General features: G+C 45.4%; 1 protein-coding gene across 1 annotated transcript; it reads left to right on the forward strand.

Moving 5' to 3' along the window:
- The first annotated feature begins 28,530 nt into the window (after positions 1–28,530).
- LOC137528559 (ficolin-1-B-like) lies at positions 28,531–120,555 on the forward strand. Its single transcript, XM_068249900.1, has 10 exons — positions 28,531–28,628; positions 30,299–30,412; positions 30,747–30,800; positions 31,461–31,514; positions 36,865–36,918; positions 51,213–51,257; positions 75,843–75,970; positions 98,799–98,928; positions 119,936–120,070; positions 120,173–120,555. Exons 1-10 carry the CDS (start codon positions 28,550–28,552, stop codon positions 120,412–120,414), a joined length of 1,035 nt encoding a protein of 344 aa, XP_068106001.1. The 5' UTR covers positions 28,531–28,549; the 3' UTR covers positions 120,415–120,555.
- The last annotated feature ends 20,557 nt before the right edge of the window (positions 120,556–141,112 follow it).

Below are 141,112 nucleotides of genomic sequence, written 5' to 3' on the forward strand. Positions count from 1 at the left end.
CAGTATATAAAATCGGATGTATGTGTGTACGTGTGTATGTATGTGCCGCGATCACGGCACATACCGATTTGAACTAAACTTGGTATACAGATCCCTTACTACCTGGGATGATATGTTCTGGGGGTCTCGCGTCCCCCCTGCACACCTGAGCGGAGTTACAAACAGCAAATCAGATTTCACCCATTTATGTCAATGGAAAAAATGTAAAAGGCTGCCATTCTTACAGTAATCAAGCCATAGTCCCCACACTTGGCACAGTTGGTCACTTGGTGACCGAGGTTACAAATCCAGGAAAAGTGGGCAGAGCATAAAACAGCCAATCAAATTTCAGCCATTCATTTGGAATGGGAAAATGTAAACTGCAGCCATGTTTAGACTGTTAATGGCAGGGTTCTCAAACTTGGCACACTGGGTGACTGGGATTAATATTCAGAAAAGTGGGTGGAGCCTACAACAGCCAATCAAAATTCACCTATTTATTTTCAAGGGGAATATTTAAATTGCTGCCATTCTTACACTGTTAATGGCAGAGGCTTCAAACTTGCTACAGTCGGTCTTTGTGAGACTGGGGTCCAAATTCACTAAAGGGGCGGGGCCACAAACAGCCAATCAGATTTCCTTGGTGGATATTGATACCAAGGATCCCAAAGTTGATAAACTTGATAATTGAGTGACTGTATGTCAAGGTTATAAAAAGTGGGCGGCGCCACCAACTTAATTTTTACATGGCAGGGTTCCCAAACTTGACACATTTGGCCACTGGGTGACTGGAATTAGTATTCAGAAATGTGGGTGGAGCCTAAAACAGCCAATCAAAATTCACCTATTTATTTTCAAGGGGAATATTTACATTGCTACCATTCTTACACTGTTAATGGCAGAGGCCTCAAACCTGATACAGTCAGTTATTGGATGACTGGGGTCCAAATTCACTAAAGGGGGAGGAGCCACAAACAGCCAATCAGATTTTTTAGATTGATTTCAGCCATTCTGTTATTGGCAGGGTTCTCAAACTTGACACAGTTGGCCACTGAGTGACTGGGACTAATATTCAGGAAAGTGGGTGGAGCCTACAGCAGCTAATCAAAATTCACCTTTTATTTTTCAAGGGGAATATTTACATTGCTGCCATTCATACACTCTTAATGGCAGAGGCCTCAAATATGGTACAGTCATTTACTGGGAGACTGGGGTTTACATTCTGAAAAGGGAGCGGGCCAGAAACAGCCAATCAGATTTGTTTAATTTCAATGGTAAAATGAAACTTATTGATACCAAAGACCCCACAGCTCATAAACTTGGTCATTGAGTGACTGTATGTCAAGGTTAGAAATAGTGGGCAGAGCCAAAAACAACTAACTTTTTATATGGGAAAGTATAAATTGCAGTTATTCTTACACTGTTAATGGCAGGGTTCTTAAATTTGACACAGTTGGTCACTGGGGGACTAGGATTAATATTCAGAAAAGTAGGTGGAGCCTACAAGAGCCAATCAAAATTCACCTATTGATTTTCAAGGGGAATATTGAAACTGCTGTCATTCTTACACTGTTAATGGCAGAGGCCTCAAACCTGCTACAGTCGGTCATCAAGTGACTGGGGTTCAAATTCACTAGGGGCGGAGCCAAAAACAGCCAATCAGATTTGCTTTTCTGGATAAAATGCTTCCATTTACACAATTTTGATGCCAGGAACCCAAAAGCTCACAAACCTGGTCATTGAGTAGTGACTGGGTGTCAAGGTTACAAAAAGTGGGTGGAAATTGTAAACTGCAGCCCTTTTCACTGTTAATGGCAGGGTTCTCAAACTTTGCACAGCTGGTTACTGGGCGACTGGGATTAATATTCAGAAAAGTGGGTGGAGCCTAATAAAAGCCAATCAAAATCACCTGTTGATTTTCAAGGGGCATATTAAAATTGCTGCCATTCTTGCACTGTTAATGGCACAAGCCTCAAACCTGGTACAGTTAGTCATTGGGGTTCAAATTCAAAAAAGGGGACAGAGCCACAGTTTCATTTCTTGGCAAAATACAAATTATTGCTGCCAAGGACCCCAAAGCTCACAAACTTGGTCATTGAGTGACTGTGTGTCCAGGTTACAAAAAGTGGGTGGAGCCAAAAACAAATTTCACTGGGAAAATGTAGACTGCAGTCCTTCTTACACTGTTTATGGCAGGGTTCCCAAACTTTGCCCAGATGGTCACTGGGTGACTGATATTAAAGAGAACCTGAACTGAAAATAAAAAGTCAAAATAACCATACACAGGGCATACTTCCCTCCTGTGTCGTCTACTCCTAAATCTCTTTCGCCTCTCCTGCGTCCCATTTGTTCACTGTGATCAATGGAATTCAATGGAATTGAGCCATAGGGAAACATGGACATTACCTTGCATATTCAGTTGTAACTGATAGCTGCTGATATAGAACTGACAGAAACTGGTATATTTCAGTTCTGACAAAATATTGTTAGAACTGGAAGGAATCACTATAAGAAAAAATGGTGAGCTTCTAAGAGAAACTGACAGTGAGGTTAGTATATAATATTTATTTGCAGCTATGTCATGTGTTTATTTTAAATAATTTTACTAGCTTTTGGTTCCCTTTAATATTCAGGGAAGTGGGTGGAGCCTATAATAGCCATTAAAAATTCACCTGTTGATTTTCAAGTGGAATATTTAAATTGCTGCCATTTTTACACTGGTAATAGCAGATGCCTCAAACCTGCTACAGTTGGTCATTGAGTGACTGGGGTTCAAATGCTGGAGAGGGGCGCAGCCACAAACAGCCAATCTGATTTGTTTAATTTCTATGGGAGTATACAAATTATTTATGCTAAAGACCCCAAAGCTCACAAACTTGGTCATTGAGTGTTTGAGCGTTAGGGTTAGAAAAAGTGGGCGGAACCAACACCAGTCAAATACATACCCGGGCAAAGCCGGGTCATCAGTGGGTAGAGACAAATACAAATTTCACTGGGAAAATGTAAACTGCAGCTATTCTTACACTGTGAATGGCAGGGTTCTTAAACTTTGCACAGTTGGACACTCAGTGAATGGAATTAATATTCAGAAAAGTGGGTGGAGCCTACAAAAGTGAATAAAGCTTCATCTATTGCTTTTCAAGGGAATATTTAATTCCTACCATTCTTATACTGTTAATGGCATAGGCCTCAAACCTGGTACAGTTGGTCATTGGGTGACTGGGGTTCAAATTCAGAAAAGGGGTGGAGCCACAAACAGCCCATTAGATTTTTTTTATTTCAATGCAAATTATTGATGCCAAAAACCACAAAGCTCACAAACTTGGACATTGAGTAATTGTGTGTTAAGGTTAGAAAAAGTGGGTGGAGCCGGCACCAGCCAAATAGATACCCGGGCAATCAGCTAGTGTGTGTATATATATATATATATACATATATATATATATATATATACATATATATATATATATATATATATGTATATATATATATATATATATATATGTATACTGAGATAAAATATATATATATATATATATATATATATATATATATATATATATATATATATATATATATATACACTGATTCTCTCTCTCTCTCTCTCTCTCTCTCTCTATATATATATATATATATATATATATATATATATATATATATATATATATATTGAGAGAGAGAGAGAGAGAGAGAGAGAGAGAGAGAGAGAGAGAGAGAGAGAGAGAGTCCAGGGGGAGTCAGCAGCTCACACAGGCCCTGTAGGTTGGTGTGCACGCAATTGGGGCGGCCAAGACCCCGAGTATAAACCCCCCGAGTATAAACAAAAAACAACGTGGAATTGCAGCACACAGCTCTTCGTTTTTTATATATATCTATATACAGTATATATATATATATATATATATATATATATATATATATATATCTCACTTAGATGGCCTAAGTAATGAAAAAGTTATTGCTAAATCAGTAGTAATACAGCTGAAATGCCAAAATTGTCAGGAACTTTAAGGGTAAAGACCCTAGAATCTGAAGTGGGCAATCTTGCATCAACTCAAAATCTCATTGAACATCTCTCCACAGTATTAGTATTTTTTTTTTAATTCATCACTTCAAGTTTATGGAAAAAAGGGCTATACTAACCCACAGTCTATCAGCTGATGTAGATATTTGATACCCTTATTGAACCATCTTCTCAATATGCCCAGACCTCAGAGTTCAGGGAAAGGATGCGTTTCCAAAAAGGGGAATCAATCTAAGTCCTTCATCAATATTCAGCTGCTTATGAGCTTCATCCCAAAACTTTGAGAATATCTTTCATCAAAACTGGAGATTTAGGTGTGAGTTGGTTTCCTTTTGTGCCCTTCAAGACTACATAAAATGGTTCATTATTAGCAAACTTTGAATCATACAATAGAAGACAGAAGAAGCAATCATTTTTTTTCAAATCATCTAATACATTTTGCATAGCATAGAAAATGACATACAGCGGTGCACACAGACTTTCACGGTCCCTGTGATAAAAGGGAATACAACAGAAAGAAAAGGCCATCCAATGGGCCACAAGTAGAACAATACATTACAATAACATGGCCAAACCATCCCATATATGTTTACAACAGTATGGAAGAAAACGTTGCATGCCATTCCATTGATTGCCAGTTTTCACAGCCTACACGCTGAAGATTGGTAATAATTATATACCCCTATTGTAGCCCACGTGGCCAAGTAGGGGAAGGATCCGCAGACCTTGACACGTGTGAAATATTAGCCAAAGGGACAATATTGATTATGTTAAAGAGGAACCGTAACCAAGCTATGAACTTCATTCCAATCAGTAGCTGATACCCCCTTTCCCATGAGAAATCTTTACCTTTTTTTGAATGGATCATCATGGGCTCTGTATGGCTGATATTGTGGTGAAACTCCTCCCACAGTGTGATGGCTGCTTACTTCTGCATTGCTACTGCTTGCTGTTACACCAGCGACATACATGCGTCAGCTTCATGCTTGACGTCACCCCAGTGCACATAAGAAGCTAGTGTAACAGTAATCCGGAGCAATGCGGAAGTACGTGGCTACCAGAAACGGAGAACCCAGGCCTGTGCAGTGGTAGACAGCCGTTGTGCACAGCTACATCAGAGGAGAAGAAGATCACTTGCAGGAGTTGACCCAGAAAAATGTAAGAGAGGAGCACAACGATGAATTCTGTAAGTGCTCCCTGCGCACTCTGCACAACATTTACCATAACCTTTGGAATTTAAGGCACACCCACCTTCTCCCCCCCCAAAAAAAAAATTGGGGGGAAGAAAAAGTGTGCCTTATATTCTGAAAAGTAAGGTATATTCTATTGTTCTACAACTGTGAAAGATTTATATTTTTCTTCATAAACTGGTTTCCTGAAGTTTCCTGAAAAGATGGAAAGTATTGGTAAGTAGGTAAGTAGTTGGGGAAGTACAGTTTGAGACATTTGTATATAATCAATTTGAGACTTGAGAGTGGGTCTGAAAGGTGGACGAGTGGCAAGAGAAATCTGCTATATTACAATGTTTATGCTGCCACATACAGTACGTATCCTCAGTTAAAAAATCTCCACGTAGCCTCAACAATTTAGGAGAGGAGGGGACATTAGGGAGGATTTGCCTCTTGTCTCACTGTAGGAACAAGATATTATTAAAGTCCTCCAACCATAAAGAAGGTAATTGTGGAAATTGGGCTATAAAATTAAAGTGAACCAGAGTTTAAACAATATCTCAGTTTTCATACTTACCTGAGGCTTCCTTAAACCCCCTTCAAGCTGCTCGGTCCCTCACCATCTCCCTGGGTGGCTCCTGTCCCCCACGGTAAGGTCTCTTGGCCAAGTCACACTTCATCGCGCATGCCCGGCTTGCTTGTGCCCCGTTTTGCTTCCATCTCAAAGAGCGTTCTGCAGGCTGGGCATGCGTGACAAAAATTGACTTGGCCAGGATACCGGGCCTTACTGCAAGGGACAGGAGTCACCCGGGGAGACAGCGAGGGACCGAGCAGCCTCAAGGGGGCTTAACCTCTTAAGGACCACAGTGTTAAACCCCCCTAGTGACCAAGCCATTTTTTACAAAATGGGCCACTGTAGCTTTAAGGCCTCGCTGCATGAACATACAACTCAGCACACAAGTGATCTCCCCCCCCCTTTTCTGCCCACCAAAGATTTTTGTTGGTGGGCAATGATCTCTCCCAGGATGTTTTTGTTTTTTTAATAAATATTTATTGTATAATTATTTTTAATAAATAACGCTATTTTTTAATTTATTTTTGTAATCCCCCCTCCCTCCCTCCCTCCCCTTTTCGCCTATCAGCAAAATCAACTGTCATAGGCTTCAGCCTATGACAGCAAATCACTGTAGTGCCTCCCAGGGGGACAACCGTGTCACACGGCTGTCCCCCGTACAGCGCTGCCGTAGGTTGCAGCACTGTACATAGTACAGCCGTGGGAGACTGATGGCGGATTGGAGCTCCGTCATTCATGCGGAGATGCGCACGCATCGGCATGCAAATTCCTGCACTCCCCACCCCTAGCATGTAACAAAGGAATGTTTTTTGGTTTGAAGGTTATTATGCTGTTGTGTATCTTTTAGAGCAAAGGGGTCATTCTGAGTTCAGGTCTGCTTTAATTCTACAATGTAGACCCCTCACATTTCTATAAAATTTGGTTGATTAGTGCAGTGAATAGTGACATTGTGAGGCAGAGAATGGATCAGTCAGCAAGGCATAGAACCTGCAAACATGGATAACCCAACATTCAGCTCCTGATATAAAGAACATAATCTGAACTTTCAATACCAACATAATAGACAACAACAAGGTAAGAAATAACTGTGGGGGAAATAATAAAAAAACACCTCTGAGCAAAAGAGAGTCTGTATAGGGTCATACTAATCTGCAATCATAAATGACCATGCAGGAGGGACACAGCTACATATCGGTAAATTGTACAATCAACCTGCACTCAACCACCCAGAGGAAACATAGTTAGTCAGTACAAAATTGGCAAAAACAGAGAAGAAGATAGTGGAGAAAAAGGCTTTTGCCAGGATAAGAAACTACTAAGAATAGGAGTCTGAGCCACACGTTATCCAGCAAAGCAAATTATAAGGCTGCATTTCCACTTGTGCATTGCGAATTCGCATGCGGATGCGAATTCGCATGTGTTTGTATGCTAATTTTAAAGCGAAATCGCACGCGAATCGCGGAAAAAAACGCGTACAAAAACGCGAACGATTTTCCTATTAAATACATTACATGCATCCATTCGCAATAGTGGAAATGGGCCCTAAAAGATGAGTACAGCATAAGCAAACTGTCAAGTGTAGAAAAGGGGGAAGTGAGATTAAAAAGAGGTCAGGTTAATGAGATGCTAAATCACCAACATCAGGTATAGCAACAAGGCTTTGGTGTGCAGGACACAGAAGCTGCTAAGAACAGACAGCACTGGTCTCCAGGCTGGGCTGCCTTTTATAGGACACTCCAGCAGATTCTGTGCCAAGTTTCAAATTGTGCGCATGCACGCGTATCCATGTGTGCTGTGCACGCATAGAGGCGTCAGGTAACATGACGGGTCACACTGTGCGGCCTGACATGGCTGACTATGGCCATAAATTAGCGACTATTTTCTTGCGCATGAGAGAACATGCATGCATGAGACAGCTGCCGCGGTTCCCGATAAGTATGACACTGGCATTTATGGACATGTAGCTTTTTGTTCTGCAACGTAATTCACTTGGTCTGCAATTAGTAAACTAAGGCACACCGTGTGCTCTGAGTCCTGTAGGAGAAACACACACTTTACAAATGCTGTTGCTGCCTTTCACATTTCGTCAAAATATTATAGTTTAATTCAGATTCCTCTGTAAATGGAAGCTGATGTCAGGATATTGGAGATTCTTGCTGACTATAAGAGGGACAGTTACCGAGAAGCAGTAGAATGCTGATAGCAATAATCTGCCGGTGGAGACTGGAGACTGAACTTCCATAGACTGCTTTTCTGAAAGCAACAAAAACAAAACACAATTTCTTCCTTTTTGTTATGATTGGGGAAGTGGAGAGTCGACATGAAACTGCAGACAGCATGTAAAATAACTACCAGTGCTTTCCAGGAAGCCACTAATATACTAAATCATCATCATAAAACACTAGTCTTATATGCAGGGTGGGCCATTTATATGGATACACCATTTTATGTCAGAGTAACCAAGCAGCTCAGGGTGACCCAAACTACTAGGAATGTATAGGGGGATGAAAGGAACCAAAAAGCCCTCCTACTAAAAAAGCAAAGCTTGGTGTAATTGCCTTCTTAAAACAGAAGGAAATTTGCAATAATTCAGTTATAAATGAACATTTGTGGTTACCCACCACAATGCACACCTACTAAATATGCAAATTATCCCTTTCCACCCTTGTTAAGCCAAGCAAGCATCCAGAACCGCTGGTTTATAGCAAGCCTATAGCTTTAAGTTTTACACAGCCATATCAAACCCACATGTAGACAGCCTGTTTCGGACTTTTGGTCCTCATCAGTACATGGCAGGGATTGATAAGGCTGTATGAAATAGGGCTTGGTCGAGTACAACAGAGTAACCAAGCAGCTCAGGGTGACCCAAACTACTAGGAATGTACCATTTTATGTGAATGGTAAAGTTAACAAACAAAACCACAGCTATTGGTCTGACACTAACCCACATTGGATAGATCCCTTTAAGACTGTTCGAACAAAAAAATTGATGGTATGATGTTGTATATGGGGTGTATCCATAGATAAGGTCTATTCATATAAATGGCCCACCCTGTAGTAATGAGACAACATTTTGCATTGTGATTTGCAGTTACGATGCAAAATAATAATTCCTAATTTTCAGCAAACTTGTATTTAATTACATCGTAGTTCGTAATGTCACATCGTAATTTCACTTTGACTAGCAAATTTGTGTGTAATTTCAGGTTTACTAGCAATTTTACTTAGCTTATTTTAATTAAGTGAAAATGAATCAAAAATGAATCGTATTCAATCATACTTATGTGAAAATTGGTTGCATTTATGCGAAATTGTGCATAATTACAGATTGGCTATTATGAAAATAATCATAATTATAAAAATTGTGCATATACTCGTAATTATGATTTTGATATTATGATTGTAAATATGAAAAATAATTGAAATTATGAAATTTACCATTACAATCATCACCAGAGCTGGGACAAGGTCCTTCAGCATCCAAGGCTGAGACACCAAAGTGCGCCCCTCCATCCCTCCCCCCCAGCCGTCACACACTGATTGCTACTAGTGTTGGGCGAACACCTGGATGTTCGGGTTCGGGCCGAACAGGCCGAACATGGGCCAGATGTTCGGCATGTTCGGCCCGAGCCCCGAACTCAATGGAAGTCTATGGGACCCCCGAACATTCCCATTTTGGGGGCCCTATGGGGTCGCAGGCATAAGGGGGGAGCATGCCCCGATCGTGGGGGGGGGGTCGGAAATTCCCCCCACCCCCTCCGCTAGTGCTCTCCCCTCTGCCCACTTCCCCATAAAAAAAGTTTAATGCAAGTTAAATAGTACCAGTGGCTGGCAGTGGAGTGAGGAGGAGGAGTCCGAGTAGGAGAGTGACGCGTTGAGGCTGGGCAGCGGGCGGTTCAGCGGTAGTACCCTTGTGGTACTTCCGCTTTTTCTCTGACCTCATGTCCTCTGCATACGAGGGTACGCGTCACGCGTACCCTCGTATGCGTCATCACGTAGAGGACGTGAGGTCAGAGAAAGGGCGGAAGTACCACAAGGGTACTACCGCTGAACCGCCCGCTGCCCGGCCTCAACGCGTCACTCTCCTACTCGGACTCCTCCTCCTCACTCCACTGCCAGCCACCGGTACTATTTAACTTGCATTAAACTTTTTTTATGGGGAAGCGGGCAGAGGGGGGAGCGCTAGCGGAGGGGGTGGGGGGAATTTCCGACCCCCCCCCATCGCGATCGGGGCATGCTCCCCCCTTATGCCTGCGACCCCATAGGGGGGCCGTATTCGGCCGAACAGGGGCCCTGTTCGGCCGGCCATTGAGCAGTTCAGGCGAACCCGAACAGTTTGGCCGAACACCATTAGGTGTTCGGCCGAACTCGAACATCACCCGAACAGGGTGATGTTCTGCAGAACCCGAACAGTGGCGAACACTGTTCGCCCATCTAGACTAAGAGGCGCCCCAGGGCCCCCAACCTCCCCAATACCTTAATCTCTAGTTATCTGACATGCAGTCACTGCCATGTATCCCATTTTCCTATTTCTTTTTGCTTCAAACACAATTGGGAATGACAACGGAATGAATTGTGCGCCCCCTCCTACACTGCGCCCTGAGGCTGGAGCCTCTCCAGCCTCTGCCTCGGCCCGGTCCTGATCATCACTAGTTACCACTATAACTTTTGTATAATTGTTGTGCTTTTTGTCAGTGTTTAGAATCTTAAACAGATTTATTTTTCTCCATTTACTCTTGCTGCATTTGAATTCAAAGTTTATCCCATTCAATTATACCGTACAGTGTCTGTGATTCACTTTTAACATACCACAGAGAAGATCATAGCTCCTGATATAAAGCAGTAAGGTCCGGTATCTTGGCCAAGTCACAATTCATTGCGCATGCACGGCTTGCCTGTGCCCCATTGTGCTCCCATCTCCAAGAGCGTTCTGCAGGCTGGGCATGCGTGACAAAGAGTGACTTGGCCAGGATACCGGGCCTTGCAAGGGACAGGAGCCACCTGTGGAGACAGCGAGGGACTGAGCAGCCTCAAGGTGGCTTGAGGAAGCCCTAGGTAAGTATGGTACCTGAGATGCATTTCATCTCAGGTACACTTTAAAGAGACTCTGTAACAAAATTTTCATCCTTATTTCTTCTATAAGTTCCTATACCTGTTCTAATGTGCTCTGTCTAACTGCAGCCTTTTCTAGTTGCACAGTGGCTGTATTATCTCTGTTATATGATCTAATCTTCTCTCCTCTGTCGGCTCTGTCGGGTTCCGGCAGTCAGGCTGCAATGTGCTGTGCTGCTTGTGATTGCATAGAAGCTATACACACCCTCTCCAGGCCCCCTGCACACTCTGTATGACTCACACACTGAGCTACTCTCAGCCTATTACTTGCTAGGTCTTTTGTTTGTAAACACTGCATAAAAATGGCAATTACAAGCCAGGATTGCAGCAGGGAGTGGCAGAATGCCAGAAACAGCACAGAGGGGCCCAGGAGAACATAATGAATAGAATGGTATGCTTTTTATTGTAAGAATTTTAGAGTACAGATTCTCTTTAAAGTGGATCCGCGGTGAATTTTTACTCATTGCATAATTGTGTTCCTTTCCTATTGTTTATAGGACATTCCTCAAGCCAAATACTTTTTTGTTAATTAATTTTAATACTCTAATTCCCTATAAACTAAATAAACCACACCCACAGATTTTCAGAGAGCCTTGGCAGTAGCAAGGGCTCATGGGAGCTCAGTCTGGGTAGGAGGAGGAGGAGGTGTTACTAGCCATTGATTTCAGAGGGGAGGAGGGGGGCTTAGGTTTTTTTTTTACAGGCTGAGTGCTCAAGATACAGATAAGCCTCTGTGTAATGTTTACAAACAACATGGCTGCTGTCATTGTATCACAGGAAGAAATAATCAATTTCTATTAACCAGCTGAGCGGTCTGGACGAGCTCAGCTCGTCCAACACCGCCAGCGGCTGCCGCTCAGGCCCTGCTGGGCCGATTTCAATGAAATAAAAAGCAGCACACGCAGCCGGCACTTTGCCAGCCGCGTGTGCTGCCTGATCGCCGCCGCTCTGCGGCGATTCGCCGCGAGCAGCGGCGAAAGAGGATCCCCCCAGCCGCCTGAGCCCAGCGTAGCCGGAACAAAAAGTTCCGGCCAGCGCTAAGGGCTGGATCGGAGGCGGCTGACGTCACGACGTCGGCTGACGTCGATGACGTCACTTCGCTCGTCGCTATGGCGACGATATAAGCAAAACAAGGAAGGCCGCTCATTGCGGCCTTCCTTGTTTATTCTGGGCGCCGGAGGCGATCGGAAGATCGCCTCCGGAGCGCCCTCTAGTGGGCTTTCATGCAGCCAACTTTCAGTTGGCTGCATGAAATAGTTTTTTTTTTATTTAAAAAAAACCCTCCCGCAGCCACCCTGGCGATTTAATCAGAACGCCAGGGTGGTTAAAGCTGTTTGCAGCTATATTTGCTGTGTAAACTACCTAAACTTTAGATAAGATATATAGACAAGTTACTTGTTATAGTTAGTTTTTCATCTCGGATCCGCTTTAAGCGCAAGCTTTACATTGGTGTGGGAGAATGGGGGGGGGGGGGGGGGGTACTGAACAATCAACAATAAAGGGTAATTATAAATATAGCAATGGATACAAATATGTCTGCCTTTCTATTTGGTGACAGAGCAGCTTAGTTTTTAGATACATAGCAAGGAAATGAACATCGCTACTTAAAAACAGGCAGGTGCCTACCTGCAAAAGAGTGCAAGCCCCACTTGTGAGATATAATGCACACCGAGCATACACATGACCTGTCTACCACTGGAGGAGGATGTTAGTTTCCTGTAACAGCTTGCATGCAACCTATTAAGTACTCGTCCCTCCCACTGCGAAGAAGTCGATCCTCCATGGGAGGGGCCTAACACTAACTAAATCCTAACCTATGTATATGCATAGCCTGGGTGCGGCTAATCAAATAAAATTGAAAATTGCGCAAAAGGTGGATCAGCGCAACACCAGGCCGCCTCCGAATGGCCTCCAATCAGAGGTGCGCTGAGCCCCCCCAGAAACTACAAACGCACCTTGAACCCAAACAAAAGCTCTGCATATACACCAAAAACATGGCTGTTAAGTGGGAGCAGCTGACCAAAAACGAAATAAATTAGTACATAGCAAGGAAATGAACAGCGCTACTTAAAAACAGGCAGGTGCCTACCTGCAAAAGAGTGCAAGCCCCACTTGAGGGATATAATACACACCGAGCATACACATGACCTGTCTACCACTGGAGGAGGATGTTAGTTTCCTGTAACAGCTTGCATGCAACCTATTAAGTACTCGTCCCTCCCACTGCGAAGAAGTCGATGCTCCATGGGAGGGGCCTAACACTAACTAAATCCTAACCTATGTATATGCATAGCCTGGGTGCGGCTAATCAAATAAAATCGAAAATTGAAAATTGCGCAAAAGGTGGATCAGCGTAACACCAGGCCGCCTCCCTGCCTGTTTTTAAGTAGCGCTGTTCATTTTCTTGCTATGTACTAATTTATTTTGTTTTTGGTCAGCTGCTCCCACTTAACAACTATGCTTTTGGTGTATATGCAGAGCTTCTGTTTGGATTCAAGGTGCGTTTGTAGTTTCTGGGGGGGCTCAGCGCACCTCTGATTGGAGGCCATTCGGAGGCGGCCTGGTGTTGCGCTGATCCACCTTTTGCGCAATTTTCAATTTTCGATTTTATTTGATTAGCCGCACCCAGGCTATGCATATACATAAGCAATGAATATAAAGTCAGCGCAGGTCTATAGTAATACAGCTTTCATCATTTTTTGGTATACAGGATCTTCGAACAAAAGGGTAAAGAAGCAAGGCTTACCAGATTCCAACAACCCACATTATAAGGTTGTAAACGAATTTGATAGGTGGTCCGCAGAACTTTCAAATGGTGTCGTTTCACCAGCGATGTTGCACACTACAGATTCCTCCGGAATATAGTAGATATCCTGAGATCGCAGAGACTCACCAAAGGGGAGTCCAGTAGGATAGTGACATGAAAGAGATATACGGCACATCTAAGTGTAAACCGTCTTTATTACATAACAAGTAAAACAATTAAAAACAAGGATAAAGGAAAACTCACATACGGGGCCCATGCACTGGAAACCCCGAAAAAATAGCGCGCATAAAATGGTCAATAGAAGACCTCAAATAAAATGGTGCCGCCTGTCGCCTTCCCTTTGGGATAAAGGAAAGGATAAAGGAAAACTCACATACGGGGCCCGTGCACTGGGAACCCCGAAAAAATAGCGCGCATAAAATGGTCAATAGAAGACCTCAAATAAAATGGTGCCGCCTGTCGCCTTCCCAAAGGGAAGGCGACAGGCGGCACCATTTTATTTGAGGTCTTCTATTGACCATTTTATGCGCGCTATTTTTTCGGGGTTCCCAGTGCACGGGCCCCGTATGTGAGTTTTCCTTTATTCTTGTTTTTAATTGTTTTACTTGTTATGTAATAAAGACGGTTTACACTTAGATGTGCCGTATATCTCTTTCATGTCACTATCCTACTGGACTCCCCTTTGGTGAGTCTCTGCGATCTCAGGATATCTACTATATTCCGGAGGAATCTGTAGTGTGCAACATCGCTGGTGAAACTACACCATTTGAAAGTTCTGCGGACCACCTATCAAATTCGTTTACAACCTTATAATGTGGGTTGTTGGAATCTGGTAAGCCTTGCTTCTTTACCCTTTTGTTCGAAGATCCTGTATACCAAAAAATGATGAAAGCTGTATTACTATAGACCTGCACTGACTTTATATATTCATTGCTTGTGTGGACTTTTGGACATTGTCCTTCTCGGCTGCGGTCGCCTTCTGCCTTGGCGCTGACACTTGTTTTTTATTTATGCATATACATAGGTTAGGATTTAGTTAGTGTTAGGCCCCTCCCATGGAGGATCGACTTCTTCGCAGTGGGAGGGACGAGTACTTAATAGGTTGCATGCAAGCTGTTACAGGAAACTCACATCCTCCTCCAGTGGTAGACAGGTCATGTGTATGCTCGGTGTGTATTATATCCCACAAGTGGGGCTTGCACTCTTTTGCAGGTAGGCACCTGCCTGTTTTTAAGTAGCGCTGTTCATGTCCTTATGTACTAATTTATTTTGTTTTTGGTCAGCTGCTCCCACTTAACAGCCATGCTTTTGGTGTATATGCAGAGCTTCTGTTTGGGTTCAAGGTGCGTTTGTAGTTTCTGGGGGGGCTCAGCGCACCTCTGATTGGAGGCCATTCGGAGGCGGCCTGGTGTTGCGCTGATTCACCTTTTGCGCAATTTTCAATTTTCGATTTTATTTGATTAGCCGCACCCAGGCTATGCATATACATAGCTTAGGATTTAGTTAGTGTTAGGCCCCTCCCATGGAGGATCGACTTATTCGCAGTGGGAGGGACGAGTACTTAATAGGTTGCATGCAAGCTGTTACAGGAAACTAACATCCTCCTCCAGTGGTAGACAGGTCATGTGTATGCTCGGTGTGTATTATATCCCACAAGTGGGGCTTGCACTTTTTTGCAGGTAGGCACCTGCCTGTTTTTAAGTAGCGCTGTTCATTTCCTTGCTATGTACTAATTTATTTCGTTTTTGGTCAGCTGCTCCCACTTAACAGCCATGCTTTTGGTGTATATGCAGAGCTTCTGTTTGGGTTCAAGGTGCGTTTGTAGTTTCTGGGGGGGCTCAGCACACCTCTGATTGGAGGCCATTCGGAGGCGGCCTGGTGTTGCGCTGATTCACCTTTTGCGCAATTTTCAATTTTCGATTTTATTTGATTAGCCGCACCCAGGCTATGCATATACATAGGTTAGGATTTAGTTAGTGTTAGGCCCCTCCCATGGAGGATCGACTTATTCGCAGTGGGAGGGACGAGTACTTAATAGGTTGCATGCAAGCTGTTACAGGAAACTAACATCCTCCTCCAGTGGTAGACAGGTCATGTGTATGCTCGGTGTGTATTATATCCCACAAGTGGGGCTTGCACTCTTTTGCAGGTAGGCACCTGCCTGTTTTTAAGTAGCGCTGCTCATTTCCTTGCTATGTACTAATTTATTTCGTTTTTGGTCAGCTGCTCCCACTTAACAGCCATGCTTTTGGTGTATATGCAGAGCTTCCAGTTGGGTTCAAGGTGCGTTTGTAGTTTCTGGGGGGGCTCAGCGCACCTCTGATTGGAGGCCATCCGGAGGCGGCCTGGTGTTGCGCTGATCCACCTTTTGCGCAATTTTTAGTTTTTAGATAAACTGCTTACTGATTAATAGGGAAACCCACTTGAGTGGGAGAAGAATACTGAATGATTTACCCAACCCTACCCTAGGCTTTTTCAAAGAAAGGGGGAGAGAGCCCTCAAAATGCTTCTCCTGTAGTGAAATTATGTCTACCCTTGTTTTTTTCAGAAAATACGTGACTACTGTTGTCTTAAAGTGGACCTGAACTCTTGCACAAGTCAGAAGGAAAACAGAGAAATGCACCCTGTATGTATTTAGCGAGTTAGGCTGTCTAATTCCCCCTCATTAGTGTCTAACTACAAGTTGTAATTTGATCTCTCCCCGTATCACAAGACCGCCATGGCAGAGATGGCAGATAAGCGTATTTGAAAGCACAGGATGTTAACAATATGTCTGATTCCACGAATCAGTAAGTATAAAAAGTGCAGATTTATTTCAGGATTTGTATCAGCTGTAACAAAGAAATGTTTTTTTTTGATTAAAGGTTATTATGCTTGTGTATCTTTTAGAGCAGAGTTCTGAGTTCAGGTTCACTTTAATTCTATCATGTAGACCCCCCACATTCTATATGAAGCATGATAATGTAGCTATAGGGTTACTAGTTATCATAAAATTGTAAGGTGGAGACAACCGATAATAATTGGGTGATTAGTGCAGTGAATAGTGACATTGTGAGGCAGAGAATGGATCAGTCAGCAAGGCATAGAACCTGCAAACATGGATAACCCAACACTCAGCTCCTGATATAAAGAACATAATCTGAGCTTTTAATACCAACATAATAGACAACAACAAGTTAAGAAATAACTGTGGGGGAAATAATAATAAAAAAAAAACTCTGAGCAAAAGAGAGTCTGTATAGGGCCATACTAATCTGCAACCATAAATGACCATGCAGGAGGGACACAGCTACATATTGGTAAATTGTACAATTAACCTGCACTCAACCACCCAAAGGAAGCATAGTTAGTCAGTACAGAATTGGCAAACACAGAGAAGAAGAAAGACAGTGGAAAAAAGTTTTGCTAGGATAATAAACTACCAAGAAAAGCAGTCTGAGCCACACGTTATCCAGCATAGCGAACTATAAAAGATGAGTACATAAGAGAAATGTCAAGTGTAGAAAAAGGGGAAGTGAGATTAAAAAGAGGTCAGGTTAATGAGACGCTAAATCACCAACATCAGGTATAGCGACAAGGCTTTGGTGTGCAGGACACAGAAGCTAAGAACAGACAGCACTGGTCCCCAGGCTGGGCTGCCTTTTATAGGACAATCCAGCAGATTTGGTGGCAAGTTTCAAATTGTGCACATGCACGCGTATCCACGTGTGTTTCCTGCTGTACACGCATAGAGGCGTCAGGTAACGTGACAGGTCACACTGTGTGGCCTGACATGGCTGACTATGGCCATAAGTTAGCAACTATTTTCTTGCACGCGAGAGAACCTGCACACGTGAGACAGTCTGCAGTGGTTCCCGGTAAGTATGACAATGGCATTTATGGACAAGTAGCTTTTTGTTCTGCAACATAATTCACTTGGTTTACAATTCGTAAACTAAGGCATCCTATACGCTCTGAGTCCTGTAGGAAAGACACAAACTTTACAAATGCTCTTGCTGCCTTTCACATTTCTTCAAAATATTATAGTTCAATTCAGATTCCTCAGTAAACTGAAGCTGATGTCAGGATATTGTATCTTGCAGTTACGATGCAAAATTGTAATTCCTATTTTTCGGCAAACTTGTATTTAATTTCATTTTGCATTTATTTACTCGTAATTTATGTTAAGTGAAAATAAATTGAAAATGAATTGTACTCAATCATACTTATATGAAAATTGGTTGTAATTAATGTGCAATTGTGCATAATTACAAATTGGCTACCATGAAAATAATTGTAATTATAAAAATTGTGCATATATTCGTAATTACAATTTTGCTATTATGATTGTAAATATGAAAAGTAAGCGAAATTATGAAAATTACCATTACAATCATCACCAGTTATCACTATAGCTTTTATATAATTGTTGTGCTTTTTTCAGTGTTTAGAATCTTAAACAGATTTATTTTTCTCCATTTACTCTTGCTGCATTTAAATTCAAAGTTTATCCCATACAATTATACTGTATAGTGTCTGTAATTCCCTTTTAAGCAGAGAAGATCATTAGCTCCTGATATAAAGTAGTAAGTGGCAAAGTCACACTTCATTGTGCATGCACGGCTTGCTTGTGCCCCGTTGTGCTCCCATCTTCAAGAGAGTTCTGCAGGCTGGTCATGCGTGACAAAGAGTGACTTGGCAAGGATACTGGGCCTCAGTGCTGGTCGTAATGGAAAAATCTACGCTTACGGATCGTTACGCGTAATTTTACGATATTACGCATTACGCAATTACGGTTACGGCGTAGAAAATTATCTACGGTTCATCACTGTAATTACACGTTAACTTACGCAGTTACGCATAAGGATAACGTAATGTAGGCGATTATGCTACGATGTTACGCGTAGTGCCGTAATACCCATTAATGCGTACTTTTTGACGCATACGGACGATTTGTACGCAACAGCCGTCAATGTGACAGCTATTGCGTACACATCATTTGTATGCGTCAAAACGTTCGCTTATATACTGAAGGGCGGGAGAAGATACTATTGGTTGCTTAGGATGTTGACTAATTGGCTACTCTTAGAAAAGGGGAGTTGTACGTTAGTAATTACGCGTAAAATTACGCGTAAATCATCGTAAAATTACGCATACCTAGCAATTACAGTAGACAGCGTAATTACAATACCGCTTTACGGCTTACGCATAAATAATTACACGTAAGACTGTAAATTACGCGTAGCGCTTATGCATAATTTTGCATTGAATTACGATGTGTAATTACGCTCATGCGTAATTTTGGCCTAGCACTGCTGGGCCTTACTGCAAGGGACAGGAGCCACCTGGGGAGACAGTGAGGGACTGAGCAGCCTCAAGGGGGCTTAAGGAAGCCCCAGGTAAGTATGGAACCTGAGATGCATTTCATCTCAGGTACACTTTAAGTGTAAAATTGACAATGGTGTGGGAGAATGGGGGGGGGGGGGGGGGAGGGAGGTTTGCCAGGATAATAAACTATCAAGAATAGCAATCTGAGCCACACGTTATCCAGCATAGTAAACTATAAGAGACGAGTACAGCATAAGAGAAATGTCAAGTGTAGAAAAAGGGGAAGTGAGATTAAAAAGAGGTCATGTTAATGAGACGCTAAATCACCAACATCAGGTATAGCGACAAGGCTTTGGTGTGTAGGACACAGAAGCTGCTAAGAACAGACAGCACTGATCCCCAGGCTGGGCTGCCTTTTATAGGACAATCCAGCAGATTTGGTGGCAAATTTCAAATTGTGCACATGCACGCGTATCCACGTGTGTTTCCTGCTGTACACGCATAGAGGCGTCAGGTAACGTGACAGGTCACACTGTGTGGCCTGACATGGCTGACTATGGCCATAAGTTAGCAACTATTTTCTTGCGTGCGAAAGAACATGCACAGGTGAGACAGTCCACCGCGGTTCCCGGTAAGCATGACACTAGCCAAGTTTCAAATTGTGTGAATGCACGCGTATCAGCGTGTTTCATGCTTTGCACACATAGAGGCGTCAGGTAACGTGACAGGTCACACGTTGCGGCCTGACATGGCTGACTATGGCCATAAAGTAGCGGCTATTTTCTTGTGCGCGAAAGAACATGAATGCATGAAACAGTCCACCGCAGTTTCCAGTAAGTATAACACTGGCATTTATAGACATGTAGCTTTTTGTTCTGCAACATAATTCACTTGGTCAACAATTAGTAAACTAAGGCACACCATGCGCTCTGAGTCCTGTAGGAGAAACACACTCTTTACAAATGCTCTTGCTGCCTTAGTGCCTTTCACATTTCTTCAAAATATTATAGTTTAATTCAGATTCCTCAGTAAACTGAAGCTGATGTCAGGATATTGTAGATTCTAGCTGACTATAAGAGGGACAGTTACTGAGAAGCAGCAGAATGCTGATAGCAACAATCCGCAGGTGGAGACTGAACTTCCATAAAATGTTTTTCTGAAAGTAACAAAAACAAAACACAATTTCTTCCTTTTTGTTATTATTGGGGAAGTGGAGAGTCGACATGAAACTGCAGACAGCATGTAAAATAACTACCAGTGCTTTCCAGGAAGCCACTAATATCCTAAATCATCCTCATAAAAACACTAGTTTTATATAGTGATGAGACAACATTTTGCATTGTGATTTAGCAGTTACGATGCAAAATTGTAATTCCTAATTTTCGGCAAACTTGTATTACATTTCATCGTAGTCTGTAATGTCACATCCTAATTTTGTGTTGACTAAATGACTAGTAAATTTGTGTGTAATTTTGCGTTTACTTGTAATTTATCTTAATTAAGTAAGTCATACTTACATGAAAATTGGTTGTAATTACGTGAAATTGTGCATAATTACAAATTAGTTATCATGAAAATAATTGTAATTATAAAAAATTGTGTATATATTCGTAATTACGATTTTGCTATTATGAAATGATATGAAAAATTAGCGAAATTATGAAATTTAAAATGATCACTAGTTATTATCACTATAGCTATTATATAAGGCTGCAGCACACAACAGGAAAACAGTGACAGGGGCTCTTGGTTACGCTTTAACGCGCTTAAGCTCACCAACTGCGCCAAAGTGTCCCTGATCTGGTGAGTCCTACTCTAACCATGCAATGCTAGTTTTTATCAGCAGTCTAGTGGGAACTAATCCAAAAACCCAAGAGTCAACTAAATGGGAGAAAAGGTGTACCGATTGTGTAATTCTTTCCGTGGTCAGGATGCGCGCTGACACTGCGGAAATCCTCCACAAACGTATAATCTGAGAGAACCCAGCAACGGTGCTTTGCACCTGTAGAGGGGAATTCCTGTCGGCAGATGGAGCTGTGGAGTGCAGAGGAACAGATCCTCTGCACAGCCATAGATGCCAGTTAGGAATTGTACGAGGGGAAACAATGCAGGGCAAGATAGCCCTTAAAGAGAGAGAGCACAGAGACAGGGTATGTGTGTCCACCAATCTAGTCGCCATCCAGCGACGATGAACACACAACCGTGAAGATCAGGTAGGAAAGAAATCGCAAGAGATGGCGATTGCTAACAGCGACACAAGACTGAATAAGCACAGAGAAGGAATGTATGTATGTCCACCAATCTAGTCGCCAACCAGCGACGGTGAACACACAACAGCAGAAACAAAGTAGGAACGCAATCACGAGAGAGGCGATTGCCAGAAGTGACACAAGACTGAGCAAGACAGAGCACGTGAGTAGCAAAGGCACAGCAAACAACAATGAGAAGATAAGGAAAATAACAAACGCTAGCTAAACGCGAACACCGCACTCATTCGCAACAGCGAACGCGTTTATCGCACGGTCTCCGCACGATAAGCGCAACAGAGACAAGCACACCCTAACTAACCAACGACACACAAACACAAAATAGAGAACGCGAACGCTTGCTTAATGGTTACCTCACCAAGCCTACAGCAAGCATTCATAACAGACAAGACAGAGAGAAGGAGCAGCCAGCAGCAACCGCAGCTCTGGCCTACGCTCCCAGACAGAGTACAAAAGTGACCACCGCTGCTACTGCTAGAGCGAGTGCGATCCGGACAGACAAACGAACAGAAACAGGAATAGGTCAGATAAGATCCACCGCTCTTCCGCCAGAGCGAGTGTGATCCGGGTTTAGGGACAGGAAAAGAAGGATCCACTGCCCTTTCCGCCAGAGCGAGTGTGAACCAAGTAGGGAAACAGAGTTAGCAGGATCCACTGCTCTTTTCCACCAGAGCAAGAGTAATCCAAGTACCGAAACAGAGCTAGAAGGATCCACTGCTCTTTCCGCCAGAGCAAGTGTGATCCAAGTACAGAAACAGAGCTTAGCAAGATCCACTGCTCTTTCTGCCAGAGCGAGTGCGATCCACACGGCAAAACAGACAGAAGGAGTAACCAGTAGCAACCGCCGCTACGGTAAAACTCCAAGACAGAGACTAGAGAGATCCACTGCCGCTAACGCTAGGGCAAGTGCGATCCAGGTTCTGGACCAAACGATTCACCATCGCCAACCGCTGGCGACAGTGCAATCGCAGGGACAAACAGAAGACAGAACAGGCAATACAAATAATACAACCTGACTACTGTACTAAAAGGATTGCCTAGTGCAGACCCCAGGAATTACTCTAAGATAATCTTTAGCAAACAATAGCAAGGCTGTCACTCCAGGAGTGTATTAACAAACCATCATGACCAGCAAAGGATTGTGGGATCACATGGTATTTATGCTGCAAGCCTTCAAGGGAAGCAACTAGGCAATTTGCATAATCAGTATATGCAAATTCCTCAGCAGCAGAGCAGGTCTGAAGCTTGCAAAGCAAAGACAGGTCTATTATCCAGAGACCTGCATCCCACAGACTTATGGCCCATACTCACGGGCTACATTTGTGGCCTGTCGCTAGCACACGGGAGCGTGTGCGCGACAGGCCGGCAACAGCTCATCGCCAGGTCCCTCCGCATACACACGCGGAAGAGGGATCAGCTGTGCGACGAAAGCTTTTCCCGACGTTCCTCCCCCGCCGCCGGAAGTGTCGTGTTCTAGACAGAGGTTGCTGTCGCGAGTCCGCATACTCACGCGGACTAGCGACAGTTGCTGCGAAGTTGCAGCGGCAACTGTCACCAGGCGATTGACCGCGCCAATCGCCTGGCGACAGCAGCGACGAGCGACGGTTCGGGGTGTGCACCCGTGTTGCGCCTCATACTCACGGGCGACGTGTTGCGGCGACAATTGTAGCCCGTGAGTATGGGCCATAAAGGAATGGTCAAACAGCTGTCTGCCTGTGCAGCCAGCTGAGCGGATCATTACAAAAGGAAATTAAAAACACCTCACCTTCCACTAGCTACCAAACAAACTCTCTGAACATGTGCAATGCACTCATTTATATGCTTAACTGTGCTAGAGGTGGGCGTGGTTATGCAGGCTCACAGGGGGAAAAATTATAATAAAATATCAAGGGGTGAGCAGCACAAACCAACTTTTAATGCAATTTTTTTGCAAAGCATGCACGCAGCAGTGGAGACCCCAATCCCCACAAGAGATATATATAACATACAGAGGGGCTGCAGCACACAACAGGAAAACAGCGACATGGGGTTCTTGGTTACGCTTTAACGCACATAAGCTCACCAACTGCGCCAAAGTGTCCCCGATCTGGTGAGTCCTACTCTAACCATGCAATGCTAGTTTTTATCAGCAGTCTAGTGGGAACTAATCCAAAAACCCAAGAGTCAACTAAATGGGAGTAAAGGAAATTAAAAACACCTTACCTTCCACTATCTACCAAACAAACTCTCTGAACATGTGCAATGCACTCATTTATATGCTTAACTGTGCTAGAGGTGGGCGTGGGGTCTCCACTGCTGCGTGCATGCTTTGCAAAAAAATTGCATTCAAAGTTGGTTTGTGCTGCTCACCCCTTGATATTTGATTATAATTTTTCCCCCTGTGAGCCTGCATAACCACGCCCACCTCTAGCACAGTTAAGCATATAAATGAGTGCATTGCACATGTTCAGAGAGTTTGTTTGGTAGCTAGTGGAAGGTGAGGTGTTTTTAATTTCCTTTTCTCCCATTTAGTTGACGCTTGGGTTTTTGGATTAGTTCCCACTAGACTGCTGATAAAGACTAGCATTGCATGGTTAGAGTAGGACTCACCAGATCGGGGACACTTTGGCGCAGTTGGTGAGCTTAAGCGCGTTAAAACGTAACCAAGAGCCCCTGTCACTGTTTTTCTGTTGTGTGCTGCAGTCCCTCTGTATGTTATATATATTTTTTGTGGGGATTGGGGTCTCCACTGCTGCGTGCATACTTTGCAAAAAAATTGCATTAAAAGTTGGTTGGTGCTGCTCACCCCTTGATATTTGATCATAGCTATTATATAATTGTTGTGCTTTTTTTCAGTGTTTAGAATCTTTAAACATATTTATTTTTCTCCATTTACTCTTGCTGCATTTGAATTCAAAGTTTATCCCATACAATTATACTGTACAATGTCACTTTTAACGTACCGCAGAGAAGATCATCAGCTAACATAAGGCTCTCAACACATGGTTCATAATCCCCCAGGTGTATTTATAATTAGTGAGGCTCATTCGGATTGCGCGAAATTGAAATTTCTGCATATCCGATTAAAAATTGGTATTTCTGATCAGAAATCGTAAATTAAATTTCAGCGGAAATACCACAAGCATTGGACCAATCAGAAAATGCAGAGTCAACTCGGAAGTATTTGGCCAATCAGAGAATGCAAAAAACGACCAAAAAAAAGCTACTAGGTCAACGATCCTAAACATAAAGCCAGGGCAACAATAGAATGGTTTAAAACAAAACATATTCATGTGTTGAATGGCCCAGTCAAAGTCCAGATCTAAATCTAATTGACAATCTGTGGCAAGTTCTAAAACTGCTGTTCACAAACGCTGTCCATCTAATCTGGCTGAGCTGGAGCTGTTTTGCAAAGAAGAATGGGCAAGGATTTCAGTCTCTAGGTGTGCAAAGCTGGTAGAGACATACCCTAAAAGACTGGCAGCTGTAATTGCAGCAAAAGGTGGTTCTACAAAATATTGACTCAGGGGGATGAATAATTACGCACACCCCACTTTGCAGTTATTGATTTGTAAAAAATGTTTGGAATCATGTATGATTTTCGTTCCACTTCTCACGTGTACACCACTTTGTATTGGTGTTTCACGTGGAATTCCAATAAAATTGATTCATGTTTGTGGCAGTAATGTGACAAAATGTGGAAAACTTCAAGGGGGCCAAATACTTTTGCAAGCCACTGTATTTATAGAGTTTAGCCTCTCTAATTTCTCCCCATCTGTGACTAACCACCAATGTAATTTGATCTCTCAGCTGTGTCAACTGACTGCCTCGGCAGAGCAGCTAATTTGAAAACACTGGATGTTAACCCTATGTCTGCTTCCATGAAAGCAGGAAGTACAGAGCAGATTCATTGCAGGATTTGTATCAGCTGTAACAAAGAAATGTTTTGCTTTATCTTTTAGAGCAGAGAGGAAATTCTTAGTTCAGATCCGATTTAACCGCTTATGCCATTTGCGGCAGTATATCTATGCCCCGCAGGACTTAAGTTCCTTCCCAATGGCGTAAATATTTATCTATTGCCGTGAACGCGTTCTCCTTGCTGGTTGTTAGCCCAAAGATCAGTGAATACAGTTTCCATTCACTGATCTAAGTGTCTGTGATCACTGACCATCAATGAGAGGCCGTGGTCATTGTTAAAATGAAAGTAACACATGCACGCATTACTTCCTAGAAAGAAAAAGAGGGGGACATTGTGTGGCCAAAAAAAAATAACACCGACATACATTTCTGAAATAAATATACATACATAAACCATTAAAATTAACCCCTTACCTCCCCCACTCACCAAAGTTAGGGGGGAAAAAAACATTTGCATATTTAAAAAATGGCATTTAAAAAATACATAAATAGTTACCTTAAGGATTGAACTTTTTTAATATGAAAAAATACACCTTTATTTCCAAATAAAATATTGTTGTCATACATTGTACAAGGGAAATATTTTAAACGTTGTAATAACTGGGACAAATTGGCAAATAAAACATGTGGGTTTTATCCACAGTAGAACGTTTTATTTTAATACTCTATTGGCTAAAATCTCAGATATAATTATTTTGTTTTCCATTTTTTTTCTTTTTATTCCCGTTAAAATGCATTTAGAATAAAATAATTGTTTGCAAAAGGTACCACCCGAAAAAAACAAGATATAGATCATTTTTTTGTGATAAGTAGCTATAAAGTTATTGGCGTATGAATGGAAGAAGCACTGTCAGGTGAAAATTGCTCTGGTCCAGGAAGTGAAAAACCCCTTAGTAGAGAAGTAGTTAAAGCGGAAACATTTAAAATGTAAGGATTTTAAGAACAATCAATTAAATTAAAATGTTTAGACCTCTCACACAGTGGCTGCTCATAACTATTTTTAGGCAGGTAAACACGTTGGCCATTCAATAGCCTTTTGTTTGACAAATTTTGAAACTACGTGTGATTTTTGGCATTTGCATATGAAAGAAAACCTCTGTCTAAAAAACATATTTTTAAGGATTATTTCGCTCTTGATCCCCCTCTGCCATGCCACAGTCCAGGTTTTTGTACACTTTGTACATCTTCCTAAAAGAAATTATGGCTGTGGAGATGCCCTGATTTTGAGCCTTGCCCGCCACTAAAGTCAATGGGGCTTGCTGCAAATTTCCGGTTTACGAATTTTTGAGGTTGTGAAATCGCGATTTTGAACCATCACTATTCTTAATTACATTTTTAGACAATCTTTGAAAATGTAGGTATGAATTAACTGAATTTGTAAAAAGTGGGAAGTAGACAAAAATTAAAAAAATACTACTACTACTACTAATAATAATAACAATACTACTACTACTACTAATATACAATTAAAGAGAAGATATTGTGATTATGTTGCGATAATGGCAAATAATAACATTTTAGTGGATCAGCAATTAAAATGGCAACAAATAGACAAAATCTTGTGTTTTGTTTGTACAAATAAGCACTAATCACAGTCTGTGGGTCTGAGCAGCAAAAATGCCATATGAGCATGCCACTCTGGTGGTATAATTTGCAGAGTCATACAAGTTGGAGGCTGCTGATCCTGGAATAACCCTACGGGTTCTATTGCATAGTGGGTGGTGGATCCTGAACAAAGAAGCAAAAAAAACTGGCAACGCTAAGTGTATGTTTTTTGTTTTTTTCTATATGAATTTTTTGAATATCAGTCTGCTGCAAGAGGAATGCAAGAAGGTATAAGAGGCAGGTGTATAGACTGTGGACTTTCTAAGGAAGCACATGCTTATAAGCATTTGTTTTTCTATGGCTCAGTGTGCATAGTGTATGTAACAGGCGAGTGGAGGTGCAGCAAGCCAGAAGGAATGTGTTAGAGCTTAGATATTGACTGTCTGGGGGATCACACTACTCTCAAATGAGTAAACTTATGGGCAAAGATAACCAATTTTTTCACATGCCTGCCTTGTGCTGTAAATAAATATCAAAATTCCTATTTAAGTGGTACTTTATTTATGCTTAATAAAAAAAAAATAAGAATTGAAAAGAATCTTTAAAACTGATAAGAAAAGAAAATTGTTCAATATTTTTTTCTCCTTTCTAAAAAAAAAATATTCAAATTTTGTACTAGATGGTATTTTTCACAAGAAAATGCCTTTTAAAGAGAACCCGAGGTGGGATTTAATTATGCTAGTGGGGCACAGAGGCTGGTTGTGCACACTAACACCAGCCTCTGTTGCCCCATGGTGTGCTTTCAAGACCCCCCTGCGTGCCGCTATACCCCCCGCAGTGCTGGCGACATGCAGTGTGTCGCCAGCACAATGTTTACCTTCTCCTGTCTGTTAGCGCCGCTCCCCCGCCTCCTCCGTATCGGTGCTACCCGCCGCGTCCCTTCTCTCCCGCTGATTGGAGGGAAGTGACGCGGGCGGGTAGCGCCAATACGGAGGAGGCAGGGGAGCGGCGCTAACAGACAGGTGGAGGTAAACATTGTGCTGGCGACACACTGCATGTCGCCAGCACTGCGGGGGGTATAGCGGTGCGCAGAGGGGTCCTTAAGGCACACCATGGGGCAACAGAGGCTGGTGTTAGTGTGCACAACCAGCCTATTATTTCGAGTATTGTCTTGCTTGCTGGTGGCTTAAAAGGCATTTTATTGAAAGGTGGGAAAATATCAACTAGGAGAAAACGGTAGATGGATCAGACCAAGGCCCATATGCAATTAACTTTTTCACCTCAGTTTTCCCCTAGGTGGTATTTCTAAACTTGGCAATAAAATGACTTTTAAGCCGCCAGAAAGCAAGGAAATACTCAAAATAATTTTGATAGTACTTTTTCATTTACTTTTAGGTACTTTTTTAGTTGAAAAGTGCTGGAAAGATATGTTAAATAGAAGATGAAAAATTATCTCCTAGGAGAAAACTTAGGTGAAAAATTGAATTGCATATGGCCCAGAATGTTCAATTAGGGGCCTGTTTGTTGTAATGAATGTCATTAATTTTGTTAAAGATTAATTCCAGACTAATTATGTCCCACATGACGTGGTCCTGGGATGATTTGGGTGTATTTAAAAGTAATGAAAACTAAAGATATCCCAGAGACAGAAAGTGAAAAACAATTTTTAGAATCATGGCAGCAAAGGTCTTTAGTTTGGAGAGAAGAAAAAGATCTCAAAAAAGATTAATCAAAAAATACTTTGGGTTTAAAACTAATGACACTGGTGAACAAGGGGTTAAAACAAAGCAATGATAAAAAAAAGGACCACCCCTTTCCTGGAATAAGCTATGAGGAGTATAAATACATCTCACACTTCTCTTGCATTATCTGATTGAGGGCACAGGATACTGGGGACAGTACTGACCAATGGTGAAGATGTGGGTGATTCCAGTCCTCTTCCTAGTGACGGCTCTCTGTGATGCTGAGGACTCTTGTCCTGGACCTGGTAAGTTTCATATGACCTAAGCTCTCCAAAAATAGCATTTTGTTAATGCCTGAATGACATCATAGCAGTTTGTGAATTTTACAAGACAATTTGTACAAAATTTTGTAAAGAAAAAATGAGTGTGAATTGTACTGTATTAATGTTGAGGGAGCATGTTACATTTGGTCCAACAATTAGGAGACACGACTGAATCACTGTAATACTGAACGCTACAGAAAATGAAAATGTCATTTTTAATCTGGAGTTTTCATGGTGAATGGAATATAAATTATTAAGAATTTTCACCAATATAATGTCCCTTTTCATTCATTTGAAAACCCAGCATCAGGGAAAAAAATCTTGGGTGTAGAAAGAGCGAAGCAGGGCTTTTTGGCACCTGTTTCAGCACAGCATTGCAGCGAAGCTTGGTGCGGCTATCAGGGCTGGGCCAAGGCAGAGGCGAGAGAGGTTTCAACCTCAGGGCGCAGTGTAGGAGGGGGTGCACAATTCATTCAGCTATCATTCCCCTATTGTGTTTTTGAAGCAGAGAGAAATAAGAAAAGGTGATACATTGCAGTGACTGCAAGACAGATAACTAGAGATAAAAGGGTTGGGGTCCTGGGATGCCTTTTAGTCTAATAGCAATCAGTGGGTGACAGCTGGGGAGGGAGGGATGGAGGGGCGCACTTTGGTGTCTCAGCCTTGGGTGCTGGAGGACCTTGTCCCGGCTCTGGCAGCTATAGCTGTAATGCTATAGTCTGTGCCCTGCGCTTGAGTAATTTAGGGATCGGGCGATTGATGGACCCCAAATTACTTCTCCTTCCGAGTTGCGACAACTCGGAGGGGAAATAGTATTTAACACCCCCCTGAATTTGTGTGGCAGCAGGGTAAGCTGTCATTCAAATCACCCTGCTCCAAATACCGCCCATGCCAGTCAGCCAGGTACGCAAGAAAGAATGCCTCTTGTTTGTTTGTAGTACTGTTATCCTATTAGCAGGATTTGATTTATTGCTTCCTGTCCCAGTGAGCTCCAGTTGACATTCATGGTTTTAATATGAATGATGGTGGTTACAGGGCAATGAAATAATTCATTGCTAGGGATGGTCAATGAGATGCAAATAATTCTGAGCTGATTCAAACGATAATGCAAAATCTGCATGGAGATTTTTCCAGCTTGTACATGGACAAACTGAATCCCGTCAAGGTGGAATTTAATTGGTCCATTTTAAAGCTGCATACATTTGCATACAACATGCCATACTGTTTGTTGTCTCCCGGGTGCTCGGGTTGGGCATGTGGTGGATCGCATAGGCAAATTGATGGGTGGCACTGGGGAGAACCCAGCTGACTTGGTCACATTAATACCAGTAACAAAGTTAGTGGAAGATGGAAGGTCCTAAACGTAATTTCAGGGAACTAGTAGACAAACTCAAAACAAGTACCTCCAAGGTGGTGTTTCCGCTCTAGGGCCAATGCTGCCTGACGCAAATGCGTCACTTGGCGTCATGGGGCAACCACCCCTGGGTACAATAAGTATACGCCTATTATAGGTAATTTTCTTATTTCATTATGAGTTTCAAATTCATGTTGTAACTCTATTTTTTCTTTGAATATTCCAAATAAAAACAATTGACATATTAAAAATAAGAAAAATATCTGTCTTACACCCCAAACCAACTCTCTCTTTTCAGAGGTGAAGATCGTTGGGGTGGGAGACTCGGACAAACTCACCATCCTCAGAGGATGTCCTGGCAGTGCCGGCTTCCCGGGACAAAAAGGAGAAATTGGAGCTCCTGGTGAGAAAGGTGAGTCTAGAGATAAAAAAGATACAAAACCTCAAGTTACAGGTAATACCAGTGTGAGATCTGACAAGAATCATTTCAGTTTACCATATTGAAGAAGTACAAAACAGGTAAAATAGTTGCTTACTTTCCTTTAAACCTGCAATCCAATATGCGGCTATGGCGGCGATGACTGTGTAAGTTGGCCACTGGAATTTGGTTATTGTATAGCAAAACTCCCACTAGTGGTGTGTGTGTGTGGGGGGGGGGGGGGGGGGGGGGGGGTTTCAGCTATAACTTCTGTAGCACTGTTATTTCTACCTGCATTTAATTTAACTTTATTTAATTACGTTCACAGGAGAGAGAGGCTCCTCTGGAGAACCTGGAAAGCAAGGGCCAGCTGGGATAAAAGGTGGGTGGCAAATACCCGACCACGTCCTCTAAATTTTTCCACAGTGCAGAACATCTTGTATTTTTAATAATACTTTACACTGTAGCCACTGGAACTGGAAAACATTTAGAAATGGCCTTGTAGCCCTTTCCTGACTTGTGAGCAGCCACAATGTGCAACTGCAGGTCCTCACTGAGCTCCTTAGTCTTAGCCGTGACTGTCCACAAATCAACTGCAGAGAGCTGCTGTTTTTCACCTGTTGAGTTGATTAAAACAGCTGTTCCCAATTAATCAGTGTAATTAGGATGCTTTAGAACAGCATGGACTATTTGGAATGGTATAGAACTTTGGATTTTCCCACAGATTGTAACAGTTTGTGAAGGGTATGAATAATTATGGACTGGACACGTTTTGCTCAACCGTAAATAAAAGCTGAGAAATGTTTTTTTTCTTTTTCCACAATAATGCCTCTATTACATCATCTTATTATCTTTTGGGAGACACATATGTCATTTCCCATCAAAAAAAATTACTTGCTGGGTGAATAAAAGTAACTTTAAGTCAAAATTTGCCAGGGGTATGAATAATTATGGGCTGCACTGTATGTATGTATGCACACGAACTATGGTTCACCTGCACACTCATTTCTAAGTGAGTTTAGTATATTATCTTTTTTCACAGGAGAGAGAGGCCTTTCTGGAGAACCTGGAAAGCAAGGACCAACTGGGACAAAAGGTGGGTAGAATATTAGTATAAAGAGTACAGCGTCAAAACCTGTGTTGATGATATACTTAGAAGCAGACTACCTAAAGCAATGTAAATATAAAGATGAATATAAAAAGTTCCACTGAAATATTTGTTAAAAAGCATGGGTTCCCCCCACCTCTTTTACTCCTTCCCCGTGATGTACTTGTATAGCTCAGGTAATGAGGAACTTAGATTGGGGGGGGGGGGGGGTCACAAAAGGGGATGTCAAGAAATCCATGTAAAAAAAAAAAGGCACTGTGGTAATCTGGTTGACCCAGAGGTGGGACAATGTCCTCCAGCACCCAAGGCTGAGACACCAAAGTGGGCCCCTCCGTCCCTCCAACCCCAGCCATCACACACTGATTGCTATTAGACTAAGAGGCACCCCAGGGCCCCCAACACCTTAATCTCTAGTTATCTGGCTTGCAGTCACTGCCATGTATCCCCTTTTATTATCTCTCTCTGCTTCAAAAACACAATAGGGGAATGACAGCTGAGTGAGTTGTGCACCCCCTCCTACACTGCGGCCTAAGGCTGGAGCCTCTCTCTCAGCGCGGCCCTGGGTCACCTGGTACAGCTGTTAGTAGACCACTGAAAACATTACAGATATTCTACTATTGTATTATTTTTAATGATATTTTACTTTCACTAAACCTAACCCTATTCTCAGTTGAATCCTCCAATGATGAGCAACCCCTCCCCCCCCATTATGTGCAAATATATGCGCCACCTTCATCGATGAAAATGCTGATATGCACACAACCTACAGATTAAAATTACTCCCTGAGTGCTGAGGCAGGTGTTCTCCACCCACAGCACCTGCCACATAGCGCATGGGTTGAGCACTGCTATAGCTACAATCCGTGGTCTGCACACGGCGGACCCCAAATTACTTCTCCCTCCAAGTTTCTATGACTTGGATGGGGGAATATTATTTGATGCCACTGGGAATTTCAGCGGCAGCAGGGTGATTCGTCATTTGGCTCACCCTGCACCCAACTCACCGGGGGCATAAGAATATATACACCAGAGTGCCCCTATAGCCACATTTAACATTGCAGTCTATGCAGTGCTAATTTTACCAAAGTACTGCCGGTGCCCAAACTACGTGCTTTGACTGAAGACTTCTTCCTCTTTTGCAGATTGTCCACATTTATTATTGATAATGGGCTCCTCCCTACCTTATACTAGAGGAGGTTGGGGTAACTACTCGGCATCCATGTGTTGAGCCTTAAAGTCTTATCTGGGAGCTACCTTTAATAAAACAGGCATCACCAGATGTCTACCCCCTCTCAGGGAAATAGGTACTTGATATTTGGCACTGAGGGTTTCTTCAAAGACCTTTTATAACCAGAGCACAGCTATTGGGCAAATGGACTTCAACTGGAAGATGTTATAATCATTTCATCTGAGGACTATACAAAGAGGAAGAACCTTACCCTCTTCTTTCATGTTACTTATTTTTATGTTTCCACCCTAGATATTGGACCCCACATGGTCTATGGTACTTGCAACCTTTAGCTCTGTTTATACCGTTGTCCTACTATGCCTTTTACTCTGTTTCATGTCTCTGTTTGGTCTATATACTGGTAGTTGTAAAACATACCTTTGTAAATAATCTGTTACAAAAATTTTAATTTGAAATATTTAAAAAAATAATTTAAAAAAATGTTATTCTTCTTTTAGACAGTGCACTCCTAATTTCACATATATCCCTTGTTCATATTTATTGTGTACGATTCTACCTTCTTGTTTCATCTATTTCTGTATAGTTTTAGCTTCTTCCAGCATTTTCATCTGTAAGATTCTCTCTTGTTTTTTGATGTATGTCCCTCTACTCTTGTTTACTATTCTAATTAACCATTTCATTTCGTATTCCTCTAATATCTTTTTGTCCAATAGAAAATATGTGTCAAATATTAAACCAAACAAGCCTCCCCCCCCCCTTCCCAATTGGAAATCAAATATTTAAAGAATCCCTACATTATAAATTACAGTTTGCTTTAAACCTAATAAGTTGCCAAGATAAATAAAATCACACATAATAAATTGAGATTTTCTAAGCCCCAGGGTCCGTTTTCCACATATGGTCTTGAAATCCCCGCCCCCAGTGTAAAATTAGGCCAAGGCAATTTTTTTCTTTCCAAACCATAGGTGCGAAGGATGCTGGGGGATTTATTTTATAACTCCACCCTCATTTCCATGTGATCTAATCCAGGCAGGAAGACAGTGACCCAAAATAGGAATAATAGCAAACTGACAGCATAAGACAGGCTGCATCAGTTCTCCTGTCTCTCCTCTCCTACACACTGTAAAAAGAAAAATAATTTGATTTATGCAGGCAGAGAACAGGGGTAGGAGGGGAAGGGAGGGTGGGAGGACAGAATACTGAGGGTGTATTTTAGCAAGACTTTAGCATGAGGAGAAAGAAGGAAGTGCTGCTACAGATATAAATGTGAGTCTGTTCTATCCACAATGATGTACCAGATGTAAACTTTATATGTTCCTCTAACTGCAAACAGTGCATAGACTGCATACTGTGGTGATATATTGGGGTGCTGAGGATGTTAGGGAGTACAGGAACATATTTCTGTCATTTTTCTGTCTACTATGTCTGCTAAAAGCTAGTCTGGCTCTTGAAGGTGCCACCTGGCCCCATGAAACGGTTAATGGGAGCCTGTATGTACATGTAAATTCTGTATGTAAATGTACATTACCTCTGCCCTCATTGTCCAGCAGGGGAAGATGTGTCTACTGCTAATTAGCTGCCAATTGAGAAAGAATAGGCTGGTCGGCCTGGCTTTTGAACTCTAGAGTCAGCCATTGTCCCATTATAGAAAAGCGAGACTACCAGAGTCTTGGGGACAGGGGAAGTTGACACTTGAAGGTTTGAAATTTACATGACAGCCGGCTGAAAGGGGTTGGAAATCTCTGCAGACTTTAAAAACGGAGACAGGAAATGTAACGATCGGTGTAACACAGAGAGGATCTGATTACCGGTGATCTGCAGTATCACTGGGAATACAGATATATACCAGATTATTGATGATCTGCAGTATCACCGATAATCAGATATATAAGCTAACCTCTGGACACCTGAGTAGAGTAGGAGTGTTTGGTGCAACCGTAATACTTAGAAGACTAAGCCTCAGAGCAGTAAAGAGTACTGCACAAATTCCTTCCAAAGACCTGAACTCTCCCAGGGGGAGGAGTCAGACTGAGAGTAGGAAGGACAAAACCGAGAGTGACACTCAGGGGGGAGTTTTACTACCAGGACTGGGAACCGCCTCTAACAGTAAGGTCGGTTCTCGAGGTCGGACAAACCAGGTCGTAACCACACAGACAGATACAGTACAGATTCAGAAGGCAGATGCGGGGACTAATAAACAAGCAGGGTTCTGCAACAGGGTATCAGAAATATCGAGGTACAGAATCAGGAGGCAGATGCGGAGTCTTAGGGCGAGCCGGGGTTCGGCAACAGAGTATCAGAATAGCAAGGTACAGGATCAGAGTTCAGAAGAATAGTCAGGCAAGCAAAAGGTCATAACAGATAATCACAATCAAACTAGTACTTTAGGCTATCAACAGAATCTAGCTAAGTGTAGGATAACAGCTCCAGCTGGTCCCGGCACACTTTAGGATCTGACTCAGGTCTGAGTGCTACCACATAGTGATCGCAACGCCAGACAACCAGCGACTGAACAGCCAGCAGTATATATACTGAAACACTCTCCAGCCGCTCCTTAAGTGCTGGACCAATGAAACGAAGCAGGGATGTCAGCTGACCGGCTTGGTCAGCTGACCCTTTTCTGACTGCCATATAAGTTCTGCCTCTCTGCGCGCACGCGCGTCATTCTGAACCTTGTGGACTATCAGTCCCAGCTACACCAGTACTGTCTTCCAATGTGCTCGCTGACCTGTGCGCGGGGTTGGTCGCACCGCCCTCAGCACCGGCGGCGACCTCCCCGCGCTGGGTCAGACTGTTCGCAACAGGCCCATGCACGCTAACCGCCGCGTCAGACGCGGCGGTTTTTCCGCGTTCCGCCATGCCATGCGCGGAAAGAGCCGCCTCCCGCTGACTTATAGCGGCGGCTCTTCCGTGTTTCTTCACAGGAAAACTTTGATGCTAGGAAATAATGTTGAGGAAGCCTTTTGATGTCTGTTAGGATACAATCTTATCTGTTGAATTCTGCAACCTTCAAAAAGCTAAAACAGGAACCCTTTAAAGTTCGCATATCACAGGAAGACTAGGACAAGCGCTCGGTGATGTCACAAACGGGGAAATTGCATTAGTTCCTGGGGGCTGGACATTAAATGCCCAAGGGGACACTTCAGACTATTTAAGTTGGTCCAGAACAGTCACAGGTATCTTCTCCTGGAGATAGCGCATAGCTAGGGATGATCGCGACTCCTGGTCGAAAAAACGGCGTGCTCCCGCCGACAACGTTTAGACCTTCAAGTTGGTAACGTTTTAATCCCCATTTTTATTTTTACGCAAATATCCTTGTGTGTATTTTTGTAACTTTTATTTCTGTAACTTTTATTTTTGTAACTTTAATCTTGTAACTTTTTTACTTTGTTTTTGTACATCTTTTGTATATATTACACATTGTTCCATGTTTTTTCTGGAATATTAAATTGTTATTTAAATAAGTTGACTTCTGCTGTACTAAACTAACACTCATAGCTTAGAAGAGACTGAAGTGCAACTGTGTATAAATCCATGTCTAATTGTACGTTTGAGCAACCCTACCGTATGAGATTGTAGTTGCATTGTGTGTGGGGGCGTTTGTCATACGTTGGCCTAAAGCTGACCCAACGTATGAAAACGCCAGTGCGAGTAGCTCGACAGCAGAGTGGCTAACAGTATCGTTCGGAACGACTGTTAGTAGTTTTGCTTCACTACAGTGTAAGATTGCAACTGTGCGTGTGTGTGCGTGGCGTTCCCGTATTCGGCCTAAAGCGCAGAGCTGACCCGAATACGAAAACGTGGATTGCGTGCTGAGCACTTGACAGCTGAGTGGACGTGTCTAGCAAACCGCTAGTGGTGGCAGTAAGAAGCTTTTTAGGGGCCACTTCCTTGTTTGTAGCTCGAATAAGGCTGCTCCCCGCTTGATCTGGTCAAACCCGCAGTCGGGAATCGTATACGCAGGCGTGCCGCGGGCCGGTTCCTGACACATACTGTATATGTATTGCCATTCAAACCTTTTTTTGCCAGAGGTGCTCTTTAAATCTGCTGCCAAACATTCTCACTGGTCATAAGAATTAATCGGATTGGTGGGTAATTTAAAAATTTGACTTTTATGAGTAAAAATATAATGTTTCCTTTCTTTTTAAGGTGAAAAGGGAAGTTTTGGAATGAAGGGGGACTCTGGAATGAATGGTGCACGAGGTAAGGTTACTATGGTAAAAGACTGCATTCTCTGTATAGGTTACAACATAACAGTGTAATTAAAGTGTGGGGTAAAGTAACATAGAGCAAGCAATCACATTACTATCTATCTATTTCTATCTATCTATCTATCTATCTATCTATCTAACATGCCCCTTGTCTTTTGATGCAATAAAGAATAAAAATTCCACTTTGTCTATTTTTATTGCAAATAGCCAGTCAGACTTCAGAGATTTAAGAAAGAAAATTCTTAAAACATTATCAATATTTAACTGCATCTCTCTCCTTTTATTTTATGTCTTTCTACAATTGCTATATTTATCATCATTCTCATATTTATCTACGATCTGTTTGTCTATGTCTATGATTTTTTTTTTAGCCCGATAGCATCCAATCAGACTCAGAGCCATAGAGGAAAAAGGTTCAAAATAAAAAATCTGAGTCTCTTTTTTTATATTCTATATATTTATTTTTTGCTTTAAAGAGGAACTTTAGCCAAGATTTTAACTTTATCCCAATCAGTAGCCGATACCCCCTTTCCCACGAGAAATTTACCTTTTCTCAAATAGATCATAGGGGACTCTGTATGGCTGGTAGTGACACCCCTCCCACAGTGTGAAATCCTGACCCAGGTCCTGACAGTTTCCTGTCTGTGAACCTTGTTGCATCATGGGAATTAGTGTCACCTCACCCACCAACCCACTCCATTAAAGTACCCCACTTTTTTACCCGCCCTTTTAAAAAACTTTTTTGTTTACGCCCAAAACATCTAAGATGTCTGGAAGTGGCAGCCAGCGCGGTTTGGGCAAGAGGAAGGGCGGCAAGGGAATCAGGAGGCGAGGAAGCAGCATTGTGGCAAGCCGCGCCACCATGCACAGTTCCGCAGCAGCAGCAGCTGCGTCAGTGGCTAACATTCCGCCTATAGCCACTGGCCGTGGACGCCTTGGGCACCCAGCAGGACCATCTGCAACTCACGCTGCAGAGACACAGCAGCAGCAGCGTGTAGTACCTGCTCCTATTTTACTCCAGCCGGGTCGGAAACGTCCCATTGAGGAAAAGGATGCAGCCACTGTGGTGCAACTGATGACGGAGGATGAGCAGCCCGCCATCAGCTCTGCATCCGAGGCCTCCACCGTCACCACCACCACCACCCCTGTTCGCAGCAGCCGCCCTGCAGGGCCTGGGGAGGAGGCCAGTTCACCGTCACAAGTTGGCGACCTGTCATTCAGCAGTATTTTGACCCCAGGCATCATGAGGGAATTGTCTGCTGTTGTTGGCGATTTTGAGGAGGAGATGCTGATGGGCACTTTGGGGGAGGAGGGATTGGACAGCAAGACTGTGGTGACAGTCAAGCAGCCCATCCAGGCATCAGGAGAGGCGTTTGGTGGGTCATCATCCCAGCAGGACATGTTTCAGGAGGGGGAGGATGATGATGATGACACTGTGACGGACAAAGACTGGGTGCCACCAGCTCCTGGGAAGGTCATCATCAGCAGCTCTGAGGAGGAGGAGGAGGATGCGCTTGTGGGCCTTGCAAGGAGGCGCATCATTGCAAGCATTGGCAGCAGTAGGCAGGTCCCACAGCCTGCTGGTGTCTCAGGCTCAGTAGCAGCAGCAGCAGCAGCAGCATCTGCCAGTACCACCACCAGCCGCACCCAAGCCCCCCCACCAACCACCACAGGGAGACAGGCAGCAGCGGCTCCAGTCCATAGGGGTATTTCACGTCACCAATCTGGCAATTTTTCACCATGCCCACAGTTGACAGCAAGTACGCCACTTGCAACCACTGTCAGCGGAAGCTGAGCAGAGGTGCAGACCCCTTAAAGTTCAGCACCAGCTCTCTTCTGAACCATCTTGCTGCTAAACATTACCACCAGCATGAGGAGTTCAAGAGGCTGAAGGCATCTGGCGCTGGCAGTGGCACCACACCCACCACTGCACAGCCTTCAGCAGCAGCAGCAGCAGCAACAGCAGCCACCCACCCTCCTGCTCCTCCAGCACCATCAGCAGGAGTGCGGAAACGCACTGCTCCTCCCCCCTCTGCAACTCCTGCCGCCGACACTAAGGCCTGTTCTGGCAGCCAGTCCTCAGTGGCCTCCTCTGCTCCCTCCAGTGATTCCCGTGCCAGCAAAAGGCGACGCCAGAGCCTTTTGAGCGAGTCCTTCCAGGGGGTGGTTAGGGCTCTGCCTCCCAGCAGACACTTCTTTGCCCGCCAGGTCATGCCTGCACTGCACCGCTTTGTGATGGCCAATGTGGAGCGAGGGCTGGAGCACGCGGTTGGTGAAAGGGTCCACGTCACCATGGACTCCTGGAGCAGCCGCTTCGGGACAGGCTGCTACCTGTCCTTCACTGTCCACTGGGTCAGCTTGGTGGAAGGTGGTGAGGATGGGAGAGCAGCAGCGGGCACAGCAGCAGCAGCAACACAGTGGGTGGTGCCACCCCGCAGGGTCAGGGGAACTGCAGCAGGTTCCTCCGATCCTCTGCCATCCTCCGGCACACCTGGCCAAACCCCCCGCCTCAGCAGCAGCGTGAAGCCACGCCACTGCCAAGCGCTGCTGCAGTTGGTCAGCCTTGGGAAGACCAAACTGACGGCAACCCATGTGTTGGCCAAACTCCAGGAGCAGGAGAGGAGTTGGCTGACCCCCAGAGGCCTCAGAGTCGGAGAGGTGGTGGCCGACAATGGGGCCAATCTGGTTGCCGCAATCGACAGGGGAAACCTGACCCACATCCCCTGTCTTGCCCACGTGCTGAACCTGAACCTTCTTGCGCACCTACCAGGGGATGGGCGAACTGCTGTAAACGGCAAGGAATGTTGTGCATCACTTCCGGCGATCGCCTGCAGCCTCTGCAAGCCTGGAAGACGTGCAAAAGGAGCTGGAGCTTCCACGCCATTGGCTGATCCTTGACGTTCCAACTCGCTGGAACTCCACCCTGGCGATGTTGGAGCGTCTGGTTGAACAGAAGCACGCTGTCAACCAGTACCTTGCCCTGGCCACTGTGTCCGCCGCTCAGAAAAGGGACAAGACCAGCAACATCCTGTCCATCGTCCCCGATGACGACTGGGGGCACATGCAGCAGGTGTGCTTAGTGCTGGCTCCCTTTCTGCAGGCCACCAACATGGTGAGCAGGGACCATGCTATAGTGTGTGAGTGGGTGCCCCTGGTTTGTCTGCTGAACAGGGCCCTCGATGCTTTGCTGGAACAGGGAGCGGCAGCCTTGGCCCAGCAGGAGCGGCATGCAGCTGCACAGTCCACCTCTGAGGGGGAGGAGGAGGAGGACTTGGTGGAGGTCCCTGACCTTGCTGCTGATGAGGGGGATCAGCACAGTGCAGCTAAGTTGGTGCGGGGGTGGAGAGAGGATGAGGCGGCAGAGGAGGAGGATGAGGACAGCACTGCCATCGATGTGCCAGCACACGTGGCCCACCTCTTCCCAATGGTAGCGCACATGCTGACGTGCCTGCGCAGGGACCCCAGGGTGATCCAGATGAAGCAGAGGGAGGACATCTGGATCAGCATGATGTTGGACCCGCGCCTCAAGGGGAAGTTGAGCCAGTTCCTGCCTCCTGCAGGAGGAGACCCAGCGCAACAAATAAGGAGCTTGCAGCAGGCCCTTGTTGAGCGCTTGGAGGAAGCCTTCCCCCAGCCTTCCACCCCCCCTGTCCAGCCAGCACAGAGGCAGCAGCAGGTGTCTGCATCCAGCAGCAAGCGCACCACAGACCTGCTGTCTCTCAGCAACGAGCTCTACAGGACTGTAGAGGCTCCAGCAGTGACTAGAGAGGAGGTGCATGCAGCAGCATCCTCCTCCGGTCACAGCCAGCGCCTGACCCGCACGGTGGCTGACTACATGGGGTGCTACAGCGGGCTTGACAGCGATGCCCCTGTTGATCCCATGGAGTATTGGGTCAAGCGCCTGGAGATCTGGAGCGAGCTGGCGCAGTACGCCCTGGAAGTGCTGTCCTGTCCCCAGTGCAGCTGGTGGCGTGGTCACCGAGAAACGCTCACGTCAGTCCCACAAGTCTGTGGACAGACTGACGTTTCTCAAGATGAACCAGGCGTGGGTGGAAGGCGAGTTCCTGGCCCCTGTTGTCGGCGAGAGGGGGACATGAACTGGCTGCCGGAACCATCGTTAATATGCCTTACCACCCTTTACCACCTCCTGGCTCCTGCTCACTAAGCCAGCCTGGTTCACTTTGACTATTACGTCGCCTGCGGCCACACATTTTACACCTACAGTGGGCTGCTGTGTACTGCTCTTCTGCTGTCTGTCTGTGTTTCCCACTGCCAGGGTAAACAGAATTACCTTCTGCTGCCACTCTGCCACCAGCTATTACGTCCAACAATAGCTATATGTGTAATTTGCTGTAAAAAAAAAAAAAAGTTTAATTGTTCTGAGGTGCCCGGGTTGAAAACTGTGTTGTCCCAGTTGTGTATTGGATACGATGTGGGCTGCACGACCGCTGTCTGGGACCTCCTGTTGTGTTTATTTACAGCCCTGGTATCTTAGCTAGGTACCAGGGCTATTATGTCACGCTGCCTGCCTGCTGCCACACTCACACTACTCCTCCATTCCTCCTGCTGCTGCTGTCTGTCTGTGTTTCCCACTGCCAGGGTACACAGAATTACCTTCTGCTGCCACTCTGCCACCAGCTATTACGTCCAACAATAGCTATATCTGTGTAATTTGCTGTAAAAAAAAAAAAAAAAAAAAAAAAAGGTTTAATTTTTCTGAGGTGCCTGGGTTGAAAACTGTGTTGTCCCAGTTGTGTATTGGACACGATGTGGGCTGCACGACCGCTGTCTGGGACCTCCTGTTGTGTTTATTTACAGCCCTGGTATCACCGCTAGGTACCAGGGCTATTATGTCACGCTGCCTGCCTGCTGCCACACTCACACTACTCCTCCATTCCTCCTGCTGCTGCTGTCTGTCTGTGTTTCCCACTGCCAGGGTACACAGAATTACCTTCTGCTGCCACTCTGCCACCAGCTATTACGTCCAACAATAGCTATATCTGTGTAATTTGCTGTAAAAAAAAATAAATAAATAAAAAAAAAAGGTTTCATTTTTCTGAGGTGCCCGGGTTGAAAACTGTGTTGTCCCAGTTGTGTATTGGATACGATGTGGGCTGCACGACCACTGTCTGGGACCTCCTGTTGTGTTTATTTACAGCCCTGGTATCACCGCTAGGTACCAAGGTTATTATGTCACGCTGCCTGCCTGCTGCCACACTCACACTACTCCTCCATTCCTCCTGCTGCTGCTGTCTGTCTGTGTTTCCCACTGCCAGGGTACACAGAATTACCTTCTGCTGCCACTTTGCCACCAGCTATTATGTCCAACAATAGCTATATCTGTGTAATTTGCTGTAAAAAAAAAAAATTAAATTTAAAAAAAAGGTTTAATTTTTCTGAGGTGCCCGGGTTGAAAACTGTGTTTTCCCAGTTGTGTATTGGACACGATGTGGGCTTCACGACCGCTGTCTGGAACCTCATGCTGTGTATTTACGGCCTGGTACCACCGCTAGGTACCACAGCCTATTATGTCTCGCTGCCTGCCTCATTGACTGCCTGCTGCCACACACTCATCTTCCTCCTCCTCCTCCTCCTTCTGCTGCTGAATTTACCTCCTGCTGTCTGTGTGTTTCCACTGCCAGGGAGCACATACAATGGCGCTTCCACCATGCGCCGCCAGCTATTTATTACGCTCAAAAATAGCTGCATTTCTTTAAAAAAAAATATATACTTTTTAATACTTTGTGATATTATTTTTAGAGGTGTCCGGGTTTAAAACCGTGTTGTCCCAGTTGTGTATTGGACACGATGTGGGCTTCACAACCGCTGTCTGGAACCTCATGCTGAGTATTTACGGCCTGGTACCACCGCTAGGTACCACAGCCTATTATGTCTCGCTGCCTGCCTCATTGACTGCCTGCTGCCACACACTCCTCCTCCTCCTCCTGCTGCTGAATTTACCTCCTGCTGTCTGTGTGTTTCCACTGCCAGGGAGCACATACAATGGCACTTCCACCATGCGCCACCAGCTATTTATTACGCTCAAGAATAGCTGCATTTCTTTAAAAAAAATATATACTTTTTAATACTTTGTGATATTATTTTTAGAGGTGTCCAGGTTGAAAACTGTGTTGTCCCAGTTGTGTATTGGACACGATGTGGGCTTCACGACTGCTGTCTGGAACCTCATGCTGTGTATTTACGGCCTGGTACCACCGCTAGGTACCACAGCCTATTATGTCTCACTGCCTGCCTCATTTACTGCCTGCTGCCACACACTCATCCTCCTCCTCCTCCTCCTGCTGCTGAATTTACCTCCTGCTGTCTGTGTGTTTCCACTGCCAGGGAGCACATACAATGGCGCTTCCACCATGCGCCACCAGCTATTTATTACGCTCAAAAATAGCTGCATTTCTTTAAAAAAAAAATATAGAAAAAGATATAGAAAAAGAAGAAGAAGAAAAAGAAGAAAAATATATAGAAAAAGAAGAAGAAGAAAAAGAAGAAAAAGCTATAGAAGAAGAAGAAGAAGAAAAAGAAGAAAAGATATAGAAAAAGAAGAAGAAGAAGAAGAAGAAAAAGATTTAGAAAAAGAAGAAGAAGAAAAAGAAGAAAAAGAAGAAGAAAAAGAAGAAGAAGAAAAAGAAAAAGCTATAGAAAAAGAAGAAGAAGAAAAAGAAGAAAAAGCTATAGAAAAAGAAGAAGAAGAAAAAGCTATAGAAAAAGAAGAAGAAAAAGCTATAGAAAAAGAAGAAGAAGAAAAAGAAGAAGAAAAAGCTATAGAAAAAGAAGAAGAAGAAAAAGATATAGAAAAAGAAAAAGAAGAAAAAGCTATAGAAAAAGAAGAAGAAGAAAAAGATATAGAAAAAGAAGAAGAATAAGAAAAAGATATAGAAAAAGAAGAAGAAGAAGAAGAAAAAGATATAGAAAAAGAAGAAGAAGAAGAAGAAGAAGAAGAAGAAGAAGAAGAAGAAGAAGAAAAAGATATAGAAAAAGAAGAAGAAGAAGAAGAAGAAAAAGATATAGAAAAAGAAGAAGAAGAAGAAGAAGATATAGAAAAAGAAGAAGAAGAAGATATAGAAAAAGAAGAAGATATAGAAGAAGAAGAAGAAGAAGAAAAAGATATAGAAAAAGAAGAAGTGTCAGAATTCTAGTGGTTTTATTTATGCAGGAAAAGATGTCATATGTATATGTGTTAAGTTTTAATGTTCTATGCAAAATTTCATGGTAAAGTGAAAAGTTAGAGTATTTTATATTGCTCTGTGACATAGCATATTCCAGGCTGTGAGGCCTATAAGATTATTCTAGTTACAAAAAGTTAGAGCATTCTTGTTTATGCTAGTGCGTGGCCATGACATTTAAAGAGGCTTCTGTGTGAAGACAGAAAAGCAAGTTAAACTTACATTACTGCAGTAATTATAAATGCACATAATTATTACACACAGATATTATTAATCTAAATATTAATGATCAATACAGACCCTTTAAAGAAAGAAATAGTTATTGTTAAACCCTATATAATAGAATCTATTACTTTAAAATATATTTAAAAGCTAGTGATGATTTGAGTCTGTGAAACCTTCTTGTGAGATTGTTTTAGTTTTAGAAGATGTTGACATGTTCAGTGGCTTGAAGGCCATCACAGCCAGCAAGAATATAATGCCATGTTTTGACTATGATTGTCCTTTGGAATGTTAATAAGTTCCAAGGTTTTTGTATTGTCCCGTATTTAGGACAATGATGCCATCTGGCGGGTTCATACTTTTATAAAATCAACATTATTAATAGATTGTTATTTGTTATGAAATGCTGACCTCTGCCGGTGGACATTATATTTATTTTTATAAGAAAGACAAATATATGGAAAAGGATTTTATATTATCAAGATTTAATGTGCAATTATTTCTTTTATGATTATTTGTTTTAAGAAGAATTATATAATAAGCTTTATATTTAAATAAGTATATTAGAAGTCCTGTATGTTTTAATAAGCCTTAAATTGCTGAAGGCTCTTGCAGGTCTGTGTTAGTGTCAATCTGACCTGGGAAAGTACCAAGACATTCCAACAGGGAACATTTTATCAGAAATGCGTCATGAATGACATTGTTTAGTCTCCATGTCTGGGTCAGCCAACAGACATTAACGTCATTTGGAGTGCTTGACATTTTGTTTAGGTCATTTCTGACGCATGTAATTAAAAATGGACGTCAACAGCCATCTGGCTGTTGACGTCCATTTTTAATTACGTGCGTCAGAAATGACCTAAACAAAATGTCAAGCACTCCAAATGATGTTAATTCCCACAAGATAAGGTAATTAAGAATTTATAAACAATAATATTGTGACTTAGGTAATCAAAACATGATAAAGCATTGACGCACGAAAGCTTTAGCCAATCAGAACCTGGGATTCAGGGAAAGTCCAGATTAGGCAGCCATATTGCCTCCAACCCCTATAAAAGTAGGGCCTGAAAGCTCATAGTTTGCACAAGCCCAACAATCTCCTGAGAAGACACATAAGGCAGAAGCTACCTTCCCACAAGTGGTTCTAGATGCTGAAGAGATGACAGAGAAGGGGTAATATGCTTAATATTCTGGTGATTTACTTTATTAATTTTTCAGCATTAAAGAGTAACTGTCAGGCTGCAAAAGCTAATTTAAACCTCTATTCTCCTGTGTTAAACAGTTTAGAAGGAAGCCAAAAAGGCAATACTGCAGTTAAAAATCTCTCTTACTTTAGATGTTTGCTGACAGCAAGGCTCCATATTCCCAGGCTCCTAAGGAGGACGCAAGCCGAATAACAGATACTGCAAAGCATTCTGGGGCCCTCCCCTGGCTGCTAGTGAGGCTCAAGTTACAACTGCATGTAACAGTCTAGCTCACAGCACTAATAAATCTCCGGGCAGAGTACACTGCAGGAGTCCACTATTGTTCCTAGCCACATGGCTAATTAATATTCACTGCACAGTAGTGTTATTCATTACCAGCGTTTGTGTGAGTGGAATCATCAGGAAGCAGGCAGGACATGACGACACATTTGGCTTCATAGGAGACAGACAAACATGGAGCCTGCCATGAGCTGTCAGGAGCATCATTCTCTGCAAATACTATATAAAAATTATGTGCAGTACAAACGTGGACAGTGAAATGCATATGTAATGTAAGTACAGCCAATCTTTAGCTACTGATATATGTGTTTATTTTCTCTGAGACCTTATACCTAACAGCTCCTCTTTAAGTTTTATTAAGATGTTAGCAAGAAGTTTTTTAGAAGCTATTTTTTATGCTATTTCTTTAAGAAGATTACTACAAGTTTTACACAGCTACTAGATACACAGCTATTGATACAGATGAGACTACTTTTGATCTTATTCTACATAACACAACCGTTATATTACTTTTTGAATGTACTTAGAAGATTGATAATTGCTTGGCTCTAAAGCCTTGATAAGATGGAATACTGTTATAAGGAAACACTACTTGGAACTGTTCATATTTTGTATATATGCTGTATGATAAGCAAATACAATTTTTTATATAAAATCATATACTTACTGAGTGCTCTGATTCATTTCAAGGTATACCGTCAATCTATAATTACTGTTATAGAGGGTTTAGACCCCGCTATGCCGGATTAATATGATGGCAACGCTTTAAGGGCTGGTCCTTTACTGAGTTAGCAATCATGAAAAAGGCAAAAACCGCTCAGGTTTTTGACAGAAGAAAAAGAAGATATAGAAAAAGAAGAAGAAGAAGAAGAAGAAAAAGAAGAAGAAGAAGAAAAATAATAAGAAGAAAAAGATATAGAAAAAGAAGAAGAAGAAGAAAAAGATATAGAAAAAGAAGAAGAAGAAGAAAAAGATATAGAAAAAGAAGAAGAAGAAGATATAGAAAAAGAAGAAGAAGAAAATATAGGAAAAGAAGAAGAAGAAGACATAGAAAAAGAAGAAGAAGAAGATATAGAAAAAGAAGAAGAAGAAGAAGAAGATATAGAAAAAGAAGAAGAAGAAGATATAGAAAAAGAAGAAGAAGATATAGAAAAAGAAGAAGAAGATATAGAAGAAGAAGATATAGAAGACGATAAAGAAGTAGAAGACGAAGAAGAAGACGAAGAAGAAGACGAAGAAGAAGAAGAAGATATATAAGAAATAGAAGAAGAAGATATAGAAGAAGATGAAGAAGATGAAGAAGAAGAAGAAGAAGAAATAGAAGAAGAAGAAGATATAGAAGAAGATATAGAAGAAGAACAAGAAGAAGAAGATATAGAATAAGTATATACAGTATTGAACAGAATTTTGGACACACCTTCTCATTCAAACTTTTTTTTTTTTAAGGAACATCCCCACATAATCACTTGCTGTTGTTACTTGGAAAAAAGGATGTCTCTTGCATCATTCACCCCCAAAACAAGTGTTGGAAGCTATTTAAGGCCAATTCGAATAGTCAGCTCGAATAATGAGTTCGAATACCGACTCGAATAGTGAGCTCGAATACCGAGGTCGAATCGAATAGTAAAAAATATGCGACTCGAATATTCGACTTAACTCGAATAATTTACTATTCGAATTCGACCTAACTCGAATAATAAAAAGGGGTATCCGAGCATCCCTGCTCGCCTCCCCGAAGCAGACAAGATACCGTAAGTTTTATGACAACAGGTTTATTAATATACTCCAAAACGAACAGTGCAACGCGTTTCACGGGTATGTTCCCACTAACTTGTGACAAAAAAAAAAAAAATCTTCTATGAACTCACCATACTCCTAACGGAATACCTTGGGGTGTCTTCTTTCTAAAATGGGGTCATTTGTGGGGTTCCTATACTTCTCTGGCATTTTAGGGGCCCTAAACCGTGAGGAGTAGTCTTGAAACCAAATGTCGCAAAATGACCTGTGAAATCCTAAAGGTACTCATTGGACTTTAGGCCCCTTAGCACACTTAGGGGGCAAAAAAGTGCCACACATGTGGTATCGCCGTACTCAGGAGAAGTAGTACAATGTGTTTTGGGGTGTATTTTTACACATTTTCCTCAGGTAAGCATTTTTTGTGGTTGTATCCTTTGGAGGCAGGTGGAAGATGGCTTGCTCCGGTGGTGTGAGCCCTGGAGTGAGTTGTTTGCACCTGTCCTCCCCCCCTCTGAAGTGTTGTGTGTGAGCCAGCCCTGAGCTCTAAAGCTTGGGGTGACCCATGCTTTACTCCTTTCTCATGTGGTGCCCCCAAGTTAATGTGCATGTAGCAGAATGCAATGGACGTTAAGGTAAGTGCCTGTTTTTAATTTTGGGAGGTTGGAGCGGACGGCTGGCCACGCTTGGGGGGGGTCACCTGCACCACCCAGCCTCCCCCTCCGGGGTGCTGCTGTGGTTCCCAGGCGGTGAGAGTGCCTGGGACCCCGCGGGGTATGGGGGCATTGGGAAGCCTCCCCGTGGTCCTCCTGGATAGTGCTTATGTGGCATGAACTAATTCCCGCAGGGCGACCGATTTGCGGTATTCGTTTTTTGACCCTGCATAGTTTGGCGTGCGAAAGCAAATGCATATTTGCATGAACATTGTCTCATGAATAGCCAATTGAGCCAGATTTGCAGAGCCAGACTTGCTAGGGTTAAAACTTGGTGTTAGAGCACGCATCAATTTTCCTCAGGTAAGTATTTTTACACATACCCATGCTGCGTGGGAGAAATATCTCTGTAAATAGACAATTGTGTGGTAAAAAAAAAAAAATAATCAAAAAATTGTCATTTACGGAGATATTTCTCCCACCCAGCATGGGTATGTGTAAAAATACACCCCAAAACACATTATACTACTTCTCCTGAGTACGGCAATACCACATGTGTGGCACTTTTTTGCAGCCTAACTGCGCTAAGGGGCCCAAAGTCCAATGAGCATCTTTAGGCTTTACAGTGGTGCTTACAATTAGGCACCCCCAAAATGCCAGGACAGTGAACACACCCCACAAATGACCCCATTTTGAAAAGTAGACACTTCAAGGTATTCGGAGAGGAGCATAGTGAGTCCGTGGCAGATTTCATTTTTTTTTTGTCGCAAGTTAGAAGAAATGGAAACTTTTTTTTTTTTTTTGTCACAAAGTGTCATTTTCCGCTTACTTGTGACAAAAAATAATATCTTCTATGAACTCACTATGCCTCTCAGTGAATACTTTGGAATGTCTTCTTTCCAAAATGGGGTCATTTGGGGGGTATTTATACTATCCTGTAATTTTAGCACCTCATGAAACATGTCAGATGGTCAGAAAGTCAGAGATGCTTTAAAATGGGAAAATTCACTTTTGGCACCATAGTTTGTAAACGCTATAACTTTTACCCAATCCAATAAATATACACTGAATGTTTTTTTTCTTATCAAAGACATGTAGCAGAATAACTTTCGCGCTCAAATGTATAGGAAATTTTACTTTATTTGAAAAATGTCAGAACAGAAAGGTAAAAAGTCATTTTTTTTGACAAAATACATGTCTTTTTTGATGAATATATTAAAAACTAAAACTCGCAGCAGCAATCAAATAGCACCAAAAGAAAGCTGTATTAGTGACAAGAAAAGGAGGTAAAATTCATTTAGGTGGTAAGTTGTATGACCGAGCAATAAACCGTGAAAGCTGCAGTGGTCCGAATGGAAAAAAAGGCTCTGGTCCTTAAGGGGCGAAAAGACTGTGGTCCTCAAGTGGTTAAAGAGAGACTGAAGCCTTTAAAAAAAACGACTTTTTATGCTGCAGGCTTCTTCATCAATATAACTCAAGCTGATTCGCCGAGAACGCAGCAGAACGAGGGCTTTATACCCCAGAATCCCGGGGTAAAAATTCCACAAGTTTTCAGGTCGTGGATTTTGCTGCCCGGGGGAGGCAGAGCTTTGCGCTGTAGCTCTGCCTCCAGTCCAGTCAATCTGCGCCGATCGCCGCCTCTCCCCGCCCCTCTCAGTGAATAGAAGACTGAGAGGGGCGGAGAGAAGCGGCGATCAGCGCAGATTGACCGAGTAGAGGCACAGCTACTGCCCAAAGCTCTGCCTCCACCCGGAAGGAGCCCCAAATCTTCCCCCAGGGGGATTAAGACCTCATTCTGCCAAGTCCCCATAGCGAATCAGCTTGGGATATAATAATGAAGAAGCCTGCAGCATAAAAAGAGGTATTTAGAAAGGCTTCAGGCTCTCTTTAACCTCCCTGCCGGTTATCCCGAGCTCAGCTCGGGGTAACCTGCCGCGGAGGATTCCTCAGGCCCTGCTGGGCCGATTTGCATAATTTTTTTTTTGTTACACGCAGCTAGCACTTTGCTAGCTGCGTGTAACTTACGATCGCCGCCGCTCCCCGCCGATTCGCCGCAACCCGCCGCGACAGAGGGTGTCCCCCCCCCCGAGACCCGTGCGCTGCCTGGCCAATCAGTGCCAGGCAGCGTCGAGGGGTGGTTCGGGACTCCCTCTGACGTCACGACGTCGATGACGTCATCGCGCCCGTCGCCATGGCGACGGGGGAAGCCCTCCTGGAAATCCCGTTCAGAACGGGATTTCCGGATGGGTATATGCGCCGGCGGCGATCGGCGCATTCGGGGGGACGCCGCAGGGAGGGGGGAAGCATGTAGCTAGCGCTAGGCTAGCTACATGCTACAAAAAAAAAAAATAATGCGAAAAAACACCCTCCCTGCCGTGCGCAGCATTTTTTTATAACGGCAGGGAGGTTAAAGGGAAGGTCCAAGCAAAAAAAAAAATGAGATTCACTTACCTGGGGCTTCTACCAGCCCCATGCAGCCATCCTGTGCCCTCGTAGTCACTCACTGCTGCTCCAGTTCCCCGCTGGCAGCTTTCTGACCTCGGAGGTCAGGGCCAAATTTCGTACATTTTTAGACATTCCCGCTAGTGCATGAACATTAACACATACATTTTTACGCGTTAGTGGTGAAACGCGTACATTTTTGTTCCTGCACTAGCTGGAATGCGTAAAAATGTATGCAATGTGGCTCTGACCTCCGAGGTCAGAAAGCTGCCAGCGGGGAACTGGAGCAGCAGTGAGTGACTACGAGGGCACAGGATGGCTACATGGGGCTGGTAGAAGCCCCAGGTAAGTGAATCTCATTTTTTTTTTTTGCTTGAACCTTCCCTTTAAGCTCCTAAATAGAAAGATTCAGCTGCGTGTGCACAAGGACATACACACAGCAGAGCTCATTCAGTATACTGAGAGCAAAGGACAGAAATACAGCTTAGTGAGCTGCAGCTGGTAATCTCCTCTCTTATCTGTAGAGTACCTTTTAGTTTGGTAATGTGATTGATGCGTTTAATTTTACAGGTGACAAAGGAGAAAAGGGAGAGGTTGGAGACAGAGTATATAAAGGTAAGGTGTGTCTAATAATAATGATTATAACAGACAAAATCCAGGAAGAAAGGCGTTAGAAATATGGGATGGTGTAAAATACATCTTTGCGTTTCCTTACCACCCAACAGGATGGAGGAGGCAGGGAGGGGGTAAAAGGTGGAGAGGAGGAAGGTGGTGGTAAGGGAACATGCCATGGCTAAAAAAATGGCACCAGTGATGTGGAGTCTTAGAAGAAAACCTCTACATTCTTTATTATAAATAATTAGCTTGGCATAGACATGAGCCTCCCATTGTACGTCCTTCCATTTGTAGGAGAGAGATTTCATTACACTTAATTATTTAATATATTCTATGTTGATAACACCAGAACTTATAATTAACCTCTTCCCAACCACAGGATTTTACCCCTTAAAAACCAGAGCAAATTTCACATCACGCTTCTCTCCATTCATTCACCCATAACTTTATCATTACTTATCACATCAAAATGAATAATATTCTATCCCATAGAGCCATATCAATCCCTGCCATGCACTGAGGAGGACCAACAGTCCGAAACAGGCTGTTTGCATGTCGGGTTCATGTGGCTCTGTAAAATGTATAAGCTATAGGTTTGCTATACACCAGCAGTTCTGGATGTAAGCCTGGCTTCAGGGGCATAAAGAGATAATTTGCATATTCAGCAGTGGTGTAATGTGGGTAACCACTGTTACACACTTAAATCTGAATTATCGCAAATACCTTCTGTTTTAAGAAGTCAAACTACACATTATACTGTTTTATTTGCTACAAATTAGGCTTTCTTTGGGTGGTACTTTTTGCTAAGAATTAGTTTATTTTATATGCATTTTAAAGGAAATAATAAGGGGAAAAAATTATTATTTCTCAGTTTTCAGCAATTATAGTTTTAAAATGAAATGTGCTACGATATATAAAACCCCCACATTGTACTTGCCCATTTATCCCAGTTATACACCGTTTAAATTGTGTCCCTAGTACAATGTATGATGATAATATTTTATTTGGAAATAAAGGTGTACTGTATATTTTTCCATTTAGTTTTTTATACCAATATCAATAATTCAAAGCTTTTATTTACAAAAATAACAGTTATATACTGTCATGACATACATATAAAAAAGTCTTTAAAGAGAACCCGAGGTGTGTTTGAAGAATGTTATCTGCATACAGAGGCTGGATCTGCCTATACAGCCCAGCCTCTGTTGCTATCCCAAACCTCCCTAAGGTCCCCCTGCACTCTGCAATCACTCATAAATCACAGCCATGCTGTGAGGCTCTGTTTACATCTGTTGTGTCAGTCTCAGCTGCTCCCCCGCCTCCTGCATAGCTCCGGTCCCTGCCCCCGTCCCTTCCCTCCAATCAGCAGAGAGGGAAGGGATGCAGGCGGGGACTGGAGTTCTGCAGGAGGCGGGGAGAGCAGCAGACTGACACTATAGAGATAAACACAGCCAGTTCTGACAAGCTGTTTGTCAGCAGCGTGGCTGTGATTTATGAGGGATTGCAGAGTGCAGGAGGACCTTAGGGGGGTTTGGGATAGCAACAGAGGCTGGGCTGTATAGGCAGATCCATCCTCTGTATGCAGATAATAATCTTCAAACCCACCTCGGGTTCTCTTTAAGGTAACTATTTGTTATTTTTTTTTTTATTACAATTGTTTTATTTTGGTACCTATGGGGTAAGGGGTAAAGGGGGTTAAAAATGTATTTAAAAATGTATTTATTTTTATATATAATAGTGTCTGTGGGTGCATTTTTACTTTTTGGCCACAAGATGGAGCCACACTTAATTCCCGAGTACTGTGAACAGTACACAAAAGGAAATTTTATGTGAAGGTTTTACACAGCGCAAAAGGTGGATCAGCGCAACACCAGGCCGTCTCCGAATGGCCTCCATCAGAGATGCGCTGAGCCCCCCCAGGAACTACAAACGCACCTTGAACCCAAACAGAAGCTCTGCATATACACCAAAAGCATGGCTGTTAAGTGGGAGCAGCTGACCAAAAACAAATTACATTAGTACATAGCAAGGAAATGAGCAGCGCTACTTAAAAACAGACCAGTGCCTACCTGCAAATGAGTGCAAGCCCCACTTGTGGGGTCGAATACACACCGAGCATACACATGACCTGTCTACCACTAGAGGAGGATGTTGGTTTCCATTAACAGCTTGCATGCAACCTATTAAGTACTCGTTCCTCCCACTGCGAAGAAGTCAATCCTCCATGGGAGGGGCCTAACACTAACTAAATCCTAACCTATGTATATGCATAGCCTGGGTGCGGCTAATCAAATAAAATCGAAAATTGAAAATTGCGCAAAAGGTGGATCAGCGCAACACCAGGCCGCCTCCGAATGGCCTCCATCAGAGATGCGCTGAGCCCCCCCAGGAACTACAAACGCACCTTGAACCCAAACAGAAGCTCTGCATATACACCAAAAGCATGGCTGTTAAGTGGGAGCAGCTGACCAAAAACGAAGGTTTTACACAGACTTTCATTAACCACTTCAGCCTACAGGGTTGAGAATTTTTTACATCTGAGCAACTTTCACCTCCCATTCATTTGCCAATAACTTTATCACTACTCATCACAATGAATTGATCTATATCTTGTTTTTTCCGCCACCAATTAGGCTTTCTGTGGGTGGTACATTTTGCTAAGAGCCACTTTACTGTAAATGCATTTTAACAGGAAGAAGAAGAAAAAAAAACTGAAAAAATTCATTATTTCTCAGTTTTCAGCCATTATAGTTTTAATATAATACATGCCTCCATAATTAAAACTCACATATTGTATTTGCCCATATGTCCCGGGTATTACACTGTTAAAATTATGTCCCTATCACAATGTATGGCGACAATATTTTATTTGGAAATAAAGGTGCATTTTTTTCAATTTGCATCCATCACTATTTGGAAGCCCATAATTTAATAAGTCATATTGATATACTCCTTTGACATGAATATTTAAAAAGTTTAGACCCTTAGGTAACTATTTATGTTTTTTTTTTATTATTGTAATTTTATATTTTATTTTTTATTAAAACTTGTATGTGGGTATTTTTTGGTGTGGGAGGTAAACAGGGGATTTTACATGTGTAAAAATGTATTTATTCAATGTAAAGTGATTTTTGGTGTAGTTTGCTATTTGGCCATAAGATGGCCATCGTCAAAAAGTCCTGGGAGCGATCGATCTCGCTCCCAGGAAGAAGATAAAAGCAGGGGAACTTTTTGATCTCAGAAAAGCCGCAGCGTCTGAAGAGACGCTGTCGGCTTTTCTCCGGGGGGGGGGGGGGGGGGGGCCTGATCAGTGAATGGAATTTACAATCCCTTTCATTGATCGCTGGGCTAACGGCCCCCAGCGGGAGCGCGCACAGGGGGCCCGCGGGATCGCGCGCAGCCTAACTGGATAAAAATTTTCGTCCAGTTAGGCTGAAGTGGTTAATCACAGTGTCACGATTCCTGCTAGCAGGGTATTTGCTGATCACATTTAGTAGCATATACAAAAGGTCAGGACACAGATATGCAATGAATTAGTGTTTAATATGAACAGTGCTATATACATATATACAAATATAACAATCGCGGTACAGAATCATCAAGCAGAATCGACATCAAACACAGTCCAAGATCAAATATACACTAAGATCAGAACCCCTACGATATACATACATGAATACACTCTAGCTAATCTGGGACACAGACAAGCGACAGAGCAGGGCAAGATAGGATGCAAGCCAAAGGCTCACACAGACAGACTGGAAACCGGGAGCAAGGCAAGATAATATGTAAGCCAGAGGCTTACACAGGCAGTCAGACAAGCTGGAAACAGAGCAGAACAAAGAAGTGGACCAGCAAGCAGAAGTCATACTGACACGAGGATCTGCAGAGTGTGAAGGGAGTGGCCAGCTTAAATAGGAGCTAGCAGCCTGGCCAGACACCTGTGTAACAGAGATATGTGTAACCCATGATACTCCATCTAGTGGTAAACTTGTAAACTGCAGGCAACCATGAAAAGTAAACAGAGCCACCTGCTGGTGACTTGTGATGACACCAGCAGGTGAAGCAGGAAGCAACAGCGTTTCTGACATTACCCCCGCTTTCAAGAGCAGCCTCCGGATGCTCCAAAATGTTACCTGCCCCCCAAGGTAGAACCCGGAGGGAAGCAAGCCAATCCAAAGATCATTCTGAATAAAACAAGGAATTCCACCACCAGGGTCCCCTGAGCCACTTCGATAACCAACTGTCTCAGCTGCCAACCAAAAGCCCCAGGACACCAGAATTAATGACTGCACATCTGAGCACTGGACCGAAAACCCACAAACTGCAAGTGATGCCTTGACCCAGACAGCATTTGCCAACAGGAATCAATGCAGGTTCCTCAAAGACACTGGCAATCCCATTAGGGTGCTTTCCAGTATCTCCGCGCAAGGAGAATTCCTCCGAAAGAGAGAGAAACCTAGAACAGGCTTGCCCCAGTTCTGAAAGATCACCAAGACTGCGGAAACCATAATAGCAAATGTTCTGTAACACAGGGACAGGACTAAGCAAAAGAGCGCTCGTGCAGATCAAAAAACATCCAGGAAGAGTTAGGTGGCTCCGGCAGCTTGCTGATAGTGCCGGCAACAAACATGGCTCTGTTCAAAAAACGAGGACCCCAATAAGCAAAACCTCAGTATACCAAAGCAATCTTCAGACAGCTGTATTCTGTAGGCAACAAATGGGAAAAAGGCTGACTAGAAGCAAAAACCTGCAATTTTTCTGGATGTATGACAAGGAAACACACAGTCTCTGTGTACATAGCAATAATGTAAAAATTCTCTGGGTACATGGAAAAATTTAACAGCATCACCTGATAAATGGCAGGAATACACAAAGTCTTTGAATGCACAGAAAAGATGTACACAATTTCTGGGTACCTGTAACGATTGTGGAACTTTCTCCGTGATCAGCGCACAACGCGTGCGCTGATACGGCGGAAATCCTCCACAAGCGTATAATTGCAGGCACCCAGATTTTTTAACTGCTTTAATATAGTGTGCAATCCTACCTATAGCAGGATCCACATAAGCTTTTGATTGGGGCAAAAAAGCCGGAGACGGAACAACATCATTATAAACATCAATAGGGAGTGTTTTATTCTGATGCTTGCGTTTTTTAGTTTTTCTCTTTTTAGCCACTTTGCATGTCTGCTGTTTAAAACCTGAAGTGGCAACAGACACATTGAACTGATTGTCATACTGAAAAGTTTTGCATGGAAGGGAAAGATCAGCTGACCTATCAGCAGCTACACACTCAATCAGAGCAGGTGGTAAGCCAGGCAGTTTAAACCAGTGAGAGAATATCACTGCAAGAAACTGATACAGATTAATATTCCAAGAATTGGTTTTTAGCACATCATATGCCCAGGTGAACAAATCGTCTTTTAAGAGCACATAGGCAAACAGAAGAGCCGACGTGGACGGATCAGAAATCTGAAAGGTGGGATTCAGGCAAAACCTCACACATTCAGAAAGAAATTCCGCCTTGGTCTCTGAATTTAGTCTTTTAAAGTTCTTAAAGACACAGGACCCAAACTCGACAAAATCGTACAAATCAGAAATTCCGTCTACACTGGGGTTTTGGGTTGGGCTGATCATACTGTAACGATTGTGGAACTTTCTCCGTGATCAGCACACAACACGTGCGCTGATACGGCAGAAATTCTCCACCAGCGTATAATTGCAGGCACCCAGCAAAAGGTGCTACGCACCCGTAGAGGGAAATTCCTGTCGGCAGATGGCGCTGGGGAGTGCAGAGGAACCGATCCTCTGTACCTCCACAAATGCCAGACAGGAATTGTACGAAGCACAGAACGCAATCGCAGGAGAAGCGATTGCGAATGAGAACGAGCAAAGGGACAGATTGTATGTGTGTGCGCCAAACTAGTCGCCACCCCGCGACCGCGCACACACAACAGCAGATACGAAACAGAAACGCAACCGCAAGAACGGCGATTGCCAGAAGTGACACAAGGCAGATCAGAACAGAATACGAGGATAGCAAAGGCACAGCAAATCATACAATGAGGAGATGTGGAAAATACCAAACGCTAGCTAACCACGAACACCACACTCATTCGCAACAGTGCACGCGGTTATGCGCGGTCTCCACGTGATAAGCACAATAGAGACAAGCACGCCTAACTAACCATCGACAGACAAACATGAAACAGAGGACGCAAAAGCTTGCTTAACGGTTACCTCACCGAGCCTCCAGCAAGCGGTCGTAGCAGACAAGACAGACACACGAAAACAGGTACAAGCGAGAGATAGGATCCAAAGCACTAGCGAAAGTGACTAGCGCGATCCAGGAAGACAGAACAGAAGGATCCACAGCACTAGCGCGAAGCGAGTGCGATCCAGGTACAGAGTAGCAGAACAGAAGGATCCACAGCACTAGAGCAGGATGCTAGTGCGATCCAGAGAGGCAGAACAGAAGGATCCACAGCACTAGCGAAAAGAGGCTAGCGCGATCCAAGGAGACAGAACAGAAGGCTCCACAGCGCTAGCGCAAGATGCTAGTGCGATCCAAGTGAGACAGATCAGAAGAGATAGCTGGTAGCAACCGCTGCACCAGCTATCCTCCAAGAACAGAGATCAGAACGATTTCCTGTCGACCACCGTTGGGACAGGACCATCGCAACAGACCAAAAAAACAGATAAATAATCCTAACTGCACTAGGGAACCTGCCTAGCACAGTTTCCAGGAATTACTCTAAGCTGATCTTCAAACAAAGAGCATGGCTGACACTCTCCAGAGTGTTTCACAGGAAGACTCCTTATGAACAGCCAAGCATTGTGGGAAACACATAGTACTTATAGTACACACCTCCAATGAATGTGGCCAGGCAATTTGCATGGCAACGTATGCAAATTCCTCAGCAAGCACAAGCTGCAAAACTGACAGAAGCTCTTCTTTCCAGAGTCCTGCAGCATGCAAATCCAAACAATGGCCAAAAAACTGCCTGCTTGCACAGGCAGCCGAGCAGATCATCACAGTACCTAGAAAAAAAATGCAAAAAGTCTCTGGGTGCAACACTGGCGTGCACCCAATCCCTAAGGACATAACAAGTATGCACACAGTTTCTGAGGGCATGACAGATGTTCATAAAGTCTCTGTGGGTATAACAGGTGTGCTCAAAGTCTCTGAGGGCACAACAGGCATGCACAAAGTCTCTGAGGGTACCACAGGCATGCTCAACATCTCTGAGGGTACCACAGGCATGCTCAAAGTCTCTGAGGGTACCACAGGCATGCACAAAGTCTCTGAGGGTACAACAGGCATGCTCAAAGTCTCTGAGGGCACAACAGGCATGCACAAAGTCTCTGGGGTACCACAGGCCTGCTCAAAGTCTCTGAGGGTACAATGGGCATGCACAAAGTCTCTGAGGATATGGCAGAAGTGCACACAGCACCCAAAAGTATGGCTAACGAAGTTTCCAATGGCAGTTGTGCAGAAGCTACTGGCAACATTTGTGATGACTGATCAAGAACAGTTTGCAGTGAGGAGATTGAAACAGCAGACAAGTTTTGCAATAACTGATCTGGAACTACTGACAAGACTTGTGGTGATTGTGCAAGGACATTTGGTAAAGTTTGCAATGATGGCTCTGGCACAGCTGGCAAGGCTTGTAACGACTGTACAGGAACAGCAGGAAGAATTTAGCCAGAACTATTGGCAGGAGCTGAAGTAGTTGTGCTAAAACAAACATCTCTCTGAAAGACCAAGACCATACACCATCAGCTGTAGGTGGACTTGAAACACAACCTGTTGCACACTCACTGGTTGCAAACTGGATAGAAGTACATTGCATATCATGTTGACTGATTGGAGACTGAATCAAAGCACGATTTATTGTATACAAACTGATTGCAAGCTGGAATGTAGAACAGTCTATTACATGTTGGTTAACTTCAGGCTGAACTGATGCACAACTTACAAAGCACAAATCGGCTGCAGATTGATTTGAATTGTATGACATTACATGTGAACTGGTTTCAAAGCAATCATCTTTGTAAACGTCTGTATGCTGATCAATTGCGGACTGAATTGGTGTACAATTTTTAGCATTCAAACTGGTTGCAGACTGGTTTGAATTACATAACATTGCATGTGAACTGGTTCCAAAGTGATTATCTTTAGAAACATTAATATGCTGATTAGTTGCAGACTGAACAGAAACACAATCTTTGGTACACAAATTGGTTGCAGATTGATTCGAATTGCATGATATTGCATGATGTGAACTGGTTTCAGAGCGATTATTTTTGGAAACATTTAGGCTGCTTCCACACAGGGACGTTACAGGCGCACGTCAGTGCAGCCTGTAACGCTCCCCCAACGCACAGCAATGTAACACAAGTGGGCTGTTCACACTGCCCACGTTGCATTACATGTAACGCTGCACGTTGAAGTGAAAGTGCAGCATGCTGTGCGTTCTAGCGGCTTTAGCCGCGTTAGACTGTTTGCACATGCTCAGTGGGGGGCGGAGAGGAGGCAGGGAGATGCCGCTACAGTAGCCGTGCACATGGCTACTTAATATGCACTGCACTGGCGGCCGCTGATTGGCCGGCGGGACCACGTGATGCGGAGTGTCTCGCTCCGCATCACGTGGTCCCGCTGGCCAATCAGAGCCACCCTGGGAGACCTTATGCGGATAGAGCCGCCTAACGCGGCTCACTCTACCGTCCTCTCCCGCACCACCATACGTTGCGTTAGGGGCACGTTATGCGACCATAACGTCCCCTAAAACGCAATGTCTTGGTGTGTAAGTAGCCTTATATGCTGATTAGTTTGAAACAGAGTTGAGGCAGAATTCACAACATACTGACTGGATGCCAACTGGACTGGCACACAGTCTATAGCATTCTGGTTGGTTACAGATTGATTCAGATTGCATGGAACTGGATGTGAACTCGTTGCAGAGTGATTATTGTTGGAAACATTTGTATGCTGAGCAGTTTCAAACATAATTGAAGCAGTGGTAACAACATGCTGAATGGATTCAAACTGGATTGGTGCAAAGTCTATAGCATGCTGGTTGGTTACAGATTGATTCAGATTACATGGAATTGTATGTGAACTGGTTGCAGAGTGATTATTGTTGGAAACATTTGCATGCTGATTAGTTTCAAACAAAATTGAAGCAGAGTTTACAACATGCTGACTGGTTGCAGATTGATCTAAATTGCATGAAACTGCATGCGAGTTTTTGGCAGACAAATCATTATTACCATCATTTGTAAGCAGATTGGTTGCAGACTGGAGTGGAATACAGTTCGTAACATATTGATTGGTTGTAGATTGATCAGAGTTGCATGAAATTGCATGTGTATTGGTCACAGGCTGAACATTATCATAGTCCCCTGCGTGTTGGTTAGCTGAATTGTTACACATAGTCCCCTGCATGTTGGTTAGCTGAATTGTTACACAGTCTGTAGCATGCTGGCCATTTGCAGGTTGAACAAGATTGCAGTTTTTCACACGTAAATTATCTGCAAGCTGAAGTATTACCCCATCTTTAGCAGGCTGGTTGGTCACAGATTGCACTGGCGTATTCAGACGGGGGTTCCAGATGTATAGAATCCCCCCTCCCCCCAAGACTCCTGTACCTTTAAAAAAAATTCCCTGGAATCGCTGAAGCGGGCAAGCTGTTAAATATACAGAGGATTGCCTTCTGTAGGGTTTGTGGGAAAAACTCAGCTCTTTCACTATTGTAAAGACTGCATGTAGACAGCTACATAAGGTATTTCACAGGTTGAAAAGTTTTTGACAGTCCCTTAACTCCAGGAGGGCTGCCTGCAGCTTGTGTGAAAGGCTGACCATCCCTTACATCCTCCACACCCCTATGGACGGTATACCTATATCCTTCCCCTATTCCCACAATCCCCCCCCACCATATTGTTAATGTTTTGTTTTTGCTTTGGCAATGCTAAATGTATTTGGTCCTGCCAATAAAGCTTTTTTGGATTTGGCTGGCAGGGACAGGAGACACATTACATGCAAGTAACCTGTGTGATGTGAGACTGCAATACAGATACGCTATCTGCTCTATCTCAGTCTCTCCAGTCCTCTCTCCCGCAGTCACCATCGGTTTTCCCCTTCTCCTAGTGCTGGCTGGAAGGGGGGCAATCTCCCCCCAGGCCGCCTTTCATTCAGTGATTTAGGGCTGGTCTGGTGTCCGGTGTATTCAGGTTTGTTGTTGTAAGGCAATGTAAAAAAAAATCTAGCTGATTAAAAGTGGAATTAGAGGACAGGCAATCTGGTAAATATACACAGCATGATGCAGAGCTTGCCTGGAGGGTCCGTGGGCCAAAGTCTGTCTGGTCTCTCCCCATTGTTATAATGACTGCATGTGTGGATAAGGTGTTAAACAAGGTGACAGTCCCTAGACTTCAAGAAGGCTGCTTTCTGACTTGTGTGAGACTGGCAGGGACAGGAGTCCTATTATAGGCAAGTAGCCTCTGTGTGATGTGGGACTGCAATACAGATAAGCTCTCTGCTCCATCTCAGGCTATTCTCAATTTCTCTCCACTCCTTCTCTTTCTGGGCTAGTGCACGCCAAAATCACAATAGCAATTGATAGCAATTAGTGAGTGCGATTTTGTGAAGCGATTTTTCAGAGCGATTTCTGAATGAATCGCTCAAAAAAATGCTACATACAGTACATACAATGCTGCTGTGGGAACACCTTCATAGGGTAACATTAGCTAAGCACTTTTCAAATCACTGTCGATTTGAAAAACGCTCAGAAGCACTCTTGGTGTGCACCAGCCCTCCTTCATTCACCTTTGTTTCCCTCTTCCCCTAGTGCTGGCTGGCTGTGTCTTCTTATACAGGAAAGCTAAATAAAAGTGCAATCCTGGTGAGGCAAACTATTATTATTTAGTATTTATATAGCGCCGCCATCTTCCGCAGATGTATATCCCTGCATCATATGGGTATCGCTTGCGCTATGTGACACTATGTGGCATATTCCACTGAATTGTCCAAACTAAGTCTATCTCCTGTTCCTCTCTCAGGGAGTTGTTACAGCGCTGTCCCCTGTTCAAATTTGCTGCTACCAGAAGCCCTCAGAAACACTCGAGTCCTTGAGTACTTCCAAAGATAGGCAGCTCCGTAATACGCCAGCGCACTTTTGTGCATGGGCAGTATGGAGCCACCTGTATTTGGAAGCACTCGGGGACATAAGTGCTTCTGGACCTTTCAGGAATTCCCCCCCCCCCCTTTAAAAATCCTGCATTTGCCCCTGGATTGGATCGAAGTACAGGCAGCAACTGAAGTAGAAATGGCTGGAACCTCAGTAGACGTTGGAAGTACAGTATGGACAGACGACAAATGCTGGATAGAAGCGGTAGGAAGGAACCTATTCTTTTTAGACTTTTCTCTGCGAGTTGCTCTGCGAGAGGATTTAGAAACGGGAACAGCTACATTTACTGGCTTAGAAACTAATGGGCATACTGCTGCTGAGCACATTGGGCTCAATTCTGGTAGCTATGTGAGGTAAAAAAAATTTGTAGGTAAAAAACCTCATGAGGTATTTTCCTCTTCTTCTATCAATTCTGAAAGATTTTTCTCCATTTCCGAACATGAGGTAAAACATGAGGTAAATGCATAGAGTGAGGTAAAACATGAGGTATTTCAGTGGTAAGCCTGCAGCAAATAAGTAATAGTCTTTAATTGTCTTCCATAAGTTAGGATAGTCTTTGGAAGATGTGGTTTTTTTTTTTTTTGAGGAGGGAAGGTGTATTTGATTATGTAGCAACCTATGAAAAGTAAATTTATAGGCATCCATTATAAGAAAAAAAAATCCAGCTCATTTACCTTTAGAGGCTGGGAGTAAAGGGGGCAGGGGGGGGGGTAGGAGCACTTTTAGAGGCTGGGGGAGGGGTCAGCACTTTTAGAGACTGGGGGCGTGAGTACTTTTACTTTTAGAGGCTGGGGGTCTGGAGGGGGGGTTACAGCACTTTTACTTTTAGAGGCTGCTGGGGGGGGGGGGGGGGGGGGCTCTGAGCACTTTTAACCAGAGGAAAGGGGGGGGGGAATCGCCGCAGTTTTACTTAAAGTGAACCTTAAGTGAACAAAATAAATTGAGTTTTACTCACCTGGGGCTTACCTCAGCCCCCTGCAGCTAATCTGTGCCCACGACGAGTCGCTCTGATGCTCCGAGTCCTGCCGGCGGCCACTTCTGGTTTTGCCATCAGGACCCGTCAGGCTGGGGAACGCGGCTGATTCTACGCGTTCCCAGCCAAAATAGCAGCCCTATGCGGCCATATGGCCACATAGGGGTGCTATTTTGGCTGGGAACGCGTAGAAACGGCCGCCTTCCCAGCCTGACAGGTCCTGATGGCGAAACCGGAAGTGGCCGCCGGCGGGACTCGGAGCATCAGAGCGACTCGTCGTGGGCACAGATCAGCTGCAGGGGGCTGAGGTAAGCCCCAGGTGAGTAAAACTCAATTTATTTTGTTCACTTAAGGTTCACTTTAATTTTTTTTTTAAAGATAGAGGCTGTGGGTTGGAGCATTTTTACTTTTTTTTTCCAACCAGAGGTTGGGGTATGACAATGTTGGGGGGGGGGGGGGGGGGGAATTCGTTGGTCAGATCACTTTTACTTATTTCATCAAAATATGAGGGCCCTGAACACAGAACAAGCTGAAAAGGCTCCATGTTATGTGACAGATATCACAATTCTGTCACAGCACTGCATTTATCATGTGGCAGAGGTAGGTCTAATTATGTGAGGTAAAAGACATGCAAAGACGCACCTTATTTCACTTTAGAATTCAAGTGTGAGGTATTTCTCTACTAAATACCACACATTTTTAGTAGAAAATTACCACATGAATTACCTCATGAAATTACATGAGGTAACACTTTACTTAAACTACCAGAATTCAAAAGTTGATTTCCCTCATGAGGTAAACCCAATTCCATGAGGTAATTATTTACTAAACGCTACCAGAATTGAGCCCATTGGTGAGAAACAGAAGAGGAAGATTGAGAGTCCTGTAAAACAGGACGCAAGAGAGAACGAATCTTATACCAAGCTGTCAGCAAAGGAGAAACTTCCTCATACACACAGATTCCCAGGCTGACAAGGTACTGTACATCATCCACACATTCTTGTACTAACTCTCTGGATTCATCACAATAATGCTCAAAGAATTCACCTTGATCATCATTCAGCAAACTATGTCATCCTGATCAAAAGGAGGTGCATAATTATGGAATACTGGACCAGAAAAAAACAAATCAGTCCATATCTCCAACAACGGTAGAACCTCCTCCATACCAAACATTCCTTGCTTAACAAAACTTTGCACACAATTATATAGCTCAAGCAATCGGTCTTTAGGGTATTCAGAAAAAGTTTTCTGACAAATAGTCAGCCAATGAATCCACCTGATTGGGATTCATTTTCTGGTCAAAGATTTCATCTTTAAGTTCTATATCATCCTGATCAAAAAGGGATGCATAGTCATCAGGAATAGGTTCAGAAAACAACAAATCACTCCATATCTCAAACAACGGTCGGACCTCCTCCATACAAAACACTCCTTGCTCCACACGACTATGCATAAGACTAAATAGCTCATGCAATTGGTCTTTAGAGTGTCCCGAGAATACTTTCCGACAACAAGCCTTGTGCTTCTCAGCCAGGCGCACATATAAATACGCCTGAGTGGGATCCATTCTCTGGAATCAGCACACATGATACTGTCAGAACCCTTTGTATAGCCACAGTGATCAATGTATGGGCAGATCCTACTGTCACGATTCCTGCTAGCAGGGTATTTGCTGATCACATTTAGTAGCATATACAAAAGGTCAGGACACAGATATGCAATGAATTAGTGTTTAATATGAACAGTGCTACATACATATATATACAAATATAACAATCGCAGTACAGAATCATAAGGCAGAATCAACATCAACACAGTCCAGGGTCAATACACACTAGAATCAGACACCCATACGATATTACACACACACACACAGAGCTGCGACTAAGCTAGCCTGTGTATGTTCAAAACAGGATTAAACTAATACACTCTGTAACGATACGTGTCAGCACGCAGAGAGAATCTGATTATTGGTGATCTGCAGTATCACCAAGAATGCAGATACATACCTGATTATTGATGATCTGCAGAATCACCGATAATACAGATATATTGCTAACCTTTGGACACCTATTGGTATGTTAGTGTTTGGTGCAACAGTAGTACTTTGAGTAAAGCACCTGGCGTACGTTAAAAAAGGGCGCAGAGAAAAAAGGGTGCAGGGTTTTAAACGATAAGCATGAATAATGTTTAAAAAAATGTGCTATATTTCGTTTAAAAATAATGTTTTATAAAGTTATAAATCATGAAATAATGTGTATGAAATCGGCAATTGTAAAAACGTTAATCTTCCCTGTTTAAAAAGTGAAATTTATAATAACGTTTTATAAAACATTAATAAGAATGGTGCCTAAACCTAAGACCCCCCTGGTGGTGCCTAAACCTAAGACCCCCCTGGTAGTGCATAAACCTAAGACCCCCCTGGTGGTGCCTAAACCTAAGACCTCCCTGGTGGTGTCTAAACCTAAGACCCCCCTAATGATGCCTTAACCTAAGACCCCCCTGTGATAAGCATTAATAACGTTTAAAAAAAATATTGTGTGGTTTTTCGTTTAAAAATAATGTTTTAAAAAATATTGTACTGTTTTTCGTTTAAAAATAATGTTTAAAAAATTATAAATCATTAAATAATGTGTAATCATGAGAAGCAGTTATAAAACATTAAAAGTCTCCAGGCGCCGCTTTTAAAACGTTATTTTTTTCCGGCGCCCTTTTTTCCTGTTGGGCGCCCATTAAACGATATTTATTATGGCAGTAAATGGCGGCGCCCTTTTTGTCCACCTGCCTCATGCGCCCAAATTTCCTGCTTCCAAGCACCTGCTGAGCAGGTGATAATAGACAGTAAAGAGACACTGCTCTGAGAGCACAGGAACCTTCCAGCAGCCTGAGACTCCTCAAGGGGTGGAGTCAGGCTGAAGATAGGGAAGGCCAGAGAGTGAGTGACACCTGAAGGTGGATGTCACTATCTGGTCTGGAGACTATCTCTTAAAAGGAGAGATAGCTCTCCAGGTCGGGCTCGCCAGGTCGGCACCACACTGACAGAAAAGTACAAAGACAGAAGGCTGATTCGGTATCCAAGGCAAGCAGGGTCTGGCAACGGAATATCAGATATGCGAGGTACAGAATCAGAAGACAGAGTAGTAGTCAGAAAAGCAATAAGTCATAACAGATATCAAACAATGCCTAGTCTGGGTGCGAGGTCCGTGGTCTCAGCACCCTGGAACTAGTCTGAAGAATAACACAGATGATAATAAAGTTCCCTAGTCTGAGTGCAAGGTCCGTGGTCTCAGCACCCTGGAACTAGTCTGAAATATAACACAAATGATAGTACAGTTCCCTAATCTGGGTGTGAGGTCCTTGGTCTCTAAACCCTAGAACTAGTCTGGAGTATAACACAAATAATAGTACAGTTACCTAAGCTGGGTGTGAGGTCCTTGGTCTCTACACCCTGGAACTAGTCTGAGCATAACACAAATGATAGAACAGTTCCCTAAGCTGGGTGTGAGGTCCTTGGTCTCTACACCCTGGAACTAGTCTGAGCATAAACAGAATAACAGTTCAAGTAATCTGGCTAAGTGTGAATTCCCAGGTCCACCTGGTTCAAACACACTATTGGATCTGACTGAGGTCTGAGGGCTTCCACGTAGTGATCGCAACGGCAGACAACTTGCAACTGGCCAGCAGAAACTATATATGGAGTAGTGCTCTCCAGCACCACCCCTAATTGCTCAACCAATAGTATCCTGCTCAAGAGTCAGCTGATCGGCGTGGTCAGCTGACTCTCCCTGCCTAGTATAAGAATTCTGCCTCTCAGCGCGCGCGCGTGTATTCCTAAGCCTGTGTGCACTAACAGACCCAGCCACACCAGACACACGCTGCCGCGTGCAAACTGCCGCGCTGGACGCGGAACCAGCCGCCTGACTGTTGTTGCATGCGGCGGCTTTTCCGCGTTCCACCCTGCCACTAGACACACGCTTCCGCGTGCAAACTGCCGCGCTGGACGCGGAATCAGCCGCCTCCTCAGTAGCACACGTGGCGGCTTTTCCGCAATCTCTCACACACTCTAGCTAATCTGGGACACAGACAAGCGACAGAGCAGGGCAAGATAGGATGCAAGCCAAAGGCTCACACAGACAGACAGACAGACTGGAAACACAGAGCAAGGCAAGAAAGTATGTAAGCCAGAGGCTTACACAGGCAGTCAGACAAGCTGGAAACACAGAGCAGAACAAGGAAGTGGACCAGCAAGCAGAAGTCACACTGACACAAGGATCTGCAGAGTGTGAAGGGAGTGGCCAGCTTAAATAGGAACTAGCAGCCTGGCCGGACACCTGTGGAACAGAGACATGTATAACCCATGATACTCCATCTAGTAGTAAACCTGTAAACTGCAGGCAACCATGATAAGCAAACAGAGCCACCTGCTGGTGACTTGTGATGACACCAGCAGGTGAAGCAGGAAGCAACAGCTTTTCTGACAGGCAGCAATTAAATATTCCCCTTGAAAAGCAATAGGTGAAGTTTGATTCACTTTTGTAGGCTCCACCTACTTTTCTGAATATTAATCCCAGTCACCCAGTGACCAACTGTGCAAAGTTTAAGAACCCTGCCATTAACAGTGTAAGAATGGCTGCAGTTTACATTTTCCCAGTGAAATTTGTATTTGTCTCCACTCACTGATGACGTTGCCCGGGAATGTATTTGACTGGTGTTGGCTCCGCCCACTTTCTAACCCTAACGCACAAACACTCAAGGACCAAGTTTGTGAGCTTTGGGGTCCTTGGCATCAATAATTTGTATATTCCAATAGAAATTAAACAAATCAGATTGGTGTAACGAGCGGCGGGGTCCAGCGGCAAGACCGCCACCGCTATCCCCGCCGCACACACTGTCAGCACGCCGCACACAGGTCTCTCTGCCGCGCACAGGCTCAGGGCTACACGCCCGGCGGCAGGACCTTTATCCTCTGAGGAAATGGGTCAGCTGATCCGGCGATGAGCTGACTCCAGCCAGCCAATCACATACTGACTTTGGTTCCAGCACCCTGGGCGGGCTGGCTGAACATGCCTTCTGCATTTAAGCGTAGAGATGTCATTTGCCCAGTGTCTGCTGTTGCGAATACTTCGTGTTAGCGCTCAGACCTTTGATAGCTATAATTATAACTGAATATTATTGTTGATTTATTGTGTATGACCCTCTGCTCGTATTTCTGACTCCGATTTCTGCCTCCTGATTCTGTACTTAGCTATCTGATCTGTTGCCGATTTCCTGCCTGTACCTTTGACTCTGATTTGTGCCTCCTGATTCTGTGCCTTATCTGTCCGACCCGTTGCCGACCTCAGCTTCCTCTTTGACTACGATTAGCCCTACGATTTTGTACTGCTGCTGACCGATCCTTACCGACTTTGCCTGTACGACCATTCTACTAGTGATAGTCCCTACAGCCAGGGGGCTATCACATAGGAGTACTCCTGTATACTGTGCATTAATCACCTGTGAGCACACTCTTATTAAAGTACTGATTGTGTTTGTGAGCATTCCGCTGATCTACTATCAGAAAGATACTGATTGCTTTTGTCAAAATATATCTGCATTGGTGGTGATACTGCAGAATCAGATCACCACGTAATCAGACATTTGTGCTCTCGCTGACACTTTGTTACAATTGGCTGTTTGTGGCTTTACCCCCTCTTCAGCATTTGAACCCCAGTCACCCAATGACCAACTGTAGCAGGTTTGAGGCCTCTGCTATTAACAGTGTAAAAATGGTAGCAATTTAAATATTCCACTTGAAAATCAACAGGTGAATTTTGATTGGCTATTATAGGCTCCACCCACTTCCCTGAATATTAATCTGGGCAAAGTTTGGGAACCCTGCCATAAACAGTGTAAGAATGGCTGCAGTTTACATTTTCCCAGTGAAATTTGTTTTTGGCTCCGCCCACTGTTTGTAACCTGGACACACAGTCACTCAATGACCAAGTTTGTAAGCTTTTGGGTCCTTGGCAATGGCATCAATAATTTGTATTTTCCCATGAAATGAAACAAATCTGATTCACTGTTTGTGGCTCTGTCCCCTTTTCTGAATTTGAACCCCAGTGACCCAACTGTACCAGGTTTGAGGCGTGTGCCATTAACAGTGCAAAAATGGCAGCAATTTTAATATTCTCCTTGAAAAGCGACATGTAATTTTTGATTGGCATTTTTAGGCTCCACCCATTTTCTGAATATTAATCCTAGTCACCCAGTAACCAGCTGTGCAAAGTTTGAGAACCCTGCCATTAACAGTGAAGAAAGGCTGCAGTTTACAATTTCCCAGAAAAATCTGTTTTTAACTCCACCCACTTTTTGTAACCTTGACACACAGTCACTCAATGACCAAGTTTGTGAGCTTTTGGGTTCCTGGCATCAAAATTGTGTGACTGGAAGCAGTTTATCCAGCAAAGAAATCTGGCTGTTTGTGGCTCCACCCCTTTACTGAATTTGAACCCCAGACACTTAAGGTTTGAGGCCTCTGTCATTAACAGTGTAAGAATGACTGCAGTTTCAATATTCCCCTTGAAAATCAATAGGTGAATTTTGATTGGCTCCACCTACTTTTCCAATTATTAATCCTAGTCACCCAGTGACCAACTGTTCAAAGTTTGAGAACCCTGCCTATAACAGTGTAAGAAAAGCTGCAGTTTACATTTTCCCATGAAAAAAGTTAATTGTTTTTGGCTCCACCCACTATTTGTAATCTTGACATACAGTCACTTTATGACCAATTTTATGAGCTTTGGGGTCCTTGGCATCAATAAGTTGCATTTTACCATTGAAATTAAACAAATCTGATTGGCTGTTTTTGGCCCGCTCCCTTCAGAATTTAAACCCCAGTCCCCCAGTGACTGACTTTAGCAGATTTTTTAGCCTCTGCCATTAAGAGTGTAAGAATGGAAGCAATCTAAATATTCCCCTTGAAAATCAAAAGGTGAATTTTGATTGGCTGCTGTAGGCTCCACCCACTTTCCTGAATATTAGTCCCAGTCATCCAGTGACCAACTGTGTCACCCACACAACCAGTTTGAGAACCCTGCCAATAACAGAATGGCTGAAATCAATCTAACAAATCTGACTGGCTGTTTGTGGCTCCACCCCTTTAGTGAATTTGGACCCCAGTCACCCAATGACTGACTGTATCAGGTTTGAGGCCTCTGCCATTAACAGTGTGGGAATGGTAGCAATGTGAATATTCCCCTTGAAAATAAATTTTGATTGGCTGTTGTAGGCTCCACGTACATTTCTGAATATTCATCCCAGTCACCCAGTGGCCAATTGTGTCAAGTTTGGGAACCCTGCCATGTTAAAAATGTAGTTGTTGGCACCGCCAACTTTTTCTAACCTTGAAATACAGTCACTCAATTATCAAGTTTATCAGCTTTGGGGTCCTTGGTATCAATACTTTGTATATTCCCATTGAAAAATAAACAAATCTGGCTGTTTGTGGCTCCGCCCCCTTTCTGAATTTGAACCCCAGTCACCCAGTGACCAATTGTACCAGGTTTGAGGCATCTGCTATTAATAGTATAAGAGAATGGTAGCAGCTTAAATATTCCCTTTGAAAATCAAAAGGTGAATTTTTATTGGCTGTTGTAGGCTCCACCCACCTTCCAAAATCTTAATCTCATTCACCCAGTGACCAACTGTGCAAAGTTTGAGAACCCTGCCATTAACAGTGTAAGAATGGCTGCAGTTTATATTTTCCCAGTAAAAGTTGTTTTTGGCTCTGCCCACTTTGTGTAACCTTGACACACAGTCACTCAATGACCACGTTTGTGAACTTTCAGGTTCCTGGCATCAAAAATGTGTGAATGGAAGTAGTTTATCCACCAAGGAAATGTGATTGGCTGTTTGTGGCCCGCCCCTTTAGTGAATTTGAACCCCAGTCACCCAATGACCGACTGTAGCAAGTTTGAAGCCTCTGCCATTAAAAGTGTAAGAATAGCAGCAGTTTAAATATTCCCCTTGAAAATCAATAGGTGAATCTTGATTGGATGTTGTAGGCTCCACCCACTTTCTTGAATCTTAATCGCATTCACACAGTGACCAACTGTGGCAAGTTTGAGAACCTTGCGATTAACAGTCTAAGAATGGCTGCAGTTTACATTTTCCCATTTAAAATAAATGGCTGAAATTTGATTGGCTGTTTTATGCTCCACCCACTTTTCCTGGATTTGTAACCTCGGTCACCAAGTAACCAACTGTGCCAAGTGGGGGGACTCTGGCTTGATTACTGTGAGAATGGCAGCCTTTTACATTTTTTCCATTGACTTGAATGGGTGAAATCTGATTTGCTGTTTGTAGCTCCGCCCATTTGTGAAGGGGGATGCGAGACCACCAAAACATATCATCCCAGGTAGTAAGGGATCTGCATACCAAGTTTCGTTCAAATCGGTCAAGCAGTTTTCGAGTGATCGCGGCACATACACACACACATACATACACACACATATACACACATACATACATACATCCGATTTTATATATATATAGATTTTGTCAAAGTTTAAAACTGCTTTAAGGCCAGTTATGGATGACAGAAGAGGTTAATTAGATAGGTAGGGGTTAACAATTTACTATAGGGAAAAAAACACTTTATTTTTTAACCCCCCTGGTGGTAACCCCGAGCTTAGCTCCAGCTGAGATTCACTTACCCAGAGCTCAGCTCGGATGGCCCAAAAATGCCGCGCACTGGCTTTTACTGGGTCCCGTGCAATCCACGCTGCCAGCGGGACCCAGGCATCTCCCCCCGGCCGCCGGGATCCCCTTACCTCCTCTCTTCTTCCGGGGATCCCTGGCGGCCAATCAGGATGGCTGAGTGGCGGTTTGTGGTGGTGCAGCTAGACGCCGGGCGAAGTGACGTCATCGGGGCGGGGGCCGGGGGGACTTAAAGTGGACCCGGACTTTTGCACAGAACTATATATATATATACAGGATCTTCTAAAAAAATTAGCATATTGTGATAAAGTTCATTATTTTCTGTAATGTACTGATAAACATTAGACTTTCATATATTTTAGATTCAAATACACACAACTGAAGTAGTTCAAGCCTTTTATTGTTTTAATATTGATGATTTTGGCATACAGCTCATGAAACCCCAAATTTCCTCATGCTTCCATCTGCTGAAGAGCTTTATGGAGATGAAGATTTCATTTTTCAGCACGACCTGGCACCTGCTCACAGTGCCAAAACCACTGGTAAATGGTTTACTGACCATGGTATTACTGTGCTCAATTGGCCTGCCAACTCTCCTGACCTGAACCCCATAGAAAATCTGTGGGATATTGTGAAGAGAAAGTTGAGAGACGCAAGACCCAACACTCTGGATGAGCTTAAGGCCGCTATCGAAGCATCCTGGGCCACACACACATATATATATATACGTGTGTGTGTGTGTGTGTGTGTGTGTGTGTGTGTGTGTGTATACTAGCTGATGACCTGGCATTGCCCGGGTATGTATTTTACTGGTCTTGGCTCCACCCACTTTTTCTAACCCTACCACACAAACACAAAGTTTGTGAGCTTTGGGGTCTTTGGCATCAATAATTTGCATATTTCCATCAATATTCAACTATTCAGATTGGCTGTTTGTGTCTCCGCCCCTCTCCAGCATTTGAACCCCAATCACACAATGACCAACTGTAGCAGGTTTGAGGCATCTGATATTAACAGTGTAAAAATGGAAGCAATTTAAATATTCCCCAGTTTTTGTGACACACAGTCACTGTGTGTCAAGTGTGTCACCTTGACAGACAGTTAGTCAATGACCAAGTTTTGCGCTTTCGGGTTCCTGACATCAAAATTGTGTGAGTGGAAGCAGTTTATCCAGCGAAGAAATCTGATTGGCTGTTTGTGGCTCCGCCCCTTTAGTGATTTTGAACCCCAGTCACTTAATGACCGACTGTAGCAGGTTTGAGACCTCTGCCATTAATAGTGTAAGAATGGCAGCAGTTTCAATATTCCCCTTGAAAATCAATAGGTGAATTTTAATTGGCAGTTGTAGGCTCCACCCACATTTCTGAATATTAATCTCAGTCACCCAGTGGCCGGCCGCTCCTCTTCTCCCCTCTCCAGTGGTCTTCAGTTCAGGGTCCGCTTCTCTTCTTGCGAGCGCTTCAGCTCTACTCGATGTGTTTCATGCTTTCTGCTTCCTGTTGCTGCAACTGCGATCCACTTCCTCTCTCTGGTGGTGTTCAACAGGCTCCTCTCCTGCAGGCAGCGGGACGCTTCAGCTTTACTTGCTCCTCTGCCCGCTGGGTATTCAGTTTCCTGCTTGCTTCCTTCTTCTGTAGTAAAGCAGTTACTGTAACCACAGCGGCACACGTGGTCACGTGGCGGCAGTAAGAAGAATGGAGGACCTCAAGAAGCTGAGGCGGCCACAGGAGAAGGAAAAGAGAAGCCTGCTTACTGCACTGAAGATGACTGGAGTGAGAGGGAGAGGAGTGCGGTGGCAGGATCAGGTGCAGTATGAAGTGTCAACCTAGTGAAGTGTAGTGTAGTGTTAGTTAATTGTTTGTGTAGTGTTAGTGTATGTTGTGTAGTGTTAGTGTAGAGTTGTGTTGTATAGTGTGTAGTGCAGTGTTGTGGTCTTCATTGTGCAACATGGCTTTGTAGTGGGGCGAGTCAGGGCTGCTGCTCTGTAGGTGGGCCCAGAAGGACAACACTCTCTTCTATTTCTGAAGCAGTAATGGGTATCTGCCTAGCTCAGCTCAGCAGGCATTGTTTGAGATACCGTATTTTTCGCCGTATTAGACGCACTTTTTCTTCTCCAAAATTTTTGGGGAAAAGTGGGTGCGTCTTATGCGGCGAAGGTACAGATTTTGGAATGCAGAGGTGCGCAGGGAAGCGGTATATACATTACCTGCTCCTGCCGCCGCGCTCCTGGCTCCAGTCCTGCTTCGGGATCCTCTTCTGCCATCCACCGATACCTGCTGCTACAGCCGCCGCGCTCCTGGCTCCAGTCCTGCTTCAGGATCCTCTTCTCCCATCTACCGCTGTTGCAGCCGCCGAACATTGCTGGCCGGTGAGTCCTAATTAGCCGCGCGGGGATTACGCAATCAGTACACATGTGCCGGGGTCATGCATGCGTGACCCCGGCGCACGCGTGCTGATTGCGTAATCCCTGAAGAAGATCACCAGAAGAGGATTGCGAAGCAGGACTGGAGCCAGGAGCACGGCGGCAGGAGCAGGTAACGTATATACTGTATTTACGCTGCTGGCACAGGGGGATATGGACAGGGGGACATGGCCGGCACAGCGGGACACGGATGGCACAGGGGGACACTGACAGGGGGAAATGGCTGGCAGGAGGACACTAACAGGGGGACATGGCTGGCACAGGGACACAGACAAGGGGGGCATGGCTGCTACAGAGATACTGACAGGGGGACATGGCTGGCACAGGGACACTGACAGGGGGACATGGTTGGCACAGGGATACTGACAGGGGGACATGGCTGGCACAGGGACACTGACAGGGGGACATGGCTGGCACAGGGGGACACTGACAGGGGGACATTCCTGGCACAGGGACACTGACGGGGACATGGCTGGCACAGGGGGAGACTGACAGGAGGACATGGCTGGCACAGAAGGGCATGGTTGGCACAGGAGGACATGACAGGCACAGGGGGAAACAGCAGGCACAGGGTGACACAGGAACAGCCAATCCCTACACTGACCACATAGGGGAACACAGGCAGGCAACATGGGAATAGGCAATCATTACACTGTCCCCTTATGTGGTCAGTGTAATAGTATGTAGAGTAACTGGGGGGTGAAAAGTCCTTAAGACGCCCCTGCATCATAGAAGCACCAAGGTTTAGTTTTTTCTTTTTTTCCTGATTTTTGCCTTGTAAATCTGGGTGCGTCTTATATGCTGGAGCGTCTTATATGGCGAAAAATACGTACTTCGATGGACATGGAGAAGGTGTTTGCAGTACTCCAGGTGGAATATTTCTGTTGGGTAAGGTCCCATTTTGATTGGTCTGGGTAAGTGGTTGGGACCCATGCTTCACTTCCATACCGTAGAATTTGGGTGATGACACTGTCAAATACTTTCAGCCAAACCTTTACTGGTGGTTTGAGGTGGTACAGTTCTTTCCTGATGGCATAGAACATTCAGCATGCTTTGGCTTCTAGAGCCTCCATGGCTGACTTAAGGCTTCCGTATTGGTTGATTTCAAGACCAAGGTAGGTATATTTATCAGTTCTGCTGATTCCACAGTCATTGAGTGTAAAGGATGGGCTCTGGGCTAACCTTATGTTTTTCCTCTGGAACACCATGGACAATAGTCGCTTTGTATAACAGCCATTCAGTATATAAGCTTTGGAAAATGTATTTGAAAGTATTTTAGCCTGTCTGTCTTTCCTGCAGCTGCCAAGAACTGTAAAGAACTGAAGGCTTTTGGTGTGGTTCTCACCAACTGGTACACAATATATCCGGATGGCCTGAAGCCCCTGATGGTCCTGTGTGACATGCACACTGATGGTGGAGGCTGGATAGTAAGTGGCTAGAATCTGATGCACAAAATACTTGTCAGTTTTATAAGGATGATAAGTAGGATAGAACACATGATGGTGGAATAAAATGGTTTCCTAAGATGGAAAGAGAATATACCAATCAGTATGTTCTCTTAGGAAGCTCTACTCAGGCTGAGTGAATTTTATTGTACATACGAATGACCTTTTTTTAATAGTAGTAGTATTAGTCAAATGTAGTTGGCTCTCAAGTTTAAAGAGGAACTGTAACTAAAAACATCCCCTGGGGGGTACTCACCTCGGTAGTGTTATAATTTAAGTATTATATGTAGGCCTCAGTTATTTGAACTGAGTTAGTTGAAAGGCTTAATTTGCTTAATTTGCACAGGGTCTCTTTAAGCATAATTTCTCAGAGAGAAATTATGAACACCTTTACCAGAAGCAGATTGTCCTCGTCCGAAGGACAGTAACATTATCTGTTCAAATCCACTCCAAAGAAGGACCGGCACCACACCAAGGAATTATAGCTCTTCAAGGTTTAATCAAACACATGTTAGCAACGACAGACTGCTGTTTCGACCCTCCTGGGTCTTTGTCAAGTTGCAGGAATCATATAACACCAAATAACATACAAACATACATATATAGTGAGTTAACCCGCCCACAGAGGGGCCTGGTGACCAATCCTGAGAGCGCCTTAATGGAGGACCTGATGGGAGACTGACCACCCTACTACACACCAATAGCAACTCAGCATTTCAAAATGTCACTCACCAATCAGGGTAAAGCGGCGAGTTCCCCGCTGTCAAAGTGTCGGCGGTGCGCATCATAGCAAAGCCGCTACCTCAAACGGAGCAGGCAGTATGACTTCCTAGTCATGTGATCAAATCACATGACTTGAGTCAGATGGCAAAATACAGCCAATCATGTGCGCCCCCCTTTCACAGCATACACAGCCTCCGCATCAGAGCGGTGGGAGGTGCCCAAGCGGCCCAGGATACCGCCCATGTAACCATACCTACATAGACGCTCCACAATACATACAGGCCGCCGCACTCACCACACCACGCGGAGTTAAAGGGGAACCCTGCCAGTCTCTCCCACTGCGCTCTCCACATTGGTCTGAAAGAAATAAAATAATAAAATATCACTCATCAAACATTAAAGAGTAGAAAACCTAATAGAAAATGTACAATATACAATACAAGGCAGACTAGCAGAGGACTCATATTAATTAGACGCAGAAACTCAGGTCAAGCTCCCTATTCAGCCCTGCTCTCCCCCTTGCGTCCAACCTTCTGATCCATCCCACCTCCCTACGAAGCAATTCTTTGAGCCTATTCCCCCCCCGCCACTGTGGTGATACCCCATCAATGGCCATAACCCTTAACTGAGAAACATTATGTCCAAAGTTAATAAAATGATCAGATACTGCCTGTCCTGTAGTGCCATTCCTAATAGCTGACTTATGGGCTGAGATCCTAACCTTAAGGCACTGAGTAGTCATGCCAACATATATAAAACTGCATGGGCATTTAATCAAATATACCACGTGATTTGAATCACAAGTGTAATGGCCCCTAACATGATACTCAGTGCCCAGGGTAGGATGTTGGAATACATTACTCCTAATGACACTATTGCACATGTGACAGGACAGGCAGGGAAACATACCAGTTCTCGACGAACAGGATTGTACCGGGGGAGCCGATTTGACACGTAATTTATCTCGCAGCGTGGGCGCACGTCGAAAAGACATCATAGGGGGGCTCCTGAACTCAGGAACCCTTGGAAAACCATCCCGTAGAAGATGCCAATGTTTCCGCAATGAACGTGCCACAACGTCACTACAGACGTTATATGTGGACACGAAGGGAATACGTGGTATCCCCCTAGTGTTACGCTTGCGTCGTTGTTTTCGCCCCTGCGAGGCCTCCAACGGATACCCCCTGGAGCGAAATTTGTTTATCAATTCACTTTTGCGTGATACACATATGTCAGGCTCACTTACAATCCTGTCTATTCTAGACAGTTGACTACCCGGAATTCCATCCTTCACTCCTGCTGGATGAAAGCTATTATAGTGAAGGGTGGAGTTCCTGTCCGTCGGTTTGGTATATAAGTCAGTCCAAATCACTCCCTGCCTATTACACACCAGAACATCAAGAAATGGAATACACTCCAAACTCCAATTTGCTGTGAGTTTGATATGTGGGCATTGAAGATGTACTTCCCGAATAAATTCATCAAGGGCACAACGTGGCCCCCTCCACATGCAAAACACGTCATCAATGTACCGCCACCAACAAAGGGCATGTTTGCGATACAGTGGGTTCAAATACACGAATGTCTCCTCGTATAATCCCATAAATAAGTTTGCATAGGAGGGGGCCACGTTAGAACCCATGGCGGTCCCACGTAACTGTCTGTAGAACCGCCCTCCAAATTCAAAATAGTTCTCTTGCAACACAATTTCCAACAACCGTATCAGAAATCTACGCTGAGCATTACTGCAATCTGTCTGTGTCATAATGTACCAATCTACCGCCTCTACACCTCCATCATGTGGGATGGAGGTGTAGAGGCTCTCGACGTCTAATGTGACCAAAGCCACACCCTCATCAAGGGATGGCAGTGACTTTAACTTGGCTAGGAACATACTGGTGTCCCTAAGGTAGGAGTCCAGAGTCTGAACCATAGGCTGTAAGAGTCTATCGAGATACTTGGCCAGTGGAACAAATACCGATCCCACACCCGCCACAATAGGACGTCCAGGAGGATGAAGTAAAGTTTTATGAATTTTGGGAAGTATATATATATGTGGCGTGGTGGGATTAGCTTGCTGTAGATAATTAAATAATGGCTCATCAATTAAGCCACTGACCAAAGCATCTCGCAGAACAGCCAAGATACGTCTCTGTATCCTAGGTAAGGGATCATGTTGCAATGCCTCATATACACACACATCAGAAAGTTGTCTCTCGATTTCTCCATCATAATGACTCCTATCTAACACAACCACAGCTCCCCCTTTGTCTGCAGGACAAATGACAATATCAGCATTATTCTTTAAGGTTTGCAAAGCGGATTTCTCATTTTTAGATAAATTGTGTGAAGTATGGAATACTCCATCCCTGAAGTCCCGCTCAATCTTAGACATGTCCTCAGTTACTCTAGCAATAAAATTATCAATAATGACATGGCTAGATGGAGTAAATGAGCTCTTATTGCGTAAACCTGCATCCTTCAGTCGTAACACATCATGTTCTGCATTCACAGAGACACTAGGAAAAGCAGGTATACTGCTAAAATAATGTTTAAGCTTCAGGGCCCGAAAAAATCGAAACAGATCTTGATCAAGTTCAAAAAAATCAGGGAGGAAAGTTGGACTGAAGGAAAGACCAAAATTGAGCACATGCTCCTCAGTCTTGGTTAATGTATGGGAGGATATATTTACCACCAGGTTGTCATTGTTCATCTGCCCCTCCTGGGCCTGAGGTTCATCGGGTTCCTGGGCGGTTTGTTTTTGATTCCTCCGCCGGTACCGCCAGCCCCCCCTCCGCTTCCTCCTTCTTGGGGGTGAGCCGGGGAAACGTCCCTTGATGTAGATATATCCTCAGAGCCAGATGATCCAACACCCGAACCTGCACCACCAGGTTGACCTCTGCCAGGATTTCTTCTTTGACGTCTTTGCGGTCTATTCTGTATAGGGGTAACCTGTTTCTGCCATGGATATACATATCCGGACACATAGTCCGTTTTATCTCTATTAAATTTCAGACGTTTAGCCTCCTCCTGGGTTTTAAGATAATCAGCCAACTTTTTCTCCAACATCTCCATAAATTTGATGTAATCATCTTGTGGCATCAAATCTTTAATCTGTTTCAGGACTGGCTCCATCTTGTCATCAAGAATTGGCAGCTCTTGTTGTATCCTTACAATAGTATGTAGCATCGAGTCATAAGAGGCTTTGTTCCAGATTTTTACCCATACATCGCAGAAATCTGTATCTTTAGGGAAAAGCAGGGGAGCTACATGTGCACGAACTGCACGAGGTATTCTTCGTGCCCTGCAATATTCAGCCAAAGTTTTGGCATGTACCTCCAGATTGATCTTAGATCTCCTCAGGGACTCATACTCCACCTGAAGTGGTTTCACATCTGGTTTCAGGAGAAAAGGAGTGCCAGATTCAATGGACGCCAGGATTGATGCAGCCTGAGTCCCTGAATAAAAGAAAGTGTCCTCTGCTGCCGTCTCAGTATCAGCCATGGTGCTCACTGTAGTGGGTACAATGTAATATATTCCAAACGGTCAGGAGCACCACTGCAGGCTCAAAATGAAAATGTAGGTGTGCCAAAATCCTCACCCCGGTACCCAAGGGGTCACAACATCCACTCCAAAGAAGGACCGGCACCACACCAAGGAATTATAGCTCTTCAAGGTTTAATCAAACACATGTTAGCAACGACAGACTGCTGTTTCGACCCTCCTGGGTCTTTGTCAAGTTGCAGGAATCATATAACACCAAATAACATACAAACATACATATATAGTGAGTTAACCCGCCCACAGAGGGGCCTGGTGACCAATCCTGAGAGCGCCTTAATGGAGGACCTGATGGGAGACTGACCACCCTACTACACACCAATAGCAACTCAGCATTTCAAAATGTCACTCACCAATCAGGGTAAAGCGGCGAGTTCCCCGCTGTCAAAGTGTCGGCGGTGCGCATCATAGCAAAGCCGCTACCTCAAACGGAGCAGGCAGTATGACTTCCTAGTCATGTGATCAAATCACATGACTTGAGTCAGATGGCAAAATACAGCCAATCATGTGCGCCCCCCTTTCACAGCATACACAGCCTCCGCATCAGAGCGGTGGGAGGTGCCCAAGCGGCCCAGGATACCGCCCATGTAACCATACCTACATAGACGCTCCACAATACATACAGGCCGCCGCACTCACCACACCACGCGGAGTTAAAGGGGAACCCTGCCAGTCTCTCCCACTGCGCTCTCCACATTGGTCTGAAAGAAATAAAATAATAAAATATCACTCATCAAACATTAAAGAGTAGAAAACCTAATAGAAAATGTACAATATACAATACAAGGCAGACTAGCAGAGGACTCATATTAATTAGACGCAGAAACTCAGGTCAAGCTCCCTATTCAGCCCTGCTCTCCCCCTTGCGTCCAACCTTCTGATCCATCCCGCCTCCCTACGAAGCAATTCTTTGAGCCTATTCCCCCCCCGCCACTGTGGTGATACCCCATCAATGGCCATAACCCTTAACTGAGAAACATTATGTCCAAAGTTAATAAAATGATCAGATACTGCCTGTCCTGTAGTGCCATTCCTAATAGCTGACTTATGGGCTGAGATCCTAACCTTAAGGCACTGAGTAGTCATGCCAACATATATAAAACTGCATGGGCATTTAATCAAATATACCACGTGATTTGAATCACAAGTGTAATGGCCCCTAACATGATACTCAGTGCCCAGGGTAGGATGTTGGAATACATTACTCCTAATGACACTATTGCACATGTGACAGGACAGGCAAACCGACGGACAGGAACTCCACCCTTCACTATAATAGCTTTCATCCAGCAGGAGTGAAGGATGGAATTCCGGGTAGTCAACTGTCTAGAATAGACAGGATTGTAAGTGAGCCTGACATATGTGTATCACGCAAAAGTGAATTGATAAACAAATTTCGCTCCAGGGGGTATCCGTTGGAGGCCTCGCAGGGGCGAAAACAACGACGCAAGCGTAACACTAGGGGGATACCACGTATTCCCTTCGTGTCCACATATAACGTCTGTAGTGACGTTGTGGCACGTTCATTGCGGAAACATTGGCATCTTCTACGGGATGGTTTTCCAAGGGTTCCTGAGTTCAGGAGCCCCCCTATGATGTCTTTTCGACGTGCGCCCACGCTGCGAGATAAATTACGTGTCAAATCGGCTCCCCCGGTACAATCCTGTTCGTCGAGAACTGGTATGTTTCCCTGCCTGTCCTGTCACATGTGCAATAGTGTCATTAGGAGTAATGTATTCCAACATCCTACCCTGGGCACTGAGTATCATGTTAGGGGCCATTACACTTGTGATTCAAATCACGTGGTATATTTGATTAAATGCCCATGCAGTTTTATATATGTTGGCATGACTACTCAGTGCCTTAAGGTTAGGATCTCAGCCCATAAGTCAGCTATTAGGAATGGCACTACAGGACAGGCAGTATCTGATCATTTTATTAACTTTGGACATAATGTTTCTCAGTTAAGGGTTATGGCCATTGATGGGGTATCACCACAGTGGCGGGGGGGGAATAGGCTCAAAGAATTGCTTCGTAGGGAGGCGGGATGGATCAGAAGGTTGGACGCAAGGGGGAGAGCAGGGCTGAATAGGGAGCTTGACCTGAGTTTCTGCGTCTAATTAATATGAGTCCTCTGCTAGTCTGCCTTGTATTGTATATTGTACATTTTCTATTAGGTTTTCTACTCTTTAATGTTTGATGAGTGATATTTTATTATTTTATTTCTTTCAGACCAATGTGGAGAGCGCAGTGGGAGAGACTGGCAGGGTTCCCCTTTAACTCCGCGTTGTGTGGTGAGTGCGGCGGCCTGTATGTATTGTGGAGCGTCTATGTAGGTATGGTTACATGGGCGGTATCCTGGGCCGCTTGGGCACCTCCCACCGCTCTGATGCGGAGGCTGTGTATGCTGTGAAAGGGGGGCGCACATGATTGGCTGTATTTTGCCATCTGACTCAAGTCATGTGATTTGATCACATGACTAGGAAGTCATACTGCCTGCTCCGTTTGAGGTAGCGGCTTTGCTATGATGCGCACCGCCGACACTTTGACAGCGGGGAACTCGCCGCTTTACCCTGATTGGTGAGTGACATTTTGAAATGCTGAGTTGCTATTGGTGTGTAGTAGGGTGGTCAGTCTCCCATCAGGTCCTCCATTAAGGCGCTCTCAGGATTGGTCACCAGGCCCCTCTGTGGGCGGGTTAACTCACTATATATGTATGTTTGTATGTTATTTGGTGTTATATGATTCCTGCAACTTGACAAAGACCCAGGAGGGTCGAAACAGCAGTCTGTCGTTGCTAACATGTGTTTGATTAAACCTTGAAGAGCTATAATTCCTTGGTGTGGTGCCGGTCCTTCTTTGGAGTGGATGTTGTGACCCCTTGGGTACCGGGGTGATGATTTTGGCACACCTACATTTTCATTTTGAGCCTGCAGTGGTGCTCCTGACCGTTTGGAATATATTACATTGTACCCACTACAGTGAGCACCATGGCTGATACTGAGACGGCAGCAGAGGACACTTTCTTTTATTCAGGGACTCAGGCTGCATCAATCCTGGCGTCCATTGAATCTGGCACTCCTTTTCTCCTGAAACCAGATGTGAAACCACTTCAGGTGGAGTATGAGTCCCTGAGGAGATCTAAGATCAATCTGGAGGTACATGCCAAAACTTTGGCTGAATATTGCAGGGCACGAAGAATACCTCGTGCAGTTCGTGCACATGTAGCTCCCCTGCTTTTCCCTAAAGATACAGATTTCTGCGATGTATGGGTAAAAATCTGGAGCAAAGCCTCTTATGACTCGATGCTACATACTATTGTAAGGATACAACAAGAGCTGCCAATTCTTGATGACAAGATGGAGCCAGTCCTGAAACAGATTAAAGATTTGATGCCACAAGATGATTACATCAAATTTATGGAGATGTTGGAGAAAAAGTTGGCTGATTATCTTAAAACCCAGGAGGAGGCTAAACGTCTGAAATTTAATAGAGATAAAACGGACTATGTGTCCGGATATGTATATCCATGGCAGAAACAGGTTACCCCTATACAGAATAGACCGCAAAGACGTCAAAGAAGAAATCCTGGCAGAGGTCAACCTGGTGGTGCAGGTTCGGGTGTTGGATCATCTGGCTCTGAGGATATATCTACATCAAGGGACGTTTCCCCGGCTCACCCCCAAGAAGGAGGAAGCGGAGGGGGGGCTGGCGGGTACCGGCGGAGGAATCAAAAACAAACCGCCCAGGAACCCGATGAACCTCAGGCCCAGGAGGGGCAGATGAACAATGACAACCTGGTGGTAAATATATCCTCCCATACATTAACCAAGACTGAGGAGCATGTGCTCAATTTTGGTCTTTCCTTCAGTCAAACTTTCCTCCCTGATTTTTTTGAACTTGATCAAGATCTGTTTCGATTTTTTCGGGCCCTGAAGCTTAAACATTATTTTAGCAGTATACCTGCTTTTCCTAGTGTCTCTGTGAATGCAGAACATGATGTGTTACGACTGAAGGATGCAGGTTTACGCAATAAGAGCTCATTTACTCCATCTAGCCATGTCATTATTGATAATTTTATTGCTAGAGTAACTGAGGACATGTCTAAGATTGAGCGGGACTTCAGGGATGGAGTATTCCATACTTCACACAATTTATCTAAAAATGAGAAATCCGCTTTGCAAACCTTAAAGAATAATGCTGATATTGTCATTTGTCCTGCAGACAAAGGGGGAGCTGTGGTTGTGTTAGATAGGAGTCATTATGATGGAGAAATCGAGAGACAACTTTCTGATGTGTGTGTATATGAGGCATTGCAACATGATCCCTTACCTAGGATACAGAGACGTATCTTGGCTGTTCTGCGAGATGCTTTGGTCAGTGGCTTAATTGATGAGCCATTATTTAATTATCTACAGCAAGCTAATCCCACCACGCCACATATATATATACTTCCCAAAATTCATAAAACTTTACTTCATCCTCCTGGACGTCCTATTGTGGCGGGTGTGGGATCGGTATTTGTTCCACTGGCCAAGTATCTCGATAGACTCTTACAGCCTATGGTTCAGACTCTGGACTCCTACCTTAGGGACACCAGTATGTTCCTAGCCAAGTTAAAGTCACTGCCATCCCTTGATGAGGGTGTGGCTTTGGTCACATTAGACGTCGAGAGCCTCTACACCTCCATCCCACATGATGGAGGTGTAGAGGCGGTAGATTGGTACATTATGACACAGACAGATTGCAGTAATGCTCAGCGTAGATTTCTGATACGGTTGTTGGAAATTGTGTTGCAAGAGAACTATTTTGAATTTGGAGGGCGGTTCTACAGACAGTTACGTGGGACCGCCATGGGTTCTAACGTGGCCCCCTCCTATGCAAACTTATTTATGGGATTATACGAGGAGACATTCGTGTATTTGAACCCACTGTATCGCAAACATGCCCTTTGTTGGTGGCGGTACATTGATGACGTGTTTTGCATGTGGAGGGGGCCACGTTGTGCCCTTGATGAATTTATTCGGGAAGTACATCTTCAATGCCCACATATCAAACTCACAGCAAATTGGAGTTTGGAGTGTATTCCATTTCTTGATGTTCTGGTGTGTAATAGGCAGGGAGTGATTTGGACTGACTTATATACCAAACCGACGGACAGGAACTCCACCCTTCACTATAATAGCTTTCATCCAGCAGGAGTGAAGGATGGAATTCCGGGTAGTCAACTGTCTAGAATAGACAGGATTGTAAGTGAGCCTGACATATGTGTATCACGCAAAAGTGAATTGATAAACAAATTTCGCTCCAGGGGGTATCCGTTGGAGGCCTCGCAGGGGCGAAAACAACGACGCAAGCGTAACACTAGGGGGATACCACGTATTCCCTTCGTGTCCACATATAACGTCTGTAGTGACGTTGTGGCACGTTCATTGCGGAAACATTGGCATCTTCTACGGGATGGTTTTCCAAGGGTTCCTGAGTTCAGGAGCCCCCCTATGATGTCTTTTCGACGTGCGCCCACGCTGCGAGATAAATTACGTGTCAAATCGGCTCCCCCGGTACAATCCTGTTCGTCGAGAACTGGTATGTTTCCCTGCCTGTCCTGTCACATGTGCAATAGTGTCATTAGGAGTAATGTATTCCAACATCCTACCCTGGGCACTGAGTATCATGTTAGGGGCCATTACACTTGTGATTCAAATCACGTGGTATATTTGATTAAATGCCCATGCAGTTTTATATATGTTGGCATGACTACTCAGTGCCTTAAGGTTAGGATCTCAGCCCATAAGTCAGCTATTAGGAATGGCACTACAGGACAGGCAGTATCTGATCATTTTATTAACTTTGGACATAATGTTTCTCAGTTAAGGGTTATGGCCATTGATGGGGTATCACCACAGTGGCGGGGGGGGGAATAGGCTCAAAGAATTGCTTCGTAGGGAGGCGGGATGGATCAGAAGGTTGGACGCAAGGGGGAGAGCAGGGCTGAATAGGGAGCTTGACCTGAGTTTCTGCGTCTAATTAATATGAGTCCTCTGCTAGTCTGCCTTGTATTGTATATTGTACATTTTCTATTAGGTTTTCTACTCTTTAATGTTTGATGAGTGATATTTTATTATTTTATTTCTTTCAGACCAATGTGGAGAGCGCAGTGGGAGAGACTGGCAGGGTTCCCCTTTAACTCCGCGTGGTGTGGTGAGTGCGGCGGCCTGTATGTATTGTGGAGCGTCTATGTAGGTATGGTTACATGGGCGGTATCCTGGGCCGCTTGGGCACCTCCCACCGCTCTGATGCGGAGGCTGTGTATGCTGTGAAAGGGGGGCGCACATGATTGGCTGTATTTTGCCATCTGACTCAAGTCATGTGATTTGATCACATGACTAGGAAGTCATACTGCCTGCTCCGTTTGAGGTAGCGGCTTTGCTATGATGCGCACCGCCGACACTTTGACAGCGGGGAACTCGCCGCTTTACCCTGATTGGTGAGTGACATTTTGAAATGCTGAGTTGCTATTGGTGTGTAGTAGGGTGGTCAGTCTCCCATCAGGTCCTCCATTAAGGCGCTCTCAGGATTGGTCACCAGGCCCCTCTGTGGGCGGGTTAACTCACTATATATGTATGTTTGTATGTTATTTGGTGTTATATGATTCCTGCAACTTGACAAAGACCCAGGAGGGTCGAAACAGCAGTCTGTCGTTGCTAACATGTGTTTGATTAAACCTTGAAGAGCTATAATTCCTTGGTGTGGTGCCGGTCCTTCTTTGGAGTGGATGTTGTGACCCCTTGGGTACCGGGGTGAGGATTTTGGCACACCTACATTTTCATTTTGAGCCTGCAGTGGTGCTCCTGACCGTTTGGAATATATTATCTGTTCAAATGTACCAACTTTCAGACTTCAAAGGGGAAAACAGAGGCCAATATTTACCAAACATGGCATTCTTTGTATGTAGAGTAGGGGACACTCAGAATATTAATTGAGTAGGTGTGTGTTATTACCCTATGAGAGATCTGAACCAATTATAGGTTTAGGGGGATGGTTCAGATGATGACACAGTTAACTCTTTCCTGGTCAGTATTAAGGTTCATGATGGGCCAACGGAGCGCACTCTTAGTTTCACGCTCTCTATCTACTGGCTGGAACCCTAATTACTTTCCTTTATTTATGTAATCTGTAATATATTAGATAGGTAGGCCTCAGGGCTAGGTAGTTAGATGTAATGTAGGATAGACATAAGAAGAAACCTGATTCCATGCAAGGGAATCAAGAAGCTGTAACGCAAAAGACTTACTACAGAATAATCTGCTTTGCTAAGATGTAACGAACTGTATCGGTATATCTGTTTACTGAATAAACACTTTGGAACTTGGATGATGCCTAAAGAAGTTCTATTTCCGATGCTGTTTTGCTGTGATGAGAGTCGTGTTTGCAGCTCTTACTTATGAGTTGCTGGTGCCGGAATAAAGGTGTGTTGCCGATAGAAACATATAGTTTCCTACAGTGGTGCCGTGAACCCAGTGCTGTCTAGCAGTCAAGACAGAAAAGGACCGGGCCAGATGTCAGTCTGTTATCTAGTTTTTCCAGGACTTTCACAGTAACAAGTGGAGAAGACGCTGAGACGCTGGAAACTTATCAAGAAGAGATAAGTGGTGCTGCGAGGAAGCCGGGCGCACGGAATTACGTTCGAGTAATTACAGCGGCGAAGGTTCATGGACTGAATAATATAGCTGTGAGGTACACACAGCTAATGCCACAACAGATCGGGGTGGGCTTTCCCGGGCAGCGGCTTGGCAAGTGCCGTAGTGGAAAGGATCAGCTGAACACGGGTTTCAGTGTCCCGAGTGCGTCCAGAGCTTCGCGAGCAAAACTTGACCACTGCTGTACCGAATGGTCATTCGAGGGGAAACGTCTCAAGGAACAGGCGAGTATGCAGTTTTGTTTATTTGGTTATACAGCAGTGTCTGTCTTGTGGTGGTATACAGTAATTTGATAATGTTTTCTGTGTGTTATGTGCAGCTGCTATGTTAGGTTGGTGGCTGCGTACTTCTTCCCCCTCCCATGAGTGGTGGGGGGAAAGGTCGGTTACAGCTCCGGTGTAGAGCTTACATAGAGCTGGTTCCAGTTCGGTGCTACATGTGTTATTTTTTTTTAACTTGCATAGTTCAGTGTCATGTGTCTTTTTATTTTCATGTATTGCAGAGTGTAGGCAGGGGCGCCGCGAGGCACCAAGCAGACAACGCGGCCGCTTGGGGCCTCAAGGTCTTAGGGGCCTCGGCGGCTCCGTGACGTCGGCGTGATGTCACTGTTTTCCCACAGGGGCTGGCAGAACAGAGCAGGGCTACGGGAAGATGGCCGCCGCCGAAGCCCTGCTCTGGAGACTATTTATGTCTCCAGTACAGGGCTTCGAGTGGCCATCTTCCCGTAGCCCTGTATTCAATCAGTGCGGGAGATTGGAGGAGGGAGGGAGCTCCGTGGGAACTGCGCGCCTGAGGAGCCGGCCAGGAGAGCAGACGGGAAGAGAAGACTTCTGCCAGTGCCAGCCTGCCAGGTGAGTAAATTCTTTTCTTTTTGCAGCCCTAATTGCGTTTGATATCTGCTGAAAATGTGCCCTAATTGCGTTTATCTGCTGAAAATTTGCCCTAATTGCATTTGATTTCTGCTCAACTGTGCCCTAATTGCGTTTGATTTCTGCTGAACTGTGCCCTAATTGCGTTTGATTTCTGCTGAAATGTGGCCCTAATTGCATTTGATTTCTGCTGAAAATGTGCCCTAATTGCGTTTGATTTCTGCTGAACTGTGCCCTAATTGCGTTTGATTTCTGCTGAACTGTGCCCTAATTTGCGTTTGATTTCTGCTGAAAATGTGCCCAAATTGCGTTTGATTTCTGCTGAAAATGTGCCCAAATTGCGTTTGATTTCTGCTGAAATGTGGCCCAAATTGCGTTTGATTTCTGCTGAAATGTGGCCCAAATTGCGTTTGATTTCTGCTGAAATGTGGCCCAAATTCTGTTTGTTTTCTGCTGAAATGTTGCACAAATTGCGTTTGTTTTCTGCTGAAATGTTGCACAAATTGCGTTTTTATTTTCTGGTGTCTGGGGTAACTGTTGCTGCATTTATAATTTACTGGTCATAGTTGGCTATATTTGCTGTGCTACGGTTAAGCTCCGCCCATACAATGTCATGGCCACGCCCATCTTTCGCGCGCACCTCAATCACCCCCACATCAATTTTTCCCCGCAAACAGCCCCGCCCCAATCCGCCCTCCCGCCCCACCCACATGTAATGGCCACGTCCACTTATGCGGGATAGCCACACCCATTTTTCGCCAGGATAGGGCCACTTACTACAGTCCGCTTGGGGCCACAAAAACCTTAGCTGCACCCCTGAGTGTAGGTTTAGTTGGGGGGCCAATACAGTGGCCCCACCCCCCTCTCTACAGATTGGGGGGTGCATGGTTAAGGTGTTTTGTGTCTGCGGACATATGCTAACAGCTGGAAGATTTGTTCAGTTTTTTCTTTGTCTCTCCACATTCCAGGCATAGTTTTATGCTACAAGTAAAGTTTGAAGTATTTATAGTGGCGTAGCTAAGGCTATATAGTGAAGGCTAGTGCCTCCCTCGTAGGTTATAGAACAGAAGGATGATTTGATTCTGTTTTTTTGAGGTTTCTGTGTAATTGTGGAAAGATTCGTCCTGTGCAGGATGGTTTTTTCAGCCGTCATAAGATTGGAGTTCTATGGGAAGAGGTGTGATGACACAGGGTTAAGTGCGTGTTTTTTTTCTTTCCGTCAGTATGTCCAAGATGATTTTAGTTTCTTTTTCTGCGGTGGAGGAGATTTCACATACTGCTGTGGTATTTTCTTCTTGGGTGTGTTTTTTTTCTCGCTAGCATCCGAGGGTGTATGTTGCAGGAGGCTAGTTTTCTGGAATGTATAAAGATGCTAAAATGTCAAGTGTGCATTTACAAATGTCATTTTTAAACAGGTAGGTACTTAGGATAGTACTTAGGTAGGGGAGAGAAGTTTAGCTCCAGCCTACCAAAAAGAGTAAACAGAGTTTATGAGAACCATAAAGCAACGAGATCAATTACGGTATATATTGATCAATTTAAAGTGTACAGAGTACAAGCCGCAGGACGAAACCCGAAACATTAATAAGAATTGATTTGTTTGTATTTCGATTTCAGGAGTTTGGCAATATGGAAGCAAGAAAGCTGAGGTGCTGGCAGCCGAGACAGAGATGTCAGTCGGATAAGCGAAAGGTTCCAGATGCCATTCCGAGTTTGGAGAACAGCGAGATTTCTGAGATCGGAAAGAGACTAAAAAAACAGACCGAGCAAAGCATAATGCAACTTGCTAATGTTTTTCTTTCCCAAGAAGGTGCTTTTATAATGAAGAGTACCGTGCTGATGGTGATCCTAGGCTGCCATTCAGTCCTAGGAGACCGAAGAGAGGACATTCTCATGAACAACAAGGGGTTAATGAGAACACCAGGCCCATGCATGTTAATGTTTGGAGAAAAAGAGGCTGATCCTCTTCCACTTTCCTCTGATTGGCACGTGGGGACCAAGCAGGGAAGGAGGAATAGATTACTAGTGCCAGGTGCAAACAAATTTCATGGCACAATGTTGGTGAAAGGTATGAAGGGTCAGGTGTGCTGGAGGGGTGATGTGAACGGCAGCGCAACTATGCTCTGGAATGTCACACTCCCAGAACTAATGCACCGATCCAAAGTTTTGTTAAAAGGTACATTGCAGTACAATGGGTACATGCAAAAGGTGGAGTGTGTTGTTTAGGGTTACCTTGTCTTGGTTATCCAGAGTGAGATGGTTCTAGATTGGAGAGAAACAAGCAGTAAGCCTCACTTCTCCTACAGGAGAGACGCAGGGAACAATTTCACACTCTGGAGCTACCAACAGAGGGTGTCTCTGAGACACCTCTATACACGTAAAGGCTGGAAAGCCGAGGGGTTTTGGTTCTCGAAACAAGAAGTAAAAATCGAGATCCAGCCACATTTCCAGGTGACCAAGAGGGTGGAGAGAGCAATCCCAAGGAAGGGAGAGTCCACACAGGTAACATCCTCAATACAGGGGTCACAACACGAGACAATACCACACAGTCCATATTCAAGCACTTATCCTCATGTTAGATGGGTAAGTGAGGAGGTACTTTTAATTGAAAGGTTGCAGAGAGTACATTCTTCCTGACCTAAGGTATGCATTTTGCCGCAGGACATAAGGGGGGGCAAAGGTCCAATCAGGACAGTTGGGAACATCTTTCGTCATTGATATGCTAATCAATTTCCCAGAAGAAAGAGTACCTACCGTATTCTTCTGTGGAGGGCCACAAGGGTTCGCATGAAACGTGAGTTTAATGGATCAGGGGACTTTTTGGAGTAGAGAGGTAGAATCCTGTGATACATCAGGTAGAACCCCGGGGACTCTCTATGATGGAAGGGTGATGGGACTAAAACGGGGGAGTTTAAAAATAGCACCCTTAGTCCGGGAGGATGAAGGACCATGGACATACGTTTTTTGCATTCCACAGTCCCTAGAGTTTAAAGGTCCAAATAGATCTTGCATAATGAGAAGGGGAACCGTGATAGTAAAAGTGGGGGTTCCCACAATTCCTAAAGCTCAGGTAGTCACCCTGTCAGTGACTACCCAGGAACCCCACCTACCGTCATGTGATACACATCAAGTTGTAAAGAGTGGCCCTTTTCAGTCAAATCAACTGAGGGCGACTCCAGTTATCATGGAGGCCAAGCTTCAATTGATCACTTGGCAGATTAACTTAGAGAAGTGGGTAATATCTAATATCTACCCTAACTGCAGCACTGTCGCTGCCACCCTGGTACAGGCTTTTATGTCATGGGCACATTCCACAGGGAATAGTGTAGCCAGAAGAAGGTCCCGGGATTTAGCAGATACACTCTTCAGAGGCATGGGCGCTGGCATGGGGGTAGCAAACAGTGTAGACATAGAGGGTATGATGGAGGTCATTCAACAATTAGGCACATTGGGACAACAGAATGTGGGTACCCAACATCATCTGAACTTGGTTTTGGAACAGTTAACGCACAACACACATAGAGTATTTTCATAATTGTTCCGATAAGGTTGATCTTTCAAGGGGAACATATTGTGTGAGCGGAGATCCCGTATGGATCAAGTCATCAAGGTTTGACTACGCTATTCCTCAAATTGTTAGGAGAACTCTAAAGTTCAAAGCTCCACCGGAAGTGCCCATCCTGAGGGATAACACGCCATGGGACAAATGGGTACAGGTTTTGACACAAGATCACACTTTGTTAAAACGGTTAAACAAACAGAACACTAAACTAGAGGTGATATTTCATCATGATCAAGGGGATCTTAAAGAGGTTGAACACAAATATAATCAGGTGAGTTCCAGTCTGACCTGGTGGAAAAGGTTTCTGGCGATATTTCAGGGACATTCGGACTGGGCCTCTACAATTCAAAATTTCTTCCTTCATCCACTGGTCGTAGTAATGGGGGTGGCAATCTTGGGAATCATTAGTTTAGAGTTTGTGGGTGAAATTACGCAAACAAATTAACACGGTTAAGAGATTGGTGCCTCATAAACAATCTCATGAACCTATATTTCCAAATTAAGGGATATACAGAGTTACGGGTATAAGTTGTAGCAGTACCTATGATGGAGCTGATTGTTTAAAGGTGCTCTTTCAGAAGGCACCTGGCACTGCTCCGTTGTTTAACAGACAAACCACGTTTCACTTTTCTGTGATCATGCAAGTGTGAAAGTGATACGCAAGTGATGCAAATGCTGAGAATGTGGTATAGAGGGACTTAGAAGTAGGGCATCCCCAGAGAGCCTGATTACAGGAAGGCCAAGAGGTCTTGCCCTCTCTCCCAGGGATAACCCAGTGCTGGTCGTAATGGAAAAATCTACGCTTACGGGTCATTACGCGTAATTCTACGCAATTACGCAATTACGGTTACGGCGTACTAAATTATCTATGGGTCATCACTGTAATTACGCGCAAACTTACGCAGTTATGCGTAAGGATATCGTAATGTAGGCACTTAACGCTACGATGTTACGCGTAGTGCCGTAATACCCATTAATGCGTATTTTTTTACACATAGGGACGATGTGTACGCAATAGCCGTCAATGTGACAGCTATTGCGTACACATCATTCGTATGCGTCAAAATGTACGCTTATATACTGAAGGGCGGGAGAAGATACTATTGGTTGCTTAGGATGTTGACTGATTGGCTACTCTTAGAAAAGGGGAGTTTTTACATTAGTAATTACGCGTAAAATTACGCATACCTAGCAATTACGGTAGACAGCGTAATTACGATACCACTTTACTGCTTACGCATAAATAATTACGCGTAAGACCGTAAATTACGCATAGCGCTTACGCGTAAATTTGCATTGAATTACGATGCGTAATTACTAGTGTTGGGCGAACAGTGTTCGCCACTGTTCGGGTTCTGCAGAACATCACCCTGTTCGGGTGCTGTTCGAGTTCGACCGAACACCTGATGGTGTTCGGCCTTTTAGTTCGGGTTCGCCCAAACTACTCAATGCCCCCCGAACAGGGCCCCTGTTTGCCCGAATACGGCCCCCCTATGGGGTCGCAGGCATAAGGGGGGAGCATGCCCCGATCGCGGTGCGGGGGTCGTAAATTCCCCCCACCCCCTCCGCTAGCGCTCCCCCCTCTGCCCGCTTCCCCATAAAAAAAGTTTGCGGAAAGTTAATAGTACCTGGTGGCTGGCTGGCAGTGACTAGGAGACGCGTTGAGGCCGGGCAGCGGGCGGTTCAGCGGTAGTACCCTTGTGGTACTTCCGCCCTTTCTCCGACCTCACGTCCTCTACGTGATGACGCATACGAGGGTACGCGTCACGCGTACCCTCGTATGCGTCATCACGTAGAGGACGTGAGGTCAGAGAAAGGGCGGAAGTACCACAAGGGTACTACCGCTGAACCGCCCGCTGCCCGGCCTCAACGCGTCTCCTAGTCGGACTCCTCCTCACTCATCTCACCACTGCCAGCTAGCCAGCCAGCCACCAGGTACTATTAACTTTCCGCAAACTTTTTTTATGGGGAAGCGGGCAGAGAGGGGAGCGCTAGCGGAGGGGGTGGGGGGAATTTCCGACACCCCCCCCCCCCCCCGCGCGATCGGGGCATGCTCCCCCCTTATGCCTGCGACCCCATAGGGCCCCCAAAAGCGGCATGTTCGGGGGTCCCATTGACTTCCATTGAGTTCGGGGTTCGGGCCGAACATGCCGAACATCTGGCCCATGTTCGGCAGAACGGACCCGAACATCCAGGTGTTCGCCCAACACTAGTAATTACGCTCATGCGTAATTTCGGCCCAGCACTGGGATAACCACCTAGAGCAGAGAAGGTGTGTGAGCACGGCATCGAAAAGTGAAACATAAAGAAAAGAAACCAGGTACTGATGGGTTCAGAAGCAGGAATCTGCAGATCAAGCCTTTTAGGGGGGGATTGTTATAATTTAAGTATTATATGCAGGCCTCCGTTTTTTGAACTGAGTTAGTTGAAAGGCTTGATTTGCACAGGGTCTCTTTAAGCATCATTTCTCTGAGAGAAATTATGAAGACCTTTACCAGAAGCAGATTGTCCTCGTCCGAAGGACAGGAACATTATCTGTTCAAATGTACCGACTTTCAGACTGCAAAGGGAAAAACCGAGGCCAATATTTACCAAACATGGCATTCTTTGTATGTAGAGTAGGGGACACTCAGAATATTAATTGAGTAGGTGTGTGTTATTACCCTATGAGGGATCTGAACCAATTATAGGTTTAGGGGGATGGTTCAGATGATGACACAGTTAACTCTTTCCTGGTCAGTATTAAGGTTCATGATGGGCCAACGGAAAGCACTCTTACTTTCACGCTCTCTATGTACTGACTGGAACCCTAATTACTTTCCTTTATTTATGTAATCTGATATAACGTATGCTGTATATATTAGATAGGTAGGCCTCAGGGCTAGGTAGTTAGATGTAACTTAGGATAGACATAAGAAGAAACCTGATTCCATGCAAGGGAATCAAGAATCTGTAACGCAAAAGACTTACTACAGAATAATCTGCTTTGCTAAGATGTAACAAACTGTATCTGTATATCTGTTTACTGAATAAACACTTTGGAACTTGGAAGACGCCTAAAGAAGTTCTATCTCCGATGCTGTTTTGCTGGGATGTAAGTCGTGTTTGCAGCTCTTACTAATGAGTTGCTGGTGTCGGAATAAAGGTGTGTTGCCGATAGAAACATATACTGTAGTTTCTTACAGGTAGGAGGAATCCTCCGGATCCTATCGAGGCTTCCCCCGTCCTCCTGTGTCCCACGGTGGCGGAGAAAATCCTCCCGGAGCGGCGGCAATATAAATATTTACCTCCCGCACTCCAGCGCAGGCGCAGTACCGGTTCTCTGCACGGAGATAGGCGAAAATAGCCGATCTCCGTCGGGCCGCTCTACTGCGCAGGCGCAAATCTCCATCAGAAGAGCCGCAACAGCGCCCCCGCTGGAACCAGAAAAGGTAAATATTGCACAGCGCGACAAATTGTCGCCTGTGCGTTCCGTGGGTTGCAGCAAGACCACCGTGGGACACAGGATAACGGGGGAAGCCTCATTAGGATCGGGAGGCTTCCCCCTCCCAAGGTGAGTACCCCCCAGGGGACTTTTTTTTGTTACAGAGTCTCTTTAACGACTCAGGGATCTGATGTTTCTGGCCCCTTTAGGACTAGAGGAATTATTTGTAAACCGTGATTAATATGATTGGCTCACAGTAATCATGGAGTTGGAGCTCTGCTGTCATAATAACAGCCAGCTGAGTATCCAGAGTGGTACAGGCATGGCTTATGCCATGGGAACCATGGGCACCACTGCACCATCGGTGCTATGCCTGCTCCTGTGCCACTGCTGTCCCCCGTCCGGGGGCTGCCGCCACTGCCTGAGGCTCTCTGCTCAAGAACCAGCACTCAGATCTGCGGCGACACAGTGGAGACAGAGCGTGTGGGCACACAGCACACTAAGAAATGCAAATGCGGAAATGATGTCATTGCTGCCTTTGGAGTACGCTGGGCACATGTAGCGTGTGCACCTGCTCTGTCTCTGCTGTGTCTCACTGAGGTCTAGTACTTGAACAGAGACTAACACAATGCTCAGGCAGTGGTGGCGGGGACGATACCAAGAGAGTTGGGGAGACAATTGGATAGCACAGTGACGAGGACTGGTCGCCGCTGTTCTGAGGTCTGTAAGAGCCCCCTGCCCCAGCTTGCCCCCAGTACAGCCTACACCCAGCCCAGAGCTAGCACCCTGCCCACAGCCTGCACCCTGCACCATGCCCCAGCCAGCACCCTGCACCCAGCCAGGACTCTGCTCACAGCCAGTATCCTACACCCTGCCCCAGCCCTCTTTGCACCCAGCCAAGCCAGCACTCTGCCCACAGCCAGCACCCTGCACCCAGTCCAGCTTACACTCTGCCCACAGTCAGCACCCTGTCCCAGCCAGCACCCAACCCCAGCCTGCACTCTGCACACAGCAAGCAACCTGCACCCTGCCCCAGCCAGCACCAAGTTCAAAGCCAGCACCCTCCCTCAGCCAGCACCCCACTCCAGCCAGCACCCTGCCTCTTAGCCAAGACTTCACCCAGCCTGCGTCCTGCCCCAGCCTGCACCCAGCCCAGAATGCCCCCAACTAGCCCCTTGCCTCCAGCCTGCACTCTACCCCAGCATGCATCCAGCACTGTGCCCCAGCCAGCACCCTACCCTAGCCTGCAGTCCCCAGCCCAGCCTGCTCCCTGCCCCAGCCAGCACCTTGATGTTTTTACATGGAGGGCGCAATTGCAGTGTTTGCCATAGGTGCTATATTATGCAGATATGCCTCTGATGACAGTAGAGCGAGCGGGCTGCAGTGACAATACAGAGGAGTGAATGGCCGTGAGTAATTGAAACTGCACATGCGCGAGCCATCAACATTTACATGTTGATGGTTTTTGGCTGGACTCAGCAGAGGAAAGTCAAAGAGGAGCAGGACAGGAGGGGAAGTCCCTGGATTATCCAGAGGCTTTCCTCTACCTAGGTAAGTACCCAAATTGGTCACTTTTTTTCCTACATGTTTCTTTTAACATTCACCAGCATTTGTGGACCAGTAAGTCCAGGGACGCCTCAAGGTATAGGCAGTACAGGCCATTGCCTGGAGTGCCATTGGTCCTGGGGGGCACCATGTTGCTGGATTAAGCCCCACCCCAAATTAAGCCCCGCCCCATGGGTGTTATGTTACTTGCTTCTGTTGCATCTTAGCGTAAGTTGCAGGCAGCTACCACCTCTGTGCTTTGTGCATCCTTCTTTACCCCTTTGTGTCTCCTTCTGTCCCTTTTGTGCCTTCTTCTGTCTCCTTGTGCCTCCTTCAGTCTCTTATGCCATGTCTAACCCCCTGTTTGTCCTTCTGTCTCCCTTTGTGCCTCCTTCTGTCTCCATGTGCCTCCTTCAGTCCCCCTGTGCCACCTCTGCCTCCTTCTGTCCCCCTGTGCCTTCTTATGTTCCCTTTGCCTTTATTTGTCCCCTTGTGCTACCTCTGCCCCCCTGTTCCTCCTTCAGTCCCACTCTGCCTCCTTCTGTCCTCATGTGCCTCCTTCTGTCTCCCTTTGTGCCTCATTCTATCTCCATGTGCCTCTTCAGTCTTCATGTGCCACCTCTGTCCCCTGCGCCTTCCTCTGTACCCCTGTGCCTCCTTCAGTGCCCCTTTGTGTCTTCTTCTGTCTCCCTGTGGCTCTGTCTGTTCATTCCCCAACTGCCTCCCTGTGCCTCCGTACATCCCCCTCTGCCATCTTCTGTCCACCTTTCGTGCCTCCTTCTGTTCCCCTTTGTGCCTCCTTCTGTCCTCCTTTTTGCCTCCTACTGTCTCCCTGTGCTTCCTTCTGCCCTCTTTGTGCTTTTTTCTGTCCCCCATTGTGCCTCCTTCTGTCCCCTTTGTGCCTTCTTGTGTCCCCAATGTGCCTCCTTCAGTCCCCCTGTGCCTCCTTCTTTCCTCCTGTGCCTCCATTTGTCCCCCTTTGTGCCTCAATCTGTCCCCATTGTGCTGCCTCCTTCTGTCCCCTGTGTGCCACCTTCAGTCCCCCTGTTCCTCCTTCTGTCCTCTTGTGTGCCTCCTTCTGGTACTCATGCTTTTTTCTGTCCCCCCGTACCTCCTGCTGTCCCTCTGTGTACCTCCTTCTGTCCTCCTGTGACGATTATTCACAATAATAAAAACGATTATTTTCTAATGAAACGCTGCCGCATTACGATTATTTCCTGGTGAAACGCTGCCGCATTATGATTATTTTCATGGGGGGGGGGGGGGTACATGGGGGTGGGGCGCCACAGGTTTTCTCACCTGGAGTGACAAAATGGCTAGAGGTGCCCCTGAGTAAGTCCTATAAGATATTGCATATCAAACAGTGGACTCCTTCTAGTGTGAAACCCTGAGAATACATATTTAAACACATCTCACCTTTCTCCAGGTGTTCCAGAGACGTCTTGATGGCTGGGTGGACTTTTTCCAAGACTGGGAAGCCTACAAAAGAGGTTTTGGCAATCAACTTGGCGAGTTCTGGCTGGGTAATGAGAATATTCACCGTCTTACAGCCACAGGTAAACACATGGGGCCTTATTGTAGTTCTCTTGGGCTGGAGGACTTTGTGATCCTGCAAAGCTATACGGAGTTTATTAAAAATGTTTTAAAAAATAACAGCTATTGGGTGAAAAAACAAGGCCATGCTCATCTGAATTTACAGTGGCTTGCAAAAGTATTCGGCCCCCTTGAAGTTTTCCACCTTTTGTCACATTACTGCCACAAACATGAATTGTAACGGTTAGTGTCAGCTAGTGACAGAGTTCTGATTATTTGGTGATCTGCAGTATCACCAATAATACAGAAACTATATCTGATTATGTGGTGATCTGCAGAATCACCAATAATGCAGAAATAGTCACAGAAATGTCAGTACTTTAATCAGAGTGATCACACGGGTTTAGGTGCACAGTAGCTCAGGAGCACTCCCAAGTGATAGCCCCTGGCTGTGGGACTATCACCAGAACAGGAGAGGTCGTACAGGCAGGGTCGGTAACTGGTCAGTCAGGCAGCAGTACAAAATCGTCAAACAGAACGTAGTCAGAGGATAGCCAAGGTCGGCAGTAATCAGATATGCGGAAGTACAGAATCAGAAGGCAAGCGCAGAGTCGAGGTCGGGCCGGGGCCGGCAACAAGACAGATAGGCAGAGTACAGAATCGTGAAGCAAAGGATAGTCGAGAGTTCAGGCAAGGTTCATACACTTCCTATCTATGTGTGAAATCCCCAGTTTCCTCTTGGATCAAATCACACCGGAACTATCTAAGGTCTGAGAGCTTAACCGCAAAGTTTCAGCAACAGCAGACAATGATGCACTGACAGTTTAGGCCTTAAATACAGACAGAGCATTCACAAGTTCCGCCCAACAGATTCCAGCCTATCAGTGCCAAAAGTCAGCCCAGCCCTGGTCAGCTGACTCGCCTCCTCAAAGCATAAAGGTCCTGCCTCCTGGTGCGCGCGAGTGCTGCCCTGCTTTGATGGACTCTGGAAAGACCTGACCTGGTGGGAAGCGATGCCGAGGAGGCGGCGGCAGAATCCGCCGTGATGTCAGACGCGAGAGCGGCAGTCGCGTCGCTCTCCGCTGCAGAGGTAATTTTGCTGTTACTGACATTACCCCCCTGAGGCGTGGCCTCCGGACACGCCCCTGAAGCACATTCAGGATGCAACAAATGAAACTGTTGTTTTAATTCTATAGCGTGTAAATGCCGAGCCGGGACCCATGACCTCTCCTCAGGACCATATCCCTTCCAGTGGACCAAATACTGTAACGAGTTCTGCACCCTACGAGAATCTAAAATCTCTTCCACCTCATACTCAGGTTCTCCATTGATAATTACCGGGGGGGGGGGGGGAGGACTCAGGATATACAACTGGTTTAAGCAAAGAAACGCGGATAGACTTAACTCCTTTCATGGTAGCTGGAAGGGCGACTTTGTATGCTACTATTGATTTTTTCCGAAATGGGGTATGGCCCAATATACTTAGGCCCCAACTTAACTGATGGCTCTCTTAGGGCTATGTGGCGTGTGGAAACCCATACCATGTCTCCCGGGGTAAAGTCCCGTTCAGGTGAACGCTTCCTATCAGCCTGTCTCTTTTGTGTATTAAAGGCTTTTTCCAGGTTGGCTCTTACCAACAACCAAATCCTTTTACACGACTTTTGCCAGTTGTCTAATGCTGGAAAAAGAGAATTGAACGTTGGTGTAACGATCGGTGTCGGCACACAGAGAGAATCTGATTATTGGTGATCTGCAGTATCACCAAGAATATATACCTGATTATTGATGATCTGCAGAGTCACCGATAATCTAAGTATAACTAACCTCTGGACACCTTTATAATGTGAGTGTTTGGTGCAACAGTAATGATTTTGAGTAAGACCACCCGAGGGGCAGGTGGTCTCAGGCAGTATGGGCGATACTGCCTTTTGAGAAGTGCAAAAACCGTCCAACAGCCTGAGACCTCCAAAGGGGTGGAGTCCCAGGCTGAAGGTAGGAAGAACCTGTGAGTGAGTGACACCTGAAAGGTGGATGTCACTAGCAGGTCTGGAGACTATCTCTTAAGGAGAGAGATAGCTCTCAAGGTCAGGCAAGCCAGGTCGGCAACACACAGACAGACAAGGTACATAGACAGAAGGCTGATTCGGTATCCAAAGGCGGGCAGGGTTTGGCAACAGGTAATCAGAGATGCATAGGAACCGAATCAGAAAGCAGAGGGATAGTCAGGAATGCAATAGGTCATAACAGATATCAACAATGCCTAGACTTAGGTGTGAGGACCGTGGTCTCTACACCCTGGAACTAGTCTGGAGTATAATATGATGGTACAGAGTATTCCTAGACTTGGGTGTGAGGTCCGTGGTCTCGACACCCTGGAACTAGTCTGGAGAATAACAGAATGATAACACAGAGTCCCTAATCTTGGGTGTGAGGTCCGTGGTCTCGACACCCTGGAACTAGTCTGAAGTATAACAGAATGATAACACAGAGTCCCTAATCTTGGGTGTGAGGTCCGTGGTCTCGACACCCTGGAACTAGTGTGAAGTATAACAGAATGATAACACAGAGTCCCTAATCTTGGGTGTGAGGTCCGTAGTCTCAACACCCTGGAACTAGTCTGAAGTATAACACAATAATACACAGAAGTAATCTGGCTCAGTGTGAATTCCCAGGTCCTCCTGGTCTAACACACTGTAGGATCTGACTAAGGTCTGAGTGCTTCCACGTAGTGTTCGCAACGGCAGACAACTTGAGACTGACCAGCAGTGACTATATATAGCGCGGCGCTCTCCGGCGCCACCCATCCGCGATCAACCAATAGCCACTTGCTTTGAGGTCAGCTGACCAACCTGGTCAGCTGATCCCTCCTTGTTTGTCATAAAGGTTCTGCCTCTCAGCGCGCGCGCGCGCATTCCTCAGCCTGTGTGAACTAACAGGCCCAGCCACACCAGACAACCGCCGCGTTGGACGTGGAATCAGCCGCCTTGCCGCCAGTACACGCGGCGGCTTTTCCGCGTTTTATCACAGTTGGTAAGGGGCAAAATTTTGGTGACTTTCCAGAAACCACCTGAAATGGAGAGTACCCCGAGGAAGCGTTACGCAGATTATTGTGGGCGAACTCCACAAAGGGAAGAAACTTTACCCAATCCTGCTGTGAATCAGCCACATAGCATCGGAGGAACTGCTCCAGTGACTGATTCATTCTCTCGGTCTGGCCATTAGTCTGAGGGTGAAAACCCAAGGAAAAAGACAGAGTGAGGCCCAAATGTTGACAAGATGCCCGCCACAACTTCGACACAAATCGTACCACCCTATCAGACACAATATTAACTGGTATTCTGTGCAAACGGAAGATATGAAAGATAAACACATCTGCCAACTCTTGGGCCAAGGGAAGCTTTTTTAATGGAACAAAATGGACCATTTTACTAAAACGGTCTACAATAACCCAGATCATCGTATTCCCCTCAGAATTGGGGAGTTCTCCCACAAAATCCATGGATATGTGGGTCCATGGTTCTGTGAGAGTGGGTAATGACTGCAACATACCCGCAGGAGCCTGTCTAGATGGCTTACTGCGAGCACAGATGGTACAAGAGGTGACAAATTCCTTGCAGTCATTTCTCCATGAAGGCCACCATACACTGCGAGACAAGAGCTCCTCAGTCCTGCCTATACCAGGATGCGTTCTTGTGGCTGTGAAACATCTGTAGCACCTGTAACCGCAGATGCAACGGAACAAACAACATCCCCTCTGGTTTCCCCTCTGGAGTTTCAGACTGATATTGCTGCAGTGTGACTGCCAAGTCCTCTATGGGTTCTGTGGCTGCTATCACAATATGTTCCGGCAAGATGTTCACAGGGAGTGAGTGCTGTACTGTCTCTGGTTCGAAACAACGGGATAATGCATCGGCCTTTACATTTTTATTACCTGGTTTATACGTAATTATGAATCGGAATCGCGAAAAGAAGAGTGCCCATCGAGCTTGTCTCGGATTGAGCCTCTTGGCGCCTTCAATATATTCCAGATTCTTGTGATCTGTGTAAACTGTAATAACATTTTCTGCCCCCTCCAGCCAGTGTCGCCACTCCTCAAATGCCATTTTTATGGCCAAAAGCTCCCTGTTCCTGATGTCGTAATTTCTCTCTGCTGGGGAGAACTTACGGGAAAAGAAAGCACAGGGGTGTAAGCGCCCCTGAGACCCCGAATATTGGGACAGTACAGCCCCTAGTGTTGGGCGAACAGTGTTCGCCACTTTTCGGGTTCTGCAGAACATCACCCTGTTCGGGTGATGTTCGAGTTCGGCCGAACACCTGACGGTGCTCGGCCAAACCGTTCGGCCACATGGCCAAACTAAGAGCGCATGGCCGAACGTTCCCCGAACGTTCGGCTAGCGCTGTGATTGGCCGAACGGGTCACGTGGTTCGGGCCCGAACGCGCTCTGATTGGCCGAACGGTCACGTGGTTCGGGTAAATAAATACCCGAACCACATCATATCTCTGCCATTTGTCTGTGGGTTTAGCTTTGGGTAGGCAGGCAGGGTAGTTCGCTCTCCAGCCACGCTAGCCAGGGTCCCCCCCAGTCATTGTGTGTCGCTGCTGGGAACAGTAGTACACCGCTCGCTCAGCCACACTATATATAGCATTGTTTACTGCCACTGTGTACCTCGCTTAGCCACGCTATATATAGCATTGTGTTTTCTGACACTCTGTGTACACGGCTTAGCCTGACTAATATAGCATTGTGTGTACTGCCACTGTGCACCTCGCTCAGCCACGCTATATATAGCATTGTGTTTTCTGACACTCTGTGTACACGGCTTAGCCTGGCTATATAGCATTGTGTGTACTGCCACTGTGCACCTCGCTCAGCCACGCTATATATAGCATTGTGTTTTCTGACACTCTGTTTACACGTCTTAGCCTGACTATATAGCATTGTGTGTACTGCCACTGTGCACCTCGCTCAGCCACGCTATATATTGCATTGTGTTTACTGCCACTCTGTGTACACCGCTCAGCCAGACTATATACCGTTGTTTACTGACACTCTGTGTACACCGCTCAGCCAGACTATATACCATTGTTTACTGACACTCTGTGTACACCGCTCAGCCAGACTATATACCATTGTTTACTGACACTCTGTGTACACCGCTCAGCCAGACTATATACCATTGTTTACTGACACTCTGTGTACACCGCTCAGCCAGACTATATTGCATTGTTTACTGACACTCTGTGTACACGGCTTAGCCAGACTATATACCATTGTTTACTGACACTCTGTGTACACCGCTCAGCCAGACTATATACCATTGTTTACTGACACTCTGTGTACACCGCTCAGCCAGACTATATACCATTGTTTACTGACACCCTGTGTACACCGCTCAGCCAGACTATATTGCATTGTTTACTGACACTCTGTGTACACGGCTTAGCCAGACTATATACCATTGTTTACTGACACTCTGTGTACACGGCTCAGCCAGACTATATACCATTGTTTACTGACACCCTGTGTACACCGCTCAGCCAGACTATATTGCATTGTTTACTGACACTCTGTGTACACGGCTCAGCCAGACTATATACCGTTGTTTACTGACACTCTGTGTACACCGCTCAGCCAGACTATATACCATTGTTTACTGACACTCTGTGTACACCGCTCAGCCAGACTATATTGCATTGTTTACTGACACTCTGTGTACACGGCTCAGCCAGACTATATAGCATTGTTTACTGACACTCTGTGTACACTGCTCAGCCAGACTATATACCATTGTTTACTGCCACTCTGATTCTGCTGGGAACAGTAGTACACCGCTCGCTCAGCCAGACTATATAGCATTGTGTTTACTGCCACTCTGTGTACACCGCTCAGCCACACTATACAGCATTGCGTACTCTGCCAGTCAGTGTGTATATTGCTGGGATCAGTAATACTCCACTCACCGTCAACCACTATATGAGCTCAACATGAGTTCCCCAGAGACCTCCGCTGTGAGCAGCACTCCCAACAACAGCAACAGCCAACGCCCCACGCAAGCTATAACATCCACCCCAGCAGCCAGTGGTCAGCAGCAGCCCTCCCCGGAGGAGAACGTTGTGTCCATCGGTCCGTGGCCAGAGCGATTAATGAGGGCTGCCATTGAGGAGATGATGGGGCCTGATGTGGAGGAGGAGGTCTGGCTCAGGCCAGCATCCCAAGTTAATGTTGAGGACGATGAGGGGTCTGTGTCTGGGGATGTTGGGGTGGCAGAGGTGGTGGGTGGGTCAGACTCAGGAGAAGAGTTGTATGATGAGGATGATGATCGGGACCATCTGTATGTGCCTCAGAGTCCGACCCCGGAAAACATGTTGTATCGTGTGTTTAGGTACTAAAATCTGCGTTCCCAGTAGTGTTGGGCGAACAGTGTTTGCCACTGTTCGGGTTCTGCAGAACATCACCCTGTTCGGGGTGACTATATAGCAGACTATATAGCATTGTGTTTAATGCCACTCTGTGTACACGGCTCAGCCACACTATATAGCATTGTGTTTACTTCCACTCTGTGTCTGCTGGGAACAGTAGTACACCGCTCACCCGCCACTGTATAGCATTGTGCTCTGTGTCGCTGCTGGCAATAGTGGTACACCGCTCACCCACCACTGTATAGCATTTCTGTACTGCCACTGTACTGCTGCCAGTCAGCGTGTACTTTAAGGATAAGTGAAATGAGGAAGAAATCCGGTGAAAGAGGGAGGGGCAAGGGAAGAGGTGTTTCCCCTGACGGTTCACGTACAGGCCACAGGGGAGCACCCAAGAAAACCCACTCAATACCGCCCATGTTGTCCAGGACAACAACCCTCACAGATCCAAAAGAACAGGACCAGATAATTACTTGGATGACCTCTCAAGCGTCCAGCAGTGGGTTAAGCAGCACCAGCACATCACGCACGAGGTCCGAGTCCTCAGCCAGTTACAAGGAGCCAGTGGGCACAAAGCTGACACAACCAGCAGCGACACCACGCACACAACTGCCAGATAACCAGACGACGTTGGAGTGAGCTGCGCAGAGGTTGTTCTGGGGAGCTCTACTCCACGGCGGCGGCCCCCCACAATGACATATGACGAGTTTGAGGAGATGGAAGAGGAGGGTATGGACAATGTGGACATAGACCCAGATTTTGTTTGTGAATGAGAACATCGCCGTCGTAGCAGCAGCACAGATGAGTCTGTTGAGGAACCCACTGCTGCACGAGTTCGCCTTGTGCCACAAGGTAGGCGGCGCGCAATTTCAGGCACCGCAAGCATGGAAGTTCAAGTGAGAGGCAAAAGAGGCGCAAACAGAAATCGCCAGCAAGGCAGGTGCTCCAAAGTCTGGGCTTTCTTTGAAGACTGCACTGAGGATGTTACCATGGCGATTTGCAAGGTGTGCAAATCGCCATGAGCAGGGGGAAAAGTATTAACAACCTCTCCACCACCAGCATGAGCCGCCACATTCTATCCAAACATCCCACTCTGTGGGCAAACGCGGCAGGACAGGGTACCACCAGCAACACTGCCTCCCTTGGGTTCACCAGACTCACCACCAGACCCGCCTCAGCAGCAGCAGTAGCCCAGCCATTGCGTGGTTCACAACATGCACAAACATCAGACGATGCTGACACTGTCACTTTCCGGACTAGTGCTCTTGAGGTCTCCCAGTGTTCATCAAACACAAGAACCAACAGCCCTTCGGTGTGCAGCCCTACGGTTGAGTTGTCTGTCTCTGAGATGTTTGAGCGCAAGAGGAAATTGCCAGCAAATGACCCCCGGGCCGTGGCAGTAACAGCCAGCCAGCATAGCCAAGCTTCTGGCCTGCGAAATGCTGCCATATCGAGTGGTGGAGACAAACAGCTTCAAGGGCATGATGTCAGTGGCCATCCCACGTTACGTGGTTCCCAGCAGTGCCTGAGTTGCATGAGCACGTGGTCAGCAAAATAACCCGAAGCTTGAAGAATGCCGTTGCCTGCAAGGTTCACCTCACCACTGACACCTGGACGAGTGCGTTCGGCCAGGGTCTATACATCTCCCTTACCGCGCACTGGGTGAACCTTGTGGAGCCTGGCAGCGATTCCTCACCTGCTACGGCGCGGGTGTTGCCCACGCCGCAAACAGCTGCACCGCCGTCCCTCCCACTGGATAACAACAGCAGCACCTACCTCTCTGACTCCTTCTCCTCCAACGCATCTCAAAGCTGTACCTCATCCGGAAACGCTAACCCAGCACCAGCAGCAGTAGGATCGTGGAAGCAGTGCAGCACAGCTGTTGGCATGCGTCAGCAAGCGTTGCTGAAGCTGATCTGCCTTGGGGATAAGCAGCACACAGGGGAGGAAATTTGGAGGGGAATAAAGGAACAGACGGATTTGTGGCTGGCACCGCTGGACCTGAAACCGGGCATGAAGCTAGACACCTGGCACGAACTGGCAATGTACGCAATAGAGGTGCTGGCTTGCCCGGCAGCCAGCGTTATGTCGGAACGCTGTTTCAGTGCTGCCGGAGGCATCGTCACAGATCGGCGTATCCGCCTCTCCACAGAAAATGCAGACCGTCTGACTCAAATTAAAATGAATCAATCCTGGATTGGAAATGACTACGCAACACTCCAGGACCCCAACCAAGTAACATGACCAATGAACATCTGGGATGGTGTAGCGTTTCCGGTCCCTGTTTATTGAACCTCTCATCTGTATTACATTTATGACTGCATGGCGGCAAAAAGCATTGCTGCTATATCCGCACGCTTTTTGTCCTCATGCAAGGCCTGGGTTGTTGTGTCTCAAAAAGCATGGCCTTCTCCTCCTGCGCCTGCTCCTGTTCCATCACGTCTGCTGCTGCTGGGTTAGCGTTGCCGCGTGGTCCCTGTTTATTGAACCACTTATTTTTATTACATTTATGACTGCATGGCGGTACAAAGCATGCTATCCGCACGCTTTTTGTCCTCATGCAAGGCCTGGGTTGTTGTGTCTCACAAAGCGTGGCCTTCTCCTCCTGCGCCTCCTCCTGTTCCATCACGTCTGCTGCTGCTGGGTTAGCGTTGCCGCGTGGTCCCTGTTTATTGAACCACTTATCTTTATTACATTTATGACTGCATGGCGGTACAAAGCATGCTATCCGCACGCTTTTTGTCCTCATGCAAGGCCTGGGTTGTTGTGTCTCACAAAGCGTGGCCTTCTCCTCCTGCGCCTCCTCCTGTTCCATCACGTCTGCTGCTGCTGGGTTAGCGTTGCCGCGTGGTCCCTGTTTATTGAACCACTTATCTTTATTACATTTATGACTGCATGGCGGTACAAAGCATGCTATCCGCACGCTTTTTGTCCTCATGCAAGGCCTGGGTTGTTGTGTCTCACAAAGCGTGGCCTTCTCCTCCTGCGCCTCCTCCTGTTCCATCACGTCTGCTGCTGCTGGGTTAGCGTTGCCGCGTGGTCCCTGTTTATTGAACCACTTATCTTTATTACATTTATGACTGCATGGCGGTACAAAGCATGCTATCCGCACGCTTTTTGTCCTCATGCAAGGCCTGGGTTGTTGTGTCTCACAAAGCGTGGCCTTCTCCTCCTGCGCCTCCTCCTGTTCCATCACGTCTGCTGCTGCTGGGTTAGCGTTGCCGCGTGGTCCCTGTTTATTGAACCACTTATCTTTATTACATTTATGACTGCATGGCGGTACAAAGCATGCTATCCGCACGCTTCTTGTCCTCATGCAAGGCCTGGGTTGTTGTGTCTCACAAAGCGTGGCCTTCTCCTCCTGCGCCTCCTCCTGTTCCATCACGTCTGCTGCTGCTGGGTTAGCGTTGTCGCGTGGTCCCTGTTTATTGAACCACTTATCTTTATTACATTTATGACTGCATGGCGGTACAAAGCATGCTATCCGCATGCTTCTTGTCCTCATGCAAGGCCTGGGTTGTTGTGTCTCAAAGCGTGGCCTTCTCCTCCTGCGCCTCCTCCTGTTCCATCACGTGTGCTGCTGCTGGTGCTGGGTTAGCGTTACCGGTCCCTTTTCGTGGAACCTCTTCTCTGTATTACATTTATGACTGCATGGCGAAAAAAAGCATGTTACCTGTGCAAAGAAACATGACATTTTCCACATTTAAAAGACAGTTTTTCCTTTGAAACTTTACAATCAATTTTCTCAAAAACTATAAGCTCTTTTTGCTAAATTTTTTTCCCTCTTGTACCCACTCCCAAGGTGCACATGCCCTGTAAATTTGGTGTATGTAGCATGTAAGGAGGCTTTACAAAGCACAAAAGTTCGGGTCCCCATTGACTTCCATTATGTTCGGAGTTCGGCTCGAACACCCGAACATCGCGGCCATGTTCGGCCTGTTCGGCCCGAACCCGAACATCTAGATGTTCGCCCAACACTAACAGCCCCCACCCCAACTTCGGAGGCATCTACTTCCACAATAAATGGGTGTGAGATGTCTACGTGATGTAAAATGGGAGCAGCACAGAACAGGGATTTAAGCTGATTAAAGGCCTCGCAGGCTTCCTGAGACCAATTGTAAGTATCAGCCCCTTTCTTAGTTAAATTGGTGAGAGGTGCCACTACTGACGAAAATCCCTTGATAAACTTTCTATAGTAGTTTGCGAAACCTAGGAAGCGTTGGAGCGCCTTCAGACCAGCAGGCTGAGGCCACTCCAGCACTGCGGAAACTTTCTTGGGATCCATAGATCAACCATGCGCGGAGATGATGTACCCCAAGAAGGCGATATCAGACACCTCAAACAGACATTTCTCCAGTTTTGCATACAAATGATTATCTCGGTGTTTACTCAATACAAACTTTACATGATCCCTGTGTTCCTCAAGGTTGCGAGAGTATATCAGGATGTCATCCAAATATATGACGACAAACCGTCCCAAGACATCCCTAAAAATTTCATTAACAAATTCCTGGAAGACCGCAGGGCCATTACACAACCCGAAGGGCATCACCAAGTACTCGTAATGCCCATCGGGTGTGTTGAATGCGGTCTTCCATTCATCCCCCTGTCTGATTCGAATCACTTGCGCCCCAGAAACTTGAGAAAACAAATCGTCAATTAAGGGTAGTGGATAATGGTTGGGAATCGTTATCTTATTAAGTGCCCTATAATCAATACACGGGCGCAATCCACCTTTTTTCTGGACAAAGAAAAAACCCGCCCCTGCTGGTGACTTAGAGGGACGGATAAACCCTTTCTCAAGTTGTTCTGGACCTGAGAGGTTATGCAAGTGTCCCCTGGGGGGCATGGTACCTGGACTCAGATCAATGGGGCAATCAAACTCTCTGGGTGGGGGAAGCTTATCAGCTGCTTGTGGGCAGAAAACATCTGAGAATTTTAAATAAGGAGAAGGAACACCCTCCATAACAACCTTAGTGGAACACAGGGAAACTTTCTCTAGACAGGAAGATTGACAAGCGAGGGACCAGGAGGGGACCAGGACAGTAAAGCTGGCCATACACTGGCCCGATCACTGGGATCAAATCTGCTGCCAATCGTTCGGGCTAAACGCACCCACCGATCCGATTTCCTCCCAAAATCGGATCGGTCCGTCAATCGTGCCGTGCGCAAAAATACCGTTGATCGCCCGCGGGTAGGGAGCGCGTCGCTAGCGGCGGCCGATCCGATCAGGTATACATTACCTGACGCTGGCTCCCGGGCATCTTCTCCGCGCTGCACCGCTCTGTTCCTGCTTCCATCCCAGCGTACATTAACTTCCTGTGTCACTGCAGTGACCAGGAAGTTCAGATAGAGGGCGCTCTATTTGAACTTCCTGGTCACAGAGTGACACAGTGTACGCTGGGATGCGGTGCGGGGTGCAGCGCGGAGAAGAGGACCCGGAGCCAGCTTTAGGTAATGTATACGGGGGGGGGGGGGGGGGGGGACAGGCGGCAGGAGCAGCTCAACAGATTGTGATCGGTTTGAGGCTGAAACCGATTCACAATCTGTTTGCAGTAAAGGCAGCCACACGATCCCTCTCTGATCAGATTCGATCAGATAGGGATCTGTCAGCTGGTTGATCTAATGGCAAATCGACCAGTGTATGGCTACCTTAATTGTCCCGTGTTCCAGTGAACTTGGGAGAGTGTTGTCGTAACCATTGGAGCCCTAAAACAATAATTGTGGAGGACATCTGTAGCACATAGAATTGCAGTTCCTCCCTATGCAAAACTCCCACATGACAGGTGAGAAGAGGAGTTTGCGAGAGGGGTTGCTTGTTCTGCAGTGGAGAGTCATCAATAGCGGTAACGTAGATTTGCCTGTCTAAAGGGAGTATAGGAATGTCCCACTTAGAAACCAGACTCAGATCAATAAAGTTAGCTGCAGAACCCGAATCCACAAAGGCCTGCGTACTAAAATCCTGACTGTAACGATTGGTGTCAGCGAGAACAGATTTCTCTGATTATTGGTGATCTGCAGTATCACCAATAATACGGATGCTATACCTGATTATGTGTGATCTGCAGAATCACCAATAATACTGGTATAGCCAGAAACAGGACAACCAATGTAAGGGTAGGTGTTTGGTGCAACAGTAATGATAGAGATACTCCCTTTCCCAGAGGAGCTGGGAGAGAGGAATATCTCTATATAACACAGGAATACAAACTCCAGCAAGCTGGAGATACAGACAATAGTGAAATAGTTCACCCGAGGAGCGGGTAGAACTATGTTTAAACAAGCGTACTGATCACCAGAGGAGTGGGTGATTCAGACTGTAGTGTAGTCACTATCACCTGAGGGGCAGATAGAGAGGATAGTACTGTAGTGACTAATCACCTGCGGAGCAGGTGATAAAGACTGTACTGCAGCAACTGACCACCTGAGGAGCAGGTGATTCACACTGTACTGCAGCTACTGACCACCTGAGGAGCAGGTGATTCAGACTGTACTGCAGTTACTGACCACCTGAGGAGCAGGTGATTCAGACTGTACTGTAGCTACTGACCACCCGAGGAGCAGGGGATTCAGATAGTACTGCAGCTAGTAATCTCCTGAGGAGCAGGTGATTCAGGTTGTACTGCAGCTACTGACCACCTGAGGGGCAGGTGATTCAGATAGTACTGCAGCTAGTATTCACCTGTGAAGCAGGTGAAGCTAGCAGAGGATCCCTCACCAGTGACTAGGCTCACTGGTGAGGGCAGGAGAGTCAGACAAGCAGATTTGGCAACAAGCGGACAGATACCGTACAGAGACAGAAAGCTAGATCAGAGTAGTGTTTCAGGCAGAGTCGGCAACTATATATCAGATAGGCAAAGGTACAGGATCAGTAAACAGAAGAGTAGTCAAGCTAGCAGAAGGTCATAACAAATAATACAATTCAATTAGTACTTTAAGCTATCAACAGAATCTGGCTCCTGCTGGTTCTAGCACACTTTGGGATCTGACTAGGTCTGAGTGCTAACACGTAGCATTTGCAACAGCAGACGCGGAGCAACTGAATGACCTGTCCTATATATACTGCAAGCGCTCCACAGCGCCGCCCCAGTCACTCAGCCAATCCGGAGCATAGCTGGAGTCAGCTGATTGCCTGATTAGCTGACTCCCATTCTAGTTGCATAAAGGTCCTGTCGCCTGGCGCGCGCTCGCGCATAGCCCTTAGTCTATGAGCAATAGAAGGACCAGGCAAAGCACCAGCATGTAACTGCGTGGCGGAGACCGCCGGCTGCGACGCGGAGATAGCCGCCATGCTGCTTGCTGCTGCGGCCGTATCTCCGCTATCCATTACACTGACCCTTCCATGTCACAGAACAAGGCAATAACACTTTGGAAAACTTCGGAGGTAAAACAGGTTCGCCTAGGGTAGTACCTCCAACTACACCTAGGCGGAGAAGTTTTCTGCCTTCTTACTGCTATTCTGTATGAGATGCCCTTTTTCTCCACAGTACAAACAAAGGCCCTCCTTACGCCTACGTGTCTTCTCTGTCTCCGACAACTTTGAGTGACCGATCTGCATTGGCTCATCCAAAGTAGTCGTGACCAGTGGGGTGGAGACAACAGTTCTGGGAACCCCCCGTGACCTGCCTTGTTTATAATACCGTACCCTGGGATCAATCTTTATAGCTAAAGAAATAGCCTCATCTAATGACTTGGGTTCAGGATGGCTGATCATGATGTCACTAACTAAATCAGACAACCCTGACAAAAAATAGTCCAATAAAGCGTAATGTTCCCATCTGGAAGAGACTGCCCACTTTCTGAACTGTGAGGCGTAATCTTCCACAGTACCATGCCCTTGGCGTAGCCTTTTTAACCACTTCACCACTGAGGGGTTTTACCCCTTGAGCACCAGAGCAATTTTCACCTTTCAGCGCTCCTTCCATTCATTCGTCTATAACTTTATCATTACTTATCACAATGAAATTAACTATACCTTGTTTTTTCTGCCACCAATTAGGCTTTCTTTAGGTGGGACATTATGCCAAGAATTATTTTATTCTAAATATGTTTTAATGGGAAAATAGGAAAAATGTGGGAAAAAATTAATTATTTTTCAGTTTTCGGCCATTATAGTTTTTAAATAATGCATGCTACTGTAATTAAAACCCATGAAATGTGTTTGCCCATTTGTCCCGGTTATAAAACCATTTAAATTATGTCCCTATCACAATGTTTGGCGCCAATATTTTATTTGGAAATAAAGGTGCATTTTTTTCAGTTTTGCGTCCATCCCTAATTACAAGCCAATAGTTTATAAAGTAACAGTGTTGTACCCTCCTAACATAAAAATTTAAAAAGTTCAGTCCCTAAGGTAACTATTTATGTATTTTTTTTCATTGTAAATTTTTTAATTTTTTTTTAATTGAAAAAAAAAAAATGGGGAGTGTGAGAGGTAATGAGTTAATGTTTTGTGTATAAGTAATGAATTTGTATGTGAAAAATGATTTAGGGTGTAGTTTTACTACTTGGTCACAAGATGGCAACAGTAACTTTTAGTTTAATGCGACCTCCAAGCGTCCTTCCGGACGCTTGGAGGAAGTACTAGGAGGCTGGGTAAGTTTTTTTTTTCCACAATGATCGCGCTGCTTAGCGGAAAAGCAGCGGATCATTGCGGGGCTTAGATCAAGGAAGGGGAATGAATTTTCCCGTTCATTGGTCTCCGGGCGAGCGGCGGCCGGCGTGTTTACGAGCGGGAGTGCACGCTACAGCGAGCGGGAGCGCGGGCACCGGCGGGAGGGCGGAAAGTACGGATTTCTCCATCCCTCGGGGTTAAAGAATGGAAAAAGGGACGGAGAAATTCGTACGGGCGGGGGTAAAGTGGTTAAATTCCTTTCTGCCGTGGCTGCAATATCTGGATCATCGTATATAGACCGCCATGGCATCAAAGAAAGCCTGAACTGAATTTAAAGCCTCATGACCCTCAGTCAGGTTGTAGGCCCATGTCTGCGAATCCCCAGTCAGCAAGGTTTTAATTAATGTTACCCGCTGTAACTCAGAGCCTGATGCAATGGGTCTCATTTCAAAGTATGATTTGCACCTATTTTTAAAATTTCTGAAGTCTGACTTATGCCCTGAAAATTTCTCAGGTAGAGCCATTTTAGGCTCACGGACCAGAGAGGGAGGCGATGATGATGCAGATCTCTGTGAATGATTAACGACTTCAGTCAAAGCGTTCAACTGAGCCTGTTGTGATGTCACAGTAGCATTTAACTGCGCTACGGCTGCGGTTAATGCTTGAATCTGAGCCTCCATAACAACTTTTTGGTCTGCTGTTATGTAACGGTTAGTGTCAGCTAGTGACAGAGTTCTGATTATTTGGTGATCTGCAGTATCACCACCAATAATACAGAAACTATATCTGATTATGTGGTGATCTGCAGAATCACCAATAATGCAGAAATAGTCACAGAAATGTCAGTACTTTAATCAGAGTGATCACACGTGTTTAGGTGCACAGTAGCTCCGGAGCACTCCCAAGTGATAGTCCCTGGCTGTGGGACTATCACCAGAACAGGAGAGGTCGTACAGGCAGGGTCGGTAACAGTGGCGCACCCAGAAAGCCCCGGGCCCCCCTGCAAAAAAAAATTTCGCGCCCGCCCCCCCCCCCCCCCCCCCGCTCGGGGACTTTTTGGGGGCAGGAGGGGTCGCAGCATAAGAGGAGAGCTGTGGCTGCAGATCAGTGGGGAGAGGGGAAATCCCCCCCCTCCCTCACCTCGGGCGCTCCCCCTCCTGCAATCAATAATTGGTGGTGCTCGTGGCAGCAACAGCGGTGGCGGCAGGCAAGCTAAGCACATACCTCCTTCTGGCCGGTCTCCGATCACCAAGTGCTTTATGGAACTTCCTGTGTAAACAGGAAGTTCTATGAAGCTCTTAGTGATCGGAGACCTCCGGCCAGAAGGAGGTATGTGCTCAGCTTGCCTGCAGCCGCCGCTGCGGCTGCCACGAGCACCACCAATGATTGCTTGCAGGAGGGGGAGCGCTAAGAGGAGAGCCCGAGGTGAGGGAGGGGGGGGATTTCCCCCCTCCCCAGCGATCTGCAGCCACAGCTCTCCTCTTATGCTGCGACCCCTCCTGCCCCCAAAAAGTCCCAGAGCGGGCCCTAGGGGGCCCCGGGCCCCCCCGCGATGGCAGGGGTCGCATCCCCTATTGTTACGCCAGTGGTCGGTAACTAGTCGGTCAGGCAGCAGTACAAAATCGGCAAACAGAACGTAGTCAGAGGATAGCCAAGGTCAGCAGCAATCAGATATGCGGAAGTACAGAATCAGAAGGCAAGAGCAGAGTCGAGGTCGAGCCGGCCGGGGTCGGCAACAAGACAGATAGGCAGAGTACAGAATCGTGAGGCAAAGGATAGTCGAGAGTTAAGGCAAGGTTCATACACATAAAGACAATATCAATTATAATTATAGCTATCAAACAATTCCTATCTATGTGTGAAATCCCCGGTTTCCTCCTGGATCAAAGCACACCGGAACTATCTAAGGTCTGAGAGCTTAACCGCAAAGTTTCAGCAACAGCAGACAATGATGCACTGACAGTTTAGGCCTTAAATACAGACAGAGCATTCACAAGTTCCGCCCAGCAGATTCCAGCCAATCAGTGCCAAAAGTCAGCACAGCCCTGTCAGCTGACCGGCAGGTCAGCTGACCTGACTCCTCAAAGCATAAAGGTCCTGTCTCCTGGTGCGCGCGAGTGCTGCCCTGCTTTGATGGACTCTGGAAAGACCTGACCTGGTGAGAAGCGATGCCGAGGAGGCGGCGGCGGAATCCGCCGTGATGTCAGGAGCGAGAGCGGCGGCCGCGTCCCTCTCCGCTGCAGAGGTAATTTTGCTGTTACTGACATGAATCAATTTTATTGGAATTCCACGTGAAAGACCAATACAAAGTGGTGTACACGTGAGAAGTGGAACGAAAATCATACATGATTCCAAACATTTTTTACAAATCAATAACTGCAAAGTGGGGTGTGCGTAATTATTCAGCCCCTTTTGGTCTGAGTGCAGTCAGATGCCCATAGACATTGCCTGATGAGTGCTAATGACTAAATAGAGTGCACCTCTGTGTAATCTAATGTTAGTACAAATACAGCTGCTCTGTGACGGCCTCAGAGGTTGTCTAAGAGAATCTTGGGAGCAACAGTCCAAAGAACACACCAGACAGGTCAGGGATAAATTTATTGAGAAATTTAAAGCAGGCTTAGGCTACAAAAATATTTCCAAACCTTGAACATCCTACGGAGCACTGTTCAAGTGATCATTCAGAAATGGAAGGCGTATGGTACAACTGTAAAGCTGTTTTGCAAAGAAGAGTGGGCAAGGATTTCAGTCTCTAGATGTACAAAGCTGGTAGAGACATACCCTAAAAGACCGGCAGCGTTAATTGCAGCAAAAGGTGGTTCTACAAAGTATTGACTCTGGGGGCTGAATAATTATGCACACACCACTTTGCAATTATTTATTTGTAAAAAATGTTTGGAATATTGTGTGATTTTCGATCCACTTCTCACATGTACACCACTTTGTGTTGGTCTTTCACGTGGGATTCCAATAAAACTGATTCATGTTTGTGGCAGTAATGTGACAAAATGTGGAAAACTTCAAGGGGGCCGAATACTTTTGCAAGCCACTGTATATGAGACCAAATGGAAGGCTGCAGAAAGGTGACTGAATTATAAATTCACACCGGAGCACACACTGGGGACTTTTGTTGAAACAAATATAGGAGGTCTTGGATTTATGACAAAAATGATATATTCAGGAGAATGCATGTAAGAAAACCTCTATTTCACTAACCTTTCCACTTCCCAAGGGCCAGAGCTGGAAAACTATGGGGATTACTGAAGAACCTGAAGCTGATCAAATTTTCTTTTTCACTTTGATCAAATCTGCCAGGGATCTATTGGTCCAACAAATCAGATCAATTGACTTTTGACCAATTTTGTGCAGTTTATCAATAAAAACACATGTTGGAAAATCTCCATGTGATGGGGGCAGGGGTGGTGGGGGATTGATGCACAGTATGATGCTGTGCAACGCTATAGGTAAAAGCTTTTGGGTTCAATCCCTGTCATCTAAATGGAAGCTTAGGGTTCCTTCGCACTAGGACGATTATCTGTGGATTCCCACTAATTGCTGAAGCGATAGTGCTTTTTAAAGTGCTAGCGCAATTGTAACCCTATGGCAGTAATCTCACTGCTCCGATTGCCGCCGATCACAGGCATTTCACGATTACCGGCAATCGCAAAACGTGTTGCCTGCAGCATTTCCTCACAATTCTGGAGCATTTGTGATACAATGCTTTAAAAAGCGCTAATCGCAATCGGCCGGAATCACGAGAGTGTATGGTAATTTTACCATGCTAATCGTGGTAAAATCATCCACACAAAACGTTTTGCCACTTTCAAGTGTATATAGGCCCACACCTGACACCAATCCAGTCTTGTAGATTAGGAGTCTGCATATCTGATTGTTGCCGACCTTGGCTATCCTCTGACTACGTTCTGTTTGGCGATTTTGTACTGCTGCCTGACCGACCAGTTACCGACCACCGGCGTAATAATAGGGGATGCGACCCCTGCCATTGTAGGGGGGCCCGGGGCCCCCCTAGGGCCCGCTCGGGGACTTTTTGGGGGCAGGAGGGGTCGCAGCATAAGAGGAGAGCTGTGGCTGCAGATTGGTGGGGAAGGGGCTCTCCTCTTAGCGCTCCCCCTCCTGCATGCAATCATTGGTGGTGCTCGTGTGTGACTCCTAATCTACAAGACTGGATTGGTGTCAGGTGTGGTGAATGCTAATCTGCCTCTCTATAAACATACTTATCAGTGTAGAGCTCACTTCAATCAATTTGATAAAGTATAGGGTGTGTGGGTTGACTCTCATTATTCCTCATCTTGATATGAATGCTTCAGTGAGTGATATGCATGATTACAGTAATTACATTGTCAAATCTTACTAGAAGTCCAAACACTAAAGGTAGCCATACACTGGTCGATTTGCCATTAGATCGACCAGCTGACAGATCCCTATCTGATCGAATCTGATCAGAGAGGGATCGTATGGCTGCCTTTACTACAAACAGATTGTGAATCGATTTCAGCCTGAAACCGATTACAATCTGTGGAGCCGCCGCTGCCGCCTGTCCCCCCCCCCGCGCATACATTACCTGACGCTGGCTCCCGGGCATCTTCTCCGCATCTTCTCCACGCTGCACCCGCTCCATCCCGGCGCTTCCTGTGTCACTCTGTGACCAGGAAGTTCAAATAGAGCGCCCTCTATTTGAACTTCCTGGTCACTGCAGTGACAGGAAGCGCCGGGATGGAGCGGGTGCAGCGCGGAGAAGATGCGGAGAAGACGCCCGGGAGCCAGCGTCAGGTAATGTATACCTGATCGGATTGGCCGCCGCTAGTGACGCGCTCCCAACCCGCGGGCGATCGAGGGTAATTTCCCGCACGGTGCGATCGACGGACCGATCCGATTTTGGGAGGAAATCGGATCGGCGGTTGCGTTTAGCGCGAACGATTGGCAGCAGATTCGATCCCAGGATCGAATCTGCTGTCGAAACGGCCGCGAATCGGGCCAGTGTATGGCCACCTTAAGGGTCTGAGTCCACTAGTGCAGCTGTGCGCAGTTGTGTCCGCTTTTTAGAAACACATCAATGTTACAGATGCTGAAAAGCGGCCACAACTGCGTACAACTGCGCTCAACTGTGTTAGTGGGCTCAGGCCCTAATGAGTTATACAGTGCAATGTGATGCTTTATGATCTATTGACTATTACACACCTGAACATGACACCTTTATACAGTATTTCATTTGTGGTATGGATAATACTGAAATGTTGGATGTTTCTTTTGTCCTCCTTTGGATTGCTAAGAGATAGTTTTCATTGAACTTTGTTTTCTTTTGTTATTGAAAATCAATAAAAATCGTATTTTCCTAGCTTAGTAGTCCTGCTAAACTGGGCTGGATGTTCTAAAAATTACCCACTATTAGGTGTTCTGGGCAAAAGTTGTTGAAAACTAGTGATGGGCTTCTGAGTAATTCCAAGTAGCAAGATACTCCCTGTAATTTTCCTTTAAGTGCCAGCACCATTCAGCTCCAGCTATAGAGAAATAGGGCACAGCAGAGTTTTACATATCGGGCATTAGGCAGTCTAATGGAGCAGCAACACAAAAAAATATAATAAAAATGCGTTTACCTTCACTTATTAGTCTGATTTTACCCAGGCAATTACTATCTAATGGAGACCATGGTAAATAAATTCAGGCCGCGTTTTCTGGATTATTATGTTACGATAGTAAATCAGGCTCATTTCACTCTATAGCCCTGCAGCAAGTGTCTCGGTCATTGATGAAAAAAGGGGCAGCTGCAGAAATTCCCTCCAGCCAATCCTCTGCAGCCATTATGGGTGAGAACTGAGCTGGTGGTGGTGACCCCCGTGCTGCAATGCCTTCATTCTGCCTACTAAGACATGTGCAGTAGTGTGTCAGAAGCTGGGGAAACGCATTATACAGTATAAATAACATTATGGTAAAGCATTATTCCATAGATTACTCACCCATTCCTGTTCTGCTCTCACAGGGAAGTTCCAGCTCCGGGTGGATCTGCAAGATTTTGACAATAATGCTACTTACGCTGCATATAGCGGATTCAGAGTGGAGGGAGAGAAGGATCATTACCGGCTACGACTGGATAAATTTACAGGCGGCACTGCAGGTAATGTATCTGGCCTCACACACTGTGACATGGCATTAGTAGGCATTGCTCTGCATGTGACTCTTCTGTGACTTCCTGTGTTGCCTCTTTGTCTCTCTTCAGGTGACTCTCTGATGGGGCATAAAGATATGGCGTTCTCCACCAAAGACAGAGACAACGATAAAGATGACGATAAAGTCAGCTGTGCTACATATTTTTCAGGTGCCTGGTGGTTTAGAAGCTGCTATAACACACACCTGAATGGCAGATACCTGAGGAATGGTGGCAAAGGTGTAACCTGGGTTACATTCCGAGGCAGTGACTACTCCCTGAAGGTGACAGAAATGAAATTCCGCCCTGAATAGCAGGACATGAGTCTATGGAGGCATCTGGGTACAGAACACAAGCTCATTATTCCTGGCCAGTTCTTACTTGTCTAAAGCCTCATCTACACAGTACAATTTTCCGTCAGACTGGGTCCGTAATGCTGGGTACACACGTTGAGATTTCCCGCTCGATTTGCGGGATCGACCAGATCGATTTGATTGTTTCCAACATGCTCAATTGGAATTCGATCGTTCCTGCCGTCGATTTTGCATACTTAACATGCAAAATCGACGTCAGGAACGATCGAAATCCATTCGAGCATGTTGGAAATAATCGAATCGACCCGGTTGATCCCGCAAATCGAACGGGAAATCTCAACGTGTGTACCCAGCATTAGACGGATGTATAAGATAATTTCCAACTGGTCCAATAGGACTGTATTAGATTTTGCAATAGATTTTGGGTACTTATCAAAGCAAAATCTATCGCTAAATTGATCTGAAGCAATTTGGACGTCTACACACGATGCAATAGATCCGTCTATCTTATGGAAAATTGTACCGTGTAGATGAGGCTTAAGATAGATCACTTCTGCTGCACCAACATTTTTGCCCCTTATCTGCTCACTCTTATCTCTCAGAAAACAGAGAAAGGAGTAAATACCAACAAAGTCAAACAGATGCAGTTCCAAGTTCTCTGCCTCACAATCTCTGAAAATTAGCATATCCATAGCAGAAGTAGGTCATATCTCTCCCCTACCCCCTTTCAAGATATGCTTAGCTACCAAAATCAAAATTTCTTATTTGTCCATGAGTGACCTGGAGAATGCTATTACCATTCAGACATGCACCATATATGGTTTCTCATCTTTATACCTTGGCTTACTGCTGTGACATCTGATGATGATGTTAGAAACGAAAGCAGAACATTTGTGCGCCCTCTATTGGAAGAAACTCGGGCGCCGCCATAGGCGCCATTAAAAATATTGGCTATAGTGTGAAATTTTGGCACCCGATAAAATGCAAATTTCACACTAAGGACGCTTGATAAATAGCAAAAGTCAGACTATAGTCTCATTTTATAATAGCGTCTATGGCTGCACCCCAAAAATCATAACAATAGTGGCAGATTACAATAAAAGAGATATCCACAGAGGACAAAAGCTTGATGCACACCTATGATTGCTTGCTATGCCACAACATGGTTTTGACCTTAGACGGTGCAGCTTCCAGATGAGAAAACAGACTTAGTATATTATTGCACGAAGAGTAATGAATCCAGGAGCACTTATCATGAAACTCCAACACTTTTTAATGATTCTTCACATAAAAACCCAGTAGCAATCAAACAGTGATAAAAAAGATATACAATACTTATTGGACAGAATGGAGGTGTGGAGGAAGGTCAACGATCGTTTCGCCCAGCGGGCTTTCTCAAGACTGTGCATCAAACCCCAGCTACCCGTCCACTTTAAACCAGCTGGAACACCGAAGTGTCATTTTTGAGTCAGGTGCGTTCCAGCTCGTCTTTCCAACAGCGTGTGGACCATCTGGATACCTGGCTGTGCCCTCCCACCCAGATATCTTGGGAAATTTCCCCCACATTCCAATAGGTGAGTTATGTATGTTTGTGGCTGAAAATGTGTACTTTTGTCCCACTTCCTGTAGATTATTGATGGGTGGGGGCAGGATGGGAGTGTTCACAGTCAGGTATAAAAGTGGACAGGTAGCTGGGGTTGATGCACGGTCTTGAGAAAGCCAACTGGGCGAAACGATCGTTGACCTTCCTCTGCAACTCCATTCTGCTGCCTGTGTCCGATAATTATTGTGTATCTGTTTATCACTGTTTGATTGCTACTAGCATTTTATGTGAAGAATCATTAAAGTGCGTTGGAGTTTTATGATGAGTGCTCCTGGATTCTCTACTCTTCATGCAATATTATTGTAATAGAGTCTAAGGCAGTACCGCAAAATAATTGTAATAGCGGTGGATTGGGCAGTGTTTGTGTGTTTGCGTGTGTGTTGTTAAAGTTACATATGGGGTGGGCGGTTAACCACTTAAAGCGGACCCAAACCAAACATTTTTTTAATTCAAAATATTTAGTTGCACCACTCTGACACATACAAAGATAAATAAACTCTCCTTCAAGCCTATGAGCATTTCAGTGCATACTTTTCACCCTCCTCTTTTCATAACTAGGGTTATACAGGTGGCAGCCATTAGCAATGCCTCCTTTGCCAGACACCACCTACTTCACCAGTTTGCCAGATTATTTGCCGGCAATATGAAAGGAAGGGAGGGATTTCTCCAATAAATGTAAAATATTTTATATTTGTCATCATGCAGCTGAAAAAAGGCTGCTATTTATTATTATAATTTAGAAAATAGATTTTATTTCTGAAATCTTGTATTTTCAGTTTGGGTCCACTTTAAGCCCTCAGTCGTTTTCACTTGGTGCATCTTAGCAATGTTCACCTCACATTCATTAGCCTGTAACTTTATCCCTACTTATCACAATGAACTGATCTATATCTTGTTTTTTCCGCCACCAATTAGGCTTTCTTTAGGGGGGTACATTTTGCTAAGAGCCACTTTACTGTAAATGCATTTTAAAAGGAAGAATAAGAAAAAAACTTAAAAAATTCATTATTTCTCAGTTTTCGGCCAGTATATTTTTAAAATAATACATGCCTCCATACTTAAAACCCACATATTGTATTTGGCCATTTGTCTCGGGTATTTCACCATTTAAATTATGTCCCTATCACAATGTATGGCGACAATGCAAAAAGGATCCGCAAACCAGAACAGGTTGAGGTAAAAAAAGGCTGAAATGTTTATTTGAAAAATCCACAGACAAGGCAATAAAATCACAGGATCAACTAACGCGTATCGGGCCTACCATCTGCCCTTAATCGTAGGGTTAGACGTATGGCGACAATATTTTATTTGGAAATAAAGGTGCATTTTATTCCGTTTTGCATCCATCACTATTTACAAGCTTATAAAAAAAAATAGAAATATTTCATTTTTACATAGATATTTAAAAAGTTTAGACCCTTAGGTAAATATTTATGAGTTTTTTATTTTTTTTATTGTAATTTTTTTTTGTTTTTTTTTAATTAAACATTTTATGTGGGCATTTTTGGGAGGGTGGGATGTAAATAGTGTTTGATTTAGGGAAATGTATGTGTGTGTTAATTTTTTTTACTTTTAGATGTAGTTTTACTTTTTGGCCACAAGATGGCAACCTTGAGTTTGTTTACATTGTGTCACTCTAAGAAGCGTACAATGCACGCTTAGAGGGACATAGTAGTCAGAAATAGCGAAGCTTCCGAGAGAAGCTGTCTCTTTTTCTGCGGGGGAGAGAAATCAGTGATCGGGCACCATGGCCCGATTCATTGATTCCTGGGCTTCCGAATCCGTGGCCGGGAGCGCGCGTACATCCTCCTCGACGTATTAATACGTCAAGGAGGACAAAGTGGTTAAGGTTAGGTAGGGAGGGGGTGTTTTTAGGGTTAGGCCTGGAAGGAAGTGGTTAAGGTTAGGCGTGGAGGAGATGGTTTTTATGTGCTAGGTGTAAAGGGAGCAGTTAAAGTTAGGTATGAGATGTGGTTCATGTTAGGTGTGGAGAGTAGTGTTTTTAAGAGTTGGGGGTGGGGTGCGGATAAGGTCAGGCTTGGAGGGAGGGGGTTTAAGGTTAGGTGTGAAGGGGGGCGTTTTTAAAGGTAAGGCATGGGGGGGGGGGGGGGGTAGTTAAGGTTCGGCATCAGTAAGGGAGGCTTCTTCGGGAGAATAATATTAGGTTAATCTGTAGTAAAATATCACATCCCCTGTATTTTTATTTTATTATAAATCAAAATTTATTGTTAATATTTCTTAATTTCCATTTGGTGCCCAATTCATGACAGTAATTATTGTTTACACTCATTTATCTTTACCTCGGGTCCATTTTTCCTTGTGCCTCTATTTCATGCACGGGTTAGAAACACCTTTAGTGAAACTTCTCCACATGGCTGCCTGGTGGTCCCTTAGTCTCTCCTGCTTGTAGATCTCATATAGATGCATGTGCATGTCAAGTGCAAGTGTAACATAACAGTAATATGGATCCAAGACAAAGTGCAGGTCAGAGTTGTCCTATGCAGGCCTATAGGACAACTCTTTCACAACTGCAGTGCATCATCCGGATGCTTAGAAAGACAGTCCCTTTTAATCTAAAGAGAAATTTAATCCAGGAGTGACATGCTCTTAATGCCATAAAAAGCTCTTTTAACTTATCAGCACATGGTTACAGACCATTGTTTCGCCCTGCAATCTGGGCTTTCTCAAGACCATTAACATCCCAAGTCCTTACCAATCCCCTTTTGAATCTAAGCAATGCCTGCTGGGAAAGATGGCCATCCAATAGGAATACCTGCTTTGTGGGGGTGCGGCATTCATGGGAACCATGGGGGTAATAACAATCAGGGCCGGATTTGTACTTTTTACTGCCCAAGGCCCACTACCTCCAGCCGCCCCATGGCAACAGCGGGGTTAATGTAGCAATTAATACAAATCTTTCGAAAATTATCATTCAGGACCACAAAAGGAAAGAAAGCTGCTATTCAATTTAACAAGATTGACAACGGTGATCTGGAAAACTGAATTTTTCCATTAATCTGATCAAATTGAATAGCAGCGTGCCTTTCCCATTAGTGGTTAAAAATGATCATTTTTGATCAATAATGTCTGGAGAATTGTATCGATTCGTTAATGTCCAGAGATAGGGTTATCGGACATAGGAAAGGGTGGAGGTTAGAGATTCTGCAGGATCAGGATATTAGGGAATGGAATTTATGAAACAAAAGCTGTTTAGGGGAAATTAATAGCTAGGTCTTTTGGCAATTTATGGTGAGGCTAGTAATTTGAGAATAGGGTTATGGGAAAAGGGATAACATTAAGTATTAGGTTAGGGTTACTGATTAAAAGATTATAGTGATTAAACTGAGGACAGCCAGTGACACAACTATGTACTCTGTAATGTGCTACAGATGTCAGTGCTATATAAAATACATAATAATAATATGGTAGGACATTAGACTATGACTATGGTAGGATTAGATTGTGAGCTCCTCTGAGGACAGTCAGTGACATGACTATGTACTCTGTAAAGTGCCGCAGAAGATGTCAGTGCTATATAAATACATAATAATAATATGGTAGGACATTAGACAATGACTATGGTAGGATTAGATTGTGAGCTCCTCTGAGGACAGTCAGTGACATGACTATGTACTCTGTAAAGTGCTGCAGAAGATGTCAGTGCTATATAAATACATAATAATATGGTAGGACATTAGACTATGGCTATCATTCATGAAAGTGCTGTCGGTATGGAGAATCAGTGCGGGAAAACACCGCTGGCTGTGTTTTAGACTTCTGGGTGGGCATTCACAAAAAAGTATCCATGTGCGGTAGCAGTGCGGAGATTCCCCGAACTAGGCTGGCGGTAGGCAGGCGGTAGGCTTGCGGAGACACGGAAGCTGCCGAGTTGATACATTTCTCCGTGTTCCGCTCTGCTGCAGCTGCCTGGGAGGTCTGTGTGTCTCCATTAACTTACATTGTTATCGCCACATCAGAGGGAGCGGTACTTCCCGACCTCACACCGCTTGCGGTGATCTTTATGAATTAACATTTTGCTACATTTGTTCCGATAATCACCGCACAAGGCGGTGATTTATCACTCTGCCCGGTAGTGTCATTTTTTCATGCGGAAAGAGCCTTTACTGACTTTGCGAAGTGGTCGGTAAAGTCAGCTGTTTTAAGCATTTCTGCATGCGGAAATGCTTTATGAATGATAGCCAATGACTATGGTAGGATTAGATTGTGAGCTTCTCTGAGAACAGTCAGTGACATGGCTATGTACTGTAATGTGCTGCAGAAGATGTCAGTGCTAAATAAATACATAATAATTATATGGCAGGACAGTAGACTATGACTATGGTAGGATTAGATTGTGAGCACCTTTGAGGACAGTCAGTGACATGACTATATACTCTGTAATGTGCTATAGAGAGGATAGTGTTTTTCTCTCTCGTCTGTGCCCAGAAGACCAAAACGACAGTAACAAAGAAACCAGTGAGGGAATGAAAGGTTAATTTCTGTGGAAGGGAGGGGGGAGAAGAGGAAAGCTGCTGATTGGCAAAACAAGATAGTAGTAGTGACAGGGCTGCGTGCATGAACATAACACTGAAAGAAGTTAGCCAGCTGGTCACTCTCTCTCCAGCAGTTTAGCAAGTGAGTAAAATATCTGCACGCACAATCACACAGCTCTCCCCCTCTGATGCTACAACTAATCTACAGTGCACAGTGCAATATCTCATTCCCTAACGCTGTCAGTAGTGCCTCCTCCACACGCATAGCTTACTTGTCTGCCTCTTCCTCCTTCCGCTCAAATCTCCCGGTTTTGCTGCTGGCTCAGCCCTGCCCCTCAGAGTGAGAGAGGAGAGGCGGGGCGCTCTTTTCTCTGTGCAGTGTACTGTACCACGCACCCAGGAGAGACTGGAGGACAGCGCGGCAGCAGACAGCAACTGATCTGCTGGCTGCCTGTGTGTGACACCCGCCCCAGCTCTTCTGGCGGCAGGTTTCCGCCCTAGGAACCGGCCTTGGCGGCCTGTGCGGAAATCCGGCCATGATAACAATACATTGCAGCTGCCGGTTATCACACAAATAAAGCATTAATCTTAATCAGCATTCCCCTCCTCATCCGGCATTAGTGGAAGTCGCTCAATGAACTACCGCACTGCAAGCTGGAACGCAGCGGCGTCTCCTGCTCTCAGCCGCATTCGCCATGTGCGGAAGTAACACAATCTAGTTCCGCGTTTCTCTCTGGGTCACAGCTCATGACTGCAACTGATGTACGCATCAAAGTTGGAACCAGCACATCTTGTGTACAAAAATCTAATTGCTGGCAAGGTGGAGTCAATTGGGGAACGGAGTACCTAACAAACAATAAAACATACACACTGAGAAATTGAAAAGCACAGGCACATGTCATCACCAAAGGCTAAAGAGCAGGACGTCTATATTATCAATATCATATGGCCATTTCTGCTAGAGAATATTTCCAAACAAACCAACAGTACATCATTAGCCTTTGGAGTAATTGGAGTCAATTGCAGGACCCTGCATAGATTAAACAACATGACGCACAGCATTTTTAAGAATGCCAAAACAGCATTGCAGGCAAAACAAGGGAGCAAAGGGACATATTGATAGGTGAACAGAGGCGCCAGAAGGATAAAAGTACATAAAATTTTTAAAAAATTGCTGGGAGGAAGTGGTGGACTCGCCTCCGTTAAAGCAGACACCAAGGACTGTAAATTTATATATATACACATTTATTGAAAATACCCCAAAGATGCAACGCCGGTTATCACAGGTGCTCTGCTTGCTACAACTGAATTGCTGTTGTTTATCCCCTGCTTATTGCCTGAAGAAGTGGGCTGTGCCCGCGCGAAACGCGTTGCATCTTTGGGGTATTTTTAATAAATGTGTATATCTATATATTTACAGTCCTTGGTGTCTGCTTTAACGGAGGCGAGTCCACCACTTCCTCCCAGCAATTTTTAAAAAATTATATGTACTTTTATCCTTCTGGCGCCTCTGTTCACCTACCAATATATTTGAGTCCACCCCAGGTGGAGGGGTGATCTACCCCCTTTCTTCCTATCTACAGAGAGCGACTTCTTAATCCTGAGTGAGGACAGGTCTAATCTCCTCACCTGCCTAATGAGTGGTTACCTAGGTGGTAACCCATGTTTGTGAGTATTACCATCTCACTGTTTCATTTATCCAATCAATTTTGACATACTACACCATATTGGGCTCTCGATTTCTCTTCAACTTAAGGGAGCAAAGGGTGTCAAGTTGTAGAAGGGGAATATTTCATGAGTTAATTCCACCCACTTTACCACCCTTACTGTATCCTTCACAGTGCTGTAATACAAATTTCTCCATGTGGACAAATGTATCATACATCTGGTACTCCGGCTTTATTATCTGGTGAGTTTTGTTTATTTTCTCCTTATCTTATTGTACACTTTGAAGGTTGTGCACTTTGAAGATGTATTATTTGGTTTATTGTGAAGCAACCACAAATGTGACGAAATAACTGAAAACTTCAGTGTGCATAACTATCCCCCCCACCCCTCCCCAAAGTCAGCACTTTGTAGAGCCACCCTTTAAAGCAATTACAGCTGCAGTTCATGTTGGATAAGTCTCAATGAGCTTGCCACATCTTGCTTCTGGGATTTTTGCCCATTCCTCAAGGCATGACGACGGTTTTCGCTATTAAACAGCGATCTTCAAGTCTCACCACAGATTCTCAATTGGGTTGAGGTCTTGACTTTGAATAAGCCACTCCAACACAATTAAATGTTTTTCCTTAATGTTTACGGTAAGTTGCAGTTTGCTATACTGTTCGCTGTAATTTGTACTCTAATACCTGTTCTTATTTGTTGCATTATGTCATCTCAAACACATAAGAGATTATTTTTTAGTGTCCTGCCTGACGGGGGTTAACCCCATCTGGTCCCATCAGTTAAACTTATTCCGCTTGCTTCACACTGGCTACCCGCTGGGTTAGTGAATGTCAATGGGTAACATTAATCTTATCTGCTGTGTTGCTTACTATGTTAGTGTTGGAAATTGTTTGACTATAATATTGCCGCCTTTCAATAATTTGTATTTTTATCAAAATACTGAATGCAACGTATGTATAGCTGTTGTCTATTTGTTGTTTAACTTCAATAAAATCTTTTAATGATGAAAAAAAAATGTTTTTTCCTTAATTTTCCTTGTTTAAGCAGTATGCTTCGTTTCATTGTCCTGCTGGAAGTTGCCCCTCTGTTCTAGGCTCAAATCACTGGCAGACTGACACAGGTTTAAACAAATAATACTGTATCCCTGTATTAAGCACCATCCATCTTTCCCTCGACTCGGACTAGTTTCATAGTCCCTGTGTAACGATTGTGGAATTCTCTCTGTGATCAGCGCACAAGACGTGCGCTGACACTGCGGAAATCCTCCACAAGCGTGTAATTTGCGAGAACCCAGCAAAAGGTGCAAGGCACCTGTAGAGGGAAATTCCTGTCGACAGGTGGAGCTGTGGAGTGCAGAGGAACAGCTCCTCTGCCCTGCCACACACGCCAGACAGGAATTGCACGAAGGGCAGAAACGCAATCGCAAGAGAGGCGATTGAGAATGAGCACAGAGACAGATTGTATGTGTGTGCACCAAACTAGTCGCCAACCCGCGACGGTGCACACAAGACAGCAGATATAAAGTAGGAACGCGATCGCGAGAGGTGCGATCGCTAGACGTGACACAAGGCTACAGCAAGGCAGAGCACGACAGTAGCAAAGGCACAGCAAATCATACAATGAGAAGACAAGGAAAATAACAAACGCTAACTGAACGCGAACACCGCACTCATTCGCAACAGTGCACGCGTTCGTGCGCGGTCCCCGCGTGATAAGCACAACAGGGACAAGCACGCCTAACTAACCACCGACAGACAAACATAAAACAGAGGACGCGAGCGCTTGCTTAATGGTTACCTCACCGAGCCTCCAGCAATCGTTCGTAGCAGACAAGACAGAAACACGAAAACAGGAACAAGCGAGAGACAGGATCCACAGCACTAGCGAAAGAGGCTAGTGTGATCCAGGGAGACAGAACAGAAGGATCCACAGCACTAGCGCAAGAGGCTGGTGCGATCCAGGAAGACAGACCAGAAGGATCCACAGCACTAGCGCAAGGCGTGTGCGATCCAGGAAGACAGAACAGATGAGATAGCTGGTAGCAACCGCTGCTCCAGCTATACTCCAAGAACAAAGATCAGAACGATCTCCTGTCGACCACCGCTGGGACAGGACAATCGCAACAGACAAACAAAACAGATAAGCAATCCTAACTGCACTAGGGAAACCTGCCTAGTGCAGTCCCAGGAATTACTCTAAGCTAATCTTCAAACACAGAGCAAGGCTGACACTCCTCCAGGAGTGTTTCACAGGAAGAACCCTTATGACCAGCCAAGGGCTCTGGGAAACATAGCTCTTTATACTGCCAGTCATCAAAGGAGGCAGGTAGGGGATTTGCATAACGAGTGTATCCAAATTCCTCAGCAGCAAGCTGCAATACTGACAAAAGGTCTCTCTTCCAGAGACCTGCAGAATGCAGACCTGAACAGTGGTCAAAAGGCTGCCTGCCTGCCTGCGCAGGCAGCCCAGCGGATCCTCACACCCTGCTACTGAAAAACATGTTTCACTGTGGTGAAGATGTTGGGTTGATGGGATGTGTTGGGTTTGCCCCAGACATAGCATTTTCCTTGATGGCCAAAAAATTACATTTTAGTCTCATCTGACAAGAGCACCTTCCTTTATACATTTGGGGAGTTACCCACGTGCCTTTTGGCAAACTCAAAAAATACCTTCTCCTGTCTTTAATGCTAAGTAATGGCTTTTTTGGCCACTCTTCCATAAAGCCCAGCTCTATGGAGTGTTGTTTATTGTGGTCCTATAAACAGGATTCACCTGTCTCTGGTGTGGAACTCTGATTAATGCCCTCCTTGCCTGGTCTGTGAGTTTTGGTGGGTGGCTCGCTCATTGCAGGTTTGTTGTGCTACAATGTTCTTTCCATTTGAAGATGATAGATTTGATGGTGCTCCAGGAAATATTCAAAGCTTTAGATATTTGTTTTGATAACCCAACCCTGACTTGTACTTTGCAACAACATTATCCCTGACTTGGTTGTAGAGCTCCTTGGTCTCCATGGTGTGATGCTTCTTGCCTAGTGGTATTGAAGCCTCTGGGGCATTTCTGAAGAGGTGTGTTTATAGTTTTTAGGACTTTCATGGCAAAGGGGGTGAATACATATGCACATGCTAATTTTAATTTTTTTGATATACATATATATATATATATATATATATATATATATATATATATATATATATATATATATATATATATATTATTATTATTTTTTTATTTTTTTTTTAATCCTTTTACTTCACCAAACACCAAACATCTGGAATGGTCTTTCACCTTGGGTTCCCTTTATTGATCTAGGCTATATTAATAGACAGCAATATTTTAGGTACTGTGAGGATCTGCGCGGCTCCCTGCGCAGACAGGCAGCCTTTTGACCACTGTTCAGGTCTGCATTCTGCAGGTCTCTGGAAGAGAGACCTTTTGTCAGTATTGCAGCTTGCTGCTGAGGAATTTGGATACACTCGTTATGCAAATCCCCTACCTGCCTCCTTTGATGACTGGCAGTATAAAGAGCTATGTTTCCCAGAGTCCTGGGCTGGTCATAAGGTTTCCTTCCTGTGAAACACTCCTGGAGGAGTGTCAGCCTTGCTCCTTGTTTGAAGATTAGCTTAGAGTTCCTGGGACTGCACTAGGCAGGTTTCCCTAGTGCAGTTAGGATTGCATATCTGTTTTGTTTGTCTGTTGCGATTGTCCTGTCCCAACGGTGGTCGACAGGAAGTCGTTCTGATCTTTGTTCTTGGAGTATAGCTGGAGCAGCGGTTGCTACCAGCTATCTCATCTGTTCTGTCTTCCTGGATCGCACTCGCCTTGCGCTAGTGCTGTGGATCCTTCTGTTCTGTCTCCCTGGATCGCACTAGCCTCTTTCGCTAGTGCTATGGATCTTTCTGTTCTGTCTTCCTGGATCGCACTTGCCTTGCGCTAGTGCTGTGGATCCTTCTGCTCTGTCTCCCTGGATCGCACTAGCCTCTTTCGCTAGTGCTGTGGATCCTGTCTCTCGCTTGTTCCTGTTTTCGTGTGTCTGTCTTGTCTGCTACGAATGCTTGCTGGAGGCTCGGTGAGGTAACCGTTACACAAGCGCTCGCGTCCTCTGTTTTATGTTTGTCTGTCGGTGGTTAGTTAGGCGTGCTTGTCCCTGTTGTGCTTATCACGCGGGGACCGCGCACGAACGCGTGCACTGTTGCGAATGAGTGCGGTGTTCACGTTCAGTTAGCGTTTGTTATTTTCCTTGTCTTCTCATTGTATGATTTGCTGTGCCTTTGCTACTCTCGTGCTCTGCCTTGCTGTAGCCTTGTGTCATGTCTGGCGATCGCACCTCTCGCGATTGCGTTCCTGCTTCATATCTGCTGTGGTGTGTGCACCGTCGCGGGTTGGCGACTAGTTTGGTGCACGCACATACAATCTGTCTCTGTGCTCATTCTCAATCGCCTCCCTTGCGATTGTGTTTCTGCCCCTCGTGCAATTCCTGTCTGGCGTGTGTGGCAGGGCAGAGGAGCTGTTCCTCTGCACTCCACAGCTCCACCTGTCGACAGGAATTTCCCTCCACAGGTGCATTGCACCTTCCGTTGGGTTTCCGCAAATTATACGCTTGTGGAGGATTTCCGCAGTGTCAGCGCACGTCTTGTGCGCTGATCACGGAGAGAATCCCACAATCGTTACAGTATGACCAGCCCAACCGGAATTCCCAGTGTTGAGGGAATTTCCGATCTGTACGATTTGGTCAAGTATGGGTCCTGTGTCTTTAAGAGCTTTAAAAGGCTAAACTCAGAGACCAAAGCGGAATTTCTCTCTGAATGTGTGAGGTTTTGCCTTAATCCCACCTTTCAGATTACTGATCCATCCACGTTGGCTCTTCAGTTTGCCTATGTGCTCTTAAAAGGCGATTTGTTCACCTGGGCGTATGATGTGCTAAAAAACAATTCTTGGAATGATAATCTGTATCAGTTTCTTGCAGTGATATTCTCTCACTGGTTTAAACTGCCTGGCTTACCACCTGCTCTGATTGAATGTGTAGCTGCTGATAAGTCAGCTGATCTTTCCCTTCCATGCAAAACCTTTCAGTATGACAATCAGTTCAATGTGTCTGTTGCCACTTCAGGTTTTAAACAGCAGACATGCAAAGTTGCAAAAAAGGGAAAAACTAAAAGACGCAAGCATCTGAATAAAACACTCCCTATTGATGTTTACAATGATGCTCCGGGTCTCCGGGTTTTTTACCCCAATCCAAAGCTTTTGTGGATCATTTATTAGGCAGAATTATTTTCTATATTAAAGGAGTAAGAAAGTCTATGCATGTACCTGACCCCAACCCGTATGAAAGCTACTTAGATACTGGCTTGTTTGAACCTCCATTTGCCTCATGGGAAATCGGGGCCTTGATGGAGGAATTTGATTTTGATTGGAAAGCCTTTTGCGATTTTTACATCGCAAAAAGCGAAGATGTCTTGAATGAATGTTTCGATTCCATGTACCTTTTGATTGATTCCGATGAGTGTGACAGGTGTTTTGTGGATCCAGTGATGTGTGTGTGGCAGACGATTTTGGATGAGTTGCACACACACCAATCAATTGATTCCAATAAAGAGACATCGTTGTTGTCGGATGATTGTTCCTGCCTTTCTGGGGTAAAACATGTGAGTCGTGAGATTGTGCGATCTGAAATGAGTGGATGTGCCACTGTGGTTGATTCCTGTGCGAATCCTGGAGGATTCTCTCCTGACTGCATGCAGTTTGAATCTGTGCGATCTGATGCCTGTTTCTCGGATGTTCCTGCAGATTGTGATCAGCATGAATGTGCCAGTTTTCTCAAGGATGTGTGGAACCCCTTGTCATTTAGAGACAGATCTTTAAGATCTTCCATCTATATCCTGCTCTGGGGAAAATTCCTAAATTATGCAGCATTAAAAGTAAAATTAATATGTCTAATAAAGTTTTTCCTGATGTTGTCGATATTTCTACTGCAAATGCGTCTTTGTCTCACCCTGTTCACACCTGTAAGGGCCTGTTGCCTGGTGACAGTTGCTCCAGTGTTTCTGTCCTAAACGCCTTGCAGTCTGCTCCGCAGATCGCGGAGATTTGCGCTATGGAAGCGTCAGTTTCACAACCTAAAGTGATCTTGGATTCGCAAATTTTGCGTTCTGTCTCCTCGGCCTTGCAGTCTCCGCAGATCGCGGAGATTTGCGCTATGGAAGCGTCAGTTTCACAACCTAAAGCGATCCTGGATTCGCAAATTTTGCGTTCTGTCTCCTCGGATTCAACATCGTTAGTCGAGTCTAAGAGTGAGACAGCACTTTGGTTTTGCGAATCTGACTCTGAAGCATCCTTGCTGGGTCCAGAGAGGGTTTCTCTGAGCCTGCCCTGTACCATGAATAACAATATGATGTCCAATCACACTGACATTTGGAAATCCCTTTCTTGCCTTGAAGAGAGCTCTGACTCTCCACCCTGTACTCTGGATGAGTCAATATTACCTTGTACGATATCTCCTGCAGTGTCCCTAGAGGCTCGTCTAGGTATTGCTGCTATTCTCACCTGTTTGTCTGCAGTTTTAGATTTGCAAGCTAGTTTGACTGCTACGCAGAATTTTGGGTGCAGTGAGACTAAAGTTAGGGAGTCAGTGTGTGTTCCAGTAAATACACCTGTACATTCCCCTCATGATGATGAATTTCAGTTTCAGGTTATGGTGGAACCTTCCCTGGGACATCTGCCCTGTCCACAAAATAAAGTTCCAGTCTTGCCCTGTAACATGGATAGTTCAGAATCCTTCTTAGAAAACTTGGAAAATATAAGGGCGGTATTGGATTATGGGTTCATTTGTTGATATAACGTGTTATTTGTGAAGCCATTGGCAAGACTACTCGAATCCATACTGTAATTATTCTTGCTTTTACTGTCAATATCCCCCTTGTCTCACTGTCTGATGATTTGCATCGAAAATGCAATCTTGCTTGTTAAACTTTCATGACAAAATTCAATAAAAATATTGAAACAGAAAACTTGGAAAATTATGTTCCTGAGGTCTTGTTTGATGTTCTGGAGGTTTCCGAGTTTCTCCCAAAGGGAGCAGAACTTGTAGGAGATGTCTCCTGCCCCCCAAGTCCTTGTGAGGTGTTGCCCACTTCAGTAGGCATTGCTGTTGTGCTGACTACCTTTGCAGCTCTGGTGGTGCTTCACGCATGTGTAGTCAATGATGATATTGCAGTCACAGAAATTTCTGAATTTGAGTCCGAGTCTTCTTTTGAAAGACCAGTGCCTGTGGCCCCTACTTGTGATGAATTTATGCCCGGTCCTGGTTTTGGTTTTCTCGTGTCGGACTCTGAGGTTGGCAGTTCCCCAACATGTCCTGAGGTTTCTCCTGTGCTGGTGTACCCCAATGTGCTCTGTGACCCAGAGAACCCAAGTGTGCCTCGGTTACCAGCATACTCAGATGCTTCCTCAGTGGAGACATGCTCTGATATGGCCTGCCTGGTCGCATGCCTAGAAGTGGTCCCGGAAAGTCCTGATCTTGATGATGTCTGGGTAATTCTGAATCCAGAATAATCATTGGTTCCATAGGGGTTCTTGTCGGTTCTCCATGTGAGCCTGGAGAGCATTCTGACCTCTTGGAATCTCTGCAGAGCTCCAAAGGGTTTTGGGAGATTCCGGGAGAGATTTTGCTTGATACCCTGGATAGGATCAACAGTGGCTTTTGTCTTGAAAGAGACACTTCGAACAGGTATTGTGGCAGGTATGGTGTCTTCGGACGCTTCTTGGAAGGTGGTGGGTATGGTCTGGAGGGTGTCGATGGCTTCTCCTCTGGCATTCACAGTCCTGATGGGTGTTACACTGAGACTTGTAGTACTGATGGGCATGTTTTGGTGGCTTCTGCTTCCGATGAGGTCGGTTTTGGGTGGATTGACTCTGGAATTGGACCTTGTCGGGCTGTCCTGACCTTCATGAGTCTTCAGTTAGAGTCTTTCGCAAATATCAGGTTAGAGGGTCGTCTGGAATCCGACCCTAGAGGGGGGGGGTACTGTGAGGATCTGCGCGGCTGCCTGCGCAGACAGGCAGCCTTTTGACCACTGTTCAGGTCTGCATTCTGCAGGTCTCTGGAAGAGAGACCTTTTGTCAGTATTGCAGCTTGCTGCTGAGGAATTTGGATACACTCGTTATGCAAATCCCCTACCTGCCTCCTTTGATGACTGGCAGTATAAAGAGCTATGTTTCCCAGAGTCCTGGGTAGAGTTGGGCCGAACCTCCGATTTTAGGTTCGCGAACCTGGTTCGCGAACTTCCGCGGAAGGTTCGGTTCGCGTTAAAGTTCGCGAACCGCAATAGACTTCAATGGGGATGCGAACTTTGAAAAAAATAATTATGCTGGCCACAAAAGTGATGGAAAAGATGTTTCAAGGGGTCTAACACCTGGAGGGGGGCATGGCGGAGTGGGATACATGCCAAAAGTCCCCGGGAAAAATCTGGATTTGACGCAAAGCAGCGTTTTAAGGGCAGAAATCACATTGAATGCTAAATGACAGGCCTAAAGTGCTTTCAAACATCTTGCATGTGTATACATCAATCAGGTAACGCAGCGCAAACAGCTGTTTGTGTAGTGACGGCCGTGCTGGACTGGTGCGCACCATGGCGAGAGTGCAGGTTTTGGTGGCTTTACAGCCCATATGGTCGCCTGGCTGATGTAGCTGAATGACAGAACAGTGACTGTCCAGCTGATCAAATTTGGTCTGACCACAATGAGGCAACGACCTTATTATCGTGGGTGTGCCCCCCGAGACACTCATCTAGGCGCCGGTCATTGCTTCATTGTGATACGCAAGCCCCTTCACCACGGCAAGGTAATGATCACGAAGGGGAATGGGCGCATGTACATGCCTTTTCTTTTGTTGTTGCAGCTGCCCGCAGTGCAGCCAGAAAAATTAGGCAGTCATGTACACGCACCAGAAAAATTATTACAGCGGCCGCTGCTAGCAGCGGCCTAAAAAATTCAGCAATCCGCCTGGAGTCCCGGACCCTGTTGGTGGTGGCGGAGAAGGTAGTCAAGCGGCCTGCAGGCAGACATGCTGTGTGGAGGGACTGGGAGCGACTTAGTCTTCTTGGGGCAGGCCAGGCAGCCAGTCACACGGCGTGCAGGCAGAGATGCTGTGTGTGCGGGGACTGACTTAGTCTTGGGGCGGGCAGCAGCCCTCCGGGATCCATGCCTCATTCATTTTGATAAAGGTGAGGTACTTAACACTTTTGTGACTTAGGCGACTTCTCTTCTCTGTGACAATGCCTCCAGCTGCGCTGAAGGTCCTTTCTGACAGGACGCTTGCGGCAGGGCAGGAGAGAAGTTGGATGGCAAATTGGGACAGTTCTGGCCACAGGTCAAGCCTGCGCACCCAGTAGTTCAAGGGTTCCTCATCGCTGTTCACAGCAGTGTCTACATCCACACTTAAGGCCAGGTAGTCGGCTACCTGCCGTTCCAGGCGTTGGTGGAGGGTGGATCCGGAAGGGCTACGGCGAGGCGTTGGACTAAAGAACGTCCGCATGTCCGACATCACCATGAGATCGCTGGAGCGTCCTGTCTTTGACTGCGTGGACACGGGAGGAGGATTAGTGGCAGTGGTACCTTGCTGGCGTTGTGCCGTCACATCACCCTTAAAGGCATTGTAAAGCATAGTTGACAGCTGGTTCTGCATGTGCTGCATCCTTTCCACCTTCCGGTGAGTTGGTAACAGTGGCGGGTCCACTGAACAGAACAGGTATGCAGTGGCGGGTTCACTAAACAGAAAAGGTATACAGTGGCGGGTTCACTAAACAGAACAGGTATACAGTGGCGGGTTCACAGAACAGGTATGCAGTGGCAGGTTCACTGAACACAACAGGTATGCAGTGGCGGGTTCACTGAACAGGTATACAGTGGCGGGTCCACTGAACAGAACAGGTATGCAGTGGCGGGTTCACTAAACAGAACAGGTATGCAGTGGCGGGTTCACTGAACAGGTATACAGTGGCGGGTCCACTGAACAGAACAGGTATGCAGTGGCGGGTTCACTAAACAGAACAGGTATACAGTGGCGGGTTCACTAAACAGAACAGGTATACAGTGGCGGGTTCACAGAACAGGTATGCAGTGGCAGGTTCACTGAACACAACAGGTATGCAGTGGCGGGTTCACTGAACAGGTATACAGTGGCGGGTCCACTGAACAGAACAGGTATGCAGTGGCGGGTTCACTAAACAGAACAGGTATACAGTGGCGGGTTCACTAAACAGAACAGGTATACAGTGGCGGGTTCACAGAACAGGTATGCAGTGGCAGGTTCACTGAACACAACAGGTATGCAGTGGCGGGTTCACTGAACAGGTATACAGTGGCGGGTCCACTGAACAGAACAGGTATGCAGTGGCGGGTTCACTAAACAGAACAGGTATACAGTGGCGGGTTCACTAAACAGAACAGGTATACAGTGGCGGGTTCACAGAACAGGTATGCAGTGGCAGGTTCACTGAACACAACAGGTATGCAGTGGCGGGTTCACTGAACAGGTATACAGTGGCGGGTCCACTGAACAGAACAGGTATGCAGTGGCGGGTTCACTAAACAGAACAGGTATACAGTGGCGGGTTCACTAAACAGAACAGGTATACAGTGGCGGGTTCACAGAACAGGTATGCAGTGGCAGGTTCACTGAACACAACAGGTATGCAGTGGCGGGTTCACTGAACAGGTATACAGTGGCGGGTCCACTGAACAGAACAGGTATGCAGTGGCGGGTTCACTAAACAGAACAGGTATACAGTGGCGGGTTCACTAAACAGAACAGGTATACAGTGGCGGGTTCACACAACAGGTATGCAGTGGCAGGTTCACTGAACACAACAGGTATGCAGTGGCGGGTTCACTGAACAGGTATACAGTGGCGGGTCCACTGAACAGAACAGGTATGCAGTGGCGGGTTCACTAAACAGAACAGGTATACAGTGGCGGGTTCACTAAACAGAACAGGTATACAGTGGCGGGTTCACAGAACAGGTATGCAGTGGCAGGTTCACTGAACACAACAGGTATGCAGTGGCGGGTTCACTGAACAGTTATACAGTGGCGGGTCCACTGAACAGAACAGGTATGCAGTGGCGGGTTCACTAAACAGAACAGGTATACAGTGGCGGGTTCACTAAACAGAACAGGTATACAGTGGCGGGTTCACAGAACAGGCATGCAGTGGCAGGTTCACTGAACACAACAGGTATGCAGTGGCGGGTTCACTGAACAGGTATACAGTGGCGGGTCCACTGAACAGAACAGGTATGCAGTGGCGGGTTCACTGAACAGGTATACAGTGGCGGGTCCACTGAACAGAACAGGTATGCAGTGGCGGGTTCACTGAACAGGTATGCAGTGGTGGGTTCACAGAACAGGTATGCAGTGGTGGGTTCACAGCACAGGTATGCAGTGGTGGGTTCACTGAACAGGTATACAGTGGCGGGTCCACTGAACAGAACAGGTATGCAGTGGCGGGTTCACTGAACAGGTATACAGTGGCGGGTCCACTGAACAGAACAGGTATGCAGTGGCAGGTTCACTGAACAGGTATGCAGTGGTGGGTTCACAGAACAGGTATGCAGTGGTGGGTTCACAGCACAGGTATGCAGTGGTGGGTTCAATGAACAGGTATACAGTGGCGGGTCCACTGAACAGAACAGGTATGCAGTGGCAGGTTCACTGAACAGGTATGCAGTGGTGGGTTCACAGCACAGGTATGCAGTGGTGGGTTCACAGCACAGGTATGCAGTGGTGGGTTCACAGCACAGGTATGCAGTGGTGGGTTCACAGCACAGGTATGCAGTGGTGGGTTCACAGCACAGGTATGCAGTGGTGGGTTCACAGCACAGGTATGCAGTGGTGGGTTCACAGAACAGGTATGCAGCCAGACAGGAACAAGTTAAGCCTAACTAATCTTTCCCTGAGACAGTCTGCAGCAGCTCGCCCTACTCTCACTAACGCAGGCAGCACACGAGTGACCGTAATGGCCGCCGCTGCCTGCCTTATATAAGGGGGGGTGGGGCTCCAGGGGCTAGTGTAGCCTAATTGGCTACACTGGGCCTGCTGACTGTGATGTAGAGGGTCAAAGTTGACCCTCCATGTGCATTATGGGGCGAACCGAACTTCCGCAAAGGTTCGCCTGCGGGACGCGAACGCGAACCACTGAAGTTCGCATGGAACCGTTCGGCCCAACTCTAGTCCTGGGCTGGTCATAAGGTTTCCTTCCTGTGAAACACTCCTGGAGGAGTGTCAGCCTTGCTCCTTGTTTGAAGATTAGCTTAGAGTAATTCCTGGGACTGCGCTAGGCAGGCTTCCCTAGTGCAGTTAGGATTGCGTATCTGTTTTGTTTGTCTGTTGCGATTGTCCTGTCCCAGCGGTGGTTGACAGGAAGTCGTTCTGATCTTTGTTCTTGGAGTATAGCTGGAGCAGCGGTTGCTACCAGCTATCTCATCTGTTCTGTCTTCCTGGATCGCACTCGCCTTGCGCTAGTGCTGTGGATCCTTCTGTTCTGTCTCCCTGGATCGCACTAGCCTCTTTCCCTAGTGCTGTGGATGCTTCTGTTCTGTCTTCCTGGATCGCACTCGCCTTGCGCTAGTGCTGTGGATCCTTCTGCTCTGTCTCTCTGGATCGCACTAGCCTCTTTCGCTAGTGCTGTGGATCCTGTCTCTCGCTTGTTCCTGTTTTCGTGTGTCTGTCTTGTCTGCTACGAATGCTTGCTGGAGGCTCGGTGAGGTAACCGTTACGCAAGCGCTCGCGTCCTCTGTTTTATGTTTGTCTGTCAGTGGTTAGTTAGGCGTGCTTGTCCCTGTTGTGCTTATCACATGGGGACCGCGCACGAACGCGTGCACTGTTGCGAATGAGTGCGGTGTTCGCGTTCAGTTAGCATTTGTTATTTTCCTTGTCTTCT

Source organism: Hyperolius riggenbachi, chromosome 8 (assembly GCF_040937935.1).
Source record: "Hyperolius riggenbachi isolate aHypRig1 chromosome 8, aHypRig1.pri, whole genome shotgun sequence".
NCBI lineage: Eukaryota > Metazoa > Chordata > Amphibia > Anura > Hyperoliidae > Hyperolius > Hyperolius riggenbachi.

Excerpts from the sequence above, each read along its gene's own strand:
- LOC137528559 (XM_068249900.1), top strand. The coding sequence starts at position 28,550 with ATGGTGAAGATGTGGGTGATTCCAGTCCTCTTCCTAGTGACGGCTCTC. Across the intron at positions 30,413-30,746 it reads TGGAGCTCCTGGTGAGAAAG|GAGAGAGAGGCTCCTCTGGA; the intron begins GTGAGTCTAGAG and ends TTACGTTCACAG. Across the intron at positions 120,071-120,172 it reads ATTTACAGGCGGCACTGCAG|GTGACTCTCTGATGGGGCAT; the intron begins GTAATGTATCTG and ends GTCTCTCTTCAG.